At 38.7% G+C, this 139,625-nt stretch overlaps 15 protein-coding genes and 1 long non-coding RNA gene across 28 annotated transcripts in view; 8 read left to right on the forward strand and 8 right to left on the reverse strand.

Moving 5' to 3' along the window:
- The first annotated feature begins 1,994 nt into the window (after positions 1-1,994).
- LOC116254100 (uncharacterized) lies at positions 1,995-5,457 on the forward strand. Its single transcript, XM_031629191.2, has 4 exons — positions 1,995-2,152; positions 3,387-3,569; positions 4,069-4,226; positions 4,847-5,457. Exons 2-4 carry the CDS (start codon positions 3,401-3,403, stop codon positions 4,952-4,954), a joined length of 435 nt encoding a protein of 144 aa, XP_031485051.1. The 5' UTR covers positions 1,995-2,152; positions 3,387-3,400; the 3' UTR covers positions 4,955-5,457.
- Positions 5,458-11,431: 5,974 nt separating this feature from the next.
- Positions 11,432-12,682, reverse strand: LOC116254666 (60S ribosomal protein L35a-1-like). 2 transcript variants are annotated; one of them, XM_031630200.2, is made up of 5 exons: positions 12,532-12,682; positions 12,367-12,402; positions 12,012-12,240; positions 11,826-11,868; positions 11,432-11,636 (listed from the first exon to the last, which is right to left on the reverse strand). In XM_031630200.2, exons 1-4 carry the CDS (start codon positions 12,561-12,563, stop codon positions 11,827-11,829), a joined length of 339 nt encoding a protein of 112 aa, XP_031486060.1. In that variant the 5' UTR covers positions 12,564-12,682; the 3' UTR covers positions 11,432-11,636; position 11,826. The 2 variants fall into 2 exon arrangements, with proteins under 2 accessions (XP_031486060.1, XP_031486059.1); XM_031630199.2 differs by having other exon boundaries at positions 11,789-11,868; positions 12,532-12,681.
- Positions 12,683-14,237: 1,555 nt separating this feature from the next.
- On the reverse strand, positions 14,238-23,718 carry LOC116253811 (mitochondrial uncoupling protein 1). Its single transcript, XM_031628757.2, has 9 exons — positions 23,500-23,718; positions 22,266-22,484; positions 18,456-18,534; positions 17,337-17,470; positions 17,166-17,264; positions 16,960-17,064; positions 15,242-15,316; positions 14,919-15,005; positions 14,238-14,802 (listed from the first exon to the last, which is right to left on the reverse strand). Exons 1-9 carry the CDS (start codon positions 23,578-23,580, stop codon positions 14,767-14,769), a joined length of 915 nt encoding a protein of 304 aa, XP_031484617.1. The 5' UTR covers positions 23,581-23,718; the 3' UTR covers positions 14,238-14,766.
- Positions 23,719-27,122: 3,404 nt separating this feature from the next.
- Positions 27,123-28,638, forward strand: LOC116254714 (proliferating cell nuclear antigen). The gene is made up of 4 exons (XM_031630258.2): positions 27,123-27,606; positions 27,710-27,862; positions 27,956-28,053; positions 28,280-28,638. Exons 1-4 carry the CDS (start codon positions 27,288-27,290, stop codon positions 28,496-28,498), a joined length of 789 nt encoding a protein of 262 aa, XP_031486118.1. The 5' UTR covers positions 27,123-27,287; the 3' UTR covers positions 28,499-28,638.
- A 140-nt stretch (positions 28,639-28,778) lies between these two features.
- Positions 28,779-32,581, reverse strand: LOC116254711 (pentatricopeptide repeat-containing protein At2g39620). Its single transcript, XM_031630256.2, has 2 exons — positions 32,286-32,581; positions 28,779-32,181 (listed from the first exon to the last, which is right to left on the reverse strand). The coding sequence occupies exon 2, from the start codon at positions 32,086-32,088 to the stop codon at positions 29,059-29,061; it is 3,030 nt and encodes a 1,009-aa protein (XP_031486116.1). The 5' UTR covers positions 32,089-32,181; positions 32,286-32,581; the 3' UTR covers positions 28,779-29,058.
- An 81-nt stretch (positions 32,582-32,662) lies between these two features.
- On the forward strand, positions 32,663-33,927 carry LOC116254713 (glucan endo-1,3-beta-glucosidase 13). The gene has a single exon (XM_031630257.2). It carries the CDS (start codon positions 32,664-32,666, stop codon positions 33,819-33,821), a length of 1,158 nt encoding a protein of 385 aa, XP_031486117.1. The 5' UTR covers position 32,663; the 3' UTR covers positions 33,822-33,927.
- A 582-nt stretch (positions 33,928-34,509) lies between these two features.
- LOC116254576 (ataxin-3 homolog) lies at positions 34,510-38,331 on the reverse strand. Of its 2 annotated transcripts, XM_031630046.2 has the most exons (3): positions 38,213-38,331; positions 37,767-38,078; positions 34,510-35,925 (listed from the first exon to the last, which is right to left on the reverse strand). In XM_031630046.2, the coding sequence occupies exons 2-3, from the start codon at positions 38,019-38,021 to the stop codon at positions 34,873-34,875; spliced, it is 1,308 nt and encodes a 435-aa protein (XP_031485906.1). In that variant the 5' UTR covers positions 38,022-38,078; positions 38,213-38,331; the 3' UTR covers positions 34,510-34,872. The 2 variants fall into 2 exon arrangements, with proteins under 2 accessions (XP_031485906.1, XP_049933927.1); XM_050077970.1 differs by lacking the exon at positions 38,213-38,331 and having other exon boundaries at positions 37,767-38,206.
- A 985-nt stretch (positions 38,332-39,316) lies between these two features.
- Positions 39,317-43,785, reverse strand: LOC116254577 (OVARIAN TUMOR DOMAIN-containing deubiquitinating enzyme 3). The gene is made up of 8 exons (XM_031630047.2): positions 43,701-43,785; positions 43,473-43,620; positions 43,266-43,353; positions 42,990-43,053; positions 41,653-41,758; positions 41,484-41,538; positions 40,576-40,629; positions 39,317-39,637 (listed from the first exon to the last, which is right to left on the reverse strand). The coding sequence occupies exons 1-8, from the start codon at positions 43,732-43,734 to the stop codon at positions 39,494-39,496; spliced, it is 693 nt and encodes a 230-aa protein (XP_031485907.1). The 5' UTR covers positions 43,735-43,785; the 3' UTR covers positions 39,317-39,493.
- A 2,205-nt stretch (positions 43,786-45,990) lies between these two features.
- On the forward strand, positions 45,991-55,957 carry LOC116254581 (acetyl-coenzyme A carboxylase carboxyl transferase subunit alpha, chloroplastic-like). Its single transcript, XM_031630052.2, has 11 exons — positions 45,991-46,533; positions 47,427-47,501; positions 48,322-48,429; positions 48,558-48,718; positions 49,194-49,308; positions 49,425-49,579; positions 51,510-51,561; positions 51,645-51,713; positions 53,294-53,371; positions 53,453-54,651; positions 55,678-55,957. Exons 1-10 carry the CDS (start codon positions 46,195-46,197, stop codon positions 54,647-54,649), a joined length of 2,349 nt encoding a protein of 782 aa, XP_031485912.1. The 5' UTR covers positions 45,991-46,194; the 3' UTR covers positions 54,650-54,651; positions 55,678-55,957.
- Positions 55,958-60,793: 4,836 nt separating this feature from the next.
- Positions 60,794-62,867, forward strand: LOC116254024 (uncharacterized). The gene is made up of 4 exons (XM_031629045.2): positions 60,794-61,193; positions 61,377-61,469; positions 62,392-62,526; positions 62,611-62,867. The coding sequence occupies exons 1-4, from the start codon at positions 60,954-60,956 to the stop codon at positions 62,650-62,652; spliced, it is 510 nt and encodes a 169-aa protein (XP_031484905.1). The 5' UTR covers positions 60,794-60,953; the 3' UTR covers positions 62,653-62,867.
- A 1,779-nt stretch (positions 62,868-64,646) lies between these two features.
- LOC116254480 (serotonin N-acetyltransferase 2, chloroplastic) lies at positions 64,647-66,504 on the reverse strand. Its single transcript, XM_031629889.2, has one exon. The coding sequence runs from the start codon at positions 65,644-65,646 to the stop codon at positions 64,957-64,959; it is 690 nt and encodes a 229-aa protein (XP_031485749.1). The 5' UTR covers positions 65,647-66,504; the 3' UTR covers positions 64,647-64,956.
- Positions 66,505-67,340: 836 nt separating this feature from the next.
- Positions 67,341-70,475, reverse strand: LOC116254479 (6-phosphogluconate dehydrogenase, decarboxylating 1-like). 4 transcript variants are annotated; one of them, XM_031629883.2, is made up of 3 exons: positions 70,105-70,475; positions 69,911-69,948; positions 67,341-69,283 (listed from the first exon to the last, which is right to left on the reverse strand). In XM_031629883.2, the coding sequence occupies exon 3, from the start codon at positions 69,170-69,172 to the stop codon at positions 67,706-67,708; it is 1,467 nt and encodes a 488-aa protein (XP_031485743.1). In that variant the 5' UTR covers positions 69,173-69,283; positions 69,911-69,948; positions 70,105-70,475; the 3' UTR covers positions 67,341-67,705. The 4 variants fall into 4 exon arrangements, with proteins under 4 accessions (XP_031485743.1, XP_031485742.1, XP_031485748.1 ...); XM_031629882.2 differs by having other exon boundaries at positions 67,341-69,290; XM_031629888.2 differs by lacking the exon at positions 69,911-69,948.
- A 2,182-nt stretch (positions 70,476-72,657) lies between these two features.
- Positions 72,658-80,122, forward strand: LOC116255015 (DEAD-box ATP-dependent RNA helicase 8-like). 6 transcript variants are annotated; one of them, XM_031630714.2, is made up of 12 exons: positions 72,658-73,066; positions 75,235-75,295; positions 75,712-75,946; positions 76,831-77,069; positions 77,841-78,092; positions 78,186-78,366; positions 78,810-78,898; positions 78,964-79,037; positions 79,120-79,269; positions 79,343-79,390; positions 79,641-79,696; positions 79,771-80,122. In XM_031630714.2, exons 1-9 carry the CDS (start codon positions 72,840-72,842, stop codon positions 79,196-79,198), a joined length of 1,437 nt encoding a protein of 478 aa, XP_031486574.1. In that variant the 5' UTR covers positions 72,658-72,839; the 3' UTR covers positions 79,199-79,269; positions 79,343-79,390; positions 79,641-79,696; positions 79,771-80,122. The 6 variants fall into 6 exon arrangements, with proteins under 6 accessions (XP_031486574.1, XP_031486572.1, XP_031486576.1 ...); XM_031630712.2 differs by having other exon boundaries at positions 79,641-80,122; XM_031630716.2 differs by having other exon boundaries at positions 79,350-79,390; positions 79,641-80,122.
- Positions 80,123-80,406: 284 nt separating this feature from the next.
- LOC116255013 (DExH-box ATP-dependent RNA helicase DExH11) lies at positions 80,407-104,084 on the reverse strand. Of its 2 annotated transcripts, XM_031630706.2 has the most exons (24): positions 104,009-104,084; positions 103,569-103,931; positions 103,202-103,477; positions 102,059-102,319; positions 101,896-101,964; positions 101,400-101,478; positions 100,102-100,271; positions 98,939-99,046; positions 98,324-98,425; positions 95,126-95,326; positions 94,839-94,949; positions 93,010-93,077; positions 92,159-92,510; positions 91,412-91,567; positions 91,208-91,318; positions 90,111-90,164; positions 88,266-88,523; positions 87,259-87,368; positions 85,854-86,007; positions 84,662-85,127; positions 82,811-83,025; positions 81,148-81,386; positions 80,726-80,852; positions 80,407-80,652 (listed from the first exon to the last, which is right to left on the reverse strand). In XM_031630706.2, exons 2-24 carry the CDS (start codon positions 103,701-103,703, stop codon positions 80,440-80,442), a joined length of 4,035 nt encoding a protein of 1,344 aa, XP_031486566.1. In that variant the 5' UTR covers positions 103,704-103,931; positions 104,009-104,084; the 3' UTR covers positions 80,407-80,439. The 2 variants fall into 2 exon arrangements, with proteins under 2 accessions (XP_031486566.1, XP_031486567.1); XM_031630707.2 differs by lacking the exon at positions 104,009-104,084 and having other exon boundaries at positions 100,102-100,259; positions 103,569-103,919.
- Positions 104,085-126,007: 21,923 nt separating this feature from the next.
- On the forward strand, positions 126,008-129,454 carry LOC116254901 (uncharacterized). Of its 2 annotated transcripts, XR_004172775.2 has the most exons (4): positions 126,008-126,365; positions 126,456-126,785; positions 126,911-128,617; positions 129,047-129,454. It is a non-coding gene; the product is annotated as an uncharacterized LOC116254901 (long non-coding RNA). The 2 variants fall into 2 exon arrangements; XR_004172774.2 differs by having other exon boundaries at positions 126,009-126,785.
- Positions 129,455-133,712: 4,258 nt separating this feature from the next.
- LOC116254380 (protein DEFECTIVE IN EXINE FORMATION 1) overlaps positions 133,713-139,625 on the forward strand; it is a 10,886-nt gene continuing 4,973 nt past the window's right edge. The window contains exons 1-6 of the mRNA XM_031629759.2: positions 133,713-134,070; positions 134,722-134,832; positions 136,659-136,741; positions 138,152-138,269; positions 138,367-138,521; positions 139,375-139,625. The exon at positions 139,375-139,625 is cut by the window's right edge and continues 261 nt beyond it. Coding sequence (XP_031485619.1) covers positions 133,925-134,070; positions 134,722-134,832; positions 136,659-136,741; positions 138,152-138,269; positions 138,367-138,521; positions 139,375-139,625 — 864 coding nt within the window. The 5' untranslated portion in view covers positions 133,713-133,924. The remainder of the gene's footprint in view (positions 134,071-134,721; positions 134,833-136,658; positions 136,742-138,151; positions 138,270-138,366; positions 138,522-139,374) is intronic.

The following is a 139,625-nucleotide window of genomic DNA, read 5'->3' on the forward strand; positions in this document are numbered from 1 at the left end:
ACACACAAAATAAAGAAGTCGACAAATGTTAATTTTTTACGAGGCGGGGAGTTGAGTTATTCACTTCTTGTTGAAAATGCTGTTTTGCTAGAGCTGAACTTCACTCAAGAACACCTTAGAAGACGCCATTTTATGGCCCCATCCAAAACCCACCCATGAACCTTCTTCCTAGTCCAAGCAGTAGCGGAGCTACTTGTTGGTTGGGGTGGGCTACTGCCCACACCAGCTCGTCAAAAAATTCATTATAATGTGTTAATTTTACATTGTTATGGATCTAAATCTATATGCAGTGTCCACACCAAAATTGCGTCACCTACATAAGTGCCCCACCGATGAAAAATCTTGGCTCCGCCACTGAGTCCAAGCATATAGGCATTTTAAGGTACAACCAGAGCATGGATTGCAAAACTTTGCTCATCCATACTTTATAAACGAGCTGAACAGATAATGCGAGCGCTCAGATGATAGCCGGTTTGATGTTTTTGAGTCTTAGAAGTCAACTTACAGCACGTATGTAGTGCTCACATTTCAGCTGCTTTTGAGATGTTGATATAGTCCTATGCATGTCGTGGAAAGCAATTTCGGCGCTTAATCTAGTGGTTTCATGCCTGGTCCGCTCTCCTACAACCATGTTCTAGATGCATTATTTAAGTTTGATAATTCTTTTATGGCTGAGAAGAAGCAAGTCTGACTGTTGATCAACGTGAGTTAGTTCAACATATCAAAGGATTCAGCTATTTGAGTATCCTATCAGGAAAAAAATATATATATGGTGCATGTAGTGGTCACGCCAAAAGTACCCACGTACCCGTTATTATTTTTTAATCACTCTATGTATTTTTTAGATTTAAATTCAGTTTGGTCCTACCCGGATCCAGAGATTGGACTGTCCTGGCTCCGCCACTTTCTACAACCATGTTCTAGATGCATTATTTAAGTTTGATAATTCTTTTATGGCTGAGAAGAAGCAAGTCTGACTGTTGATCAACGTGAGTTAGTTCAACATATCAAAGGATTCAGCTATTTGAGTATCCTATCAGGAAAAAAATATATATATGGTGCATGTAGTGGTCACCATGGTACGCCAAAAGTACCCACGTACCCGTTATTATTTTTTAATCACTCTATGTATTTTTTAGATTTAAATTCAGTTTGGTCCTACCCGGATCCAGAAATTGAAGGCTCCGCCACTTTCTACAACCATGTTCTAGATGCATTATTTAAGTTTGATAATTCTTTTATGGCTGAGAAGAAGCAAGTCTGACTGTTGATCAACGTGAGTTAGTTCAACATATCAAAGGATTCAGCTATTTGAGTATCCTATCAGGAAAAAAAATATATATATGGTGCATGTAGTGGTCACCATGGTACGCCAAAAGTACCCACGTACCCGTTATTATTTTTTAATCACTCTATGTATTTTTTAGATTTAAATTCAGTTTGGTCCTACCCGGATCCAGAGATTGGACTGTCCTGGCTCCGCCACTTTCTACAATCATGTTCTAGATGCATTATTTAAGTTTGATAATTCTTTTATGGCTGATAAGAAGCAAGTCTGACTGTTGATCAACGTGAGTTAGTTCAACATATCAAAGGATTCAGTTATTTGAGTATCCTATCAAAAAAATATATATATATGGTGCATGTAGTGGTCATCATGGTACGCCAAAAGTACCCACGTACCCGTTATTATTTTTTAATCACTCTATGTATTTTTTAGATTTAAATTCAGTTTGGTCCTACTCGGATCCAGAGATTGGACTGTCCTGGCTCCGCCACTTTCTACAACCATGTTCTAGATGCATTATGTTTGATAATTCTTTTATGGCTGAGAAGAAACAAGTCTGACAATATATATATATGGTGCATATAGTGGTCACCATGGTGGCCAAAAGTACCCACGTACCGGAACGCCGGTACGGCAAAACGGGTACGTGTGTACGTCGTGGTTAGATTGGATCTGGTTCTGGGTCAGAACCAAACCCAAACCATTAAAAAAAAAAAAAAAGAAAAAAAAGACCCGCGACGCTCGTTTTCCCCCTCTCGGTTTTCTGTGTGCTTCCGCCTTCCGCCTAGTGCTTCAGGAGCTGGAGACGGGCGACCGGCGACCCTACGGACGGCAACCTTTCTCCATTTGACGGACGGGCGGCAGGTTTCTTTCTTTGTTGGTTGCTGTGTTTCGTTTTGATTTTTACGGTTCCGATCAACATGTTTGTTGCGGGATTTGTTCTACTTTCTAGTTTCCCAAAATTGATGGCTTGTTCATAACTGGTTGGCCATCTTAAATTGGAAGCACATTCCGGCGGTGGTGTGCTGTCTGCTGAAAATCAAGGATTTCCTGCTCCCTATTCATCTGCCTCACCGCATTGGCGTGTTTTGAGTTTTTTCCTTTTCCTTGATACATTCAGTTCTCAACTGAGATTATTTGTTCGGGAAAATGGTATATTCTTTTCTTGTGGCTTGAAGAAGATTCTGCTGACTGCTGGTTTCTCTCTTCTGTGAAAACTGTAACTTGCACATCGACTCGTTCCTGATGTCTGTTTTTGGGTGCTAGTGTACTTGGAGTTTGGCAATGCTTGAAATGGAGTAAATGAGATTGTCTTTTCACAGAACCTTGTTTACTGTTTACTCATTTTAATGGCTGCCGATTTGCACTCAGCTCTCATTCATGTGTGCCTTTTTCCATTTGCTTCATTCCCCTCTGCTTCAGACATGTTCCCTTGTCTGCTTCCATTTGCTTTCATGTGTGGCCTTTTGTTTGGCTCTCTTCCATTTGCTTCATATGCTTAACGCAAGTGGTTTTGCATATGCCCTTGTCTGGTGTTTGGGTGGTTTATGACATTTGGAATTCTGTGGTGCATGCCAAGTGTTTGAGGAAAAAACTAAGGAATTTCATGTCTTTCTTTAGTATGTCTTCAGGCCAACGTTAGATACTTTCCACATTATATGTTTGAAGTGCAAATGTATCTTCCTGTCAATCCCTACCTCTCTTCCTGAATGAGAGATCATATTGGGACCGAGAGGACAGCCGCGGGAGAAAGAACATGAGCTTTTACCGGCAAAGTAGAAGGCATTGAACCAAGGACATAACAAAGTCTATTTCTTCATGAGAAAGCTCTCTTCATTCACATCCTTTACAATTCAGGATGTTTTTGAATGCTGCCTCCTTATCTGAAAAGCTTTTACTTGGAAGAGGGACATTTTCTCAATCTGTAATTTGTTCTGGCTTTGTTAAGAAGCACGCTTAGCAGAAGTTGACGATATGCATTATTGGTGTTTCCAGTACTGCAATCACAAACAACACAATGCATCAGAAGATATGTTGTTCTCTGATATCCTCTTTTCATTTTACGTTGATGTTTAAAAGTCTGTTTTAATTATTGTAGGATTTGTTGGAACCATGTTCATTTCACGGGTACTTGGAAGGGGCTTTGGAAGGATCCTTTTTGCTGCAGCGAAGCCTGAAGCTTCAGCTGCTCGAGCTGCTTCATCTATGGTAGCACACAATCCACTTGAAGAATTTTTCGAGGCAGATAGAAGCAAAGAGGATGACAAACCTGTTGTTTATGGTAGAATCAATTTATTTGTTTTCTTTTCCTCTGATTGAAGCTTTCATATTGAGTCAATCTCTAACAGACCATGTTTTTTTTATTGCATTTATGTTGGTTGTGTTATTTTCTATGATGTATTTAATCAAGAACTTGTGCTTGATCATGCAGAAACTGTGCAAAAAATGTGTACTATGGCCTATGTGAAACTCTCTATTAAAAAGATTTTTTTTATGAGTAAAATGGTCTTCCAAATGTCTTTCATTTCATGAAGCATTTGTTTGTGAATGTCTTATGACGTACTTATATTCAAACGTGAGGCATATGTAATGTCTTATGACGTGCATTTTTTTTTAACATTTATTTCAAGCATGAGACATGTTTACTACAAAAAATATTTTGTTTTTCCTGCTTACCTTATTGAATTAAGACAGACGATTTTCCATTTCTCTTTTGCCTTGTGTTGTTTGTGAATAAGACAAGAACTTTAGTTGTAACAAAATATATTGTGGATTTTCAGGTCGAAGTTGGAAAGCTGCTGAATTGCGTCTTAAATCATGGGATGATCTTCAAAAACTATGGTATGTTCTGATGAAGGAGAAGAACATGCTTATGACTCAGCGTCAAATGCTCCATTCCCAAAACCTGCGATTTCCGAATCCAGAACGCATTCCCAAGGTATGGTCTCATCTCGTGTGTTTGTTTTACTTTAACAGTGCCCACCTGTCTCATTGTACAATGGTGCAAACTAAGACTCGATTGTTTGTCTTACTATTTTTGCCCCACTTCTAAAGTGAGAATGTGGGATATAGTGAGCGCTTTGGCTTAAACGGAGGATTTTGAACAATGTGTCGCTTGAAATGCCGTCTGAAGTTTTGTGAAGACGAAGTTGTTGGGACTCGATCAAAGCTGCCCATTCTTTCTTTTATTTTGGGAACTAGTCACAAATTTAACTTGATCGACATCTGTTAAATGAAACCTTGGAATGGCTTGAGCTGAAGATGTTCAATAAACCATAACAATCATAACATATTCTGTATATAAGAGTTCAATTCTCATGCCTGTCTAGCCCGGTTATCTTTCTGTATTTGCAGGAAATGTGGTAGAAGTATAATCCAGTAAATAATTCCCCCGCTTCAAATCCCATCTCTTTGGTCAAGAAGAGAACCCTCTCTCTCTCTCTTTCTCTCTCTCAAACACACACACGCACACGCACAAAACCATGATGTTCAGTATTGGAGTTCTCTTTGTAACAACCTATTGTCTGAAACAGTGCTTTTTCTTGAGTGAATTTGCAGGTGAGGAAGTCAATGTGTCGCATCAAACATGTACTGACGGAGAGAGCTATAGCGGAGCCTGATCCTAGAAGGTCCGCTGAGATGAAAAGGATGATAAATGCTCTATGAATCCTTTCGGGCACCATTTCACTGCTTGGATCGTGATTTGCATCTGTATCCTCATGGAATTGGAAACATTAATGTTAAATGTTGGCTTTCTCCAATTCTGTTCGTGGATATGGACGTTAGCTTTGTCCTATTCATGGATATGGACGTTACAATTTCAGGCACAACACACAGGCGGAAGCAGTGTTGCCTAAATTTGATCATGTCCAAGTACAATCTAAGGGAATAACGCGCAACGAGTTTCTGTTTGGATTCCAAACCATAAGATTAAGCTGGTAAAGTTATATCCATTTGATTGCAGGGCTGAATCGGAGGGCAACACCAATGCCCTGAAGGGTGCAGTGTAGCTGGTCAGGCTTTAAGATCAGGCTGTTAAGCCAGTCGTCTACTTGATTCTAGTGGTCGTTAGTCTAGAGAAAGGCCAGTTGTCTATTTGATTCTTGTAGTCGTTTCTCTACTAAACTGCAAACGGTTGATGCACATGTATCCCATTTCTCATTCCTTCCTGGGGGTGGTTTCAACCTTTCACCAAACCGCCAAAGGACGACACCAATAGGAAAACTTACCTGGTTATGAGGGCCCCTAAGGTATTCAAACCATCTTGGACATTGAGGGCATGTTTGAATGTTGTGAATAAGATCCTCACGTTGATTTTCATTCGGGGTAATTTAATTTTAGATCAGGTGAAGACAGTTGAACATCTTTCCTACGAATTTTCTTCAGTTGTAAATTAAAAAACGAAGAATGATTTAGATTTCTTTACCGAGTATTTTGTTGTCTGTTGTGTGATTAAAGTGACCCATCACGTGAAAGAAAAGGTTGTCAGAGTAACATCACTAGAATGTGCATCAGTTAGACTAATCTGGTAGACGTACATTTCCCATGGCAATAGAACAACTAGTGAAGATTTTGTTTACTAAGAGAGGTTTCTCAAGGACAGCTGCGGCGGATGATTCGTCCCTGTATCTTTATCTTATACTGGTGCTTTCGTTCATTATCTACCCGAAGGAGAAAGGGCTTCTTGTATACTGCTCCAGACAGCTTTTGAAGTGCCGCTTACCTGGGAGCAGTATGGACGTTTGGCGACTGCAAATTTCCATTCTCGAGAAAGACACTTCATCCCATCTCTTGGAGACTGGGACAGTAACTGTTGGTTCGCATGCTAACAACCCCTCTTTCCACATTTTCACCCCGCAAACAGAAGCAAGATCATGGTTACAATATACTCACAAAAAAAAAACCTAAAAGAGAGAGAGAGAGAGAAAGGCAGATGAACCTATGCACTTCCACTTCAAATACAGAAAAGGGGTATGAAGCATCATTGGCGCATGACATGGCCATTGCTTCATCAGCACCCGCAAGGCAAAAAGAGAATGCGACGAACTAAAGCTCACGAAGAGGCACCAAGTATATGAATTAGAGGTTAAGAAGAGGAACCAAGTATTTAATGATGATCTTTAAGCATGAAACCACTGAACTCCTAGAGTTAGAGAAGGTATCCTTTACAGCAAAATTGCGAAAACCTTTCCCTCATATTAGCAGAAGTATCAAGGCCTCCATTAAACATAGGGGAAGGAAGTTCCTATCTCATTCAGAAATCTGCAATAAGCAAGTAAACGCTTACATAGCTACAAACTGAAGGTATATGTTCTCACAGCGGATGGAAGTACCTGATAGATGGAAGTACCTGATATGAACCCCAAAACATACAAACAAACCACGCAATGACAATTCAAATGATACCACTAGCACAGAAATCTGAGAAGTGATATACCATTTCCAAGAACTAACAAGGCATTAGAGTTCATTTTTTAAGCCCCTACATGTCTGAAAACTTCCAGAAATGCAAATTTGCAAACAGTGAGCACCGTATGGCATAAGACTGCAGATCAGGTTTGTAGCTTTGTAGTGAAACGTCATCAGGTCCGCATGTTTCTATGTTGCTGTAGGCTTGTAGCCTGTACACCATCATCAGTACACTGACAAGCCAAAGCTATATATGCGACCCATAATGCGTATTCAGCAAAGGACTCCACGGCCTAATCTCAGTCGATAAACTATATTCCATCCAATAGCAATTCAACAAAAAGAAAACCAGACTCAAGAAATTAGCAAAAACTAACCAATATAAAACAGGCCTGAACCATGGTAAGGATATTGTTTGCCACCTTATCAACACAGAGTTCCCATGGGTATAAACAGGCAAATATCCTTCCGAACCCTAAATAGTTTGCAGCATTGAACCCTCTTTGAGATTATGAAAAAGAAATGCAGTGACGTTGAAGGGAAGATAATCCTTGCTCATGACCCTTAACATGCTAGACTGTCTTCATATCATTACACCAACTATTAAGTTTGTGATTTTCGGAAGAATCTGATCTGCCTAAAGTTCTTGATCACCTAAAAATTTCAAAGTTCATCATTCGAAGTTGGCATTGGAAGAAACAAAAGCCCTAACCGAGATGGAGAGCTACCCATCGGTTCCAGACAAACAAACGTGTGACAAATGCGACAAAGAGCTAACATTCGCGAATCGCTCCCATAAAGCACCCTAGAAAAGGAAAAAACCGACGCCCTACAATTTAGAACTGCGGTAACTGAAGGAAAATGCATAAGCTCAAGAGCAAAGGCCTCCCACCACCAACTGCATTTTTAGCCAGCGCGATCAAAATACCAAACGCATCACGAAGCTGAATCTCTTCAGCATATTGAGTCATTGACCCTTCTGGGTTCACCGACAGTCATGTAATAGACTCAAGATATGAACCATGATCTTCAGTAAAGAACATAGAACTGTTAAAATGCAAATCACAGAACGATGATCTGCCTCGACCATGTACTTCCATTCAAACTTGACATGCTCCACCTGCCCTTTTAAAAAATGAGAATTTTCCATAGGAGCATGTTTTGTTCCCCTTGGATCCGTGTTTGCATAAAATCCATTGTTTAGATAGTGGATTTCAGCAGTGTGGGTCTTAGATATACCGTGCTAAGGACGTGTTTGAATGGTGGAGAAAAGATCCAATACAGACATTTCTGCCTCGATCTTGCACTTCCATTCAAACATGATATGCTCCAACTGCCCTTTTAAAAAATGAGGATTTTCCATAACAGCATGTTTTTTACCCTTGGATCCGTGTTTGCATAAAATTCATTGTTTAGATAGTGGATTTCAGCAGTGTGGATCTCAGATACACCGTGCTAAGGGCGTGTTCGAATGGTAGAGAAAAGATCCAGTACAGAGATTTCTGCCTCCGATCTTGCACTTCCATTCAAACATGACATGCCCCACCTGCCCTTTTAAAAAATGAGGATTTTCCATAAGAGCATGTTTTTTTTTTTTCCTTTGGGTCCGTGTTTGCATGAATTCCATTGTTTAAATAGTGGATTTCAGCAGTATGGATCTCAGATATACTGTCCTAAGGGCGTGTTTAAATGGTGGAGAAAAGATCCAGTACGGACATTTCTACCTCGATGTTGCACTTCCATTCAAACATGACATGCTCCACCTCAGCTTTTAAAAATTGAGGATTGCCATAAGAACATATTTTTTCCCCTTGGATCCGTGTTTGCATAAAATCCATTGTTTAGAAAGTGTATTTCAGCAGTGTGAATCTGAGATACAACGCTCTAAGAGCGTGTTTGGGAGGTGGAGAAAAAAATCCAGTAAAGACATTTCTGCCTCGGTCTTGCACTTCCATTCAAACATGACATGCTCTACCTGCCCTTTTAAAAAATGAGGATTTTCCATAAGTGCATTTTTTTTCCCTTGGATCCGTGTTTGCATAAAATCCATTGTTTAGATGGTGGATTTCAGCAGTGTGGATCCCAGATATACCGTGTAGGAGATCAAACCCAGATCTAACAAATGATCCCATGGATTAATGGGACAACCACAGAGTTCGACATAGAAAAGGGAAAACTATGATGTCCTCCTCAATAATTGAAGACATCATAGGCTGTTTTTTTGCTCAGATCTTAGATTGAAGGTTTGCTGATCCCAACAGATGCACACTTTTAACAAATAATGAGAATGAGATCCATGGCTCTGAAAATTTGTCTTGGATGCAAAATTCATGGGTCTGAGATCCAACCCTACTGCATTAGGAAAAGATCAAAATCCCTCTCACCCCTGAGGTCCAAAAATGTTTTCGAACCTTCAACTGGAGAGTAATGCTTATCAGTATTTGCAGTCAGGAGACAACTTGAGAGTAATGCTTATCAGTATTTGCAGTCCGGAGAGTAGCAAACCGCAACGTAAGAGCAACCATGGAGATTTGAAACTCGGACCATTTTTTAGTGAGGCGCCTTGTCACCCCCAGCTTTGAAGTGGCCCTCAGGACCAGGGCAGGGGTGAAGGACTTGGTGGGCATCCAACTTAGCACAAGCAAGGGCTTCTCAAACGGGGATTTTGAATAGCCTTGGATTTGTAAACCTCGTAGCTTAGCCTGAAATAATCTCATCTCAGTAAGAAGGCGATGGCGCAAACTTGGCTTGTTTGGTTTAATAATTCCTTCGTCAACTTTTGCTGTAAGGTTAGCCAAAGTTGAAATCGCCAAGCTTTCCTCATTTCACATTTTGCATGTTCAAGTCTGACAAATCATCACGAGTTTGCAAGCAAAGCTCCATAAGAAACAAGAAAATAGATAAAAATATTCAGCTTCACCAGCACAATCTTATTGAGTAATATATATAATCGACAATCTTTTAAGCTTCACGAGGCATAGTCAGTTTGAACATAGACGAAATGTTGCCTGTTCAAAAGCAATTAGGGTGTAAGTATATCATGAACACTTGCATATCCCAATGGAAACGAACCCATCATTCCCAAATTCGGATGATTGGGGAAATAGGAGAATATGCATTGGATTTAAATACAGATACCTCTTTTCAACCTTTGACTCTAAAACGACCTGGAATAACATAACATACGGCCGGATCATATGATTGAAAACAATAGAACTGAAATCCACGACTATATCTCAAAAGAACTTGGGTAGCGTTTGAACAACACACACAATAAAGAAGTCGACAAATGTTAATTTTTTATGAGGCAGGAGTTGTTCACTTCTCGTTGAAAATGCTGTTTTGCTAGAACTGAATGTCATTCAAAAACACCTAAGAAGACGCCATTTTATGGCGTTCCAAAACCCACCCATAAGCCTTCTTCCCAGTCCAAGCATATAGAGAGGCGCGCCGCATTTTAAGCTACAATTTGTCATGACAAGGCACTCAAAAAAAATTATCTGCTACTCTTCCTGCAAAGAATAATCACAACACATCATAGCATTCACCAAATGGGTTTTATTCGTGACACCCGAAGTCCCATGACATCGATCTACTGCACTCCTTTAGCAACACTAACCATGTTTTTCTAGAATTTCTTTATTAACATAATGTAGTAATTTTCTGGCCAACTCCACCGTTGACTATCACAAACGGAATACAACATTCAACCGCGTCAAAAACATCAGGAGATGGGAGAATTCACAGAAACAGGCGTCCATGTTTGAACTATAACGCCATTATTAGATAGAAATCGCATGAACTTGAATAAAACTTGGGCATTAGACAACCGGAACATACAAGGGCATATAGGGAGAACGCTAAAATGTATATAAAAGGAATAAGAAGGCCGCAGAAAAACTTCAAAGGAATCAGTGGACAGACAGCTAGCAAAAAGAAGACATTGCAAAATTATTTGCATTGAATCAATATTTTGGGGGAAAACAAAAAATAATTTTTCATGATCTCGTATCAGAAGAGCAACCATGCAAAAATATGATATAAAAGTTGCCACAGAAATTTTTGTTGCAACAGAGAAGGAAGATTTAACAGGAAATGAATGTCACACACAGGTAATTGTGCCAGTGTGTGTGTGCATGAGTTATCATTTGGCAATTAGATACGAGTTCAAGAAACCAAAAAGACTCGTCAGGAGTAATCAGTTCAGCCGGCCTTAGTTGCTTAGTCTGCTGATGTAACTAGACTAACCAGCTAATCGCTTTGGAACAGAGATCGTCCAATAATCAACTGAACAGAAGAGGAGGGATACTGACAATAGAGGAATGTGTGTGGAGAACAACTACTGCAATGTGTACACCAAAGAATAACCTTGATTGTCATAAGCCAATGAAGGTTTCACTCCTATCACCATTTCATAAGCACATGCACATACAAGATTTACGATACGACGAGGAAAAAGTTCATTGCTGACACTGTCAAATAGCCTAAAAACCATCCAGTGAGCTCCCCACACTCATGATTCATCCAATGGTACGAGATATATGGAAAATGATCCTTTGGGGAATCCATTGCTGATCAATCCTATTACGTAAGAAGGTAACGGAAGAAGATAACAGCTAAACACCAGCGGACATTACAAAAAGCAATCATAAAACACAGACAGATCAATTTAACGTCACATGAAGATTTGGAAGAAAGAGATGATTAATCAACAAACAACACACATAGCATCCATAAGCACAAGGCAAAGGTGGAAAATTGATTGAAACGTGCACATTCATGTCCAGTGTCTACTTTAAGTAACGGAACTGCAATCTGCTCAATATGCAGATAGGTCCATAACTTAATAGGAACATTTCAAACTAATAACAGTAACCAAAAATCCATTAATTCAGACTCATACAGATTCTCCTAAGGCAATATCTTCGTATCAGCGCCGCTGCAAGAAAAACCAACAAACAGAATAAGCATACGCCAACAATCCAGAAATGGAAAAAGGAAAAAAAACATTGAAAAGGACAAATAGGTAAACTACAGCAGCTGAGACTGAAGCCTCTTCAGGATGAAAAAATTGATCGGAAGAAGTAATACCTATGGTAAAACGAGGAAACAACGAACGCCATCATACCTCAAATGTTACTTGGGTACATGAACACCCTAACCTTGTTACCCTGAAAACATGAAGAACAAAGTCAAATCCCAATAACATGAGCATCCAAAGCAAAAACAAATCGAAAGCCTAATCACCAAAGTCTCCCACAAAGGATAAGGAAAGTTACAATAATTTTTAAAAGGACGAGAAAAGACTACGGACCATAGCTCGAGGCGGCAAGTTCTTCTTGAACTTGGCGCGAACGATGCCGCTGTTCCCATGAGGCCGCGTAACCTTCCCCCAGATGCAGCGGTAGTGGGAGTCGTTCTTCTTCACCTTCGCCTTGTAGATGTAGGCCAGCCTCTTCCCACAGTACCAGGCGACATCCTCCTTCGTGCTAACACCCTCAATCTGAATCAACGACGTGTTCTCATACTGGTTCGACTTCGATCTATTCAATCAAACAGCAAAAATCACGGAAACAGAAAAAAAAGAATGCAAGAAAATGACTTCCACAATCGAGCAAGCAACTGCGAGACAATCTGCACAGGATTCCCCTAACTCTCAAAGGCCTCACCTCTTGTATCCGAGGACGGTGCCTCTTACGTACAATCTGCACAACAAACAGAGAGAACGGAGTCAAGAAAAACCTCATCCGAGAGAAATGCCCTACGTGAAGAATAAAAAACCCTCGCGAGATTAAGACGAGAAGGATCGTGGCAAATGGGAGGGAAACCGGAACCTGACGCGCTCTCCTTGCCGACCCTTCACCATCTTCGAGCGGCCGATCCACAACCAGAAGTACGCCGCAGAGAAAATGAACAATGAGCCAAACCCCCGAACCCTAATGCTACTACTACTACATATGAGACGGCTGGGCAGACGACCTCATTTCATGTGGCTGATTGCTTATCTGCCCCTGTCTTTGAATGCATTTTCGGTGATGCCACTCAATGTAAGCGTAACGGATCCTCCTCCAACTTTGGATATCGAGATCTAAATCCATGTATCCGTTCGAATGTGAATTGGTGAAGTGAGCCAGAGATACAAATGGATCGGTTGCTACTCCAAGCACAGATCTGGATCTCCCTGTTTTCTGGTGTCCAATTGTAACTAATTTTGTTAGACAATTTCTAATAAGTGGAATTTAGATAATCATATACGTGAGGTTCATATCCACTTTTCAAGATCAATACCCTGAACAAATTATAACATTTTAGATCAGCTTTACATACGAACTTGTTTGGTGTCCCGCCCTCTGCCGGCTCCCATATATCAAATGCAGAACTCGGCAAGTTAGATCCCATAACAAGTCTGCCCAAATGACAGAAGCCTGCTGAGGGTACATCACTGAAAGGCTAATATATACTTCATCATATTGTACTTCTGGTGCCTTCTTGTCACCTAGGTTTTTTCTAATGTTATTCCGATCTTGTCTGCAAAAACTAAACCCAACATTTGTTTATCAGTTCTATTCTTGTGGGTGCTACAGTTTTAATTTGGTCAGCCTAAGGGGTATGTCCTCAATTTTATTTTTCTGGGTGTTATATTGTGGGTGCTACTCTTATAGATTACAAACGATGACACGCAGGACACTTAAGTTAAAAGTTAAAAGGTGCATCGTAGAACTTAATTGGGCAGGCAGTGGGATATCGAATGTTCACCCAAAATTATGTTTGGAATCGTGTAAAAGAATATTTGTCTCCACTCAACACCGCATCAAACACCTACTTCTGTCGCCAGAGAAGTTGGATCATGTGCCTGATCTACTAGAGAAGGCAGTATGCTTATGAGACTACACTGCCAACTCAAACGAAGGCTAACTGTGGAAGAGCGATATAAGGTAAGATGGAATGCAACTTCATCTCCGTCCTTTGGTCTCAGTATCTGAATAATCTGAGTTTATCAAAATCTCGGTCTTAAAAAATAGTTGATATGGAATCGGCAACTAACACTCAGGAGTTTAAGTTAGTTTATCCGATGCACTATCTGAGGAGTTTTAAGTTAGTTTATCTGATGCACTATCTCTGTCCTTGACGATGATGCATTAACCCAGTGTCGTTTTACAGTAGAAAGTAAAAACGCTGGCCTTAATAGTTTCATGCAGAGGTGGTTTGTGCAGAGCGTTTCCAATTTATTGCTTGTTAAAACCATGCACCCTCAAAAAAGTAGAATCGACAAAAGGTGATCCGAATCAAAGCTTAGCAGAAGAGAACTTTCCAACTTATTTACCACAGGGTCATACAGCGAGGTGAAAAACCACTAAAGCCTGTTTGTGAAGAATGAATTTCAGCATTAGTTGTCGACTATCCATGGCAGAAGACAGATGGCAAGCTTTAGATGAAATACTCACATCGGGTATGTGAAGAAAGAAGGCGCTGTTACAAGACCAATAAAGTAATGAACGAATACACGCACATGACCAGTTTATATCAGTTGAAGGCAAAATGGCCAACTAAATCAAGCATCTATCAGATGGTAAAATGTCAATTACAACAGCCAACTTTTTAGTGCTCGAAGCAAGCTCCTTTAAGGCACTGGTCTCTTACACCAGCACCTTAATAGAAAAAAATTGCAGAAAAGTTGCTGAGAAGATAAAGAAACTCAAATACAAACTACTTTCACATCTAAATGCTCTTATTCTGTGCACGCATTATTTTGAAGTTCGCAGTAGATTGACCAACAACTGCAAAATTTAGAGCCTACACTTGTCCTCCATAGAAGCATAATGGCAACTTGGGAGCAAGAATCGCATCTAGCTGCCCAAGAGCACGGTAACCTTGTGCAACTAAATGGACACCCAGGAAAGAACATGAACTTGCAGAACTGGGGAAGTGTATGAAGTTTAAAATCAAAATTTAGAACAACGTCTGCATCAATAAGAAGAATCGGTAATGGAGAGTAACCGATATAAGCACAGTCAAAATTGGTTCTCTCCAGCCATACGCCAGACGCTGAGTACGGCCAACCAAAAAGGTTAACTGGGCACTTCCCTTCTGAAAAACTTTTTAGCCTGTTAAGCATTTGTTGGGTCCATGTTAGAAAGATTCTAATCGCAATATAATACTCCACAAAAGAACAAAGGGATACACATCAGAAAATTTCCATCTGCGAGGGTGAAGCCTTTACCTGCTCCAATGTCAAAAACATAATCACATTCCAGGAGCCAAGACGGCCAAAGTTGGGGATGAAACCCTTGTAAAATGCTAACGGGCCCTGAAATAAGAAGCAATAACAGGAATGGAATCAGAGAGAGAGAGGGAGAGAGAGAGCCTGGAACTAATAACTTCAAATTCAAAAATTAGAGCATGCTAAACTAGAGAAGGATGAGAATCGACATGATTAAAGAAGAGAAAAATATCTCCTGAGAAAAACATGGAATCCTTTTTCCTCTATTTCTATGAATGACATCTCAGCATGATGCTAAGAAAAGAAACTCCATGAATTCATACATCATTTTTCAAGGTCTTAACAAAACAATCGAATGTGCTTTTGTAGGTCGAGTCCCCCATCATTCTTGATTTCACCTGCACATTTATACTGACATTAGTTAGGTTACCTATTAATACAACATGAAACTTTTAAAAGCATGAAAGACCTTCAGACAGTATTAGCTTCAGGAGATTTCAAAAGATAATTCTGCTAATTGCCTGCCCTACAGAAACATGAATTAAATAACTCAACTGGTAAAAGATTCAAAATGAAAAGCTAATTTGCTTCAGTTAATACATTAAAAACAAAATTTTATGATACTACTGCACAACATAAAACTTTTTTCTGTAACCTGCTGTATTATCACATCAAAAGCAACTTCTTGGAAATGAGAATGACAGCTAGTCTTCTATGATTGATCAGTATAAACATCATCAACTTTGAATTGGATTAGTTTCTCCTAGACAAATACAAGCTTGGGCCAACAAAATCCTACTGAATGGAGAGATAGTTGGAGAGGAGAACCCTATACTTTTCATTACAAAACCAATAAACTGGAAATTGTAAGACTACCATCAAAGCTGTATTATCACATCAGAAGCAACTTCTTGGAAATGAGAATGACAGCTAGTCTTCTATGATTGATCAGTATAAACATCATCAACTTTGAATTGGATTAGTTTCTCCTAAACAAATACAAGCTTGGGCCAACAAAATCCTACTGAATGGAGAGATAGTTGGAGAGGAGAACCCTATACTTTTCATTACAAAACCAATAAATTGGAAATTGTAAGACTACCATCAAAGCAGCCCAAGCGAAACTTACCATATCCATGTGAAACTTGTGAGATTTCCAATCACATTGATTGGATAGCCCATGAATTATCCTCATAGTTCTCATATACATTATACACACACACACACATACATGCGTGTGTATGTGTACTTGTGTAGAAAATAAACAAGAACAAAAGTTTGAGACTTACACAACTAAACTGGACCCATATCTGACCACCATTCTATAAGTAGATATTACTGTAAAATGGTTACAATTGTAACCCATACCCAGTCTGTTCCAATCTTCTTCTAGAACTATACTGCCCATAGTCAAGATTTGTCTTACTCTGATCTCACCTGCATGTTTCCAACTATGTAATAAGCTAATTTGCTTTTCATTACTGTTATTTGTTAAATGGCCTGAGCACCTGAGATTTGGCGTCAAAAATAACTAACAGAATGTGCCCTTACTTGAAATTGTCAAAAGATTTTGCAAGACAGTTTCAAAATTAAAAGTATGTGCCATGGGCCATCTGGAGAGATTCACCCGTCATGCAAACTAGCTTGCCCCTGGTCTCTGCCACTATATTCTGGAGTTTTCCCTTAAAACTTTTTCAGTCATGTCTCCTAACTTATGGAAGTACCTTTCATGGGAACCAGCATATCATTCAATTGTAGGTATTTACTTGGACACGACCTACCCTCTAATCTAGAAACAAGCCATCAAAAGAAAACCTTCTTCACTCTAAATCTTTTCAATTCATAAGGTTTGAGGTCCAATTTTCAGTATATGGTTAACAATACAAAATAAACTATTTGGAACACTAAAGAATGAAACTTAATTGGATGACTAAATGAGAGGATACACTAACCATATTATATTATATTTTATACAATTTTACAAGCTATCATCTTCAAAAGACAGACATGAAACCAAGAGGACAGGATCATTAGCTCTTACCACATCAACTGGAGAACCGATGCAAACTGCAAAAAAACCAGCACCTAAGCCAGATAACAGATGAGTGAAAACATTGTCTGAAAAACCTGGGATCTTCAAAATCGACTGCATACATGCATTTAACAAGAAATAACCAATGTCAGAGAATCTTCAAATGAATAATGAATTAAGATCCTTAACAAAATCTACACATTGGATTACTTAACCTGTTTCACTTGATCATAACTTGCTAGCTCAGCAGCATTAATAATAGCATTTCTTGCAATATTTGGCCCAAGACCAGTCCACAATGCCCCTAAACCTTCCTGCAATTTAAAAAAATTACTAGAAGTACAAAAGATCACAATAGCATTATGATTCAGGAGCAACAGGAGAACCTGTCTGACAATTGTTGCATATGCATTCATAGCTCCAGAATACCGTCGTGGAACCCCTGGGGGTAGCTTTCCCTCAGCTTGAAGCCGAACTTTTACAAGATCTGTTGGATTAGCCACTGTGATTGCTAAGGCACCTGTTTCACAAGTTGCAATGGATCAAAAATTGAACATTCAGGGTGTTCTCCACTTTGAACACAAGTCAAGACATATGTCAAAGAATAGAAACATAACAAGCCGATCGAATGAGAGAACTCAGCCTCTCTTGCAAATTTAACAGAGAACCATTGGTTAAGGTAGAAACACATTCTAAGGTTTTTTGCTCAACTGCAAACTAATAATTAAGACTGCCATCTTTGAAGCCCATAGAGCCCATAGAGTTGCAATTTTTCTGCCTTTTGAACATGAGAAAGGCTGCACTACTCAAAAATACTTCTTGTGCCTTCAGATGTCTCAATAGTGCCCTCGGATTAGTGGCATAGATACCTAGAATAGAAGGATAACCTGAACATTGCAGGATAGACATCCTAGAGACGTTGTCAACCTATCACAAGAATCAGCAGATGCAACAACCTGTGATGTTGGTTTTGCTTGTAAATTGAAGACTTTTTTTGGAGCTCGGACACAAGGATACAGACTACAGAGTATCATTTTGGCTTCTATTCAAACTTCTAAAGTGAACAAAGTTATCAGGTCATTTACAGTCTATGAAGCAGATAGAACACATAAGAATTGACATGTAAAAGTCCAAGGCATACTTTCTGAGTGCTAATCCATCACTTCTCAGATTATTTAGTACATTGTTGTCATCCATGTAAAACTAATATACTTTTGAAACAAAAGATGCCACCTCATTTATCACTCAGAAGTAACTGCTCTATTTGATTATTCAACAGTAGAAAAACTAAAATGAAATCTCAAAACTCCACATGCACTTCATATGACCCCGCACAATTGGAATGCTTAAACAAAAATTTCATCACTCAAGGAATCCACAAAATTACACAGCCACATGACATTAGTTGAACACCTCAGGCCAAACAAAAGATGCACAAAGCCAACCACCATCTTCTACAAAACATTGAGAATTTAAAACAACAATTTCACATGTTTGCTTCTCACCAGTTGTAAGTGCAGCAAGTATTTTCTTAGACAGTGGGGCATCGCCAACAAAATCCTTTCCAACATAGAAGCTTTTGACCTGCATAATGTGTCAAGATGGAAGATCACCATTTTGCTCCTCAAATCCTCAAAACAGAAGAAGTAAATTCATGGTGAATACTGGAAAAACCAATCTCTCCAACAACAGTAGATTAAAAAAATTTGCATCCAGCACAAAAATAACAATGCACAGATGGTCTTAACTGAAAAGTGGACATACAGAATTAACAGCAAACTATTGTCTATTTTTAACATGGATGTGACACCAATGGTTTTGACAAGGAAATTTCAGATGCAGAAAAATAAATAAATGTATGAATTGAGATCAAAATGGATGATTGCCTATAAGAGACTACATAACTGCTCTTGTAATGGAGCTTGTAAACATCACAAAGCTGAAGGAATATCCTAAGTTCAGATCTCAGCATTGCAAGTCTTGCCAAAAAAATTGAAATTGGGTGTACTTCCTAGTGGCAATAGCTGAGAGGACTTCAAGGATTTTGCTTATTGGAGGACAGCCAATGTTTGGCATGAGATCCTCGAGATTATCCTTTAACTTTGCCCCAGACTCCTACCCCATAAAGTAACAAAAATAAAGATGATCAAATACTTCATTGAATTTTAAGTACATGACTGCTTTTCAAGGAGAATGGAATTTAAAGTTAAACAGCTTAGCTTTTTTCAACAGCAAAGAGAACACTGACAAATAAAGAGACAGGGAGAAAAGATGCATAAAGTAATCATTACATGCACAAAAGAGAAAGAGAAAAGACAAACTACTTTCCAAATTAGGAAAAAGTGAAACTGTTGAAGAAGTGACAAATCAAACCAAGCATGGCAAGCCAAATTCAAGTGATCAACGACTGCATCTTTTAACATTTATTTTCTCCATTTCGTTGGATTGTGTCATGAAAAGACAAATCAAGGCAGAAGTTTCCGTCAAGAATGAAGTTTGAATAAAAGGCTCCATTAGACTCTGGTTGTAATTCACATTGCATTTTCCTCCGCAAACCATATAAATATGAGAACTATATAGACTAATTATGAGTAATCTGATCAACTTGATTAATAGTTCACGGCAATGTTAGAAAGTACATAACGTTACCTATCTTGATCGTGCCAATAGTCAGATTTATAACTTAAAAAAATGTGAATTTCTTTTTCAATTTTAAAAATGGAAAATTCCAGAAAAATAAATAAATGTATATATAATTATATATACGTATATATTATAAAAAAGATGTCACACAAAAATATAGCAATGAACATTCATCAATTTAACACACAAATCACGTAAAATCATAACTTATCATAAATAAGCTTAGAGGCTTATCCATCACAAAATATTATTCAATACAAAAAATAACAGATGAAACTATGATCATTCATCATCTTCATCTCCATTTTTCATCTTCATTTTCATCGCCTGCTTCAAATTCAAGATCTGGCCTGACCTATATAGGCTCCTGATCATCAACTTCCGTTCCTCCTTTGATGTTGAACCTTTCAAGGTCTTCTTCTTAGAACATGGTGGCAGGTCCTTCTTCAACCCATGAATTTAATACATCAAAGTGCTCCAAGGTGATAAGATCAACATGCTCTGCATGTTTTCTTATTAAAGTTTCTTATGATTGCCTAAAGTAAATAAGTGAAAGTTGTTATATATATCATAAAGCAAGAGTATATTAATAGGTCAACCAATAAAACAAGTCTATGTTAGCATGTTACCTGGCTTCGTTCCAATCACATACCATACAAACAAGGTCATTCAACCTTTTATGTTCTAGTTTATTTCTCTTCTTTTTGTACATTCATTCCAAAACATTCTAGTAAAGGTAAAAGCACTGAACCTGCCAATGGGTGCTCCACCATAAGGACTACCATATGTTCCACCCCTTTCACTTTCACTAGCACTACTTCCTTCATGCTCACCCCCTGTCCTTCTATCTTTGAAGTGTCACTTTTAATCTTATACTCGTGTCAGCCAGATTGCAAGTAGAAATTCAATATCATTCTCATCCTCCACTTCCTAAGATTCACCATAGCCCATTTCAGTATCTACCATCGTTTTTTAAATCTTTGTTGGCTTTTAAAGCATCAATCATTTGCAAATGTTGCCCTTGTACCATTGTGAAAAATACCATTTATGGGTTTTAAACGACACAATTTTTATTGGGCATAATACGTCAAAGTTGATAATCTTTGGAAAATCTCAGCAAGTTTTTTTTTTTTTAAAATAAATCTTATAAATAAATGATAAAATGTAAAATGTAAAAATGCAAAAAATGCAAAAAATTTGCATTTTTTTTTTATTTAGGCATTTTTTCAAGAAGACAAGTTTTTTTGGCTGACCTATTTTTGATGTATAAAACGGGTTTTTTTATGATAATGCCTTGAACAGTGCTTGGCAAGTCTCTAGCAGTGCAAGGGACCACCTTCTCATCTATCCTAGCTAAATGGTGTTTTAGCAGAGAGAATCCCACAGCAATATCTTTCTTACAAAACTTACAAACTAATTTCAGTTGACTACCATTGTTCACTCAATAGTCGATAGCATCATAACAGTGCAGGGTCATTTGAATTTATATCTTCAAAAAATAATAACAATCTATAGTAAACGTGGAAGGCTTCATACTTCCTGCAATATGAATAGTTTGTAATACACAATGAAATGGAAAAAATAAATCAATAAATAAATAAATAATATACTCTTTCTTCAACCACAAAATTGATCTCACACATGCAAATCTAGCCTTATCAATGTTTTTTTCTGCAAAATAATAAAAGTTCCCTCACACACAGCTCCTAAGAGTTGTAGGAGTATAGTGTGAAGGAGGTTATATAACCCAAAATGATAACCACATTTCAGTCCCTTTTTTCTGCCACTCCCACATAGTACAATGCAGGATATCACATTATATCATATGATTCAACCCCATATCAATGATATGGGTCAACATGGAGCTTTTCTCTCCACTTTACAGAGTAACGGTTTTGCCAACTGCTACATCACATATCATAAAGTATGGTAAGATACAACAGAGTATGCAATATCAATTCACCAGTATCTCACATATAAAATTCCTTTTTTCAAAATCAAGGTATTAGTTGTGATGCGCGGCTTTTATAAGTAATTTTACATGTAACACTGTGTGAACCATCAATCAATTTGATCAGATGCATCATACTAGTCCTTATATTTAATGGTTAGCATATTCCATGAGCCAAGCTTTTGAAGATGTTTGATATTGTTTATTTTGTTTATTTACAGTCGATGGTTTACCCTAAATTCTACTTATAACGTATAAGACTTTCATTCTCACAAGTCCAATTGACCAAGTGTAGCCCTGTCTCCTAGTAGGCCAATGTGGATGATGCAATTATAGGATGGTAGTCCAACTTTTTTACTCGACATAGGTTTCACTTTTCTATCAACTGTAAACGTGACTCTATTGAATGGTTAAATAAGTATGTTGGACTTGTGCATAACCCGCACATTTAGTTTATTACAGTCTTACATATGCTCATCACAAGTTATTTTCAATGTATTTTGCTTGCATTTCAGGATGGAAAAAATAAAAAAGTTTACTGAAGGCGCATGAATGTGTATAGCTTGCTTTGTGTTTGTATTCTCTGGATTGACCTTTAAATATCAATAATAATTTTCAATTATGCACTTTCCTCATAAAGTAACTCATTTTTCTTGCTCGTTTTTCTTCCTTGACAGACATATGTGAAACAATTAATATGTGAAACAATTAATGTGCTTACTGGTTCGTAAAGCCCAATTCGCAGGCCTCCAAACAAGCATTGACGGTGCAATCCTGGCACGATGCCTTTCCAGAGGGCAACTAAACCTTCCTCTCTTGCAATCGTAGTCACAGTACCCAACATACCCCTGTACTTGGGTGCAGACAACACATTACCTGCAGTCACATTCTTTTGAAGCTGAAGCCTGACTTTAGCAGTATCCAAGGGGATAGTGCAAACCTGCACCCAAAAACACATAAAAAAGAACTATTTATATCTGCAACGTCAGCCCATTGGCTTCCTATAACTTACTTTTGCAAGTAAATATGCACGTGCTATTGGAACTGAATCTCTTTGGATGTTTGAGTTACTCTTCCGGGTAGGAAAAAAAAAGTATCAAGATTTTAACATATAGTAAATCAACTATATCTAATTTGACAGAGGATATAAGGAAAGTAGAAAATGACCATTAAACGGATTAATTATCCAAAGAAAGCTGCGAATACCTCACTTATGAGACACCTTTTCAATGAAAACATGTGAATTCAAACGCAAACAGTTCACATAAACGCATCGTATGTAGACCGGACCATGGTAAATTAAATTTATACCAGTCCAACCAACAAAAATGTAGGTCAGAAAGATCGTCTCCTCGTTGATAACTATCTCCCTGGTAGCATGCAAAAGACACAAAAGAAAAAACAACGGAGTATCAATATTGGAAAGAGAGAATCGCATGTTCAACCGACGGAAAGGGTACTACTTAAACATGTAAACCAAATTCTATAGAAAAAACATCAAAAGCTTGCTCAATTTTGCATCTCATAATAGTTTCTGTTCCCTCGACCTAAAACAAAACCGCAACCAGACCAGAACGATCGCCAGTGCGTCCGTCCAAAATAATGAAAACAAAAACAGATGAATCACGATGATCGCGAGTCACAGCGCAGAAATGATTCGCCGCTACAAACTACATTCTGGACAAGGCAAGAACCCAACAGTAAACTCCAAAAGCCAAAATTCAATAGAAGGATATCGACAAAACCTAACCAAAAATGCCGAAAAATAAGATCAAGAACCGGGTAGCCGCCAAAACCTATTGAAACTAACTAAAAATTGCGAAGCACATAGCCGATCCAACAATGGCCGAATTAAGACCAGAAGCAAACTATCAAAAATCTTGACGGAGACCCCAACGAAGCAGCATTACGATCAAAGCGTGCACCGCAATGAGAGTCGTAAAGAACATGACTACCTCCGCGAAGCACGCGGCGAAAGCGCTGCTGGCAAACGTCCCCGCCAACGAGATCTCCGTCTTGGTGCCCCCGTGCGCCATGGAATCAGGCGAAGGCCGAGGAGAGGGGCGAGAGGAACTCGACGCAAGAGAAGGCTCCGAGAAGGAACTGACGCTGACGCTTCTTCCTACGGAGACAGCGCGCCGTGTGCTTTTCGTCGCACTGAAAATTTGAGGGATCTGGAAAAAAAGGCAGCTTGATGCCCCTTTCTGGAAAACTGGGCGTGGTCCCCGCATGCGCTCACTCCATCTCCCCTTCATGCGAGACGGCGGGCTCAACTTTTCATTGTCCGAGAGTACCCCTGAATCTTTTCTTTATTCCGGTTGTAGGTTTTGGTTGGTGGACCGGACTCCTCAAACCCGCTCAAGCTGGATCAGGACCGACTGAGTTATCGATTTTATTATTTATAAAAAAATAAAACAGTTCAAAGTTCATAAATAATGGATTGTCCTTGTGTTATTTACGTGGATAATAAAATATCTATTTAATTTTTTTTCATTTCCTCTAATTTTATTTATAAAATTTGGCCTTCGCTTGCTACAATAAAATTGAAAAATTTTAAACAGTTTTTGCTAAATTTTAGCAATAACTATATTAAACCGATTAAATAAGTTAGTAAATACCCAAAAGAGGATCAAAATCCAGCTCTGCTCGGAACAGTTGGTTCGAATGTTTATTGAGTGGAAGTGGTAATAATGGCAACAACGGTGGCAAGGACGTCCAAAGGGGCAGTGGATTCTTAGCTGATTAGCAACTCACTCCTTGCTTTTGGCCCATGCTCACTGAGTGCGACTCACGTTTAGGCCCACAAAAATGTGCATGCTACGTTTGATGGCATATAATACCGTTAGAACTTAGAATATATGCCTGCAAATGGTATCAGTGTGACCACACATCATTTCAATAAGTTTGTCGATCACAATGTGTGTGCGCACCTGCTTGCACGCATTTACCAACATTTTTGTTTAATATTAAGAAACCATTTGTTAAAATATAATAATATTTTGGAACTAATATAAAAGATTGGGTGCGAGGCAGCTGATAACTTGTTTTTAATACTATTATATATATATTTGTTTGTTATATTTATATATTACATGACATTAAAAATATATATTTGTTATTAGAATCGTGTGGGACCTCGTGCCCAGGTTTTGGGCAGCTGGGCCAGACCCTAATTGGAACACACACTTTTAAGAATATTGTGTTATTATTTCAATAAACAAAATATAAACATGTCTAATGTTTGATGTTCCGTGTACAATCACATCTTATTTTTTGAAACAACACGAAGCGTGTCTTAATAACATAAATTATACTTTAAATGAGGTTGGTCCAACCGAATTGAATAGGCGATCAGTCTCCATTTAGATTTTCAATTGTCGATTCTCTGTACTGCAAATAAGAAGTATCGACACACAAGTTGAAGAGTGATGGAGGCAACATATCGACTACCCAAACTCGGTACCTTTAGAAAAGAGGGGTTGGCAAACTCGCAATGTTTTAATTACTGGTGAGTATATTTGGTGTAAAAGCTCGGGAGATCATGGTTGGCAAACTCGCCGAGTTAACTCGGGAATCGCCTGAGTTGACTGGGGATCGGCCTCAAGCTGGGTCACGACCCAGGCTTCAGCCGATCTAAGATCCGATATTTGAAAAAAATCGCCCCTGACCGGTTCAGCTGGGTGTATCGTTCAATCGGATTGCATCGCCCCAGTTATGGCTAATCCGTTTTGCTGTCATTTTTCACCCTCGATCGTGTCTAGTCTTTGTACACAAAGTATGCTTAATTTAGTTTGAACTTTATGAATAATATAATGTAGTTTAGTTGATTTTCTGCTTAATTAAACCACACCATGAAAATTCTGAACTTGACTCGGCCGAGTCACCGAGTCAAACCGCTGACTTGGTGACCCAGTCCTCTACCGATCCGAGACCGATTCATTGGTTTGCCAACTATGCATTATATTAATTTAAGAGCTATTGTTGTAACATCGTAGCATGGCATATTTAAACGTACTTTTCCATTTACATATGGAGGGCGCGCCTTAGAAGTAAACTGCACAATGCAAGAGTCAAAGCTTGAATTATGTTGCAACCATATTGATTTATTGTTGTAACATCATATTACTCAAATTTTATCATAGATTGTTTTAAAAATCTTGCTTGCGGCTAGGTTAACTAATTGCCGTAAATAATGTTTTTTTGTAGGCAAAATTAATGAGTTTTTTTCTGCTTATATATCGTCATAGTAAATATTAGCTTGTTGGGGTGATAGATGAGGTTGGAATTGTGGAATTATATAACTGAAATTTAATAAAATAGCTTTGTCAAAAAAAAAAAGGAATTATAGGCTCTTTATTGATTCAAAATTCCAAAATTGTAATTGAAATATGATTCCAATGTTTTGCAGGTTTTTTCCAACTATTAAGGGCACTGTCATGGTGCTTTTAATTCATTTTTATCGAACCGATCATTGTTAATTACATAATCAAAATCTTCATACTATTAAATACGAAGGAAAACTAGAACTGCAAGTTTCATTCTCATTCCAATTTAAGGTGAAACATTGTTTTCCAATTTGGTGCGAGACACCTCCATTTTCTAGATGTTTTCGTATTGTGCTTATGACGAGGTTAATTATTTTCCATTTTCTTCCACTTAGAGGATTCTGGTGCATATCTTTGTGCATTGGGGATCTCGATGAATGGTTTGGAACAACAGAATTGGGTTATGAACCAACTATTTATGGGGACGTCCACAATCTAATTGCATATAAATTTCTGAATATTACCTTCGAGTAACTTCAATCGTGGCTAAATATAGTTCCTTTTCTCACTTAATCAGGATGTCAATTCCTCTTGTTATGTACACATATCCATGGCACGGGTAGAAAAATTAGGACATGGTTTTGTAAAACTAAGTTTTATGAAAATCTGGTTAAAAATCAAGTTTTGTAATATTGGTTGAGTGTTTGGATGACAAGTTGGAAACTTGATTTAGATGCATAAACAAGGTTTTACTAAAATCATCATCCAAACATTCAATTCTAAGGTGCATACGATTGCCCTTGATTTCGTATTCTTTATCCTGTAGTATAAAATCATTCATTTTCTCAATGCAAAAACAATGATCTTAAATATTGATATTATGTTCGATATAAAGTAAAATAATGATCTTAAATCAGGTTAGTGTCCTTGAGAGATTACACATATCAACTCCAATCTCAAAAACTATTGCTATTACAATAATGTATTTAGCAACAGTAACACATGTTAGTGTTCAATGAACATGTTTTAAAAAGAAGTAAGATAGATTCATAAAACCCATTTTTTAGAATACATTTATAAAACAATATCAATGTTATTATTGCCAAACGGCCTCTTCAAATATTATTTTGGCATTTTCGTTCTCAATCCCAGAATTTATCGGATCCCGGGTCTGAGAAAGGACCCGTTTGTATGCATCAGTCCGAATAATTGATCTAAGGCGTCAACCTTGAACCTACACAGACCCGGGAAGGGTCCTCACTTGGCGGGAAACTCCAATATTTCCCGCCTCCTCTTTCCTGTCTTCTCCAAATTTCGAAACCCTAGACATACAAATAAGTATCCCCAACCGCCTCAAAAATTCGTCGATCATTTCTTTCCTCTCACTCTCTCTGTCTCTTTGCGTGGCTCGCGCTCCCTGTCACTGCGTCTTCGTCTTCCATTTCTACGAAGGGGGAGAGGAAAAAGAGGAAGGAAGGATGTTGGAGCTACGGCTGGTGCAGGGGAGCCTTCTGAAGAAGGTGTTGGAGGCCATCAAGGATCTCGTCACCGACGCCAACTTCGACTGCTCGGCCACTGGTTTCTCCCTGCAGGCCATGGACTCCAGCCATGTTGCCCTCGTCGCCCTCCTCCTCCGCTCTGAGGGCTTCGAGCATTACCGCTGCGACCGCAACCTCTCCATGGGCATGAACCTCAACAATATGTCCAAGATGCTCAGGTGCGCCGGCAACGACGACATCATCACCATCAAGGCCGACGATGGCAGTGACACCGTCACCTTCATGTTCGAGAGCCCCAGTATGTTCCCTTCTTCCTGCTTTGTCTCCTGTTTCCTACTTTCTCTTTCCCCCTTTTTATTGTCTAGGGTTTCTTGCTTACGGGTGAAAATGGCTGCTATCAGACCAGGACAAGATCTCGGACTTTGAGATGAAGCTCATGGACATCGATAGCGAGCATCTGGGTATCCCGGAAGCCGAGTATCACGCCATAGTGAGGATGCCGTCGTCGGAGTTTTCGAGGATTTGTAAGGATCTCAGCACAATTGGTGACACTGGTGAGGAGATTGGGCGGGGGTCCTTCTTTGCTTGCTTCTCTCTATATATTTTTTTGTTTTTTTTGTCCTTATCTGCTTCTTCTGCGGATGCAGTGGTGATCTCCGTGACGAAGGAAGGTGTGAAGTTCTCGACTAGTGGCGATATCGGCACTGCCAACATTGTCTGCCGCCAGAATACCTCTGTCGACAAGGTACGGGGCGACTCTGTTAGTTGTGATCCCTGTTTTTTTTTTCAATAAATTTAGTTGTCCATTTACGTTCCGATGCCTCTGGATTTTTGGTCCCAAATTATGTTATTGTTCCATGTTATCTTAATACATTCAACAATAAACGCACCTGAGGTCGAAGTTCAAAAGTGACGACCGGATGACTTCTGCTACTTGAATAATGGTTGGTTCTTGTTTTGGTCATTTACAGCCCGAGGAAGCCACGATCATAGAGATGAACGAGCCGGTGTCCCTAACGTTTGCGCTGAGGTATATGAACTCTTTCACGAAGGCGACGCCGTTGTCGAACACCGTCACTTTAAGCCTTTCGTCGGAGCTGCCTGTAGTGGTGGAATACAAGATTGCCGACATGGGTTACATCAGGTTTTACTTGGCTCCGAAGATTGAAGATGAAGAGGTTAATTCATAGAGATAATCTTGATTATCTGTTTACGATGTTATCACCATGTGTTGGATGCACTTCGTTTTCATTTCACTTTTCCCAGCTGTTGGATGTATGAACAGTATATGATTCCGTTACCAAGCGATGTTTCACTTATAAATGCTCAATCTGTAGCGAAAGGAATGGCTTTTTATTTGAGAAAAGCAGCATCAGTTAACCATGGCAAATCTATAAAAATTGAAAATTGGTTTGTGAGATAATTTTCCCCCATACTCCATGCTATGACGTTAATTTGGAGAATTTAAATACCAGTTGCGCGGGTTCTTGTCAGATTTCAACTTCAACAATCTAAATCTGAAATCAAACGGGTGTGAAATGCTATTTTTGCCACAGGTACCGCTTTCCTGTCGCTAAAGACAAATTCCTTTCAAAAATTTACCTCCCAATCTCTTACTCGCGCGCTTGCACTCGATTCCCTCTGAACCGCTTTCTCTTTCAACACTTATATGCGCCCTTTGCTAATCTAGTTACAGTAACATTCAGAACATTACCCACTTTGCTTATCGACAAATGAGGAAAAAATAGGATCACCAGTAATCCTTGCATGAGCACAGTCCCTTGTCGAAGTGGTGAAAGCGGCTCATGTCACGGACGATTATCGTACGGTTTGTGATTTTTGAGACGAACTTAGTCGCCGTGTGACAGTCATTGCAAACCCGCAAGTTCTTTACAATTTGGATCGTAATTCCTGGCTCTGTATTCAAAAGTCCAAAGGCAATTGCTAGTCTCTCACTGTGACTGCACAAAAACATTTCCTTCTCCTCTTCTTCTACATCTCGAAGAACAGCACCGGTGTCTGGCACATAACCTGCCTTTAGCATTTTCTGGTGCAAGTTTTCCCACATTGCACATATGCGTGCAAAATCTGGATGAGACCTGTCACCTACCCTAAAGACATGAAGTCCACCCTTTACCTGAATCCAAGTGCATCCTGGCGTCTTCTTCACAGAGTTGCTGCTCATCAGCCTTCTCATCCTCTCTGCGTCACCCCACCTGCCCACTTTGGCATAAATATTAGAAAGAACCACATAGTGTGCTGAATTGTCTGGTTCCAATTCCACAAGCTTGTTAAGTGCTTTCTCTGCCATGTCTACATTGGAGTGCATTCTGCAAGCACCCAAGAGTGCACCCCACACACCAGCATCAGGTTCCCTTGGCATGCCTTGGAGTAGGCTCCAAGCTTCCTCAAGTTGACCAGCACGACCCAAGAGATCGACCATGCATGCATAGTGCTCCAAATATGGTTGAAAATCATTTCTTTCCCTCATCAAATCGAAGATCTTCTTTCCTTCATCAACTAACCCTCCATGTCTACAGGCAGACAACACTGATAGAAAGGATACTTCGTCTACCTTCAGTTGCTGCTGTTGCATTTGTGAGAAGATACAAATAGCGTCTTTTCCATGCCCATGTATTGCGTATCCTGCAAGCATTGCATTCCATGACACTATATCCCTATTGTTCATTCTATTGAAAAACTCATTTGAGAGATCCAAGCGGCCGCATTTTGCATACATATCTATTAGACTGTTTCCTACGAGCACTTCCGTTTCAATGCCAATTTTAATGATGTAAGAATGAAGTGCCATTCCTTCTTTCAGGGTTGCCAAGTATGCTGCTGCAGGAACAATGCTGATTATCGTCACTAGATTCGGTTCTATGTTTTCTGCCCTCATTCGACAGAAAATGGATAATGCTTCCCTTGCGTACCCATTCTGTGTGTATCCTGCAATCATGGTATTCCATGAGATTTCATCCTTAGCTGAATTTGGATCAAATATAACTTCTGCGGATCTTAGGCAGCCACACTTAGCATACATATCAATAAGTGCATTTTTTACATGAAGATCTGCGTCAAATCCAACTTTGCAAATGTATCCATGAAAACACTCCCCTTGTTCATGGTCTCCCAGTTGTACACAGGCTGGTAGAACACCAACCATGGTTCCTGGATCTGGTTGAACCCCAGCAGACTGCAACTCGTAGAACATTCTTAGTGCGTTGCACCCATTGCCAAACTGGGCATAACCATTGATAATAGCATTCCATGTCACAGTATCCTTTTCTGGCAACCTGTCAAATAGAGCATGAGCAAGACCAAAACATCCGCACTTTGCGTACATTGATACTAGTGCTGTGCCTACCGAATTATCTAACTCAATCTTAGACCTCAAAATAACACAGTGGAAGCTTTTCCCTAATTTCAGATCTGACAAATCTCCACATGCAGGAAGAACACTTATAATGGTCACCCTGTTTGGCTTAACGTTCTCGAGTGGAATGCTTCTGAATAGAGCTAACGCTTCTCTAGGACGCCCAGTCTGAACTAAAAGTGCCACCATGGCAGACCAGGCAACTATGTCCTTGTTGTGAATGTCATCAAATAATTCTTGCGATTTATCCATGCATTCACATTTTGCATACATAGTCATTAGAGCTGTTGCAACAGTAATATCAGAAAATATGCCTCTCTTAATCACATGGCCATGAATAACACAGCCTCTCCGTAGATCTGCCACATCGGCTGCGGCTATCAAAGCACCTATAATTGGCACCTGATTTACTTCTAAAACATTTACCATCAATTTATCAAACATCTGCAGTGCCTCCATGGAGTACCCATTCTGTGCATAACCGGCAATCATTGAACCCCAGGAAACACCATCCTTGATGGGCATTTGATCAAAGACTTTACGAGCAACCTCCACGCTTCCGCACTTTGAATACATATCGATCAAACCATTAAAAACAGGCAATGGAAATACTCTCTTGGCTACAAAAGCGTGCAAAGACCTGCACAATCGCAGAGATGAAATAACGGAAATGGCAGGAAACAAATTTAACAAGCTCACAGAATTGGGTTCCACATTTGCAAACTGCATCTTTCTGAACAGAATCAGAGATTCTCCAGGATTGCCACCCTGAGCAAAACCGCCAATCATCGCATTCCAGGCAACGATGTCTCTTTCAGGCATCTTATCAAACACTTGACGTGCAACGCTGATCATGCCAAATCTGCAATACATGTCCACCATAGCGGTCGCTATGAACACGTCAGAATCCAACCCTCTTCTCAGAACCTCTTGATGAAGCAAGCAGCCCATGTTTCTGTCGCCAACTGCAGCACACGCCTTCAAAATGAACGTAAAGGTATACTTATCAGGCTCAACAGCGCCACTCAATGCCATTTGTTGATACAACTCCAATGCTTCCATATTATGGTTCCCTCTCGTGTACGCTCTAACCATCGAATTGTACAGAAAAACACTCGGATTCGGCGAAGAATCAAACGCATGGCGTGCCGAAACCAAATCCCGGCACGAGGAATACACATTGACCAACTTTCTGAGAAGGGCATCGTCAGGTTGTATCCCCATGACCAAAAGATGCCCTTGGGTTTGCAGTAACGAGCGGGCGTCCATCGTTGATGGAAGAAAACGATCATCGTGGTGGATATCTCTACGGAGAGTAACAGCTGCCCTGAATAAAGAAGGCGTGGGACTTCTCGATGATGCAGCGATCGAAGAAAAAGAACGGGACAGCGCATGCTTGATCATCAGCTAGAACTCCATGAAAGAAGTAAAATATAACCCATATAACCAAAACCAGTACAGAGAACAGCCGTTGCTTTGCTCCGGAAGATAAAATTTCTGTAGTAGACAGGAGGAGCGAGGAGGGAGGGATCAGCGCCACTGTCAGATCACAACACCACCAAATCGTAATATAAGAAAGGTAGGAGACTTATTTTGATTACCTCCAAAATAGAGTCGCATTTCTTTGATTTTCTCCAATTTAGAAGTAAGAAGTTTCAATCTCGATTCTCTACTAAATGAAATCCTTCTGGAATTTAATATTTCTTTCCCGCGAAGAAAGGTTCTTATTTTTCCAGAAAACATGCTCCCGCGCTATTAGCGACTTTTAAAAAGCTTTAGAACGTGACTTTCTGTCCGAAATGTATCGAGCTTTCTTTCATAATCACCAAAATACCCTTTCTTGGACAGTTGGCAGCATATCAAGCTGGTGCTTGACGCTTAGATTTCATCTCTTGTAAGCACGACCTGTCGTCTTCAAGAACCAAGAAAACCCAGAGGACTCGCCGGACTTCCGACCGGCGAGGGCTCCGTTCAACACTATGAACAAGAAGAACGCTCACTTCTTCCTTCCGCTTGTCCTCGTCCTCCTCACAGCAACAATTTCAGGGCAAAAGTCTGTTTTTGCAAGGATTCCGATAGGCGTCAACTACGCCAAGCACGCCCACGGCGGCAACCCTTCACCGGCTGCGGTCATCTCCGCCCTAAGATCCATGCGGATCGATCGTGTCCGTCTGCTCGTCCCGGATCTCGATCTGATTCAGGCCTTCTCCTACACCGGCATCTCCCTTCTATTGTGCCTGCACAATAGCTACGTTCCACGTTTCGCCTCCAACGAATCGGAAGCGTACACGTGGGTGAGAGACCACGTGGCGTCCCGCTACCCCAGGATACGTGTCGTAATGCTGTCCCTCGGATCCAACGTCCTCACCCTCTCGCCGGACCTCGCCGAGTTCGTCCTACCGGCGGTCCAGAACGTCCACCGAGCGCTCAGGAAGCTCGGCCTCCGCCACGTCTCCGTCTCGACCACCGCCTCTTTCGAGGCCCTAACCTCCGCCTTCCCACCCTCCGGGGCCCAGTTCCACCAGTTTGCCGCCCAGTCGTTCTTCGCTCCGCTGCTCGACTTCCTCTCCGCGACCAACTCTTCCTTCCTCGTCGATATCTGCCCTTACGATCTCTTCCGGACCGATCCGGAGATTCCGATCGGGTTCGCGCTCTTCCAGGAGGAACCGTTCTCATTCCGAGACGATCCAGTCACGGGAATCCGGTACCGCAACCTGTTCGACGTGATGGTCGACGCCGTCATCAACGGCATGGCCGCCCTCGGCCACGATGACATCCCCGTGGTGGTAACTGAAACAGGGTGGCCAAGCTCCGGCGGGCCGGGCGAACCGGAAGCGAGCCTCGTTTACGCCGAGATGTACAACCGGGGTCTCGTCCGCCACCTCGCGGAAAGCGTGTCCCGAACCGCGTCCCCGACGAGACGCGACGCGGTACCGGAGACGTACATCTACCTGCAGGATGAGGACGCGAAGCAGGGAAGGGGCGCCGAGGCGAGGTGGGGGATTCTTTATCCTAATCTGACGAAGAAGTACGAGTTCGATTTGTCCAGGGGAGCTCGGGCAGCAGATTCCTGTGCCGTGGCGGCGGTGACGGCGGCGGCCCTCTTGCTATTCCGGCGCTCATTCTTCTTTTTCTGATTCTTTTTCTATTTCCGAAGAAAGGAAAAAATAGTGGGCAGCAAAACGTTAGAGCTGTTCACCTGAGACAGTTGGGAATTCGAATACTTTTCCAAGCACGCGCCGGCGCCATCGTGTTCGTTATCAGACCCGATCCAAATTCATTAATTGATTCGGGATCGTTAGACCCGATTGCATTAATCTAGCCTTTTGTTATGTTACATGCATGATCTGGTTTAGATCTCACAACCGAAGGTTACAAGCCTCAAACCTTTAAGCCAACTACTTGTTTGTATCGTTCACTAAAAGTTACTACATATCAGCCTAGAATATCTGATGCATTTCAGCTACTGAATTTTGGATTGCCAAAAGAAGAACTTATTACATGTAGGAATCCAATGGTTCAAAAGCAAATCTCCTTAAACTAATGATCCAAAAACCATTCTCCACTAAACCAACTTCATAAAATGTAACTGTACATATTGCGATAGCCTTGAAGAAAAATAGAAGGGTAAGAAGCATTTTTCCAGCTCCTAAATGGATGCCTATGCATCAGCAAAGTCTAGCCAAAGGTTACAAGGCATGCGTTTAGCTCATTCAACTCAGTACCACATGGTGTAAGCACAGGCCGTGACAGAATAGCGGTTGCTCACCAGTATTAGTTTCAACGACCGAGAGAACCGCTAAAAGCACAACAAAGAACTTTGCATCAACAGAAGAATAATTCCCTGTTATTGGCTCTGAGCAACAATCCAGTACAGAAAAGTTTCACAACGACATAGCACAGAGAAAAGTTTCAGCATGAGAATCTCTGACATGGCCTCTATAAACATGGACATGGGAAACTGTACTGACCAACATTGCTTATTCTTCCTTCTCAGGGAAACAAATTCTATAATCGAAAATTGGATTTTGAAATCAATCTCCAGGGACACCCTCAAACTCCACTAAACATTCATTTCTCTCTGCATCTTTCCACCAGGCACACAAAAAAGTGAGACATATAACAACGGAAATTATCTCAAGTGTTGAACCTCGTAAAGAAGGAAACTCATTCATAAAGTGTCAGTACTCATTGGAACTCGTCCCCAAGATTGCTCCTACCTTGGGTTAATGAAGTGGCGGTGCTGTCTCTCAAGCTCAATGCAATCGCAGCATCTAGATCTTCATCTTCCTTGTCTAATAATGAGCTCATGATTTCCATTTGTGAAGGATTTGAAGGTTCCGGAAAGTGTGAACCATGCAGAGAAACCTGAGAGTGCTCAGCAGATTTTGTGTTTCTCTCAGCATCTTGTGGTGCAAGCGGTTGTCCAATTTCACTGAGCAACTCAGATGATGAGACAGGTTGACACTCACACTGGGGGTTGTCAGTTTTTTTGCTCACAGAGTTTGCACTGTTTTCCCTCAGGCTTGCTGCAATAGCAGCATTCAGATCCCGTTCCTCCTTGTTTGATGATGAGCTCAAAACTGTCATTTGAGAGGGATCTGACTCCATAGATGTTGCGATTCCCAGAGCATCCCCAGATGTGTAACATTTCCCAAACTTGTTCAGCGGTTCAGATGATAAGGCTGGCAGACACTCGCCTTGGCTGTTCTTCGTTTGGCTTCCTGAAGAGATATTTTCGTCCCTCAAGCTTGCAGCAATAGCAGCGTTCAGGTCCTGTTCTTCCTTGTCTGACAATGACCTCATAGCTGCCATTTGAGAGGAATCTGGGAATTGCAAAGGTTCTGCAGTATTAGGAGAAACGTGAGAGAGATCAACAGCTTTTGTGATTCTCTGGGCATCCTCTGGTGTGAACCATTGCCCAAACCCATTGAGTGATTCAGATGATGAGACAGGGCACTCTTTGGGAAAATTGCCACGTACTAAGAAAATGCTCCAGCCATAGCCCTTGAGAGTATCAAGATAGGCAGACAGAAAGAACTTGGAGAGATACTGCGGTGCAGCATAGAGGCTATCAAAATTGTACCATTCTCCATTCACCTTTCTGATGCAGAACCAATGATCATGCAAGTGACAGATGAACGCGCTTTCCAGTTGAGGGTCAACTCTTGCTGACTCAGCTAAAGGAGAGTCCAGGGGAATGACTTTCAAATCCCAGACCTCCAGTGCCTTCTCCAGAACCTAAAAAGAACGCACACCTCAAGAATTAAGCCACAAGAACACAAGTAACCATAGGAGGGGAGAGAGAGAGAGAGACAGAGAGAGAGAGAAGAGAGAGTATGTGTTATCTGAGGTGGGACACTAAAACACACTGGAGATTAAACATGTTTGATGGTTAGTCTAGGAAATGAGTCTTACCATCCAAACTATCATCAAGAACAGCTTAAGGTAATGTTTAGTGCATGTGTAAGAAAAATTAGTTGTTTGTCTAATCTCAAGAGTAAGCACAAGAAATCAACTAAAGAACATGATGTGAACGACTGTTGCGGCATCTGTTAAGATGTATACATTAGTAACATTACAGAATAACGGTACAATCTTGATTGCAAATTTCTTAACATATAATGCAGGAAAGATATTAGAATAGGCCCGTAACCCCATAGAATGATGTGGAGAGAATGGACAAAGGATTAATAAAAAAAAAATGCAATCACAAAAAGCTTACAGATTAGTTCAGAGTGGTGCTAAGTGAATAGTATGAAATGCATGATAACCGTAAAGAAAAGCTACAAAAGCCTGTTCGCTTAACTGCATAACTAACCACAATCCTCAGAAGTAAGACAAGTATTAGAAACACAAATAACGCTCTTATACATTGTCAAAGAAAGAATCCAAATTATATTAAGAAGACATGGAGTACAAAGATAGGGCAATACTTGTATAATTTAATACTTATATAATTTAGAACAGTTCAAGAAAGGGAGGAATTTTAGTTTTTTCACAGATCAACCGACACAAACAAGAGCATCACTGCTTCAATAGACAAATTATGCACTGTTGTGCAACTGCAGCCAGTGGAAAGACAACTCTGTATTTACTCACTTGCTCTTTTTGAACGTATCATAAGGGACATTGTCAAGCAATGTTTTTTAAGAGCAGGGAAGCAAAATATTGAAATTAGAACTCCTAGGGAAAACTATTCTTGGACATGTTAAGGGCATTAGCCTTGAATTACAAGGTTGACTAGAGGAAAAGGAACTACCAACTATTAGGCTAACATGATTTTAGTGTTGAGTAAGAGCTGCTTCCTAACAAGGTCACTTCCCTTACCTTGGAAGAGAAAGACATTTATAAACACACAAATTTTCCAACTGACCTTTCCACTAGGTTTGCAAACTTTAATTCCAATGCAGTTGGTCACAAATGCATCAGATATATCATACGCTAACGGTCTTTTTAGACTCAATCAAACAACCTAAGTTAAATCACGGTAATATGATCATCGTATAGTTCTGAATTTCGTTTTACTCCAACATCCTGCATTATCAATTTACAAAATATGATCAACTCTATCCAAATTCAAAGAATGTGACGATGGATCATACCAGACAATTCTTAACGGAGACAGCACACAAATATCTTTTTTCCTTTCATAATTATCGGCATTATCTAACCCACAAGCCTCTGAATTTCGTTATAGTACAAAATCCTAACTCAGCTTCATCGATATGACCCATTTTTGTCTCGTTCGGATGAACGATAATGTATCATGTACTCGTTGCCGATCACGAGACAATAGCGTATAGCTTTGTGTAGTGACTATTTAATCTCCTAGTCTCCGAATTTCACAATCCTCCAAAAAACTATTAATTTACCGCAATATAACCAGCTTCTACAACGTACGCGCCTCCGGTCCAATTTCACAACAATGAACACAACTGCATTCATGGCAGAGAAAAAGAGCAGGGAAACGCACACAAAAGATTCGACATCAAAACGGCCAATTATTTCCTTCAACGGGTAAATCATTTTTCCCATACAGGGAACGGCCAAGAAAGGAGAGGGTAGAATACCGCATTTACCTGAATACTGAAATCGCCATCCATGGAGACATTGTGGGAGCCCTCGGCCTCAAAAGAGAGAAGCTCCTCCGACCCAGCCCCGGCTTCGAGCACGATCTGGCGCTCCCGTCGATCGAGATCGGAGGCGACGGCGGCGAGGTCGAGCTCGGAGAAGAAGGGCCCCTGCAATACCGTATTGACGCAGTGAACCGCGCATAGCTTCGACTCCTGGACCTCGTGGTACAGCATCCCGCCGTTGCTCGGCCCTTCCTCCATCTCCCCCTTGCCCACCACTCGGAGAGAGAGACAGAGAGAGAGTTGAATTCCGGAACCCTAGAAACCAAAAACCCAAGAAAATCTTACCATCAGAAACCCACAAGATTCCTTCCTTTCCCTCTCAAAAAGAGTCATTCGCAGAACGGGATTCTTGGCCTTTTCTCTGTGGAAGATAATTATGCGCCATTTACCGGCAGGATAAATCCGCGCTGTTCTTCACTCCCAGACGTTCCTAAGAAAATAGCGGTGGTTTGCGCTGATACCTTTACATTGATTAATCGCTGCTCAATTTTTAAAAATAACAAATGAACGCCTCGCTTTCGACAGCAATTTTTTTTAAAAAAAATGTAAAATAACACCAATATCTCTGATAAAAAAAAATGCAGTTTGGTTGTTTTATATCAAAAAATTAATATTTTTAATAATGAGTTGCTTGAACATTTTTCTCCAAAGTTGCGCATCTATTTATTAATTTTAAAATATACTTTTTTTTTCTTATAATTTAAAAAAGTAACCATTTTACACATTTAACAAAAGCGTTTAAGTGAAAATCTCGAGTGTGGCGGCTGCGGGGTATTTTGTCTTTTTTTTTTTAATATATCTTTCCGGTTTCACCTTGAAATTCCTGACTAAAGAGTACTTTTGGGGCACGGTCCTTGCGTACAAGTTCAAATCTCTCTAGAAAGGACAAGCAGTAGGTGGGAAGGCACCACCACTTCCACTTTTTAAATGAAGGCCTAAAAAGGAATCCGGACTAAAAGGATATCCATTCTCCAACAAGGCATATAAAATGACCTGTCAAGTGAGAACCAGTTCATGTTTCAACACATATTTTGTCTTTACTTTTTGCATCGAAGCGTCATTAAATCCAGCCCCATACTTGGCCTGCTTTAATTAGATTGAAGAATAAAAAAATTACACTTCATTCTGTCTACCTCTTAGCAGGCTGCTGCCACTAGCAACCTGGTATATTTGGAGTAGAACTGCCAAAGTTAGTTCTGCCAACCTAACCTTATCTGGTTTTGTGATGAATGACATACTTCAGATTGCTTGGAGGGTGGTCCAGGTCTTTAAAACTATTATAAGAAATTCTTTATCTATGAGTCCAACTCTACTCAAGGTGATTTTATCTGTTGGTTGTTCCATAAAATTTTAAAAACTAGGCATTAGAAGTCTCAAATTCAACCTCTTGGGATAGGAAAGGCTTCCAATGCATGAATATGGTCTACTCGGACTAGTTTTGTTACTACCCAGTAAGAGAGATGTAGTTAGCTATTCACAAACAAGAACAGGAATGGAGGCCGCAGCAGGTAAGACACTGACATTGTCTCGTGAAGAATAAAGAATACAGATAGTGCAGCTCCATCTTTGACAACCATCAGCTTACACACACATAGAGTTCAATGGACTGCTTGCTGGAAGCATTACGCAAAAGCTTAACAAAAATCGTGTGTAGATCACAATGATTCATATCATGTGAGAAGATCATAGTGATTCCTGCCACTGTATAACAGCCTCACGGGCTTTCTTGCTTTCCCCTTCTTAGATGATTTTGCGAACTCAGTTCCATACTCCGCTATAGGAATAAATCCAGAACTCCAGATGCCCCTTGTATGCTGTCAATGATTTTATCGAGTCAGAAACTAAAATCAAATTAATCTAACAAAAGTGAAACTAAACAATGAATTTGATGGCATGCTAGGTATGCAGAGCTGATGCCATGTTGCAGTCAATTCTTCTTGCAAACTTGGCTAGAGTGATTTTGAAAACATTCATAACAAACATGGCTGTAATAAGTCCGGATTCTGAGGAATGCAAACATCCTTCACGATAATGGTTATAAAATATGGGCACAGTGAGAAACCAAAAAGATTAAAAACAAGAACTGAAGCTTTATAACCATAAAAAAAAATTCATGAAATGCTGTATACATTATGAAGTTTACACTGTTCATAAATGTTCCTTCGATCAGTATCCCAGTAACATCTGCACTTTTAAGAGCCATCTCATATGCAGTCCTTGCTGAGTCACCATTTGCCAAATATGCAAGTAATTTCCAAAAAGATGTTCATCCTGAAGATTATAAATATTATGTCCTTGTAGGTTTGTACAGTTAATTGAGGCATCCCCACATAGATCATTAATCGCTATACTCTTTAACTGGTTACCAAAAAAAAGGACTCCATAGGAGAGCAAACTAGATGGAGGAGAGTATGCATAGTTACAACTAGGAGAGAGCTTGAAGTTTGTGACACATGAACTTGCAGACTTACACTTCAATTTTGAACCAATGCAGCTGTGCACAGTACAACAGTTGAAAAATGACACTTGAAGAAGTGATAGCATAAGCACAGCAGGATACTCAAGGAGCCAAATGAGTAACACCAGCAGCAAAGACAAAGCATGTAGATGCACCGACGGCAACAAAGTTCACGCCAAAATTTGATACATAAATTCAACCCATTGCCTCAAACAAAATATGCTTTGGTTTGCATAATGAAACAAACACTTACAAGAAACTAAGATAATTTAGATATGAGTCCTGGTAACTTACCTCATGTTCTGGTATGTAAACTATTACTGGCTGGCAACACAACTTTGACAAGACCTGGAGGTATAACAAACAGTCAGTGAACACCATGTGAGAAGCATTCAATGTAGTGGCGAACATATATGCAATTCTCAGTAAAATATGTACTTATAAAACCTTTAGAGACAAACCAAAAGAACATAGTTAATTTTGCATTGAGATGAAGTGTAAACAACAAAGATGTCTAGGATTTGAACAGAATGGGTTATGCCTCCATGAGATAAAAGAGTGATAATCACCTGAAGGAAGGTAATGCAGATGACAGCAGGATAGAGTTTACCAGATCATACAGTTATCCTCGAAACAGAAAGTAACCTCATTATTAAGTTAGAAATTGCAGTACACAGGAATATGCAATGGATGAAATTTCTAATATACAAAGAAAAGTATGAATTCTAATGTGATCTTTGACTACAGCACATGAATCCAATATGAGTCAGAGAAACTTAATTAGCTAGGCATATCTACTAAAAAATAAACAAGAAAATTATAAGGCAAAACAAACACCGCTTATTGCAGTTAGAGCCTCTTATAGCCTTTGAATAACAAGTTCACCCAGTCAAAGAAGTAATTATAGAATACTTTATGCGAAATACTTGGGACAATAAACACCAAGAAAGTTACCATTTGAATGCTTCCAAAGGATGCATGCCATTTTAAATTAAGATGTTATTTTTGCAAAAGAATGTTTAACATCCTGACACAAATCCCATTCCTCATTTTACATCCCCTTGCTCAACAGCAGGAATTTTATAAATAATAGAAAAGCCTCCTACAGCAGATCTACAACATAGCTGAAAGTTGAAACATGGCTGAACCTTGTTGAGTAGAAAAATGTATCAAAATTCAAATATTGACATTAAATCACTTACCAACAACTCTGATTCACCGCCCCAGAAGTTGGAATGCTCAATTCTTTGGCAGTATCTGCAGTGATAAGTTGGCATTTATTCTCAAATATTAATGCCATAAGCACATAAAAAAGTACAAAAAATTCCAGCAGTATAACATATGAATCACAATATGGCAAACTATGCTTGCCTCTTCAGAGATTCTTCAACAGTTATAGCAATTAAGGCTTCTTCATACAGGTGGCGCTCATTATCGGCATCACAGAGGACCTCTTTCACAGCCATCCGTAGATCATCTGCCATCAAAAAGTTCTTGAACACTTAGATGTTTGCTGAAATAATCTTGAAAAGGCCAAGCAACAAACAGAAATTATGAGATTTTGGATGTATTAGAGCTGTATCAAAGCATAGCAGCTTTAACTCATTAGAGCAAATTATTGTTTCTCCTTGACATAATTAAATACCTGTATCTTGTGAAAAGCCAATAATCGAGCCAAGGGTTCCAACTTCCAACTACTCATGTAAAATGGTTTGTTCTATCAACCAGATTAATAGTCTGGTTCCCAAATTCTTAAACATGTATTTGAAACAATGCTCTGAACCATGGCACATAACTAGAGAGTTCTGATAAGTAATTACTAACTGGCATTTCCAATAACACAGAAAAACCAAATAGCAGGAAACTAAATTTATGATAATTGAAGGCAGATGACTAAATATGAGATCTCAACAAGAGGTACCACATTGTCTACTTAATGCCTGATAATAGAGCTGCTTGTTACATCTCATGCACAATAAATAATTGGGAACGTCCATACCTAAAAGTTTGGAAGAAAAATGGTGGCTGTATATTCTTAGGTTCAACTATTTTCCTGCATCCTTGTTCTTATAAATTGTAAGTACCGAATCAAGACATCCCGAAATTGTTGGTCAGAGAAGGTGGCTCAATCCTAAACTTCCAAATCTCATGGTAGTCATACCCTCGCTTGATTACCAAAGCCAAATTCTTGAGTGTAATGCATACTACTGACACCTTGCCTTGTTTTTTTCCTTACTTTTTTCATTTCTGTCAATAAGTGATCATATCGAAAGAGTTTTTGGCCTATGGAAACCTTCAGATACGATGTTCTAGAAAATCATCACCTAATCTTTAAAGATGTACCGCCAACAACTTGGATGTGGGTTGAAGAAGAAGAAGCGGAGGAACTACCTCTACAATTTCGCAACCCGCAGTCATTTGTCTAAATATTACTAGACCAGTAATAATCAATCACAGTTAAGGGTCGTAACTTACACGAGATGCACCAGAGTAATCATGTTACACTCTTTCGTTTGTTTAGCTTGTGATTTATTTTGTTACATGAACGATGATGAAGAACCACATGGACAAGTGAAGGTTTAATACATAAATGCTGGAGAAAACCTTAATAAATTGTTGCCATGCACAACAAAGTGCATATACCAAAAGCATAGAGTAGCTGACGATCCATACCAACAGTAACACCATAGTTCGTCTGAGAAGTTTACCTGCATCTTCCCTTTCTTCCCTTGGGCTAAGGACGATTCCCTTGTTCATGGCCATTCCTTTCACCTAGCAAAACGCACCCAAGGTCCACGGTCTAAATTACAAGTTCTGCTCACAGTCATCAGTTCTTTCACACGCACACACGTATACAAACGTGACAACATTGGCAAAAGAAACAGCAGAAATTCAACTAACGTTTCGCATTTCTGGAAACGGTGTCACGCACCAAACAAAGAATAACTGGAAGAAAAAAGACACCGAGCTTGAATGATTCTCACCAGAGCGCGGAACATACAGCGACCATCTCCAGTGATTTTCTCCACGAAGTAACTCTCCACCTTCCTCATCGCCGGCGATGCTCCGCGTCTAAGAAATCCCAACAAGGGCGTAATCAAATATCTGGGGCGTGCTAAATGGATGGTTCGATAGTTCGAGAAGGGGATGCTCGATAATTTTGTCTGTTTCAAGGAGGGAGAGAAGCTCACTCGGGTGCTTGCTTTTTGGCAGCGTTGCCCCCAAAGACAGGAGGGGAAATCTTTGCGAAAGGACGGCTGAAGACCGGTAATGGCGAGGAAGGGTGAGAGACGAGCTCGAATTTGGCCGTTCCTTCTCGGAGTTGCTCCAAGATTGTCTCTGCAGGAGACAATAAAAAAACCAAATAAAAGCGGTCAATCACAGAGAAAGAGATATACAGGGAGAGAGAGATGGAGTACTCTTCGAAGACAAAGGGTTGTCAGGCAGAGCCATGGCGGCAACTCTCGAGCTTGTTGGAAGGCGGGAGAGGATGACGACCAGGTGAGGAAGTATTTCATCTCTTCCTCAAAATATCGGCCTGGGAAAATAGCGTTAAGAAAAATTTAAGTTTCTCCATAAATATCCGAAAATACAACCGTCTATACTAGCAATTCGAAACGAAATACTTTTCTGGCAAACAGGAAGAAATTAATAACTAACAATGTAACTTAGAGATTAATATCTTAAATTCATAGTTTTTAACATGTAATATGGATTTGAAATCCATGACAATTAAAGATGTTTGATTGCCCTTATCTTCTCGTGATTTGAGAATTTAACACCAGACCCTTTCCTTGAATCAAGTTTGTCTTTTATACCAAAACGAAAAATTATTTTAGATGTAAATTTTAGGTCTGATATAACATCTTTAATTCAATAAAATTATGGATTTTTTTGTGTATCAACAAAACCATGTCACATCAGATCCATGAAGTTTAAATAAAAAATAAATAAGTGCTCCTTAATTGAAAAATTCAAACAAGAGAAAAAGAGACAACTAAACTTCTTAAGCGGGAGACGTTTGGATGTTGATTTTTTTTTTTAAGTGAGACAAACAAAACGCTCACACATTATTAAACAGGGATGCCAGTAGGGCTGGGCATAGGGCCCGCTCGGTTCGGCCCAATAAATTAAAATATATATATATATATATATATATTTAATTTATTTTAAATAATGTTTTTTATTTTTAATAAATACATTTTATATTAAAAATATTATTTTATAATTGAAAAATACTTTTTTAATTTAAATGGGCCGGGCCCCAAACGAAACCCACCCTTAGATGCCAGGATGCTTTAGGAAACGTTAAGCTTACAAATGTTTCCAAAAGTCCAGCCAAAACAAGATAGTAAAGCTGATATGCTTATCAAACACGGAAAAAAATATCTTCCAAAAACTTTATTGGCTCATGAGTAGATTTGTCATACATTTTTCACTAAACTAAAGGCCAAAATTATTATTGATAGTTTTAACACTTGGGAAGCCTTGACAATATAAATTTTAATACAATGATTCATGAGTTTGTTATAAAAATTAAATTAAAGCATTGAATTATATAAGTTGAAGTATAGCGGAAGCGCCATTAATTTGTCAAACAAAACAATTTGTAATTGTTTCATAAATGTGCCTCAAAAAGTAAGATAAATTTATACAACATTTTTTGAAATATTTAGTGAGTCATTTTTATTCTTTAGGTCATATTCATGAAACAATTACATACACAACTTTATTTATCAAATAAGTTTTTAAAATGATTAATGAAAGAATGAAGGTTTTGGCATTCTTGTCAAGCGGTATAATGAGATACTCCCCTCATTTAACCTTCAACAAACAATAGTATTTATGTTGCCACCACCTCTAAGACTATGACAACCTTTGTCCATATAATGTCTTGTTATCGTGTACATAGACAAAGCCAAGGTAGGGCTTGCATGAGTCTTGCCTTCACTTCAATAATTTTATTTAAAAAATTACATCTAAATTTTAAAAAATTTTATTTCTTTTATATAAAAATTTAAAAAAATGATATTTCGGCCCTAATCAAAATTTAAAAACTTTGATTCAACCCCTCTCATAATTTTTTTTTTAGAGACCATTGCAGGGCCCGCATGCACATTAAATAGAAGTTGAGCTTCAAATACAAAAATCTCTAGCATGATGATGGTGTTGGCGAAATGGTCCTGTTGTAGGACAGTTGGGTGAACCATCATCTACCCACTCAAAATTAATGTTCTTAATTTAAAAGTTTTTAGTTGGATCACCAATAAAAAAATCAAAAGAAAGTGCTCTTAAAATCTACGATTAAGAAAAGAGACCAAATGCTCATTTTTCAAAATTTACATTTAAATTCTTAATTTTTTATTTTATGTAAAAATAAAAATTTTGAAACTATAATCCGGCATCTTTGACAGATAACTTAGTTTTATATAAATATATATAATTGAATTATTTTAATAATTAAATATAAAAGTAATTTTTATTTCAATGGTCCTGAGCTTGTGACAAACGGGGTGCAGCCGAAGCCGAACCCGACTTGCCCAACCCTCTGTTCGAGTGTTCGCCCTCGAGGCTGCACGAGAAATGGTACTGGGTCGGGTCCTACCGCGCACGTGCTTTGAGACAGACCGGTCACGTGCGCCACACTTCCCTTCCAGCAGTCTGGGACTAAAAATAAAATGGACTGGAGAAAAAAATGGGATTTGGGGAGAGAGATAGAAAGAGAGGTGACAGTGCCAACGACCAAACCGGAAAAGACCGCAGCTCGCAGGAACGCCTCAGCTCGCAGGAACGCCTAAGAAGTATCGAATGAGAGAGAGAGAAAACCTAAACTACGTTCTCCCTCCGTCCCTCTTCTAGAGCTCGCCGCCACCACCGCATCGCTCGAGAGAGAGAGAGCTAGGGAGGAGAAGGATGTCTCTGTTGCCACATTATCCGGCGACGTCCACCAGCCGCCCGGCGACGGACCTCATGCGCAGTTCGCTCTCCCTTGGCGCGCATTCTGGAGCCCTAGGCCAATTGCCTGTCGGGACGCGGCCGCGGCTGCCGCAGCCCGGCGTGGTCTGCATGAAGAAGACGCGGAAGGTGAAGAAGCACGACTACCCCTGGCCGGACCCGAAGGACGTTGATCCGGATGTTAAGAGAGGAGCGTCAAGCTACCTGTCGGAGTTCAAGCCTCTGGCGGAGAGGTCGAAACCGGTGCCGCTCCCTTTCGAGATGCCGCTGATGGAACTCGAGAAGAAGATAATCGACGTGAGCTCCTCGGTTTCTTTTATTTTCTCTTGTTGGTTTTAGGCGGCCTTTGCATGTCCGTGGTTCAGCTCCGTTTTGATCTCTCCTTTATGTTTCAGAATTTATTGAGTTACTTCATTCTCCTTTCTTTTGGACATCATGATTAGGATCGTCTGATGCAAGCGGGATTACTGTTTTTCTTATGATTCTGTTTCTGCTACTTATGCTACAAAAATAACCTGATTAAATATATCCGGTGCATACCAGAGAGGAACATGGAGGATTTCGTGCATGCAAACATGACCCTATTATTTTGCAACTACGCGGTGAATTTATTGCAATGAATTGCATTAATTGTGCTTACTTGCTTTAAGGTGTAATGGATTTTATATGAACTCATGTTGCTGTCTGTTTCTGAAATGGCTGCTCGAATTTTGCGCCACTGCATGAGTTGATCTGGTTTGGGCACGGTTTTGGCAAGGAAACCATGTATTGATTCGTCCAGATGCGGTAACTTAATCATATCCGTGTAAGAGTTCATATCTGTACAGTAATCATCCACTAGATTGCGGAATTGCATGAATTTGCATTTGGAGTGTCCGATAAGAAGCATGCACGAGTAAAGTAGCTACGTAACACAGATGCTATTTCTACAAGGCTCCCATGTTTGCATCAGCATTGGCTGCCTTGAGTCATAGATCATTAGTCTGTAGACTTGACCACATAAACTGTGTTACGGTTGTGACTCCTCAAGTTCTTTCCCAGTAAGTCTATAGTCAGAATAATTATGAATTTTCTGTATTACCTCTTGTATTTCAATGTTATGTTTTGGTCCATCAATTTCGAGGTTTGTTGTATTCATTATTGTTAACCAGTTGCTTTGTTAGATCCTAATTATTCTGTTTATTTTGCAGATAAAGAAGATGGCTGAAGAAACTGGTTTAGACTTCAGTGACAAGATAAATTTGCTGGAGAACAAATACCAACAGGTAAAGTGTATGCATGATTGTTACTTGGTTAAATCATAGTTACTTGATGTATTTGCATGTTCTGTACATTGTTTGTGTTCTATCTTTGCTTTTCTCGACATTGCCACATCTTTCTTAGTTTCAAAACTCTTAACCGTGTTGCTGCATCATCTAATATTCAGCTTGATGTTGCACAAATTTCTAGATGAATTTACTTGTTCAAGTAATTGTCTTGCTTGTTTATCTGTTGAATATTTTAAATATGTTAAGAGAACAAGTGAAAACTACCTACTGCAATGAAGAATGAAATATAAATTCATGGATATGGCCTTTGGTGTCATGTAACATATCTGTTGATGGACATTAGTAGCTAAGTCATTAGGAAAAAGGGGGCGTGACAAAGAGGAAACTGACTGGAAGATAAACAGAATATGTTAGACCAATGTTGCTGTTTGACATGAAAGTTAAGATTTTTTAAAAAGGTATGTTTGAATGAGATGTTTATTCTTGATGTGCTACCTCGACTCTGATCCTTTTCCTCCCATGGCATATGAATTTTCAGCACTCATGTAGGTTGAAATGTTGTTTCAATGCAGCATGTTGCTGAAGTTGGTATGTTTGAATTAAAAAGGTATGTTTTGAATGAGATGTTCATTCTTGATGTGCTACCTAGCCTCTGATCCTCTTCCTCCCATGGCATATGAATTTTCTCATGTAGGTCAACTAGTCATTTCAATGCAGCATCTTGCTGAAATTGCTCCAGTATGTGTTTTGCACCAGTGATATTGGCAGTTCACTTCTCTTGTCCTTTACAAAGCTCTGTTATTGTCTTTGGATGCAGGCTCTAAAAGATCTATATACTCATCTAACTCCTATTCAACGATTGAGTATTGCTAGGCATCCCAATAGACCGACTTTTCTTGACCATGTGCTGAACATCACTGACAGGGTATGTGATTTGCATGTGTTCATCTGCAATTCTGATCCCTGTTTGTCACTAAGTATGAGTTAGGAAAACTATTCTGACTGGATGGTTAGTCATAACATACTCAAAGTGATCTGTTTGATTTTCATTAGTGGGTGGAGCTCCATGGTGATCGTGCTGGTTATGATGATCCAGCCATTGTTACAGGACTTGGAAGCATAGGACACAAAACCTACATGTTCATAGGTCATCAGAAGGGAAGAAACACAAAGGAAAACATTCATCGTAATTTTGCCATGCCAACTCCACATGGGTATGTTTTTTAGAGATTTGTGAATGATTTGATAATGATGCAATGATAGCACATATTTTCTCCAGGCTTAACCATTTGTATGATCCAATAAAGTGTTGAGAGTGGATCTGGGCATCTAGGCAGGGTTTGGCTAAGGTTTTTACCTTCCAAGCATCCTGACCAGGTTTGACTCACTGAGGGTGTATTCCCAGCCTGTCATCTTCTGGCTGGCCAGTTTCGATCTTACTACTGAATATCTTCCCTAATCCAATAAATAGTCTGGTCAGATCCAATTCCTACTTCATGATGTGGACGTGTCAACATCATCTTTGTAAAGACCTGAGGGAATTTTTTTTGACAACATGAATTCCTTGAGATAGGCATGAGTAATATACTATACTCTCATCTGAATCAGTGAAATATCATCTGTAGCTTAATTTATAGGAAAACATTATCTCTTGAGATATGAATTTGATACTGTTGTTTATTAATAAAGCTACCGTAAGGCCTTACGCATGATGTACTATGCTGATCACCATGGCTTTCCCATCATTACATTCATTGATACGCCGGGAGCCTTTGCAGATCTTAAATCAGAGGAGATTGGACAAGTACGTAACTTGGTTCTGATTTCATCGATCGTTAATAACTTAATGGAAAACGTGAGATGAACAGTAATGCACTAACAAAGTGTCAAAATGTTTTTTCTCTGTTCATGTGCATGCAGGGGGAGGCCATAGCACATAACTTGAGAACCATGTTTGGCTTGAAGGTGCCTATTGTTACTGTTGTTATTGGGGAAGGTGGTTCTGGTGGTGCCCTTGCCATAGGCTGTGCGAACAAATTGCTAATGTTGGAAAATTCCGTTTTCTATGTTGCCAGGTTAGTTGGATATTGCCTAAAAATAATCTAGTCTCACTTAATGTTACAGAACTTTGTAGATTCTTTATTTTAGAACTACTTTTCTATTGGATGAAAAGATGCGTAGAATCTCTTTAAGTCCAAGAAAATGGAACTTTTTTTACTAGACAATTCTTGAAGTAGAAGTATAGAAGTCGTGGAGATTTATTCGAGACATCTCAGACTAGTACGGTGGGTCTTGAAATTTGAAAAAAGAAGAAAAAGTAAAAACTTGGCACATGCTTCTTGTCTACATGATATTTCTTTTTGATACTAAGAGTGTGCAAGCAATTATTTCAATGCCTGAAGTTGAATAGCTATTCCAATGCATCTGCCACCTTTTTTTTCTTTTCTTCTTTTTGAGATCTGCTACAATTTTTGCTAAAAACCTCTTGAAGGTGGATTTAATGCTCGTATAACAGCACCATTGCAGCTTCAATGGACTGTATTGGCCAGATTATGTTAAGAGAACTAGTCTACTTACACCTTATTCACATAACTTTCTGAGGTGTGCATATGTGATTAGTTCCTGGTGCAGGTGGCATGAGAATCATATTTCTTTTGGTTTCCTGAATATCCTTTAGCTATTGATATTTCAAAGGACATATTCTTGAAGATGTCTGACAACCCATGAGTGCTTTTGACGTTAACAAAATTGTGCAGGAGATCGGCACAAATTTTCTGCCAAAGTGATATAATGTGGTTAAAATCATGTGGACCTAAATGTGGGCACTGGCACAGTTACCAATTGTGTGTTTAGGTACTTGACTTGATTTGGGCTGGGGTCAGGTATAAAATCAGGATTAAGCTTGATAAACTCTGGCACTGCTCGAGTTTTGTAATATGTATATATTCATAATTTTGTTTATACTTATAAAATATAAATTCATTGTATCTGATGGAAGTTGACCTTGGCCCCATTACTATCAGGTTGGGTATCTCCCCTTCTCCATCCCTCCACTAATGTTGACCGCTGACTTTCTACATGAGTTTGTGGACATTGACGGTGAATATCATGTCTGGCAATATAGAGCAATAATAGAGTTGATGCTTTATTTTAATAAGTTGGCATGGAAATACGACAGCTATGTGTGATAGACCAGGGAGAGTCTCTACTATACATTTCAGAAAATATTACTAGCATGTTCTTGTATTCTGTTTCTTGATTTTTTTGGGGAACATCTTAGGTATTCTCTACTTTATTTTTTTCATTAGTTCCACTTTCTATGCTTGGTTTTGACTTTGCTCTTTTTTCGATTTAATTTAAGGATTTATATTGGCAACTTGCCACTTCATAGTTCCACTTGGCCTGATTGCAATTGATCGTGAATTTCCAGATGAGATGTTTATATATGAACATACACAAACATATAATTACATCTTGATTTTTACTAATTCTAACAACCTGATTTCCAAATCTAGCTCTCTTCTTATAGTGCTCATTATTGAGTTGTCTATCAATTAGTTGTCAGGATCTAGTTTTCACACACACACACACACACACATATATATATAAATGCACACACATACCTCCCTTAGACTCAGGAGGGCTGGCCTAGATGAATGTTCTCTTGACAATGATAATTCCTAAATTTCCTAAAAGTGATGTTATGCAAGCAAAAGTCAGTCCTTAGGTTACAGCTGGGATAACAAGTTGCATGTTATCGCAAATCAATTGCTTTAGACACTTTTGATGTACCTTTTCCTTCAAATTATCCTATGATCTGCTCCTTGCCCTATGGATCTCAGTTCTCTTTCTTTCCTTGTCAACGTTGTCTCTATCAAATTACTCACTGTTTCTCATCTCAGTACAAAACTTGCATTGTATCTAGTTTTTCTTGTTTTAAATTTAATTGATCTTGAACTGGAGTTTTGTATCTGATTCATCTCCTTTTCCTATCAATGCATATAGCCCAGAAGCATGTGCCGCAATTTTGTGGAAGAGTGCCCAAGCTGCTCCGAAGGTAGTTAAACGTCCTTTCAGTTCTGCAAAATAGATCCTTTGTCCTTATATATCTTGCATGTTACCATTATAATATTTCTTCAGGCAGCTGAGAAGTTGAGGATAACTGGTACAGAATTATGCAAGCTGAAAATTGCAGATGGCATTATTCCGGTAATTTATTTATCTTGCTCTTTGCTTCAATATCATCAAATCAATTGAGAAATGCAAACAACTGGAGGGGGTGCTTAATAGAAAAAGGCAGGCTTGTTTATTTTCTTTAGAGAGATAGCCAAGTTGTAAGGAGCTTCTAGATGAAATCCAAATTAAAGAAATTATTGGTTTAAGATAAATGTGTTCATTGGTATAGATACTAGCTGGACACAAGAAAGATCAAAAAACAGGAATTTTTTTCCTAAAATATAGAGTTCATTTTGTCAACATTTTTGGCAGATAGTCTTGTAGGTAGTCTATGGTTGCATCCAAATGTGAATTTTCCTGCAAGCATCTTATTAATCACAGCCCTCAGCGTTTTCTGGTTAGAGTTGGGCCACCTTGAACTTGGGTTTAGATCACATTAGAGGCAACCCCAGCTCGGTTATCCTTGTAGGAAATAGGTGAAATTTATCACCAAGGATGGATTAGGTCTTTTATAATGTCATTTCTCTATTGGGTGATTGATCAAAATTCAAATGGTTATGGCAGCAACAATATGGTTGGTCAGAGTCGTGTAGCTAAATTTTTTTTCCAGCATGACATGGTCTATATGGACTGGACAGTGCCATTTAACTTGGGCTGTTGATTGCATGTATTCAGCTTTCTGATTGCACCAACTGCTTCATGCAAGTAGGATACATGTTATTTTTTTGCTATGTAAATATTGGCAGGAAGGCAGTTCCTGTTGATGGGATTTCCCTGTCATTCTCATAGAGCATATAGCAAAAGTGCTATTTTGGTATTTATATGCTTACTCCCTGCACTGAACTAACTCTCTTCTCTCTCTCTCTCTCTCTTCATGTATGTGTGTGCCCAAAAAGTTCATAATCAACAAACTACTGAATCCACCATGCTTAGATAAATATGCTGTAGGCTTGCGGTTGGATCAGAACTTAGGGAACACCAGAGTCTTTCCCTCTTTTGGTCTCTTTATAAACAAAACCACACACATCGTGTGTTTGTATCATTGTCACAGATATAGTGAGATTCTTGAAAATCTGGCGATATTTACGAGGAAAACAAGTACAACGATACTAGGAAAATCCTGAAAAAATGAATCCTTCACAAATTTTCATGATTTTCCTGAAAAAATACTCAAAAAGAACCTTGATGATATTTTCCCAAGAACGATATCTGCGACAGTGGTTTGTATATGCGTGTGTGGTTGGGTATGCTGCATTGTAATCATTTTTGTGCTAGGACCTTGTAATTCTCACATGTATAAATTTTCAAAGGATTCTATAGAACACATTATAAGAGCAGGTATGGCATTTGTAGAAATTTTTTTTCTTTGACTTCATTTTTCGTTGGTTTTTATTCATTGCCCGCCAAGAGGGAGGGACAACCACGTTTTTTTCACCAAAGGTATAGGGCATGGTAAACATGGGTCTTCTGGGTTGGCATGTCTCCTCACAAAGCACTTAAGTTTCCTAATCATCAAAAAAAGATCATTCTGAACAGGGAACTTCTGCTGTTTTTTCTGTAATTTGTTTTTTTTTTCTATCTTTTAACCTTCTAACAAGTTTTCTTTCTGATAGGAACCCCTAGGTGGTGCACATACCGATCCAGCTTGGACTTCAGAGCAGATAAAGACTGCAGTAATTAATGCAATGAATGTCAGTGTTGCTGAGTTCATTGTTTCAGACAGTATGTTGATCCATCATGGCATCTGATATTTATACTTTTTTTTTTTGCAGGAGCTATCTGAAATGGACACAGAAACATTGCTAAACCATCGAATGCTTAAATTCCGTGCAATTGGTGGTTTTGAAGAAGCAATATCCTTAGATCCCAGAAAGACGAGCAACATGAAGAAGAAAGATGAGCCTATCAACCAGGGTGCAAAGTTTGTCATAGATGCAGATATTGAGCATGAGCTTGAAAAATTGAAAGAGCAAATTCTGAAATCAAAGGTGTCATCAGTCAACCATCCAGATGTTTCCTTCAATGAGATGATTGAGAAATTGAAAAAGGATATTGAACAGGAATATTTACAGGCTCTAAGTGCAACAGGCCTGCAAGAAAAGCTTGATATGCTTCGTGAGGAAGTTGCAAAAGCAAAGATTTCTCCTACACAACCTCTGGATCCAGTTCTTGAAGAAAAAATTAGTATGGTTAAGCATGACTTTAGGCAAAGACTGGTGGAGGTCCCCAATTTGGCTAGCTTGACTTCCAAGCTTCAGATGCTAAAAGAATTGACAGATGCTAAAAGGCTGTCAGAGAAGACTAATAAGCTATCCGTACTGAAACAGGAAGTAAACCAGGGACTGAGAGGTGCTCTAGACCAGTCTAATTTAAAGGGCAAACTTGAATTACTGAGAGAGGAGATGTTGCATGCCGGTGTGACAAAGGTGGAAGATTTGGATGAGGGGATGAAAGAAAAAATTGTTAACGTGAAGCAGGCGGTCATGTCAAGTTTGAGTGAGGCATTGAAGTCCATGCAGCTAAATCTTGAACAAGTGGTATCAAGAGAAGAAGCTGCCCAGGTTGGGAATTATGACAAAAAGAAGAATTATGCAGATTTAAAGAATCAAATAGCAGAACTCAATGATGACATAAATAAAGAAATTGTAGGGGTGGTTAATTCGTCCAATTTGAAGAGCAAACTTGAAATCCTCAGGTTGGAACTCGCCATGGCTGGGAAATCATCAAACCCAGAGTCGAAGAGTAAGATTGAAGAATTGACAAAGGAAATCAAGCAGAGGCTTGAGGAGGCAATGATGGACTCAAAATTGGCAAAGAAACAGGACATGCTAATGCAAGAGATGAGGATTGCTACAAAGAAACATTCAGCAAATGATGCAGAAGATTCAGAAAGTGGTATCCTAGACGAGCATGTTTCTGATATTGATATCACTAATGTGGATGCAGAGCTCAACGGCAGCTTTGTTTAAATGTAAGTCTTCTCTTCAAAAGCAAACATTACACTTATCCTCCGTGCTACATGTGTTTCTTCTGGTGTAGAGAATCGTTTTTACTTGAAGCAAAAAACCATGAGATTCTTTTTGGAAGCAATAAAGGAATGTGTCTCTCCTTTTGGTATGATGAACATTGGTATTGCTATTTAAAGATGAGGATGACACACCTCTACTTTCATTTGCTTTTGACAGGAAATGGTCTAGTTGTATCTGCTCTGACATAAAGTACGATTGTAGTCATATCTTGTTTCAAGGAATGCACAGTTTTCTTAAATAACTGTGAATCCTTTTGAGTCTTCGTAGTCAGGAAAGTCTCTGTTGATTGTCATTGTGAAGATATCTGCTAAGATCAGAACCCTCTGAATTGTCTTAAAGGACACTTCTGGTCTTCTTATTTAGGAGACAATTTGAAATCATGGTTTTTTCAGGGCCTAGTATGAGCAGATTTCCTACAATCTACTGGTCTAGATACAGGAGCTCTCTGTCTTCTGTGATTTTCCATAGAATAGGAAATTGATGGAAATATAGTCTAGGACCGGTCAAGATATTCATTTGATGACCACATTCAATGTTAGTGGCGTATGTCTTTTTGTTTCTCGGATTTTCCGTCTAGGTATTTACTTGTTTTGCTTGATGTAGGTTTCATAGTTTCACCATCTACTGCCAAGCAATTGTCCATCTTTTACGTTTCTAGGAATTTCTTCACATTTTTGTGAGAAGAAACATTAACTTGACTTCATGGTGAATTATGCTGGTATGTGTGACACTCATGTATCTTGTGCCTCCATGACTTAATCCAGGCCTTCAAGAAACTTCTAGATTTTCTTGTCTCTATATTTACTTATACATCCACTTGGTCAACTTGCCTATCAATGTTGTATGTGGTCGCTGATCCTGCAAGGAATTGACTAATCTTAGTCCAACAGAGTCCTAAGCTGTTTTGCAGTTTTAAGCTCAATTGCGTGCATGAGTTTCCTATTTATTTTTTATCTACTGTGATACAGGAACAATGGCAATCTAAGGAGAAAACTATCTGAAATTTATGCCGAGTCTCTGTGACAATCTGGCCCATTTGCACCAGGGGAACGCAAGGTCACAGGCTACCACTTTTGAGTGACTCTAAGATTGTTTAATCCCCCACTTTTGTCCTTCAATGCATTCGAGGGAAATTTACTTTATTCTTTTCCCTGGAAATTAGCTTATCTGTAATTTCAATTGTACAGTTTACCCATGTGTTCGTGGACTCCACTCTGGAAGCATCAGTGAATAAGGCTATTTTCACTACTCTTTTACGTGTTTCAAAGCTGAAGAGACCAAAGTCGTACGTGTCTGCAAAGATTTGACGTTTGTACTATTTTTGTGGTTTGGATTTGTTAGGATCCCTTGTAAAGGGATGGCTATTTTCGTTGAGTTCTTCAAAAAGGATTGCCTCGTGGCTCGTGTTGACGTCTCCCTGGAGCGCCTTGCCTCTTGTTAACAACTTGTCTTGAACTGAAAGCGTGCTCGTGGAAGCCTGTTTGCAGAGAAATTTGCATTTCCTCATTCTGGTAGGGAGTTCTGCCTTTTTTGGACGTTTCTTGTGAAACCGGAGTCTAAGGATTTTTTAAGTATGAGTTTGATGGTGATTAGTTTTTCATAATTTCCCAATTATCTAATTAAGGTCTTTCGATCCAATATAGAAGGTTAAAGAAAAAAATAAAGAGAAAAAAGTGATAGGTATTTTTTTAATTTAATATTAGTTCATATTTTTTTATTATTTTTTAACCATCATCCATTGCTTCAGATGGATGAACTTGGTTGGATGATTATGATTATTGATAACTAAAATCATTAATTATATGTATAAATAAATAAAAATATATATATATATATATAGAGAGAGAGTGTGTGTGAATGATGGTGGCCCTAACTATGCAGAGTCTGGGTGATTCATGAGGATGTTTGATTCATAGTGATAGATGGTTGAGTGATTTATGAGGATGTTTGATTCATAGTGATAGATGGTTGAAAAAAAAAAGAAAGAAAAAAATGTGTGAATTAATATTAAATGAAGTAAATGTTTTACATTTTTTTTTCTTGTTTATTTTTTTCATTATTTTTTTCTCAATTATTCATTACAAGGGATTAGACGGCTCTTTTGAGTGTACCATTACCATTCATTTTATATATATATATATATATATATATATATATATATATATATATATATATATATATATATATATATATATATATATATATATATATATAGCGATTGTGGTGATTCCATGTTTAGATGGTTATGGTTTGTTGTCCTTTTATTTTTTACTGAGAATATGACCTACCTAAACAATTCATTTCTATGAAGTCTGACCCTTAAAATGAATTTTCCCACTATTAAGCAAGAACCTCCTTCGCATGGGAGGATCGGTTAGACTGTTATAAGGAAACGGGGATACGCCTAGCCTAATGAAGTATGGCGCTAAACTGAGTCTCCGTAATTGATGGGGACACAATAAAAGCTTGAACTTCAGCATGGCCGAGGTTGGTTAGACCTGTTCAAGTTTTTTTTTCCCAATCCGAGATCTGGTCCCTGGCTTTTGTCAGGATTTTCTATTATTTTATCATGTCTCCGATTTAATATAGTCTACCGGTAGTGAGAGATTCAAAATAAGTGATGCTTATAATTTTAATTTTAAAATAAACAAACTTTACTGTTTTTCAAGCAAGTTTTATTCATTGAATTTATTATTCAAGCCACGGTTTAAAATGAAGTTTGATTGGACATAATGAGCTTTTTTCTTAATGTATGTTTGAATGGATGATCTTGTTTAAAGATATTTTCATATTATTTTTTTAATTATATATATTTTTTTGTTAGGTGGTATTTTTGTCTCTCCCACTAGTTATTTGAAGATCTCTCTTTGGTATACTTTATTAAGTTTGTTTTCATGATCACAAGTTTAAATATCATTCTTAGCCTCTGCTTTTGTTTTTTTTTTCCTAAGGAGAAACATATCAAGATCATTTCATGTTCTTATGCTTCAGTTTCATCGCCTCTTTGGACTTCATAATTCTTGTTTTTTGCTTGGTTGTTATCTGTAATGTTAATGACATTATTAGCAGCATTGATTAAACTCTTGTCCTCTCGGCATCAGCTTTAAGGGTGGGCATCGGGCCGGACCGGTGAGCCTGGCCCGGGCCCGGCCCGATAGCCCGGGCCCAACCCGGCTCGGTCCATTTGAAATTAACAATTAATTTTTTAATTATAAAATAATTTTTTAAAATATAAAATGTATTTAATAATATTAAATATATATTTTTAAAACAAAAAAAATAAAAAAATAAAATTTTAATGTAAATGGGCCGGGCCGGGAAATTCCCGACCCGTTGCCCAGCCCTAGTCAGCTTCTTTTCCTAACTAAGCCTTGAGGCCCAGTGGCTTCCTTTTTTGGAGCCGAGTATGGCAAGCACCTTATAGATGATCAGCTGGTTAAATATCTTAGTTAGACTTCAACGTAAGCTTGTGCCAAAGACAGCACAATTCCTCAAACCAACTTTGCCTCTACTTGAACTTGCTCGTAAAAACTCAACTCGATCTCAACGGGTTTAAATTTATGCTCGTAATGTTAAATGATTGACGTTTGAGTTATAAGAACTTGACTCATTTAAACTCGGCACGGCTCGATGACATAAATAATGAATGAGAACTTTTCTAGTGCTAAGTTTTTCTTTAAGGGATATTTGGATGTAGAATATGACAATTTCTTCTTTTGGATTTTCTATTAGATGATCGTTCGTAGTTGAATTAATAAAAAAAAACCCATTAAACAAGTTAAAAGAAGCGAGACAAGTTAAGTTAATAGAAACGAGTTAAACGAATCGAGCTCAAGCCCAATGCTGTATCGTTGAGTTGAGCTCGAGCATGTTTTATGGAACTTGAATCGAGTTCGAGCGGGCCGAGCTCAAGCTCAACTTGGCTCGTGTGCAGAAGCCATCCTTGCGGCCGTGTCTCTACGAATTGGGGATTTAGGTGAAGCAGTTAATGGGCAATGACGAACGTTATGCAGTTGGCCTTAAATTTAGGTGGCAACGGGGTTCAGTGGTTGATTGCATTTACTCAGTGGTCCTTGGTTGTTTCATTACTGTGACAGTTGCTTATGGGATGTCAGTACATCAATTTTCAATTTATTAACCTGAAAAGGCCAAATACAGTTTTCCAAAGAACCATGGTAAATATCCCGGTTTTTTGAAATCCTATACTTTCCTAGCATGTGTTTAGATATTGGCACATGAATTCTTATTTGTTATCCTAAAAAGGCCAATATAGTCCCGTAAAAGACCATGGTAAATATCCAGTTTTTTCGAAATCCCATACTTTCCTAGCATGCCAACCACCGGGTACAGAATCAAAGCTTCCATCCAACCCCTTGTTTCTTTAGGTGCCGTAGCAATGACATTTTGTGGGTGTCCTATGAATTTGCCTTAAAAATTAAACAGGTTCATAAAACAATAATTTTAGTGTTCTCTAAATCGGCCTCCAGTATATTTATGAGATGCTCACAAAGTATCCCTACTACCAAATGGCCATTTGAGGTACATAATTTGCAAGTAAAAACTTGGTCCCAGTGACATAATGCCACTTGATTTTGACTTGACCCAACCATGCCAAGCTGGATGTGCCTCAAAGGGGCTGATTGACACTCATTCCACATCGTAACTGTCTAGTGGTTCTATCTCAAAATTTGAGGTACATTCATGGAGTAATGTGTTACAGGGTAAGAGCGAAGCCATAAATTTTTCACAAATAGGGCCGAATTAAAGTTTCTAAATTTTGACACAAATATCATTTTTCAAATTTTTTATATAAGACAAGTATTTTTTTAAAATTTACATGGTGGGGCCAGGGCCCATGTGGGTGCCCCCCTTGCTCCACTCCTAGTTACAGGGTTCCATGAATCTGCCTCAATCTACCGACTCAACCTGCTTCGAGCTGCTTCCAAATGAAAGGTCCCCAACTTTTTCTTTGGATTGAAGCAAGTTAAGATGACTACCACAACGTGGATGGCTTTTCTAACAGTCCAGAATGCAGGCACCTTTGCGGAGGTATCATCTATCTTGTGGTTCATGGATCACGTGGTCGTGGGTGCTATCTGGTCCACAACTATCATCATTGTGGTAGTTGAAACACCTTAGTTGGTGCAAGATATTTTCATACGCACCAAAAATATCAAGGCATGTCGACGACAAATTGCAAAAGATCTACCTGAAAGTCGGGGCCGTTTGACGCACTGAAAATATGGAATTGAAAAGAAGTTTTCATAAACTTATTTGAAGAATTAGTGATGTTGACTAATATATTAAGGTAGCGTTTGGACGATACCTTAAAAAACTTGGCTTGTAAAAACAAAATTAAGAACTTAGATTTGTAAACTTAATTTGAATGTTTGGATGACATGTGAAAATTTTGGTTTAGAAGTAAAAATTAGTCTTACCTAAAAAAAACCTGGAGAAAAGGAGTGTTTTTTTTATCCTTGATGAAGGCAGAAAATTTTTTGGAAGGAGCACTGATTCACAGAGTTTTATACTAACAAAATAAATATTAAATCACTTTAATTTAAAAAATTGAGAAGTTAGTGCTGGCCACACCAACATATATGCATAATGCAACTTCGCCACTAAAAGCCAAGGTTTGATAAAATCTTTTTTAATATCTCGAAACATTTTCAAAACGGTGGTTTGAGGTAAAATCAGGTTTTGTTTTCCGAAACTTGGTCCCTAATCCAGTTGAAAGAAATTCTAGCAGCATGCCTCTTTTCCTTGTAAAGGTTGAAAGAGAAAAGGAAATTCATCTTAGAAAAACAATGTCAAGAAAGGTAAGTTAAGCAGGTTTCAACGTGACATTATTTTTTCTCAAGGCGGCCATTTAAGTATTTAACAGTCATTTCAGCAAAATCGAGCCGTAACAAGAAATAAAGTCTCAGGCTCTGTTTCATGCAAAATGTAGAGGTCGCAATTCGAAAACTTCATTGAAAGATCGGCCTTTGAACTCGAGGGTGGGCATTTGCGTAATTTCGTCGTCGGATAACGTCCCCGTCTCCGTGTCGCTCCGTCTCTCGGGTTTGAGTCCTTCTAAAGTAAACTGATGTGGTGACCGGCGAGATTGAACAATCCCCACAAACCAAAAGATCTTCTTCCTGTTGGACACGGTTCCGCCATTTCCATCCTTCTCTTCTTCTCTCTGAGTGGTGGCCGTGTTCTCAGCGAGAAGGAGAGGGAAGGAAGTAAGCGGGGAGGAGAGATGGAGACGGAACTGAGGAGGCCCAACAGGAGCGACGCGCATCTGCCGAAGGAGGAGGAGATGAAGATAGAGGAGGAGACAAGGGCGTACTTCGATGGCCAAGCCCCCGTGCGCCACTCCAAGCCACAACGCAGCGACTACTCCTCCCAATACAAGGACGCCTTCGACTATTCCCACTCCGCCGGCGACGTCCCCCCCGAATTCGAGAAGTTCCACAACCTCGAGCACCGGGACACCCAGGTATAGAAGAGATCCTCTCTTTCTCTCTCTAGATCCCCTCTTTCTCTCTCTACTACAAGTTACGAATGTGGTAGTTGCGAATGGGTGATAGGATACGCATTTTCCCTCCGAATTGCTTATTTATCTTCTTATTCTTCTTCTTGGAAAAACTAAATTTTTCTTTTCCTGATTCCCCTTTTGTAGAAACTGACTTACAGCGGGAATGAGGCGCCAGAGGAGTATGTAGAGACGGAATACTACAAAGATCTCAACTGCATCGACAAGCAACACCACACGGTAATGCGACGAACCTCTTTTTCTTTTCCTTTTCCAGTCTATGTTTGAGATATTGTGCTGCCAGTTTTATATAGATTGTTGAAGTCATTAAATTCCATAAACTCCATGAAAATCTTGGGCGTGTGACGTCCAAATTAGTTCATTATGCAGACATTCATACTTGCTTTCGGGGTATTATATATGTGCGGATCTTGACTAGAGTGTATTCATCCAGATCGATATTCAGTTTTATTCTGTAGACTTTTTTTTTTTCTTAATTAAGATGTGAAAAACATGGGATGGCATTGATTTTGCCTGGAACCATGTTTTATGTCTGCCAGGAATAAGATCTCTTACTAGTGAAGAAGCTTCAGATCTATAATCTAACTGGTCCTTCCAAAAGGAATGGTTTATGCAATATCAGTGTCTGCTTCTAAACCATTTTCATCTCTTCAGCTCCTTAAATGCATCTCTGAGGTGATCTCACAAAGCGGTAAGGAAGACACATATTTCAGCATAATACTCTTTGGAAGAGTTTGTTGTGCTCACATCCACGATGTGAATCGAACCTGTACATGTGGCATCCTCACCTTCATTAATCGTGAGCCATGGCTTCTGCACCATTTTAAGAATTGAATCTTTTAGTACATCGAAGTTTCTTGGCATGTTACTATTCTCAACAACTCATATTAAACCCATGTGTATACCTGGATCTAACATCTGATGGCTAAATCTCATATTCCAAGACTGGCATCATAGTTTTGGACTTTACGTGTTTGTTCGTGTTTGTGCTCGTGCCTGCACGCTTTCTTGGTAAAAGTAAAACTACAAACTACTTAGTTAGAAAACGATTTCTTTCAGGTAATCTATTCTTGAAAGAACTCGAGCCCTCTAAACTTAGATGGGTGTTTCTGATTCATGTAATGTTTCAATTGTCAAACAGACAGGAACAGGGTTCATCAAGGTCGACAAGAATGGTGGGACCTTCAACTTAAAGCCAGACGTTTATGAATCGGATCATCATGATTCCTGCAAAGGGAATCCAGCAACCAATGAATGGATTCCATCCATGGAGCCGGTAATGCCTTCTAGATCATCGTTTTTGTATTAAATGATGGGACTTTTTGAAAAGTATTCTCATAAGTTCCTTTGGTGTCTTCAGGTTTTCCCAGTATCTCACAAGCCCAAGAGAAGCGAGAACTGAATAATCCTCAACGGTTCTGCTCTAAGCATGCTCTGTTTATTATGGTATCTCATCACTTAGTCTACAAGTGTTTCTTTAGTGCACTGTTTCGTATCTAAGTGGTACCAGAATATGTAATAAGAGACCGTGCTTGATGAACTTGACCATGGAAGGTCTTACTTGAACAACTGCGATTACGTTATAGATTCTTGTACGCACTGAACCTCTTTTCTGGATTTCTTTTGGTCGAGTATGGACTGTCCAGCCATGCTGTCTGCACATCTATAAGCCTTTTGTTAGTCGAAATTCTGACGCTTCACCTGCAAGTGGTAGCTTCACCAGATCCCTTGGCTCAGGTGGGATTCTCTTCTGCACTGCATCACTATTACATCCAACTTCTAGAATTCTTATAATGGAGTTCTAACTATCGTTGTTTTAAGTGACAAAAACTATTGCTGCTTCTAACCAATAAGGCAGCGCTCTATATCTTCAGCATTTATAGGGAGTAAGAGTCTGCAACTTGTCCCCTTGGAACTCCACCATAAGATGGGAGTAAGAGTCTGCAACTTGTCCCCTTGGAACTCCACCATAAGATCTTTTAGGAAAGTAGGATTAACTGGCTAAGATAAGAGGTGCAAACAGTTGAGACATAAAGTCCCTAGTCGTCATTCATTAGCTGATCAGATCTCAAGCCAAGTTTCATCATTCAAGGCTGCAAACTGGCCTCTCTCTCTCTCTTTTGAAAGGGAAAGTACACTTAATCCTCCTGAGATTTGCAGTAGTGAAGCCTTCTGGAGGAATTGACATCAGGTCGCCATATGTTGGCGTCTCCCTGAACTAATTTCCATTGTTAGGGTACCTCAAGAATAGCTCTATGATCAGGCGACCTTTTAAAATGAAGTGGGTCGCCACCTGATCCTCGCTTCCCTGTGAGGGCACCTGATGGTCAAGGTTTGTTTATGTATGATGGTCCAAGAAATCAAACAATGGTACCAACTATCCCAAATCACAAACCCTTTAGGGCCTCAGGCAGTCTATAGTACTTAGATATAAAAATGGTTCAAGGCACTTTTGAGGCTGTTTATCATGAAAATAGAAGGAACACACCTTGATGGGCCTTGCAAAAGCTTGGGACAACCTTTACTTCTTAAACAGCTTCAACGCTTGAAAAAATCATAGAAAAAAGAGTAATGGGTAGTTTTTCCTGCTTGACGCGTGTGCATACATGCAATTGCGAGAGATAGGCTTGAACTTTGCAAATTCATATTTTGTATTTATTTTGTCTATTTAGGTATTTTTTGTTTTCTAGTTTCTCATGAATATAAATAACGAATACATGTGTTTGTTTGCTTAAAATTTTATTCTTACTCCATAAATATACTCGCATAGACATGCATAGACATGCCCTCACTTTCAAGTTTTTTTTTTTTTCAAAAAATGCCTTGAGCTGGAGCCTACGGTCCAGCCCTGGCCCCAGCCCCAGCCCCAGCCCCAAACTCATGTGACATAGCATCTCAAGCTCATTGAGCTTGGTCCCCATGTCCAGCACAGTGTTGGGGCCATGATGAGATCCAATAAGACCATTGCCTGTAACTTGGCTCAGCTCGCTGGACCCAACCGGATCCATTTCTAGATCAGGGTGGCTACACAAGCCTCAACTCTAGCCAGCGTTCAACCATCTTAATTTTTGCTTCAAGATAAACTCTGCCATTGTTCCTCGCACTTGGATAAGGAGTTGACACTTGAAACCTTCAAGCTTCAGAGCTAGGTAGATTTCCTTAATAAATTACAGCAGTAAAGATGTCAAATAGTATGAAATCCCAGAAAAGTTATATACAAGGAAATTGATGATGGCTTGGAAAATTTGAAAGTGCCACATTTTCCGTGTTTTTTGAATCTTTCATAAAGAAAATCAATAGATTTTTCACAATCTTGGCAGTCTTTGCAGCTGTTCTTTGCAGTTAACCAGGAAGAAATAATATGCCATCCAAGCACGCCCCAAGACCGAAACCAACTCAACATCCGAACATGGACGTTTCCTTTAGATCCAGGATACACCCACCCAAACCAAAGAAGAGAAATTCCGGGAACATGATATTTCCAAGGAAAACCTGAAATTCGTGTATATTACTTCTTCCAAGGATCAAATGTGCAAAGATGAAACATGCCCCAAAATCGCAATATCCAGGACCAAGTAGGTCCATACCCGGAAGAGGAAGAAAGCCGCAGGCGAGGCGATGACACCACCGTCATTCCCAGAAGGATGCCGCGAATCAAGATCTTCTGCAAATGCAGTTGCTGCTCTCGGTCAGTAGCTTCGATCGATTACTGCTTGTTCTTGTTCTTGGCGGAGTAGACCATCCCTCTGATGCCGTCTGGGTCGGCGCAGAACCCCAGCGGGCGGTAGAACCCGAGCACCTGGGGCTCTGCGTAGAGCGCGATGTTGACGATGCCCATTTCCAGGAGGTCTCCCACCACCCGCTCCATGATCGCCTTCCCGAGCCCGAGGCCCTGGAAGCTTGGATCGACAACGACGTCCCAGATGATGGCGTTGAACACGCCGTCCCCCGTCGCCCTTGCGAACGCGACCGGCTTGCTGGACCGCGTGTCTTCAATCCAGAGCACCGTGGGCGTGTGCTCCAGCGCCTTCGCGATCTTGTCCGGCCGCCGGCGGGGGAACCCGACCCGCGCGAAGACGGAATTGAGCTCGTCCAGGTCGAGCCCCGCCGGGGAGCGGTGGACGACGAAGCCACGGGACGCGAGGTCCGGGTCGGAGATCGTGAGATTCTGGACGAGAGGCGCAGGTCGAGCGGCCGATAGCGGCGGCTCCGCTTGGCACCGGACAGTGAGGCGGTGGCCGAGGCGGAATTTTGGGCGGATGAGCGCGGCAGCGGGGATCGCCGCGCCGTGGGCGAGCATGGTCGCGTGGAGCGTTCTTTCCCGTCGACGGAGAAATCCTGGTATTTTTTCGTGATCTGTTGCCCTCTGCAGTTTGGCAGTTCGTATCGTCGCCATTATCCAAAACTACGAACTCCAGTGGTCGAGCAGTCCGATTCTGGGGCCCACTGACTCAATGAGCCGAGGACGACCTTGGCGACTCGGTTTTCACATGAAACCCGGTTCGCTAACCCTGCCTGGCTGATAAAAGGTAGAAAATCCACTCCAATTCATACTTGGATCTGAACTCGAGATCAAGTCTCCCATCTGAACCTTTAAAGAATCTATACATGGGTGAGATGCCAAAGCCCCTTCCACCCTTTACCCTGCCTCGAAATCTAAAACTATTTTGGAACCTATGCAAAGAGCAAGACATCTGCTAATTTGAATGTCATGCATTCAGAACACTTGCAATTTAAATGTTATGCATCCACTATTTGCAGTACAGAAAAATAGATCTTACGAGAATGAATTGATGACGGAACTTTCATAGGACTAAAAAAACCAAACATGGAAAAAAAAAATCTATACATGGAAATGCCAGGTCTTAAGTTTGGTCAACTTCAAGGGGATTACTGAAGTTAAAGCTGATCTCTATGTGGTTTTGAATATGATCGAATTATGTTAGATTTAGGTCCAAGTAGATCAAACTTCACTGTACTTTCTAAGTTGGATCCGTTTACAATATACCACAATTCAATGGATCAACACAAAGGGTGGAGGATAGACAATGAGTCGATTACCTTCAACAAAGTGTTTGAGTCCATTGAATAGCAGGTTGGACCAGTGACTGGCAAATGTTACAAAGAAAAGTTAAGAATTGATTATTCTTCCAGCAGCGGCGGTGGACATGGTGGAGATGTCACCTTCCAAAATTAGGAGCCTATAATATCCAGGAACTATCATAATCCAGATCCACCATGTGAGTCGCAAGAGAATTATACATAAAACCTGCTAATATTAGGTGCGTTCTGCATATCCTTGTTTTCTGGGTAGCCTGAATTAACGAGAATCTGTTACTTGAATACTACATGTGCAGCAATGGCATATGCAAGGAGCATTCAAATAAAAATATGCTCCTATATTGAGTCTATCATGATATCCGAAGCATTGCCAACTTGAATGTTGGAACTAAGAACAAAATACAAGTATTAAATGCACTAAATGTCTATAAAAGCACATAATGAATCAGCTAGGAGAAGTGGACGACATAGTGGGACCGAAGATCATGATCATGTGGAAATAATTTGGAATCCAAGTAACTCAAGATGGTACTAAGCTGCATCTAGGAATTCTACAAGAGATATCGTGTGATTAAGAATTAGTACAGAGAGAACGAGAACAGGTGCACCTTCTCATTGAAATATCAAACCATGTTGCTGAAAGATTAAGCAAATTCAGAGCTATTTACTTGTTTCCAGTGCTAACAAAGACAGAACAAATACTATCCATAGATACCAAAGGAAAAAAGAACAATATCCAAGCAGTACGTGGGTAACAAGAAATCACAGTGAGAGGTAATTTCTTCGAGGACAGGTTGATTACGAAAAGAAAAGACTTAAAGACATGTGATAGGATTGTGTAGAAGAAAAGACTTGAGTAGAAAATATACCAGTCTTTTGCACCACTCTCTTTTGCTTGGTAGTCTATCTCGCCCTCTCTCTCTAGCACGTTTGTGTGAACAATCCTCTATGAGGAGGTGTGTGCACGGAAAGCATGACATGAAAAACACACACGTGGCCACGCAAATGTCTAAATCTTAAAGTGGCAATACATAAAAGCTTAATATGATTTTGAAACGTTCGGAATTTTGGACACACAAATATGGCCACTAACGTTCTAAACTGACAGTACACTATTCCACTCCAACTGATGTGTCAGTTTCTATTGAAAATCGCCACATAACTTTATTGCTTGCAGTAAAGTTATTATTCTGAGTACGAAGAATACGATCTCCACCATTACACAGAAGTTGATGGAGACAGCTTGGCTTGAAAAGCAAAAGCAACCAAGCAGATACAACAACGTTCATCCTACCTAGAATTGACATTTGACACCAACCAAAGGCATTTTCATGACAGTACCAGGCATACCATTATTCCTGTCATCAGCACAAGATTCAATAAGGAGAGGATCGTCACATCTTTGATTTCTTCGCCAGTTTGAACCATTCGGTATGGAAAGCACCGGAAGCATCAATCCTCTCATATGTATGAGCTCCAAAATAGTCACGTTGCGACTGAACCAGATTTGCTGGAAGCCTTCCCCTTCTGTAGGTATCAAAATAGGCCAAACTTGCACACATACCAGGAGTGGTGATGCCAGAATTTATGGCAAGAGATACGACCCTACGCCACGCAGCCTGTCTGTCTAGTATCTCTTTTGAAAATTCAGGATCAATAAGAAGGTTAGCTAGATAAGGGTTTCTGTCATATGCCTTCTTGATCCTGTCCAAGAAGACAGCACGAATTATGCAGCCCCCTTTCCAAATTCTTGCTAGCTCACCTAACTTTAGATCCCATCCTTTCTCAATGCTCTTTGCACGGATCAAATTCATTCCCTGGGCATAACTACATATTTTGGAAGCATAGAGAGCCTGCCTCACATCATCAATCAGTTTCCTTTTGTCAACAAATTGATTGCTCAGAATACCACTAAGACCACCATGCTTGAATACGTTTGCTGCATTCACCCTTTCTTCTTTCAATCCACTCAGGAACCTGGAATCTAAAGAAGCTGCTATAGTTGGTGCTGCTACAGATAGTTCAGCTGCCTGCTGAACTGTCCATTTCCCAGTTCCTTTCATCCCAGTCTTATCCAAAACCTTGTCTACCAAATATCCATCTCCCTTGTCATCCTTAATGCTGAAAATGTCAGCAGTGATTTCAATCAAGAAGCTCAAAAGCTCTCCCTGGTTCCACTCAGCAAATACATCATGTAATTCAGAATTTGAAAGTTTGCCAATAGATTTCAACACATCATATGCCTCAGCAATCAACTGCATATCACCATATTCGATACCATTGTGAACCATCTTAACAAAGTTACCTGAACCACCCTTGCCAATGTAAGTGACGCACGGTCCACTATCCGGAACCTGGGCAGCAACCTTAAGGAGGATATCCTCAATGTTCTTGTAAGCTTCAAAGGATCCTCCAGGCATAAGCGAAGGACCATGCCTAGCACCCTCTTCACCACCTGAAACACCCATGCCAAGATAGAGAAGACTCAATTCGGACATGGCTTTCTCCCTTCTTTCTGTGTTCTCATACCATTCGTTACCGCCATCAATAACGCAATCACCCTTCTCCATGTGAACAGAGAGGGTTTGGATTGTTTGGTCCACAGGGGCACCTGCTTTGACAAGCACGATGATGACTCTTGGTTTTTGGATGGAGAGGACAAACGATCTGGGATCATGGAAGCCTCTCACAGGGAGGTTTCCTTCTTGTCTGGCTCTCTCCACCGTCTCGTCAACCTTGGAAGTGGTTCTGTTGTATACAGAAATGGGGAATCCTTTCTCGGCTATGTTTAGTGCTAGATTTTGGCCCATGACTGCAAGACCAGCGAGCCCAATCCTGGAAAGAGTATCGGCAGAACCCATTTTCAGGTGAAGCTTCAGTTTTCGCTCAGCTATTAGTGAAAGCCTTGTGGCTCACGGAAGCTATAAACCCAGAGAAGAAGAAGACTTGTTCGCCTAATAAGAGGAAAACACCTGTGGACTAAAAAGGAAAAAATGGTTAGCTGTATTGCTTCGTATAAAAATTCCTGCATTATGACTTCAGAAGAAAGTAAATTAAACAATTGATTTCCATGGGGGAAATGAAGCTAGCTTAGACTAATATCTAATGAACCTTTTGCACCATAAACGCAATTAATCATGACAAAGATAAAAAGGGCGGAGAAGGAACAGAGCAGAAACGATGAGACCTTGAGAGAGATAGACATGTGGCATTGAACTAAAATTTCTCATCATTTTGAAGTTCCTGAAGAATAATAGTAGACAATAAGTTTTTTCGTGGACAAACCCTGAGAAAATCGTTTGAACAAACTTGTGTCTCTGCAATGAAAAGATAAAATAGAACCAGAGGAACATCCAAATCTGTCCCCCACGCAGATAAACAATTTTACAAATGAATGATTAGGCTCTCTTTCTCCTTCTCTCACTCTCTCTGTACACATACAGCACACATGCAGATCTTTACATAGGATGCGAAAATGAAACTACCCACCACGCAGAAGATCAGAAACAATGTAAATCTCAAAAGGCAATGACCAAATAAAAAAAAGGTAAAAAAAAAATCGACCAGATTGAATCAAAAGAAGCAGGGAAATTCCAAACCTGACAATCTGAAGAATCGCAAATCTCGTCGACCTAATCTGATCAAGCACATAACCAACAAATGACATGAGAAGGTAACAGGGGAACCCCACCAACGGCCGAAAAAATTAAAAAGGCCGTCATATCTACAAATATAATCAATCAGCGAGGCGCTGATACGCACGCAATCTGCGAGTTGTGAGGCAACTGCTCACCTGACAGGTGAATGGTAGCTCGGATTTTCACCGGAAGAGACAGCGCCACCGGAGAGAGCCCACCAAACTCACATATATAGAATGCAGAGAGAGAGAGATTGTGTGTGTGTATGTTCCCACGTGCCAATGGCGTGAGCAAGCAGCAGAGCCGCAGATAGTACACAGACACAGTCACACAAATGTCAGGTTCGTCGCTTCACCTGCCCACCTTCCTCTTTATATTGACGTCCCGTCGGCGGGTCAGGCGGCACAGCTTATTAGCAGGAATTCTGTGGGAATTCGGTGGGTGATGGAAATCACGAAAGGGGTGACGCTGTTCGAATCCCGTAAAAGGCTTTATATATATATATTTAGACGGAGATTTTTTCTAGTCGACAAGGCTTGGAAGAAAAATTCTTTCAGCTGAATTTGGACTTAGAAATCTTATAGGTTTTGATGCGGGTGGTGGGTTTGAATTAAACTTTATTTTTTCTTTCATGCAATTTATTGAGCGGCTCTGATTGGATGAAGATCAGTTCACCTCCTCTCTTAACATCTTTAGGTTGCGTTTGTCTACCACACTTCACAAACCTACATTGATCTGAGATCAAGGATTTCAAAAATCTACCTTCCTTTTCATTTAGCTTTAAATCTATAGTTTTTTTTACATATAGCATGGATTTGGGATCCATGATATTAAGATCTTCTGTTTGTATAAAATAAGATCTTCCGAAGCACAACTTTTAAAGCAGCCTTCCTCACTCTTGGCAAGGTCCCTTCTTTCTTTTATGGAGTGGGAGCAATAGTCTCCTCCCATTCCAGCGGCCTGCCACTGCCAGAGAGGTGGCAGACCATTAGAATGAGAGGAGGGTCTATATATATATATATATGAGTTAAAATAAGGTGGCTCCTGTATGTTGCCAGATGAGGTTTTTTTTATCATTAAAAATAATTACAAAAGAATATTTCGACACTACAATGAACGGCCAATAACTGGCGGTCACAAACATGTTTTTTTCGATTGTTTTTAACAATACAAATTAGAAAATAACTATTAATAGCTGACTGATTTTAATTTCTTCATTTTCATCAGACGGACGGACTACAATTACTTTAATAAAGCTTACACACGCAGAGAGCCTGGTCAAAATAATTGTTTTGCTTTCAAATAAGGCGGTACAGGTCTCTCTGTTGGCTGACAGTCTTACTTTACTATGCAGTGCAAAACAGTGTCATAAATATCGGAAAGTCGGTCACTCAGCTGTTTCACCGAAGCCAGTTTGACTATGCCAAAACTTGTATGATTCTGTCCAAATTACTTTGAATTATGGCAATATACTTTGTATTTTATAATTAAAAGTTAGGTGATTGGTTGCTGCATCATTGCCTTTTTTATGTAAATACTTAAACCTTTTAAAATATTAATATTTTAAATTGTTGTTTATTTCTTATATTTGTGGATTGGAAATGGATAGTTAAAGCGGATTGTTATCTATTTATTTCAATTTTAAGAGCTTTGAGCTCTTTACTTTTTAGATTTTTAATTAATTTCTGATAATTTATACACACGAGAGTTTGTTAGCTATTGGGTAGCTGCCAATGTTTAAGATATTGACTTCAATATTTGTTTCTTGTCTAGTTGTTTTATATTAATATATTGATACATTGAAGAAGTATGCAATTATAGAGTAGTAACATAGTCCGGTTAGGTTTTTTTATCAACCATATATATGGGCAAATGCAACATAGTTATTACATGATGTTTGGTTTACTTGCGGTTTATATAAGTAATTTATATAAGTAATCCAGGCATTTTGCAAACTCTTTATGTTTAAATGATGATTTATATATTGTTTTATTTTAGAAGCAATAGTTAACAGAGCCCAACTCGGGTTATCATGTTGACCCTCTGGGCCACATGTCTAAAATAAACAAGTCGAGTATCGAGTTACTGGGGTATTACTAAAGTTAGTACAAAATAAGCTTGTTCAAGGTAAGTTGTGTTGGTTCCATGCATGAGTTATTGCACGCCAAGCATCTTATGACAAACAAACAGAATCTATGAATGTATAACGAGCAAGCAAAGCTTGACTTAACTTATATATATCTCATCTCGAGCTCGACTCGCTTAAGCATGTGTCCCTTAATATATATATTATGTTTAAAACTTTCAAGTTTTTATTTAAGCCATTTTAAGTTTTTGAAAGTACAAAAATATATTAGTGTTAAAGAAGTTTAATCGAGTCAATTTCATTCAACTTGAACTCAACTCCACTTGTTTACAAACTATATTTATCAGTTAAACTCGAACTCAGTCGTTTAACTTGTTTGCAATTGGGTACTAACTTGCTTATAATTGAAGCAAAAAGAGCAGTATTCAATTGCAAAATTTGGCGAAAAAGGTACCAAAGAATGTGATACAGAATGTGGGGATATTTTGCAAAATCTTCTTATATTTTTGAATACGTTTGATTGAAGTTATTGTTAATTTATTCTCTCTTTCACCCCCTACTCTACTTATTTATTATAGAACTCTTGTCTAAAATTTTATTATATATTTCCATTTTATCGGCCCCCTCTCTCTCCCCAGGCATAGCCAGGCATAGAACCAGGGAAAAATCATTTCCTTCTGGCTCGCTATCGGCGTTTTGTTTCTTATCTGTTTTGTGGTTGCTCGGATGATCAATTCAGGAACGCGCACAGCGGAAGATCTGGGACTCTCATTCGCGGACGCCGATTGAGGTGGGATCCGCTCAATGAACTCTAGGGGTAGATACGCGGCCGGCGCAGCCAACGGCCGAGGCGGATATGTCGGAACATACCACCAGCTGCAAAATTACGTGCAGAGGGGCTCCCAGTTTCATCAGCAACAGCAGTGGCTCCGAAGGAGCCCCGCGGTGCCCGAAACCGACGTCGGTGCGGCTGAGGGAAATATGCAGAACGAGGAGGAGAAGAGAGTTCAGTCCGAAGCAGTGGAGTCGAGGTATTTCTTTTTCTCTTGCAGGTTTTAGCGTGCATCTGGTTCATTAAACTAGTTTGCTGTTTTCTTTCCTCATCTATTCGAATTATTGGAAACTTGGGCATCGAATTGCATAAACTATGTGCTGGTTGCGATTCAGGCGCGGTTACGATGAAATTTTGTGTATTATGCGTCCATTGAAATATGTAGGAAATGAGGGAGCATTTTGTTTCTTTTACTTGTAAGAGAGATTTTGAACTGTGGAATTCTCAAATACGACGACCTTAACCGTCTGCACAATGACCTGGGTCTATCCTTATACCTTCTTAGTTATTACACATGCTTCTTCCTCCAAGGGCTTGATTTAGACTAGAAGGTAGTATAATGCAATATTGTGGTCTTCATATATGTTGAGTAGCTGCAAGCTTTAGATGTTGTTAGATTACTGACTACCGGTACAGACACTAGTTACACTACCCGATTTTACTTGCATGTGTAAATACGGCATGGAGGAAAAATGGATGAGAGAAAACGGGAAAGAAATACTCAAACTGACAACAGGAATGGAGGAAGACGCGATCTGTACTAGCGAAAATGGAGGAACAAACGGGATGTATGACAAATGCATGTAACATCGCATGTATAATAATTTGGGAAGACTCACCAGACTTAAGGGCGTCTACATTTATCTTTGCCTAGTTACGATCTCACGTCTTGGTTTGATGTTCCCTCCGATGCTGAACTGAAGAAGATTATGACTTGGTGTCTGAAATATGTTAAATCAGGTGAACATGTTGAGAGGTATACTGCAATTTTATAAGCTAAAATAACTCGAGAATGTCATCATATCTACCACATATTTGGTGGAAAGTTCTCATATATACTTGGGACAATAACTCTTTTCTGCTTTGTAGCTCTATTACTTCGTCATATCGAAGCAGATTATGTGATAGGTGCACGAATCAACTTTTGGCTGAGTTGTACACTGCAGCTATAATGTCTGAAATTTTTCAAATTGAAATTGAAATTGGTGATAGTAATGCAGAAAACAGGAAAAATTGGAGACGTTTTTGCTTTTCCCTTGTAAGTAAGAAACTATATAAATATAGATTTTGAAGCATAAGGTTCATGTTAAGATTACGGGTAATTTTTTTATTCTATCATGATTTTTTTGTGGTTGACATTTTAGGTGGTTTTTTTATAATGATTTCTTTATCTTTTCTGACGAGGTTTTGCTTGATGGAGGACTTTAGCATTGGATAAATATCTTACAGAAAGGTTGAAGGCCATGGAATGCTTGTCTTGCATGTGATTAGATGTTCAATGTTGGAGTTGGTTGGATTTTTCTGTTCATCAGTGTTAGTGAATGGAACACAATACTGACATGCATACACCTGTTAGATGTGTCCAAAAAGCACTATTTAGTGTCTGGTCTGTATGCTCTGACAGTCTGAAGAAAGGAGTTTTTTTTTTCAGAAAATGTTGCTAAATTGTCCATTTTTTGTTACTCTGATTTGATGGGAGGTGTTAAATCCTTGTCAGATAATGGCAGTGAATGATGGTTGATCAAGTATTTCTGCTCTTCTTACTCAGAAGTTCTTTGTAATGCTCATGACATAAGCAGAAATCGTGTTGGTTCTCTCTGAAGTATGTATCTTCTAGTTTGCTTTAACGAACAAGCTGAAGATTGTTAAGAAAGGAATCCATTTTAACTTATTGCTTGTAGAAAGCGAAGTTTTTCCCTTGAAGTCAAAGGGGTTACATGGATGGCACATGCAACACGAGTGATTTCTGAGACTTGACTGTTGCATGGTGGATTTTATAATTTTATTGCTTACAGAGTCCATATTTAGATGGACATTCTTTGTTTAGCTTGTGCAGTCTGTTGTTCCAGGTTGGATAGATACCGTGAAAATTAACTGTATTATGCAAAAGTTAACACAAATATAACATATCTTGATGCTGTAAATGCTTGCATTTTTATTTTCATTAGGTTCCTTTTAGACAGAAAGGCACTTGTTCTGTAGCATTCTTGACAAGTAGCTGTTAACTGTTTATTGTCGAGAAAGTGGGAATGGGATTTAAGTTTGCTGTTGTTCTGGTGCTTTGGTGCATGTTTGGTTAGTCGTTTAGCATATTATGGTTTCAATGTGTCTCAACTTATTATTTCTCTCTTTGCTTTGTTATTCTAGTTCACAGGATTGGAAGGCCCAGCTGAAACTTCCGCCTATTGATACCCGCTACAGGACAGAGGTGATATTTCCTTTCTTTAGCTAGTATATGTAACTGATATTGTTAGCTAAAAAAAGAATCAGCTAAATGTAATTTGTTATGTATGATTTTCTTCGTGAAGATACAATTCATTTGATGCATGATGTGTGATGTCCTTGATCAACAGAAAGTTGTGTAACTCTTTTGTATATGGTATTTGTACTGGCAGTTTATTGGGCAGAAACAGTTAAAGTTTTGTAGAAACAGTTAAATTTTTACCATCTCTCCCGCGTTTTGTTTTTTCATCTAAGCTTATTTCAAATAAGCAAAATATTATGGTGTTTCTTGCATAGATTGCACATTCACAGAATATGTATGTTTATGTTTGGTATGAAAAAATTGCAATAGCATGCATGTTATATTGCAGTTTAAAATAATTTCTTTTACTAAAATTTCAGGATGTGACAGCTACTAAAGGAAATGAGTTTGAAGACTATTTTCTCAAACGTGAGCTGCTCATGGGAATATATGAGAAAGGATTTGAAAGACCTTCACCAATTCAGGAAGAAAGTATTCCAATAGCTTTGACTGGGAGCGATATACTTGCAAGAGCTAAAAATGGAACAGGGAAGACTGCAGCTTTTTGTATTCCTGCACTAGAGAAGATTGACCCAAACAAAAATGCCATCCAAGGTCTGTCTTCACACTCTTTAGGATATACTGGCATGAAATTGTAAAAAAACTTCCCAACCTTTGGTTTGTGGCATACAATCGTGATTTCTTGGTAGAGTTTCAAGTTGATGGGAGGGGGAATCCATATGAGTTCAGAAGCTAAAGCTGCCCCAAGTCCTTGTTTTAACTTGTATAAATATCAACATGGCATACTATGATATTCTGAAACACTTGCGATTTGGGAAGAGCTAGTAGAGTTCTTCAAATTCAAAAGCAATTTTTTGTTTATTAGGTAATAAGTTTGTAGAGGTGACATTTCTAATTTGTCCTTTTTAAAAACTAACATGGTTTGGTGGCGTAACTGGTTCTGAGTTTTGACCGGTTTGCTTTTCCTATTACTTGAATTTGGATGTGTTCACATTTAATCATCTTTTTTTCCCCTGCATGACAGAAATTCGCGAATCATCTGTCCAGGACCTGAATAACTCATCTTCCCTTCACCGCGTCTGAGTGCATGGTTCTATTGTTTTGTTATTGCTGTCAAAGGTTAATTAGAAAACTTCTCAAAAAGGAACGATCAAAAAAGAGGTTAGGAGATGCAAGTGCACTTCAATCATTTAGTGGGCGAGGGGATCATCTTTGTTCAATCAATTTGAGGAAGCATAACATATCCCATAACTTGTGCATGCTGCTTCCTTACGTTCTTTGATTTTGAGGTTATTTCACTATCATCTTATCTTAGAAAAATAGATAGGCTTCCTAGTTTCTATAATCGAGTGAGGAACTGTGCCATTTTTCTTTTGTATGTTGTTTTTTCATTAGTAGTAAATGCTGCAAATTGATATTTCTTGTCCTGTTTCCCATTTTTATTTATATGATTCTGGATGTTTGACTCTTTACACTAGTTATTATATTGGTTCCTACGCGAGAATTGGCACTTCAAACATCACAAGTCTGCAAGGAACTTGGGAAACATTTGAAGGTTCAAATCATGGTGACGACTGGAGGAACTAGCTTAAAGGATGACATCATGCGCTTGTACCAACCAGTTCATTTACTTGTTGGAACACCTGGAAGAATACTTGACCTTGTCAAGAAAGGTGTCTGCATCTTGAAAGACTGTAGCATGCTTGTCATGGATGAGGTAAAGCTCCTATTATTGTTAAATTGAGGAAGAGAGGCTCCTGTGTGTTACAATGTTTTTTCTTTATTTTCTTTTGAAGTTACATATTTCAGATACTGTTGTTTGAACTTTGAACTATTTGTTTTCCTGTGTTAGCACAAAATATCAAAACGAGAATTCTTGTTGGTTGAACTTGTTATGTTTTTCTGTTCCATGTATAGCATTTGATCATGTCGTGTAGAACTGAAATTGTGAAAAACCTTTTAACAGTAAGTGCATTTTGTGCAATGTAGAAGTAAGGTAGTTGCGTCGGTAATATATTTACAAACTAGATACTAACAAAGTAGTATATTTAATCATTGTTAATGCAAAAAAGTGAACCAACTTTTTAAGTTAAGTTACCTGAAGATTATTCAAATTTTCTTGGGAGAAAAATGCTTTTCTTTTTTTCTTAAGTTCCTGAAAGCTTGAGTATATAATGGATAATGATTTTGTCCTTAAGCTCTATTAAGCTCCAACTATAGGTTCTATTTTTTGTAAAAACGGTTGTTCCTTGTTCTCAATATGTACTTTTTTGCATTTATCAGAAGAATACGATTTTCTTTAGAAATTAAGATTCCCATGTTCTTGGAAGTTTGTGTCATGCAGTCAGTGAGGCAGTGGCATCAGGATGTATTCACAATGGAGGCTTTATAATTAAAAATTAAAATTGTCTCTTGCTTAATTTCATATTTAATCTGTTGGTTCTTGTTCAACTATTTCTTACTGGTTGGGTTTCTTTTGTCTTTTCAGGCTGACAAGCTTCTATCTCAAGAATTTCAACCTCTTGTAGAGCAATTAATTTCATTTCTGCCTACAAACCGTCAGATCTTGCTATTTTCGGCAACATTTCCAGTAACTGTTAAGGCATTCAAAGATAAGCTTTTGCTAAAGCCTTACGTAATTAACCTTATGGATGAATTGACGCTGAAAGGAATAACTCAGTATTATGCATTCGTGGAGGAGAGACAGAAAGTTCATTGTCTGAATACTCTCTTCTCCAAGGTGATTATTTTAAAACTTTTGAACATTTTACTTGGTGTACCATATTATTGTAATTGTTCAGAAAGCTGATGATATTTTGTCTTATTAATGTAGCTTCAAATCAATCAGTCAATCATCTTTTGCAACTCAGTAAACCGTGTTGAGTTATTGGCCAAAAAAATTACAGAACTGGGATATTCTTGCTTCTATATTCATGCTAAGATGCTGCAGTCACACCGTAATCGTGTTTTTCATGATTTTCGCAATGGTGCATGTAGAAATCTTGTGTGTTCAGGTATGTCTCTAGAGCCTTTAAATAATCAGACAAGCATGTAATTTTTTCAGATTCAAACCAACAAAATTTGTCGCATAGGGATGATTTAGGGTTGCGTGCAAGACTTCTTCCATGTATGTCTGGATGAAGGCTTGTTCAGCCATGTACTTTTGTTCATTGATTACAAGTATCCATTATTAACCATAATGACAGGATTCCAAACTTGGACAGATCTAAATGGGTTTGCTAATGTGAATTAAACGGTTGCAAAACTTTTTTCTATTTTTTCTACCTAATCATGGACAGATCTGTAGGTGACTAATTAAGGTAGTCCTGCTATGGCTAGAAGCTTCATATTTATGTGAGAGATACATGAATAACAGATTAGAGTGATTTTTCATCTGCCTCATGCCGAACTCACTTGAGTTGAAATTATACCTAACTGTGAACCATACATGTGGCAGATCTATTTACAAGAGGTATCGACATTCAGGCTGTTAACGTTGTTATCAATTTTGATTTCCCAAAGAATTCGGAAACCTACCTCCACAGGGTATGCTGCTGACATTTGCTTGAACTCTTGGGCATATGTTCCTTTCTAATGTGCTGCCTCCGCAGGTTGGTCGCTCTGGAAGATTTGGTCATCTGGGCTTGGCTGTAAATTTGATAACATATGAGGACAGATTTAATCTGTTAAGTATTCTTCTTTGGACATGCTTCATTTTCATGTTATGGATTTTCAAATTAACAATGTTCATGTTTGAGTCTTGGCAGTTACAGAATCGAACAAGAGCTCGGCACTGAAATCAAGGCAATCCCTGCCCAAATAGACCAAGCTATTTACTGCAGATGAGGCTTGGGGGTCACATTCTGCGGGAGTTTGATTATGGACGTTTTATTTCAGAAGAATAACTTTCAATACAAGTAAGACCTCTTTGGTAATGGCTTTTGTTCTTTTTGTTATTCTAACTAACTAATCAGGGCTCTATCTGTATAGCTTGCAGCAAAGAAGCATGCAATCTGCAAAAATTCATCGGAAGTTAAGGTGGGGCATGCAACAGAAATTTAGGCTGCCAAAAATTATATAGTACCTTCGATTCATGTGATTTGCCTTTTGTTTTTTAGTGGTGGTTGGAAACCTCAGGTCCTCAACCAGTAACTGTTAGAACTTTGAAAGGATATGTGATGCATCTTGTTTATCAGGATTGTCTTGCTCTATCACGAGCTCTTACCTCACTGGTGCTGAACTTGAATTCTGAAGGTACCTATTTGAACTTGTTTATTTTATAAACCAGGAGGCGTTGATGTGGCACAGAGTGGTCTTCATTCCGAAGGTCTATTTCATTTCTAGGTTGGTGTTTCAGAAAGAAAACAAGGTTGGTACCATCTTGTTCTTGCGAATGAACCCTTTTATATCATTAACAGGTTTGTAGCCCACGAATTTTGTGGCCTAAAGATTGAAGCATGCAAGGCTTATGAAGGATTTTCTTCTTGCTGGGTATGATGATGTCAGAGTGGGTTGGAAGCTTTAATTTGCCTCAGCATGTCATGGCAGTTTGATTTGTGATGAGACGTCGACTATGTGATTGTAACAGTCTGAAGGGTTTAATTTGTCCCCTGTGAGCGAATGATGGTATGGGTGGAACACGCCATAGCGGTATCAGTTTTTTTACGAACGAAAACAGCACGAGTCAGGAACTTGTACGCCTTCTTTTATTTCTTTCATTTTCTCTTGGATTAGTCTTTATATTTTTTTCTGATACACCAGTTTGGAGAAGTCGTTGCATCCAATCTTTGTGGCTCTTCTATTTTCGTGTGGCTTGATCTCTGGACGAGGATGCCTGCTTTGGTCATGGATAGCTGCCACTTGGAAGTCTTATTCAGGGAAAAAGCCTACGGATTAACTCACAGTAAATTCCATATTATTGTGATATGGCCGGTTCCGTAAGAATGTGGCTCATATATCTATCTAATAAGCGCATTAGTTGTTTAACTGCTGAACGGTGCTTCAGTTGCTGTGTCAAATTATCCAACGAACACCACGCCACTGCATAATTTCGGTTAGGCAAATTAAAAAAATGTTTAATTGAAGGATTAGATTCCTGTGACGTACAAACTGGCGGCAAATACGATATCACGCTTGATAGCTTCTGATGCGGCTTCCATTTTCTTGTAAAGTCCAGAATTGCCCATTATTGCAGCAGCGTTCTTAAATTCCCTGCAGGTTTCGTCTAGCCGGACAATAGTTCTGACGATCAAGCCTTCCGGCACGTCGGTTAGTTGACATATGTCGACGAATGGCGAGCCCTGCACCGTATAAAACCACCGTATTATTATGCAGTCGATTGGCTAATCATGTTTGTGTCTTTGTATCACATACCTTTGCCCATTCGTAAACCACTTCCATAAGGCCGAACTTTAAATTGTCTCTTGCATAATCTTCAGGATTTACTGCGAGTTTGAAGAACGCTTGGAGCTCCCCAAGCTTAATTGCAGTTTCGAACAATCTAATCAAGCCAGAAAAAATAATAAATGAATTACCACTCGAAGCTGATATTTAACTTCAACAACAATTGCTAAAAAACACAAATTCTGACTCTAAGAACCAGCTCCAAAAATTAACTGGACCAAAAAAAATAAAAAAACCAATCGTTCAAGGTTCTCAAAGGAAATAATGATTGCTAAAACAAATGATACTAAAATAAGGGATTTAAATGTCTTCTCAAAAGAAAGAACCTTTCATGTAAAAGGACATAAAGATGATAATATCAATAGGTCAATAACTGAATTAAGAAGTCTAACCTTTGCCTGGCTCTTGCAAGCTTTGGTGTTAGAGACGGTTCAGATGTGTTTGTTTGCTGAAATACAAGAGCAGACATCAGGGCCACAGCTTCAGCCGGTTCCAGATCATCTAGTTGGTTCTCAAATAAGCACTCAGTTGATATCAACTCCTCCCCAGAGTTCATTTCACATGCCACCCTGCCCTTGATTTGGACGACAAGGTCATCATCAATGCATCCAATTTCTTTCAGTACATCAATCTGCCAAACAAAGGTTTGCATTCACATTGATATAGTAAGCAGCAGTCTTGGGTAAACATGAAGGTGGATGCAGAAATTTCTTCTGTAATACAAATATTTGCACAAGCACACGTTTACTAATCCTTTGATGATTGGAAAATTGCACTCAGACTGTGGAACACCAAAGGAAAGATGAAAAGTTGAAAACCAAGAACGGTTTGAAAATTATGGAATAATAAACAGATGAAAAGCACCACAACAAGAATACTTCCAGCTTTAAAAGATAAAAAGATGTTTACGTTCTGAATTTTCATGTATCCATCTTCCCTACTATAGGATTTGTTACTTCACATATTTTTCTTGCTTGGACATTATCCAAAGCCACATAAATTAGTAAGCCAATGAGCCAAAACCCTGCCATTCATCTGTGGGACCAGCATCGTAAAACTAGAAATATCTAGCATCTTTCATTCAATATTTGCTACCTAATGATGTATGAAGAAATTATGATTATGCAAAAAAAAGGAACTGCACCTAGTCAGTAACAAAGTATGGTAATAAGCATCGATTGCAAATTGGTCAAACTTCCTATAAAACTGAGGAAATCAAAACTAGAAATCAAGAAATTAAAACTAGAAACATGTAGCACCTTTTCATTCATAGTTCTACCTAGTGATGTATCAAGAATTATGATTATCCAAGGAAAAGGAACTGCACCTAGTTAGCATCAAAGTATCTTTTGGTTATAAGCATCGATTGGAAATTGGTCAAACTTCAAAACATTTGACTATGAAGAGAAGCTTCAAGCTCTTAAACCTGTTAATGCACGAATGCTAACTAGGCTACTTGATTCTGAGCTTAACATCTAAAGAATCCAGAAATCCAACTGGTGTTGATACAGATGCTCATGAGTATACATCTTCATCTCCAACATGGCTTAGTATGCATAACAGTATGAAATGCAGGCTACAGGTGGCTCGAGATTATGGCTCCAGTATAACAGAAACCAGATCAAATAAATCCGAGAAGATTAACCACCAAACAAAATGAACTCACAGATGGCTTAACCACTAATGCTTCACACGTAGAAGCGACTTGGAATTTTAAGTTCCAATGATCCTACAACCTGCAACTTAAGAAGCAATCCACTTTCTCATTACTGTTTAAAGTGAAACAGTATCTTTGAAGTCAAGCTTGCTAGTCAGATATTAATGCCACAGAGAAGTGTCTCTTCAATATTCTCTGATAACTTTTCTCCTTCAAAGCACCTCGAGGATAGGTGATCTAGCTAAGTTAGAATGAAAACGGCTCCCTTCAAGTTTCATGTCAGATATAATGAATAGACTTAACATTTGCCACTTAAGTTATAGCAAAACAAGGATCAAATAACAAGAGGAAGGGAAAAAGGCACTGTGTAACAATAAAATGTAACATAGTCAACGTACTCTGCCTTGGAAGTCTGGCATCTGCTGCAGTGCTTCATCAGACATTTGATATCTTAATGCATTTACTTCTTCTCTATGCTTGTGTTGCTCTTTTAGAAGTAAGATGTGCTCACGCAGCTTTGTGCAACCACTGCACCTGCTTTGGCTGATCTTAGCTAGTAACATGTTCAATGATTGGTAATCCTCGGCCACATGTACATCCTTTATCTTGAGATCTGAAACATAAAAATACTAACATCAGAGACCATTATAAGGAGTAAGGTATAGAAAATCAACATATTCAATCACATAGTAGGCATGCAATTACAAAAAACTGGCTCAAAAGTTGCCATCCTTTGAACAACAGATTAAATTGAATTTTTGTTTACAAAAAGATAGAACAGCCAAAAATTTTTCGATATAGGTTGCTGACTCTTATCTCATTCTATCTATTTTTCTGATCCCTATAGATCAGGTTACTGTAAGAGTTTTAGCCAAAAGCATGTTCAAGGTGACCGACCATACACATAACTTTCCTTATTTCTGAGGTCTGAAACATGGGGAGATTATCAATGGAAACCATACTTTTCTAGATTAAAAACAGAAACTGGTGTATCTAATTGCATAATGGGCTCATAATCGTGGATTGGTCACTTGGAGTCACCATTCTTTGGTCATAAGCAGACTAAATTGAATTTTCTTAGAAAAGGATTTGAATATATCCAAAGTTTTTTTCTTATGGGATACCAGCTCCTTTCTGCATCTTTTCCTACCTATTTTTTTAGTCTTATAAAGGCAGTTCATGTAATGGCTTGCATAACAACTGAGATCAATATTTTCAATGGGTGGGTGCTGAAGTTTCTCTTATTTTGGATTTTTTCAGTTTAGGAAACTTTGTAGGGTGCAGATTGCTTAGTAGGGCAGCCTCCATGTGCAGAAAATGGTAAATAACAAACCAAAGTAATTAGCTGCATGGTTTTTGCATATTGTCAGACTTGACATAAACCACAAAGACATCTTTGATTCAACCAAAATCTTATCCACTGAATGATTCAATCAAACTTGTTTTAAACAAATATAGCTATTTGGATTCAGTTACAATCATAAATAAATTAAAATTTCAGGAAATTCTAATTTAGCAGATCCGCAGCCAATCTATGTTCAGAAAGCTAAGAAAAGTTCTGGCTCACAAACTGCTTATGTGAACATCAGGATATAAAAATTCACCAGATATAATTTGTTGAAAATATGAAGCACCTTATTATCTTAGGAGTGTCATGGTAGTGTTTGTAGCACGACATGCATAAACCACACACTTCTCTTGTAACATATTTAATACCAGATAGTGGTCAGATGGTATGATACGCCCACTTACCTCAAGAATAGATAATGCTATTCCATCATGCAGCACAACTTTCTTACTAGAAAAAACTGAAGTACATAAAGGCCCATAACCAATAAAAGGGGAACATGTACCATGTAGACAAGCATGCTTCTGTTTCATGATGTCTGTTTCCTATCGCTATCTTTTCAAATATTATAAAAAAGACGCTCTTAAATTCTTAATATCTTATTCAGCTCTAGTGTTAACTATCAAGGAATGGAGGACATTGTCATTATTTCGTAGTAGTGGATGGTAACATCACTGGGAATACATTATGCTGAACGAAGTAATGATCCATTTGATATATCATTTTAGACCTTATCTTTGTCAACTTCTAGGCCTGGAAAAACAATTGAAGTGCCCAAAACATTGCACTATTGTGTCACATCACCATACCAAGACAGAGGATAGCTACAAGAAAAACAAATGACAAAATTGATCCAATTACCAGGCCAATCTAAGATGTTTGATCAGGCAAAAACATGTACCTTTGTAAGGATCAACAGAAGGTAGATTCCTTCCATCAGTCTTGAGAAGTAACAGTTGTTGGACAGCCTTTGAATATGCAGCAGGACTGACATCCTCAAGAAGACGCACCTGATCAATCTTCAACTTTTCTTTGTATATGATTAGCATGTCATTACTTTCAACCCCAACAACTTCATAATTCACTCCAGCTGCTTTTCCACTATAAGGCAAGTTAATATTTACTGCACCTGTTCCTTTACGTGAAACAACTGAAGAAAAATATTCTTCATCCCCACCACGCTTTCCTTTTGGAGCAATATAATAGCCTTGTGGCACATTCCCACTCTCTTTTGCTTGCGACACCACATCTGAATTTGAATCCGTTTGTGAAGTAGATGGCGATTCAGCTTTCAATACTAAAACAATATAACATTTATTGCTAGCAGAGGGAGATTTCAGAACAACCCCAAGAAGATGTTCTTCACCCTGCCAATAAAATTAATGGATCATAAGAAAGAGATATCATACAAATGACGCCCGTACAAAAGGAAAAAAAAAGAGGATAAACGGAAAGCATCTGCAAAAAGTGGGGGACATATTATATGATAGAACATGCTTCTGCCCTCTATAAAATGACTGGAAACAAAATGGAGACATAAGCTGCTACAATCTTCTGCTTCAACAACTATATTTGTAGATCGACAATATACTAATCTTTAAACAACAGTTTCTTCAGATAGTGTAAAGTTCTTTGGTATCAGACTATTGTGTTTATAAAGGGAGAACCAACCACGTGCAAGCATTTACTTGATTAAAATATAAGTTTGACTGCTAAAGAGAAATTGAAAAAGGGAAAAAAGTTCCAAAGGTAGAGATCTGGAGAAAGAGAAGCAGTAATGCATTAAGCAGTAATGCATTTAACTAAAGGAGGCTGCAGGAAGAAAGGTTAGGACTGCTTAGGAGGAACAACAATCTCAAATGGAGATGGAGCATGTCATGGGTTGGTCCCAAGCAAGTTAACTACTGTTCCACAATGAGACCAATAAACAGCATCCTCTAACATGAAAAAAAATGAACTTCCAATCCATGTCACTAAAAATCAGCAAAAATTCAACTAAATGTCTGAGGAACTCGCAACTTATTAATGGCAGCTTACTGTTGCACAACGATCAACATATGACATGGGAAACTAATATTAAAGTGTACACCCACCAGATGTGATCTCACAGCTACTACTCTTCCAGGAGAAAGGAACTGTTGAGCAGTATGACACTGCATTATTGCCTCTGACACACGATTTCCTAACTTCTCCACTTCCGCACACATGGTGTAGTATTCTTCAATTGTTCCCTCACAATTGATACAACTGAAATGCAAGAAGCAGATCAGAAAGTTGGATGCCTATTCAACTTTAAAATCACAGTACTTGTTGGTTGGAGATTAGGAAACAATCAAACAAATTATATAAACATCCCCAGATTAAACATTTTGTTTCCAATATATAATTTTCCACTATTCCTAGATTACTCAAAGGTTCCTGATTCTAAGAACATCATAATCTCATGAAATAAATTGGCTAAGAAAGTTAACCAATCTGGAACAGTTCACATTCAACTTCAAGGTTCCTCAAAATTTTGGTGAAGTACGACAGTTCCCATACCAATGTTCTCTAATCAGAGTAGGACAAGCCTTTATTTAAGTGACACCATAAATGAATATTGCAAGTCGACTAGTGGTTCTTATGAGAGGCGGAAGAGGAAGAGTTGGTCATGCCCTTAGAGCCCTATCCCATTAGCCAAAAATAAGTCCAAGCTCATCATCAGAAGATTCAGAACACTGTAATTGACCATGAACACCTAAGAACTCACAACGATGGTACAGGATCATTTCCATGGGATTGGAATTGTCACAGGAATAACAAGTGATTGCTCCTACTGTTACTATAAACTTTTCCCTAGGTCCAGTTAAGGAGGTCATCTTGTTGCGATATTCATAGTCAACATAGTTTTAGTAGAGAAAAAACCTTGTCTCCTTTCCAAGTCTCAACCTGCAACATTCCCACCATTCATCTGCTTGATACCTCCTTTGCTAACAGCCTGTCGCTTCTGGTACCACAGCAGGTCTAAATTGAGGTGGTGGTGTATAGGACATTAGTTGTATTCTTTCAATTACTGTTAGAGATTAACTGCCTCCACTAGTCATAAGAGTTTTATGAGAGCACAATCGTATGATAACTCCTTCATTTAGGATCATATTGTTGAGGAATATCGGTTATCAAAGTGTAACTTCAGTAACTTTTCTTTTTTGGCTTAATGTCTAAGATGGCACATCTACCTTTTCTTGTAAGCATCTGAGTGAAAAAAATTGCAGTTCTAATCACCAGACTCTTTTTATTTTCAATAGTTTTATCATACTTCAGAATTATTTGCAATTATAACTTGATGACCCACTGACACTTTGATCTAAAAATTCAATCAAATAACATCTTCATATTGGAGTCATTCTAAAATTACTGGCCTTATAGTTTCTTCAATCTGGAAGAGCTATCTACCGAGCATAATTATATTGATAATCACATATACACTAATGGAGTATCTAAAGAGTGATCACGTCGTACTCAATAGGTTTATGGGCTTGGGATAACTTCAGTAGAAGTAACTGCTGTTTCTCTGGCAATTTTTTTTGAGCATGGAATTCTGCAAAACTTCTCTTTAACATGTCTTCAACCTGCCAAAAAAAAAAGACTCTGTTCAATGGACATATTTAGTCCAGGACATCAGTAAGCATAATCTCATGTTCACAGGTACATACATGTAGATGACAGATATCTATATTCATTAGCAAGAAACATTTATCAAGGAGCCACTCTGGAGAAGATAAGGTATCCATCCTCATGAAATTTTTAATTTTCCAGAGAAAGAAAACAGAGAAATGGAGCTTGCATAACATTTTTTGGAATTGAAAATACATCAAGTCACCAATGTGATTGCATCAACGAGAAATTGAAAATATCTAGGTGACTGTGTGACTGTATGCAATGGCATCTATAAAAGTAAATAGTGGTGCCAATGGGTCAGATGCTGCTAAAATTGCATGATTCATAGCCAGATTCGTGTCCTTGCTGATTTCTAATACCAGCTCCAGATTCAATAGGATTTTCACAAAAACAAGCAACCATGTCCAGATTCAATTCAAGAAAATATGAACGCAACACGGACCAAACCCAGAAACAACAATAAAATTTGCAGGTCATAACAGGACTTTGGATCTGGGTATCAGTTAACAGCTTGCCATTTGCTAAACCAAACCTATGAGGTCCAAGCCAATGCTTAGTTGAACCTCTTCTTCTTGTACTAGGAACTCAACCCATCAGATCTGCTAGGTCAGATCAGACATTATCAGACCAGTCAACACCTATAAATGGAGATACAATATAAAAGTAGGGAAGGAATATCCATGCAACATAGAGACCGGGGACGACGAGAAGCTTCAACATGTCATCCCACCATCCTAATGCATACAGAAGAATGATTTTCTAACAAAAAATAACAGCAAACAGAAGTCTTAACATAACACCATTTAAAAAGAACAAGGGCAAAAAGGAGGCTTCGACAGCAAGAACACCTTCAATTCCTCCACACGAAGCAGATGAAGAATCATGATATAGGTCAAGCGAAATTGGGATTCGAGTCTTGTTGGGCTCCCAACCATGACACGCTTCAGATTTGTTTCATCTGGAACATCATCTCTGCAGATAACGATAACAGTTCCAATATTATCAAGCCCCCTGCGGCCAGCACGGCCAGCCATTTGAGTGTATTCACCAGGTAGCAATTGCCGGAATTCTTTTCCATCAAATTTCCTCAATGAATCAAATACAACCTGGACCAAGTATTCAAATGGGAAACATAAACAGATAGCTGAAAACCAAAATTCTTGCAAAATGTATGCAATATCACACAGAAATTTAGCTGCATCAGCTACAAAACCTACTGTACTCCAAAATGACAAAATAAAAGTAAATGACCATCTTGGTGCATGCACCAGTTAGCTAATCAATGGCAACTTCATGCCTGTTTCTTAGAGCATCAATAGTCATCTCCTAAGGACACAGAGACGTGTGCAATAAAGGAGATAGATAGGATATGTTTTGACATGACATCACAAACATGAAACTCTTAGAAGAAGAGATGGGGCACAACAAGTAATTAGAAAGCTATTGGACAGCAGCTTCATAGAAAGACAGTAGATGCAGACATATAACATGAAATTTAGTTAACAGGAACATAAAGAAAATTATAGAAAATAAAATCTCTCCCAGTTTATCATGTAAGATGCAAAAGACAAGTACGTTCTTCAAGCCACATGTCTAGTCCAAGTAGGCAAAATGAGGTAGGCCTACCACGAAACAAGAACTATGATGTAATCATGAATGTAAAATATGATTGTGACTGACCTTGAAGGGTTGGAGTCAACAAATGGAGGACTGAAAGGAAACAGACAGAGGAAAAAAGCTCCACAAGAGAAGTATAATTGCTTATTTGATGTTATTGAAGGGGGTCTGCCTCTAGCAACTTGGCAATGCGATAAAAAAAAAATTCACAGCTCCCTCCTAATTCTCTCTAATCTTTCCGATGTTGATGTAATGTGGTGCATCATGATTCTCTTTTCATCTATTTAAGTACATTTCAGCTGCTGTAATGGCACTCCTTTAGATGTTCAGATTCTGTTATCCAGGATGAAAGTACCAGGGACACTGTGTACAACTTAAAGGCTATCTGTGGCAAATCACAAATAACAACCTTATGTAAAGTTGTATACTTCTTTTGGAAAAGGAATAAAGTTTTCTAAGCCCTAATCTTGTGCATCCGACATGCATCCGTTCCCCTGATATAATGATCTAATATACCTTCAGTGTGGTATCAAAGTTCAATCAAAGATATCAAGGGAGCAACAAAACCTTAGTTCACATCTTAAGGCTCATGTCAGCAAGATCTGTATCGTCCATGAGACCTCGATTTTGGTAGAGATTTCTTGCATGTGATGTTATCTGTTGGTACTGCTGTTACCCAGTGTCTATTATGAATTAAACACAAGGGTGTGCATCAGACGAAGTGAGGGTGGCCCCATTGGTGGTTTACAAAAGACCAGTAAGGCCGATCAGTTTTTAAAACAACACAAAGGCTCCAACCAGCCATTGATAGGTCAACAGGCTCAATTATTTGTGCTTGAATTTCAGCAGAGTGCCTGTGGCCCAATTGAAAACCTAACAACTAACACACATTTAAAAAAAGAAAAAACTGACAAAGTTAAATGTGCGCTGGTGCTGTTAACTACAGTAAGATATGAAAGGGAGATCAATATGAAAGGCCAGACCTAGGCATTGTCCAACATAGATTCTTCATAGTTAATCATCTTCAATTCACTAGGCCTCCATTCACTATATAAGAGAGCTGGTAAAAGACTTACTGTTCTAGCAGGGGCATTGACCCCCATAGCAAATGTCTCCGTTGAGAATAATACCTAATAAAGTTTAATCATTACAAGAAACATGAGCAATTGATTAAAAAGAAAAAGCAACAAAAAGCAGTAGCAAAATAATATACAATAAAAAAGGTTATTTTTAAGTTCCTAAAACCAATGGTGAAACAGTCAAGAATAAACAATGCCCTAATACACAAGTACAGTCATCTCCATACGTAATATTAGTGCAAGTAGGATTTCATATATAACATCCAACAAGCTTCTTAGACTTAAACAGAACCTGCGAAAGCACATACATTCATAATGAGAACCTACAGGGCTTTTAAGAATAAATAAGATTTAAACTTAGAAATATGGAACAAAATGATTTCCATATGCATAGATATTCAAAGAAAATGATCCCAAGTAAAAAAAAAAGGGATGATAGTCTTTGAATCTGTCCTGTTGTTCTTAAAGAAAAAAACTGATCTTAAGAAACACTAAGGCTTCATGTCATCTTCATGCACATATTCACATACACATAAAACAAAGACATTTTTTATGCACATACTTGTGTCTACAAATTATAAATAAACCTGGCAAGTCATATGATTTTTACAGTCTTTGCTTTTATTAGCATGATATCAAGGAACCTTATCATTATTACACAACCAAGCATGAAAGATATGTATATACATATATCAAATTGGATATGCAATTGGTAGAAGAATGAACAATTCCCAGAGGCGAGGCTTGTGTACTATTATAGCTACAGTTAATGTTTGATGTGTATGTAATGAACTCAATTTCCTCTCACCCCACTTAAGAGTTGCTTATCGATCGCTAAAAACCTGCATGCCTTTTCCATATCATCAATCTAACAAGAAAAGGTGTTACAGTATCCTTTTCTGCCTAGTTAATCCAACAAAGGAAGGTGCTAATTGGGATTTGAAGATGTCCGATAAGAATCTGCTAAGTCATGGTCACTAGGTAGAAATAAAACCTTTTGATCGAGTTGCTTTCACCAACCAAATATGATGAATGAACAAGTCCACATGTAGTTTTAAAATGAATTAGAGCGAGAGAGAGAGAGAGGGAAAGACCTTAATGAAGCCACGACAAAAGAGCATCTCAATGACTTCCTTGACAATAGGAAGAAGCCCAGCATGGTGCACACCAATTCCTCTACGTAACAGATTTTGAACCCTGACAATCTAAAAGAAGAACTTAAACTAGAAATTATAATGACCACAAAAGATTAACCACACTGTTTTAAGATAGTAACCAAATTGAAGATAAGAAAAAACCTGGGGAAGGTTCCTGTCAGATCCCTTCAGTCGTGAAAAAGCCTTGTCACAGAAAACACGAATTTCACTTTTCTCAGAGCTGGTTGTGTAGTCGGCACTAGCAAGACAATCTGCTGATTTATCACATCGGTTCTTTGAAAAACAAAATATGACTGCCTGGGACAACAAGCAAAAGCAGAAACAGATAAAGAGGTGTTAAAAGTGTAAAATACGAGGCATTACAAGAATATACAATGTGGCCCAGAAAGTAATGCATGGAACAGAAAGATGCATTTACGCATGCAAGCACAAATATATGCCCCATATATTTAAAATATGTATGTTTAAGTCAGACACAGCTCCATACATGCTTGAAACAATATCATATATGTTATTAGCTGCAGAACCACTCCCTCATCTTCCAGACAACTCTTGATATCTCCACTTTTCCATGCTATTCTACAAAGGCAATGAATAGCTAGCATTTTAAAATATACTCAAGCAAATCCTTTTAGGAACACTTTGAACCTGATCTGGCTCCATATACCTGAGGTTTAAAGTGCATGTGTTCCGAATTTGATACATGCTCTGATATAAGTTACCACAATGAGACAATACAGGTTTGGTTCTGGGTAGAACATTGTTTGACTTCCTGTGCCCTATCTCAGCTACTTACTACCCAACATAATGGAAAGCAATGGTATAAACTAGAAAGGAACTAAATCTATCTTTAAAAAAAAAAATCAAGAAGAAGATTTTGCGACATACAGGTAAAAGAGACTTCTTCAAAAGCTTTGTTATAAGCGTAAGCCAGGGAGAGGACTCCGTTCTTCTTAGTCCCAAACTATTTTGCTGGAAGTTAACTATCCGGGATACATTTCCTGTTGATGGGGGCCCTTTTAGTTTCTGAGTTTTTCCATGGTTTGGATTTTCTTGGTGCCTTCTTACAGCCGAAGATCCCCCTGATGATCCTGCTCCAGGCTTAACAGCATTTTTTTTCTTGTATGCATCTTTAGCAGCCTTGAATCCTTGTGGCAGAAATTGTTCATTCTCACAAACTTTATACAATTCTCCTGAGTAAAATAAGCAATGCTCCAGCGGAACAGGCCTTCGAGAGGTTCTGAAAATTTTAAAGATGGAGTGAAGCAATAGTCAACCTAAATAAGAGCAAGCCCAAATTGAACGACTCAGAACAACATCTTGAGAGAATGAATGATTATTATCTTAAATTCTCATGCAATAAACTGCTTTTGACACCTTAAGATTTTGAAGATCATGCAGCCTAATTGGAGAATGACAAAAATAATGATTATTAACTTAAATTTCCATGCAATAAAAACAGGTTCTGGCACAACATGCAGCCTGAATGGAGCATAAAGATATCTGTTCATAAACATCATAGACCATTATATATTACATCACCTATAACACATATATGAAAGGGAGAAGGAAACAATTTTTTTTCTAAAAGAATAGGATTCTATGCTAGACAAGCAAATGAACATATGAAAGCCCCTTTTTTTAATCAAATCCAGCAACATAGGATACTTGTGTTCACGATTAGCTCTCTCATATGTCAGCTCATCCACATGAACAAATGCATCAGCAAACTTGCTTACCCAGTAAGTCGAATTTTCTTTTGTTTTGTCCGCCCAATCCAATCTGCAAACTCTAGCGTATTTGGCACCTAAAATAGATCATCAATTCACATAATGCAGAACAAGAAAACGGAACAACAGTCAAATGAAATCAAGAAAATTAATGCATGAAAGAAGTAAAACCTGTTCAGCAAAAAGAAACAAGCAAATCAAGAGACAAAATTCACTCAGAATATTTACGCAATCAACTGACTAGGCAGAAACTGCTCACAAGCAGGAGGTACAACAACTCTACTGAAGCACCACCCCACCCTCTATAAAAAAGGAAAACTGCAGTCAATGTTCTATAGTACACTGTTAATCTGTGCCGCAGTAGTGCAGAGTACTGTTTTTTCATTTCCAAAAAAAAAAAAGACTATGGAAGGTGTAGCAAGGGTGTGTGTATACATATAAGAACTTAACTGCAAAAACAAAGAAAGATGTGCATTTGAATTCGAGCATAAAATATAACCATCAATATTAACAGCCATACCCACAGCACACCTAGTGAGCACCCACACGTGGTATGCACCCGATTTGGGTGTCGCAGCCTTAGCCTATTGGCTGAACCCTGTTCAGTTTGTGGAATTGCAATTGAATGTAAAGCAGAATTTTGTTCTAATTCATTGTGAGATGTGCCTTTTTATGGGATACATTAGCACTATTTTTTCAAAAGTCATATTCACTTTGACTTCAATAGAAATGGAACTTTTCAAACAGAGAAACTCAGAAGAGTCAGTACGGCATGTGAAACATTATCAATGTGTTTGATTTATCAACCTGCAATTACAGGACGGAGAACTCGTTTTTGTTAATTCTGCAAATACAAATATGTCTTCTGACATAGAGTATGTTAAACCAGGAGTTTTGTTTCTATTTTGTGAATCAAACAACCTCCAATATTGCACCTTGTATAGTATATCAGACTGCATAAAATTGTTTGGTCACTGCTAGTTTTATGCATTAATAGTTGGTTTCCATCTTATTCATTGCCATTTTATTTAGTTTTTGTACCCAACAACCAGTTATTTCTTAAAAGTCATAAACCAATCCATTTTGGAGTTTTTTATCGTATTTTTCTGCTTCCAATTTAAGCTAGACATTTATGATCTGATTACTTGCTATTCCTTTTTTATGTCCTTACCTTCTTGCCTTTTTAAATTGATTCCAATTTCTGATTTATTTGGTTTTTACATGAAGTCGTTAGGGGAAAGGACTACCACCATTAGAAAGTCAGCTTCATTAAAACATAGAAAAAGAAAATTCCACTGTCCCTGGCAACAAAGTTCAACCATATCCCAATCTAAAATTGCAAAATCCCAAGATGTGGCGATTATTGGCTTAAGCGTATATCTACACTGATCATCTTCAGAAAAGGTGAAAGGTTTATAAACTTGTGTGTCCTACTACCAATTGTGCTAGTTTGTAATCTTTTTGGATGTGAATAGAAGCTGACGAAACAGCAGGTTGCTCTGTCAAACCAGGCAGTTGAGTCAGATATGAGCTCCATTGTTAAAAGGCATCCTCTTTGGAGCGTTTTATTGCCCTTAAGAGGACCTACCTAGGAGTTCTCATAGGCTGAGTTCAAGCTGAGTTGAGTCAGCTCAACCTCAGCTTAACTCAGGATGGGTTAGCTCAAGCTGCACATTAAAAAAATTCTCATTTTAAAGAAGTGCCAACAGAGGATTTAAAGTCAATAGCACAACAAAGTTAGTGTCAAGCAACACCTTCACACGCAAGGCAACTTATATAAACAGAGACAAAGAAGCATAAAAAAACTTGATAAGCTGCAAACACTAGCAAAACCTTACAGTTGCAGAAAGAAGGATAATATTGACATGCCTAGGGAGCATAATGATGACTTCTTCCCATACAACACCTCGCTCTACATCATTTACATAGTGCACCTCATCAAATATGACCTGTTCAACCATGAACCATCAAACAGTTATCAGCAGCACTATTAAAATGTCAATACAGAAGGTTGTGACTGCAGTACAAGTTAAGGTAAAAGCATGCTTCCTAGTTTGGAAACATAAAAACCAAGTTCCATTACTGTTCCTTTAATGGAATCCAAGAGACAAAACTACTTGCTTACCCATTCAATATCTCGTATTATGTCAGCACCTCTATACAGCATTGACCTTAGAATTTCAGTGGTCATGATAAGGCAAGAAGCCTCAGGCCTCAAGCTTATATCTCCAGTAAGAAGGCCAACATCAAATTTCCCGCAAAAATCCCTGTACTTCTGATTGCTGATGGTTTTGATAGGTGCAGTATAAACTGCTCTTGTGCAATGCTGCATATATTTTACATGCTTCAGATTGCAAAGAAGGCATTACCGCTATGACAAACCAGTCTACATATAAGAGACCTACCTCAAATTAGGAAAGAGAAAGAAAAACACAAACGAGAACAATGTATCAGGAAAGCTTCTTAAGAAATTATCATCTGCAACCATGAATTTTTACAGAAAAAAGAACTTTTCATCCCCAGGATAAAAAAAGGTGGTTCCAGTTTCATGCATTTGATTTCCATTTTAGTTTTTTTTTTCTTTCTTTTTTACCTTATCTCTGTTTTTGTTTTCTTTTTCTTCGGAGGGAAACAGCCTGGGAAAACAACCCCAAGGGAAGCTTCTCGCTAGTGCTTTGCACAAAGCACACACTCACAAATCAAGAAAGCACTCGCAAAGTGAACCGTTCACGTCACGAGCAAATTTCAAAGTCAAGGTTAGCGTAGATGTCATTCAAAGCTGCGAGTGCTTTGCTCAATCTTATTTGCTTTGCTCGTGACATTGGAAAACCAAGGTGAAGTGAGTGTACTTATGAAAAGTGATGAGCTCACATTTTTAATTTCCTTTATGTAATTAATTTTTTATTTTAGCTGCAGGTTTCTAGCCATTAGGAGCTTCCAACACCTATATGACTAACCATTGGATGCTCTCAAGAAATTACAGAAGTTTGCCTTCTCTATGTATAGAGACTGTTCGTTTCTTTCCCCTTTACAGCTTCTTGCAAAGCATTTTAATGACTACAACATGTACTGTTAGCTGTGCCCTGATACTCATCAGGACTCAGAATAGCTGTTCTGATAATGTGTGATTCATCTATATTGGTTTCTTTGAGAGAGTTGGTCACTTTTGTGATACATTTTCATACACACCAACACAGTTAAATATAAGACATATACACAAATGTTGACATTATTTCAAAAATATAACATTTTTATCTCCACAAGAGAAATACAATCTTTTTAACAGGAAAATATCACAAATATTTTAAAAACATCTCTTAAGAAATAATTGTCAGAAAGGTCACTGTATTTTCCCCATTTTGAAAGAACCTGCTTTCATATTACACTTACAAAATACTGTTCTTGGGTTTCTACAAATGAGGTTTCTCGAATATTAATTGAGAAGCTTGTTTTTCTTTGGAAAGATCTATATAATTCAAAAAAATAGAAATATACAAAAAAGTAATAGAAAAAATTATATGAACCTTCTATAAAAAAAATCTTACCAAACATTGACAAAAGTATATTAAAATAATTATTAAAATGATAAAATAAACAGAAAATGGTTTGAAATATACCCAAAAATTGTTCTAAAAATCCCAGGAAAATATCCACAAAAAGTCTTGTGTTATTTTAGAAAGAAATTGAAACTGAAAATATTATCAGAATGTCACAACAAATTCCTACTTCCATTTTTTGTTTCACATAGGATTTCAAGAACTATTAGAATGCTTATGCAACAAAACTAGTTGAAAACTCATAATTTCACAATCTTCTCTAATCTTTTTTATATATTTAGAAAAAAATTGGATTTCCGATTTCTTCGCAAGAAAAATCAAAATTAATAAAAAGCTCTGGGAGAAACCTTCCCAAGAATGATATTTGCAATTATGATATGAAATAAGACAAGAAAGAAAGGAGGTGATTGTCTACTCTTCCTCCTTCCACTTATTATCTAATGCTAATGAAAATGGAGCAAGGAAACTTCAACATTACATTTTATTTTTTCTAAGTTGATAGAAAAGGGACATTGTCCTGGAAAAAAAAGAGACAAAACCACTAATAAGTGAAAATGTCAGTGTTAGTGTTGCCTAGAAGTGTGCGTATAACTAAGTCACATGAGTGTGGGTACTGGTGCAGACACAGTGTACAGGTTTGGTCACGAGGATTTTGAACATGTAGGTACAGGGGAACAGCAAGTTATACACATAAAATCTGTAATAAGAATATCATTATTATCTGAAATTTTGGAATGAACTGGGGGTAACCCAGAACCAATCCAGAGCATACCTAGTTGGTATGGCTTACCCATGTCTAAACCGTCACAACAACATGGGAAAGCCAGTCATACTCACAACCATGCTATAAGTGGTTCCTGAAGTTCTTCACTTATCTCTTTCTCCATCAACTTGAATCGGGACTTTCAGCTATATATCCTAGATCATAGTTCCTTAAGTCACTATCACTTTTTCCCTTTTCACTTTTTTAGTGCAACCATATCCTTGTTTCATATGTTAAGATGCACACTATTATCCTTATCGACTAATTTTGGATAACATGAAAAAAGATTGAAAACTAATATTGTGGTGTCTAATGTCCTCTACCATGTGATGGGAGAGGGAAAGCATAAAAAACGAAACTATTGACATAAAATAGCTTCCTACAATCATACATGCTTATGTTCTCCTGTGATTTCTAAGTCTGCCAGATCCTGGTCACAGGCTCTGAAATAACAACTGTAATAAAAGAAAAAAGAGGTAGCTTGCAATTCTTAAATACTTTCTTTTCTGATCAGACCAAACAAGACAGTGGTAGTTGGTAATAGGCCTGACAGTCACAGGCCTAGGAGTCGATTCTGATTCTTTAACCTGTGACTAAAATAAGTAATCCCCAAATAGAAATGACAGTTCTACCATTTCATGATATAAAAAAAGTCATAGGAATTATCTCCCTGTTCCGGGAGGAATGATGCTTAAAATCAAGGTTTCAAATGTCAACCCATGGTTAAGAACTAAAAATGTGAATCTATAGTGAAAAGCAACAGATTTTCAACATTTTGGCCATTGCCCTTTTTCCTTAAAATAATGAGTTTGTTAGAAAGAAAAAAACAAGGTCACAAAAATAATATGGATATGTACACGTACATTTGAATATACAGATAAGCAACTCACAAGCACGTGCAGAGATTAAGGGAAGCTCCAGACAGAAAAGGGCAAGACCAAAGTGTAACAACTGTGACAAAATTATTTACGGAACAGTAAACAAGTCAGACGAAAAGATGCACCTTTGACGCCAATGCAAATGCATATTCTGCAACAACAGTCTTTCCTGCAGATGTATGTGCAGCAACAAAAACAGATTCACCCTTTTCGAGATAATATATGGCCTGTTTTATTCCATCAAGGGGAAAAAAACGGTTAATACAAACAGGGAGGTGGACATGCTTTTATATTACTTTTTTGATAGGTAGTTGGCTGTTCCAACAAAAAAAAAAAAAGGCCAGAATCTCCCCTTTTCACACAATTATGTAATATGCCAAAAGCACTGTACAAGATTGCTGAGCATTTAATAGTGATTTGCAACTGTTCATATAGTTGCATCAGCATTTATGCTGCACTGAGCCTTTAATAGTGACTACCTGACTGCCTGTATATTGCTCCACATACAATTCTCACCCATACAACAAAAAAAATACTGATACACATACCAACTAATGGCAAAAGCGATGGATGCATTATCCAAAACTCTTTACTCAAATAGCAAATGTTGTTTCGTGAGGCTTAAGGACAGTATGTATGAAAAATAAGTAACCAATGAAAGTAAGAGAAGAAAACCAAAAAAAAAACTTTTCACAACATAATTAACACTTCAAAATACAGGAAGGGAAGCATTTGCACACCTCTTTCTGGAATGTATCAAGCTCAAAGGGAAACTCTAGGGCCATGTCAGGAACAAGTTCGTAAAAACGATTTGAAATCTCCCGACTTCCTCCAGTGACTGCCCAAACCTTCAGATAGAAATATGAACCAGTTATAAAAGCACAAAATTCTAAGAACTTCTCACAGGCAAAACTGTATCATCATATGAATTATCAAAAGATCATAAAATTATGCACACCACACAAATGTAGCACCGTCGAAAGCAGAATTTATGTACCACCGAGCCTAATATGCAAATTCTAAAGACACAGACAAGCCAATCTATTAAGTAGAAGATACACTAGAAACTAATGCATAACCTCAAAAGCTAGTCAAACATTTGCACAACACTATCTAATAACATTGACTTGAAAAAAAAAAAAATTCTACGAGAATAACTTAAAAAGTAAAGTACCATAGTTTGAGTTTTGTGTTTAATAATATTATCATAATGACATCATGATACACCACTTTGTGTACTATATTTACCTCTTTTCATATCTTTTCTACATTTTAGACCACATGCCCTTGGCTTTTTTATCTTCTTTACTTACTTCTCTTATTACACTTATGGTTGTGCCCTTTGTTTTGCTTTTGATGTACATCTGGATGTTTATAAGTCAAAATTTCCTGAGGTTTAAACAAAAAACCTGCAATATCACAAAATCTTCCTTGCAAATGCATTACCCAGAGTAATATTTGTGATTTTCACTAAAAGGATATGTTCAAGAAAATGCATGAATTGGAACAGACTATTATGTTTGGCCACCACATAATAAAGTGATAATTGAACCTTTCGCGCTAACACTCTTGACTTCTAAAGGAATAACAAAAAGACACTTGTTTCATGCTAAATTAGACAGAAAAAGGAAACTGAAAGAAAAATCTTCAAAATGTAGCACTTTTTTGCAGCTTAATTGTGAAAAACTCACAGAAACTATAATAATTATGAACATGCCATGAAAGTATACAGTGGAAAAAGCATAAAGAACTTGCACACATCAATTCATAATTAACCAGGAAAATCATGACTACGAAGAGAGGATATTTAACAGCATAAGCCAATCAAATGCATCAAACCATGAGGTAACATCCTTCCTCCAAACTGACCATAAATAATGGGCCAATCATGTTTGCCTTTTACCTCTTTTCCCTGCCCATCAAGAGTGTCACCTTCCACTTTCTGGTCTGTAACTTCATGTTCTTTAAACAGTATGTCATCCAAAACTACTGACTCAGCAGCTGAACTTGCATCATTTCTTCCAATTCCAACCTCTGCTTCAGATATAACGGACTTTACTTCTAAGGATTTTCCTGCACAAAAGAACTAGCATTGGTAATGTTGCCCAATATAGAGGGTTGCTCTAGAAAACATTGAAACTAACAAGAGCATTCAATGATGAACAAATACGTTTTAAAATTGGAACTGGCAAAAGAGTCAATCCACAAGCAAAAAGAAGTTGGACATAACAAATAAGCAGATCATTAGTAGCATGGCTACAGGAACAATTTCCTCCTTTGACAGCAAAAGTACATGCCAAAATGGATATTAGTTGATTCTCAGGTGATCCTTTTCCAGGAAGGTTATGATGTTGCCCAGGACTTACTTACGAAGGTGTGGCCATGATTTAAGGTTAGAGCCTTAGAGGCTTGAGGAAGGAATGTAAGGGACAAATGCAGAATTTCTCCATTGCACAGTGCTGCTGGCTCACATGAATACTCCACTTTTGTCTTATGTTCCATACAAAGAAGAGGCACTCAGGACCAAACTAAATTGGTCATATCCCCAAACCCCCAGCAGTATTCATGAAGGACATGATTGAAATGCTCCTTCTCTTTGCAGAAGGCATGAAGAGTGATCTCGTGAAAAGGAAAAAAAAAAAAGATCAATTATCATGAAAAGTAACTCTTAGCTTTTGGAAAGCATGGGGAGAAAAGAACATTGCCGATGCAAGACCATGATTATCAAGCTCATGAACCTCTCTTCAGGTAAAATGGGAACAGTCTTCATGTTATCACATAACAAGATATCAATTGCTTATCGTAAGGAATGCCACGTGGCTGGTGAAGTCATCCTATATACTGTTCTTTCAAAAGGGAAAAGATCAACCAACTGTATGTTGAATGTCTGATGTCAGTGACTTATTAATTTGTAAAATTACTATTAAAATGAAACGTTTGATCCTGCATTAGTAGCTTTAGTAGCTCATTTTCCATTGGTTGTTTTCAATACATAGGCGTAAAAATGATGTATCTATCTTCCTTTCCACAGTTGATAATAGCCAATACTAGTAAATAAAGAGTAGGAACATCCCACCACTTTTTAGAATCTCAAAGTTGCACCATGGATATTAACAATGAGACAGAGATCACAAAAACTAGATGTAGAAACCTTGAAGGAAGTTCCAGAAAAACAAAGATTCTAATCATACAACAGCTTACCATCATTATTTTCTTGCTCAGCCACGTCTTGTTCCAGTACCCTTTTTAATACACTCTCAAATTGCAAAGACAAATTCGTCTGTAAGAAATGAAAATGGCAAAAATAAACAATAAGCAAAAAGTGTAATGGTTCACATTTCGCTTGTGATTGTCAAAATAGCATAGCTATTGTGGAATGAGAACAAATAGTAGGAATTCGAAATATTATAACATAGATATGAGATATAGATGTACACCAAGATAACAAAATAGATACAATCAGGAGATGTACAAGACTTCTCACAAGTAACTAAAAGCCCTAAATGCAGATCTATGTTGCCTCCATTAAAGGTAATTATATGCTAAACGGGCACATCAATGCAATTAAAAATCAAATGCAAAACTAAGCAGGATCTATGTACAAACAGAAGCACTTGCTCTATCTAACCTGACCAGAAAAAAAGGACCACACTTACAGCACTTTACTGGAATGATATGAGTGCAACGAGTGACTAACCGTTTTACCGTCTAAGGGCTTCTTGAGCGCATTTGATGTATTAACAATTTTCCATGAGTAATCATAAGCCTTTCAAAGCAAGGGAGGGAGGATGAATTATCAGTAGAAAGAAAAGCCACAAAATTCAAAAGTAAGTGATGTGAAATCCTATAAACTTAGATACCTTCAGAGGACCAAGATCCAGGCCTTGTTTGAAGCCAGGAGGAATGGTCTGAGGGGGCCCACCATCAAGTACCTCACGTACCCACTCACCATTCAAAGCTCCTTCAGGGATAACTCTCTCTGATGATTGAGATTGCTCCAAACCTCCAGGACGGAAAGGGCGATTGCCACTGGTACCTCGAACAAAGTCTTTTGCAGGACCAGGCAAACGAGGAACAGATGCAAAATCACCTTCCCCATTTAACAGATCTGTCATCTCAATCTAAGCAACAGATAAACATATAAAATTGTATTCAATGTAAATAAAATAAAAAAATGCGGTTATACAAGAAATTTGCAGAAAGTATTTGATAATAAAACTGCATTTATGATTTATGTGATTATTCCATTTTACTTGCAAAAAAATGACAATGACGGACGTTGTTTTTCAGTATGGCAAAGAGAAATAAAAGAACTGATAGGTTTCCACTGCACAAGCAATGTAAAACTCAGACAGGATATCAAAATCTTAGCTGTGACCAGAAGTCAGATATCGCAGACTAGAGAAAACTATAATCACTTAAAAACTGACTAAGAAAAAATGAGAAGTAAGAAGAACCAAATAAGCCAAATGATAAGATCCATGACTCCACATCCAAATTCTCGAGCTCCAATCTGTGTACAGCTAAATGCCTTAATCGCTAGAACTAGACACTTCCCGTTGCTTTCACCTCGACCTATAAGGTTACCTATACAGTTAGCATAGCTTTTCCATGTTTATTCTCGATAAGACAACGTGTCCTCTCTTGAATTTCACCTAACGAGCATGATCTCGGTTTCTTATCATCCCGGCACTCCGTCCGCTGCCAGCTACTTCCCCAAACACTTTTTTAACTTACTTCCTATTTAATGCTAAACTTTCTTCCATTTCTGCGGTTTCACTTCCTTTAACCTCTTACTGTTGACGAATAGCCTTCTAGAGAGTTCATTCACCATTTACCACGACAACCAATCTGGGACGTCATTGCTGGATATTGAAGCATCTAAGACGTAGCATGACTTCCGTTCAGCCTAAGCATTTTCACCTATAACAGACCGAAGCACGACCTACTTAACTAAACATCAAAGATCCACGAGCAACCCTAAAGAATGTAATCGCGCATACCTCCACCGAGTCGGGAATCCACAACTCCGCCGAATGGGCATCTTCCTCCGCATTCTTGATGTTGTTTCGCCTGAAAGGCGGTTCCCAGGAAGGAACCACGACCGTCCGCGGCATCGTCGGGTCAAGCTCAATCCTGTACCTATCAAACCAATCGAAATCCCACTGGCGACCACATGCCGCCGGAGAGAACAGGTCGTCATCAAGCCTTGGAGTCAAATACTTCTCCTCAATGTCCTTCCTGATGGTCTCCTCCGAAATTGGCTCGAATGCCGGGGGCTGCACAGACAACGCAGCGGTCTCAACCTGTGGAAACAGTAGAAGCGGCAAATAGAGGCCGTGCAAGACGTAAGAAAGGGTAAACACATACGAGAACGAGATCAGGAAGAGAGCTTAAAGGATTGGGGCGGTCCACGGGGGGGAGAGGCTCGATTCTCAGGTGGCCGCTGTGCCCGGTGTAGCCGATTCTGAAGGGGAGGCCCTTCACCGCCTCAATGCGATCCATGGCCGACGGAAACCCTAAACGCTTCCGTCACATCGACTTCAGCCGCCGGACTTCTATGATCATTTGCCGGAAAATACAGCCCGCAGTCTCCAAGCTCTCTACAGCAGGTGGAACAGAACCGCGCGCGCGAAACCGACAGCAGTACGATTGGGTCTTTCTTGTTCGATTTGTCTTCGGTCGTTCATAGTTCCATGTAATTGATGCGATAAACCTTAGCCCGGCCACGGTCTACAGTAAAAAATATAAATTGAAGAAAAAGTAATTAAAAGCTTTCTAAAAAACATTTCACGCATCGACTCGTTCACCTGCTTTGCTACAAAAAGCTTCGAACGCAAGATCAAGTTCAAGTTTGCGATTGCATTTTGGAGGAAAAGACGTTGGACATGCTTTAAACGCTGCAAGACCCTAAATATGAGAGGATGTGAGCAAAATAATGTTCAATATCGAGGTTCAAGAACATTGCGTTGTTGCCACGTCAAATTCACGTTAAATTCATGGATTTCAAATATGAAGTAATCACATGCCTTCAGAATTTATATTCTCTTTTCATCTTAATGATTTCCGTTTCACAACATAGGGATGTATGAGTGAATCAGATTGGTGGCAGATTTATGCGAAAATTTTGGTTTTGATGGATTTAGTGCAGCTGAAAATTACAAATATAAAAGTCTTCATTGTTACGTAGATCAAGCATTTAAACGTCCCACTTTTTTGACCTTGTGACTTGGAAATTGGAATCGAAGGTCTTATAGTTCGGGGATATCCGTTTTCGTGTTTCTTAAACTTTTGCAACTTTTTTTTATATGAAAGGAAGACTTAATTATTTTAAATCTGTAAAATAAAGGCTCGAAGTAAAATTTTGTTGTCACTAAATTATAATTTTACCTTTTTTGCTAAAAAAGTTCCCATTTTCAAGCTAACGGAGATCATTAAAAAGCTTGCAAGACATGTTTTCCAACTTCTTCGGGCTTTTCAAGATATAATTAAAGTTGGAGGCGAAACAAGAGACATTCCCTTTCTAGAGCGACCGGACAAGCCGTCTTTGACAAGTGGGGCAAAAGCAGATACCGCGTGTTCACTCCGTGTTGGTTAACACATGACACTTTCAAAAGGGCATTTAAGTGAATCGGACCGTCGTCTATCTTTTTGGAACAAAAGCATGTTAAATTGGAGACTCATTGTGTATATCCTTTGAAAACATAATTTGGCTTCAATTTTTTTTTCTTTCCTGGAATCAAACTATAATGATGGGACTCCTTCTTTCATTTGCCCCAACGCTGCTGCAACATATCAATAAAAATTGATTGGTCTCAAACCGTTTCCTAGTTGTCCAGCGGTCACTTTTTGGTGGAGAAATCTTGTAAGTAGTGTCTTTGAATCTCCAATTTGACACAAAAGTTTGTAAACATTCCAAAATAAATCAAAGAATTTGCAGTAGCAGACATTTCCACTCGAGAGCCGAAGGAAACAGAAACACTAACATGGCTGGACCCGCAAACATTTTAAAACATTTCACGCATCGACTCGTTCACTTGCTTTGCTATGGAAGCGTTTATTGTTACAAGATCAAGTTTAGTTTGTGGTTGCACTTGGAAGGAAAAGACGCTTAAACGCTGCCAAACCCTAAACATTGGTTGATGTTGTTAAAAATATATAACTGAAGTATTGTGCCCTCAGCCAGAAATTTCTTGTTCACCGCTTTATGTATCCAACGTTCAAATGCTCGGCATATTAATTGTAACAAATCCACCGGTAAATTGATCACACAAATTACATTCAAAACCCATTTCCTTTACAAATCCACTCACAACTTTCTCGAGAACAGTCCCTTTTATCATAAAATACTATTCTGTTCCTATTTAACTTTGCATGTAATATTCCTATATACTTTTTCGCCTGAGTTCCAGTTTGATCAAATCGAGTCCGCCTTGTTATTTTTCCACTTTCACGATAAAAAATATGTCTTTCATTTTTTTGTAAAACTAACATCGAAAACAATATACATATATATATATATATATGTTCAATGCTATTGTGTGACGGGTGTTATCGAATGGCTAAAATTTAAAACTTTGTCGTTGAAAAATAGTTACTAGATTGCCATTAGTCTTCGTTTATATATGGGGACTTCATTCTATCTCTTCAACTTGATATTCTTCATACAAATAAAACTTGGATCTGCTCTTCCTTGCTTTTAAATCAAATTCATTTGCAATTGAAAAATAGATTTTTTCCTTGTGAATCTTATAATTGATGAGTCATATTTTATCAGCAAAACCATGTCGCATTATATCTACGAAATCAATAATCATATTTCTCAAACCATGCCTTGCCTGGCCCTTCTTTTCCTTTTTTTTTTCTTTTTTTTTTGTCACACCTCTCACCAACTTGTTGCTTTCGTCACCAACTGGTTGCTTCCATATTCTCGTCTCCCATCTGCATGCTTCTTACGTCTCTTCTCCTCATCTCCTTGCTTCTCCCCTATAAGCAGGGAGGAGAAGTCACCTGATTCTACCTAAAAAAAAATTACATTGAAAAAAATAAAATATTTATAATAATGTCATGTATTTTGTCTGGATCTAAAGGTTGGACTGTGGATATCCCAGTTGATAGGACTGTTGCACGTAAAGGTACCTAATTGGACTGTGGATATCCCAGTCCAGACGACTGTCGATATCCCGGACCTAAGGACTGTCGATGTTTTGATCTAATGTCGGACTACCCTCATGACCCGCCCTTGAAAAAAATCGGTTTTGCCTATAAAAAAAGCTTTTTATATAGCTAGTCCCGAGGGAAGAATTCTCTCACCTTCTCTCTCGGTGCGTTGCTTTCCCTCTCCGTCCTCTCTCTCTCAATTTTGTTCGACCTCTCTTCCTCATCGTTTGGATAGCAAAAAAATTGTACTGCTGAGAGGCGGCCATGACTTGGATTTGGGGAGCTGCAGAAGCCATCCTTTTTCTTGTTCATCTCCTTTCATCAATCTTTCAACAGGCCATCAACATGCTTCCTCCGTATCCAGATCCCAGTCGCACTGAAACAAGTCTTCCGGTTCACACAGGAGGTGGAGTTTCCCTCCCAACCGAATGCAACCGAGACGAGAAGCTCACCTCATGGGCCAAGGTCAACTTGATGCTTTCCTTCCCGGCCGGCCTCGCTCTGCTCAGCGTAGATTCTTCTTTCATCAATGAGCAATTCACAAGCTTTGCCACTTTCGCCATTGGAGTATACGTGGCTTTCTTACTCTCTATGGCCGTTTACTGCATGCCCTCTTGCTTATACAAATACAAGACTATAATTATTACCAATTCTGTCCATTTCCTCTGGAATCATCTCCGCTGCTTACGCTTTGGTAATGAAGGTGGTTCTCTGTAAGGGTGCAACTTCGGTTACTCATGCATCCTAGGCTTCAATCCCCTCCTTGATGTAACAGAGTACATGTCGTCTGTGCCTTTAAGTTTTGTTTCTTAAAAAAGAGAGAAAAAGAAAAATTACAGCTTTGTAGAAAGTACGTTTTCTGGTTATGCTTGCCACTGGTGCTGATGTATGCCACTTTGTATTTTACTGGAGTTGATCAGATTTGGAGCTGGCTTCTACTTGACGGTCTTCGATCTGGATTTTGTGAATTCTTTGATGAGATTGAATTAGGAAAAACTTTTGATACAACTTAGTAAAATCGGCTAACCGGTCGAGTTTGCATGTTGAGATTCGGATCTGTAGCCACGATTAATCGTTCCGGATATTGGAAAAAGTGTCCTGATTTATCCGGCTTTCCTGGGCAACGTAATACGTCAACTTATCCCGGTCGTTTTGGGCCAGCGCTGTGGGGAGCGAATCTATAGCCACGCCCGCTTTCTTCTTCCTCTTCTTCTCCACGTCCGTGCCAGCTGAACCAAAAGAACCAGTCTCTATCAAAGCTGATGTTTGGCTTACATTTGTTTTATTACTTCAGGTTGTTTGAGAAGCAAATTGGCTAGAACAACTACTTGTTTAGCAGCCAGCAATTTACCTCTTTCCGAACTGCTTTTATTTATCTTTTTTGGAGGTTAGTTGGAAACTTGGAAGATCAATGCACCAAGGAGATCTTTTTGCACTTAGAAATGACATCCAGCACAAAATTGTTTCTTTTTTTTTATTTCATATTACTTCTCTTGTTAAACATTATATATAACAGAAAAAAGACCACCTTTACGACAAGATCATATTTGACATCAAAAGAGACTTGCTTTCCCACAAAGTTCTTGACATTCTTCGAGTTTCCTGGACTTGATTTCTGTTGATATTCCTTTTTTTCGATTTTATCTTTTCGTTGGCCATCTGCAAGGTTGTCATTTATGCCTTCTCCGTTCTCATATATTTATTTGGCCACTTGTATTTTGTTTATGCCATGGGCTCTATTTTGATTCGTTTATGTCTTCTCCATGTCGTTTTTTATTGCCCTTTTTGTTTCCCTAGAATAATCGTTGCAACGGTCGTTGTCCATGAGAAGCGGAGAGAAAGTTATCAATGACAGCTTCGTTCGCTCACCTTTCAGAACAGATCCAGGAAAGGCTTCATGGCAACTAGGTTCCTACTCGTCATCGGATTCATTTTGAAGAGATAATCATGGTAATGTGATATAACCATTGAATTGTTGAATTTTGGCAATATAACTTTTCAAACTAGTCTTCCATAGATGCTTGCCACCTATCATTTTTCTTTCTTTTGACATTACCTGCTAGAGATGCTACATGGGCCTGATGAAATATTAGGGAAAAGGTTGGCCCTCCTTTTTTTTACAAGGAAATATTTGTTTCACCATCAGCATGGAAGTGTAATGAAAAGGCTGGACTTGTTTCTGCATTTGACCGATACTCTTTTCTGCCTTTTGCCTTGTTGATTTATGAATTTTATTGGTTACACTAATCTGATTCAGTGAGGCAGGTCTTTATTGGTTACACTAATCTTGTGGCTTTGATCATCTACTCTTCATTTGATTGACATCTTTGACATCCTTTCTTTTTGGCAGGTCTTAGTCCACCTGCGTCTGAGCCCTATGTTGTGATCTTCTTTTCCTTTATACTATTCTACTTGTGGCGGTTGTAGTGCTGCTTGATTTGATGGTTCCCCAATTCATTGCATGAGAAGCTTGGAGGTATTCCTAAGTCAAACTTATGTTTCTTTGAAAACATAAGTTTAGGGTAAGCATGAGCCACCCCCAAGCGATCGACGAAGCCCCTTTTTTTACCTTTATTATATTATAAGGTATAGAGTTGCGTCGGCATCATGTGGGGAGATTTGTTGGTGCTTTGATTTGTATTTAGAGACTCACCTCTCTTTTTGGTACATAATTTGGCATCAGTTTGTTTTTCTTTCCTGCAATCAAACTATAATGATGTGACTCTTTCTTTCAATGTCTCCAACGCTGCAACAGATCAATTTTTCTCCAACGCTGCAACAGATCAATAAAAATTGATTGCTCTAAAACCGTTTCCTAGTTGTCAATTTGACACAAAAGTTTGTAATGTATTTCAAAAGAAAGCAAAGAATTTGCAGTAGCTGATAAATGTAACACTCGAGCGCCGAAGGAAACACTGCCCCGTAAAGAGGAGCTTGCCGGATTGGGCTGAGGGAGGGGCCAGCCGGAGACCACCAGTCCCGCGGCCGGTCGCGCTTTCTTTCTGAACCACATAATAAAATTAATGACAAAAAGCAGAGGCACGGCGCCATTGGCCTTTAGCCTGTTCGAACAGTCACAGTCCGTAAGACGCGTAAACGACGGACTACCAGAAAAAAAATATATATATTTAAGAAAAAGCGATCAAGCATTTTATTGCAACAAGATCAAGTTATAGTTTGTGGTTGCATTTGGGAGGAAAAGACGCTGGACATTCTTTGAACGCTGCAAAACCCTAAATGTAGGATGATGTGAGCAAAGCAAAAGCTCAATATCAAGCTTCAAGAACATTTGTGAGAACATTATGTTGTTGGAACACAGGTTTATTGGCATTATCCAAAAATTGAGAAGACATGATTTGATCATGGCGGTTGTGACCTGTGGGCAATTGCCCATACAAGCCCCAAAAAATAGGTCTTTCTATATTGATATCTTATGGCTATTCTTTTTATTTGTACGTTGGCGCTGTTAAAATATATATGTAAATTGAAGTATGATGCCCTTCATCCAGAAATTTCTAGCTCACCCATTTATACATCCAATGTTCAAATGATTGGTATATTAATTATAACAAGTCCACCCATAAATTTCTCACACAAATTACATACAAAAACCGTCTATTTTACAAGTTATTAACAGTCCGGTGGGTCGGACATGGGTCCCGCTCTGGTCTCAACTTTTGACCGTTCACCAGGCGATGTGGACGAAGGCGTCCCCCTGTTTTTGATCGCGCATTAGCATTAGTATGTTCGGGCCTCGGGGGATCAAAGGGTGGGACCAGGGGCGGAGGGAGGGAAGCCGTTCGGGCCAGGGTGGGCGCGGAAAAAAAATTTTATGTTAAAAAAATAAATTTTTTTTAGTTTAGCCTGACCCGTCGCTCTTCGTTGCTCCTTTTGTTCTGACTCACGAATCGTCTTGGTCCGACTGTAAAAAAAATCCTGGCTCTGCCCTTGGGTGGGACCCATGCAAAAAACCAGTGGCCCGACCACGTGAGAGTGACTTGACCGGACGACACATCTGGCGCCTCAAGCCCTGTGACGTGGTTGCTTCCTTGAAGTCCTGAAGCGGGGCCCACTAGGCACTGGCTTCCTGCCCACCTCCTCACGAACACCGCTACTTGATCTTAATCTCAGGGTGCGTGTCGGGCTCGGCCCGCGGCGGTCCGGCCCGGTTGGACCTGGGCTTGGACCAGGATTTTTCTGGCCCGGCTGGGCCCGGGCCCAATAGGACGGTTCGGTTCGGCCCGTTTAAGTTTAAAAATATATTTTTTAATTTTTTTTGTTTTAATAATATATATATTTAAAAAAATTATTTTATAATTAAAATTTTATTTTTTATTTTTAACCTAATCCACTCCGAACGTGACCTAATACCTGTGACATTTAAAAAAAGTTCAATCGGCTTTCTAAAATTAAAAAAAAAATGTTTATAATATGTTAATCACTAATTGGAAAAAACAACGTATTAGATATTATAATATTTTATATCTACTCCATTCACCACTTGTCGTGTGGTTCCACCGTGATTTATGGCGTCGCACCATTTAGGGAGAGCAGCTCTCACATAAATTTCTCACGCAACTCTCTCTCTTTTTATATATATATATATATAAAAGAAGTTAGACAAATTATTACTGAGAATACTTTTGAAAGAACAATTTTTTTGTTGCTCAAACACAAAAATTAACTATAAAATAAGTTTGTTTATATACAATTGACAGTATGAAATGATAAAGCCTATGAATTTGAGGTAAAAAATTTCATTCATGAGACAAATTTTGAACTGTGTTATGATCATGTTATGATCAGTCAATACACACGCTATTTTGACGATAGTCAAAAAAGTTGTTTACCACGCTCAGTTATTTTGGGAAGCGGGAAGCATTATAAACGCTTTTGAAATTTTACATATTGAACAATTATTTAGAAACCCAAACACATTCAAATGTGCCACTTATGTATTTTGAAGGCATTGCGCAACATAATGTGGCATTGTGATTATGTAAAACGCCATTATCATCCATAGCAACAACACGGTCTCCAAATGTCATTTTAATTATGTTTCAACGTTTAACCACAACAGCTTTAACTATCTTCATACAAATAAAACTTGGATTTTCTCTTCGTTGCTTTTAAATCAAACTCATTTGAATTGAAAATATAACTTATTTTTATCACTAGTGAATCTTATAATTGATGAGTCAGTCATATTTTGTCAGCAAAACCATGTCACATTATAACTACGAAATCAAGAATCATATTTCTCAAACCCCCGCACATTGTCACATGCCAAGACATCTTTATAATGATCAAATAAACGATCCGAACTAACTATAACACTTATATAATGTTTAGTCATATATTAAAGATTGCCATAAATTTTCAGGAGGATACAAGAGGGTTGGCTCGGTGAGTAGTTGTTATAGTTTCTGATCCTTTTGTGTTAGAATCAAAGCTGCTGAAGGGTGAGTTATGGTATGTCAAACTAGAAGCAGGGACAGAGGGAAGTGAGGACAATAGAGGCTTTGTCCGCGTCTCAAATTTTAAAAACTTTAAAAGTTTATGTGTAAATCTTAAAAAATTTAGTTTAATATATATATAAATTTTGAAACTTTTTATTTCGGCTTATGTTAAAGTTTTGAAACTATAGTTTAGCTCCCGTGACAAAAAATTCTTAGCTCTGCCCTTGACTAGGAGCATAATTTTGGTATGGAAGTGAGACAGGTTGTTGTAATTGGTATCAAAACACAGTTCATTATTCGGATGTGAGGGTCTCATATGCGTAGACACGGATACCTTAAGGGAGAGAGGTGGATTGTAATATATTATTATGTACAGTTTTGTCATGTATTTAAGATTATGGTAAATCTTTATGAGCTTATAAGGAGGTTGACTTAACTACCACTTATCATAATTCCTAACCTTTTCCACTGGAACCGAAGCTGGTAAGAGTAGGTTAATACATGCTAAACTAAGACATTTACTATTATTGTAAAAATGTTAAGAAAATCATCCCTATAAGTTGTTCGATTGGTTGCAAAATCTCTTTATTATGCTTTTTTTTGCTTTTACAAGTATTGGGAACTCAAGTTTTTTGCATGCACAAAATAATATATGGATGCATTAAGAAAAAAAAACTTTTGTTTTCAATCAAACAACTTTTGAGAAAAATATAGGAAAATCACTTGGATAAATGTGAACGGACCTAAGGCGCTGTATTTTTCTTGTCTATGAATCCTGAGCTGCATTAACATTAGCCATAGTAGTGGACACTAGAATGGTTTCTTAATGCACATATCAACTGTTCACTTAATTCCCACACTTTTTTTGCGAGGCATTGTTAGAATTTAGCAATCACTGTTCACTACAGTAACAGCCTAACAGGACGTCGCAGCCTTCTCCTTCTTTTAGATCATGATATTTGTTAGAATACTGGAAAAACCAATATTATCCTGAAAGGCGTGGTGCATTGTTGAAGGAACACGATTGGTTACTATAATATTTATAATTTTTATTATGATTAATTTTTATATATATTTATAATATTTTATTATAATGAATTCTGTTTATATATTATTTTGGATAAACAAAATTATTTTTAAATTTAATTGAGTCTGGCTGGAGCTGGAGTTTTGGAGTCCTGACATCTTGCCATGTGGGAAAATAAAATTTTTATTTATTTTTTGGGAGTTTCATCTCTTTCGCATCGATGGTAAAGGCGTGAAGAATACAGCCCCAAAAATGGACGCTGCTTGGACTTAGTCTTTTTTCAATTAAGTCTTTTCATTGTTTTTACTGAATCAAACAGCAGATCATTTGTTTTCGTGTAGAAAGTTTGTTTTTGTTAACACAAAAAATTTAAACGAGTCGAAAGGTTTTTTTTCAGTTCTTACCTTCTTCCTGTGCCTATAATCAGTCACCCTCCTCTTATCAGCGGTCCCGTGCGCTCCTCATAGCAGGCGTCCGGGTCATTATAGGCACCGCAAAGGATAACAATGGCACCCAAAAAAATCAACGTCGTGGAAGCAGGTTCACCTATCTAATATATTTTTTTTTATTCAAGTTTAGTTTGATCTCATTTGTTGAAGGCCATGGCTTCATCCCAGCTAAATAAAAAAAAAATTGAAAAAATTAAAATATTTTAATTATGCAATGTATTTTTTATTTTAAGTTCAAGTTGAGTTTAACCTCCTCATATTCGAGATTGGAAACGTGGCTCCACCGCTGGTCCACCCGTTCCTGCGTCAGCTTTCCATGCAAAGCAGACCGTCTGCTTTCCATGAAGAAGAGAGACCAACAGGTGACTTTCCACGAAGAGCAGGGAATCAATATGTGTTATTTTAATCAATACATATAAACAACTGAAAAAAGAATTGAAAGTTTGGCTTGAGAGTCGAGCCTTGGTACTCGACGGTTTGAAAGAGTTTGACTTCTACTCGACAGTTATGCAGTTTCATCGCACTCGGATATGGGGTAAAAAATAGCATGCTTAATTTTTACTATTATTTTTATTTAGTAATAATATATCATTTATATTATATATCCAACGCACGAAAACGATCCAGGAACTATTTTCAATTAGTTGGTCCAAAGCAGTTATGCCTCTTGCCCCTGTTCTTATAACGAATTCTTTTCTTTCTTTTAGTTTTAGTTTTTAAAATTTTATCATATATATATATATATATATATATACTTTTTATACTTTAAAAAAATCTCACCCAGGAGCAGAGCCAGGATTTTTTCCAAGGTCGGGCTAAGAGAAACGACGAGGAGTGACGAGTCCGGCCAAACAAAAAAAATTTGATTTTTTCAATACAAAAAAAAAAATTTTTTGCGCTCACCCGGGCCATGGCCTGGGCGGCCCCCCCTCCCTCCGCCCCTGTTTGGATCATTCATAATCTCCTGCATTTTCATTCATAAGAATGAATAACACTAATAGTCATGAGGTAAACAAAGGAGGCAAGGAAAATGTCTTACGAGAGTAATGGGGCATAGAAAGTAGTGATGAGGTTTCCTAGATACCTCTGCATACCTCTGCAGCATTTCCTGCAGCATTATTTCTGCAGCCTGGTCATCCATCTCCAACCTGTTTCCTACCGCCTATCCCTCTCCAACCTGAGATGAACTGTTTGTATTTGTTGAATGCTGCTCAGAGGACTTAGCTAGTTATATAAAGCAGCATGGGGTGGGCATCGGGCCGGGCCGAGTCGACCCATCGGGCTCGAAACCTGGGTCCCGTCTTGGGCCCAGCCCGACCCACACATAGACCCGGGCCCGACCCGATGCCACTGGAGCGCCCTGATTCTAGGCGGACTATGGGAGAGGTGGAGGGTGGAGGGGGGAGGGGGAAGAAGGAGAGGCGGAGGACGTGGAGGCGGACGGGGTCAGGGGGAGGGGGGAGGAAGGAGAGGCGGAGGAGGTGGAGGCGGTCCGGGGAAAGGGGGGAAGAAAGAGAGGCGAAAGATGTGGAGGTGGAGGGGGAAGAAAGAGAGGCTATAAATTTGAGTGTGAGTTCTCAATTCATGGTGCTCTGCCCATCAAAATTCCAAACATTAAAGGGGATAATAAATTACACGTATGTGTGCGTGCAGTTGCTTGTGCAGTCCCAGTTGGCAATTGAATGCAAAACGGAAAAGGAAATTCAAAGAAGAAACTCACGAGAAAACAAAAAATAATATCCAAAACATTTGATGAATGACAGAGTGGAAATTCCAATAAAAGTGCAGATGGAAAACGGCACCTGGGCAGTGAATAATCGTGACTTGAAAATTAATTCAAATAAAAAAAAGACTCTAACTCGGGGCTAGAAATCCGCTCTGTTTAAAACCAGACAAAGTGAATGCCAAATACAATAACCTCATTCATTTTCTAACTCAAGCATCCTAAATTCGTAAGCAATCCAGAATTCAGTTTACCATCACTTCAAGATTCACTGGAATTACTAATGCCTAAAACCCCACCAACCCGTTGATATTGATTATTAAGTAATCAACAAAAAAAAAATTTGACTCGATACAAAATAAATTGAGAGCAAGAAAATTAGATGAGAGTAACGTTCACCATCAGCTCTACAAAAAGGGTAAACACAACTCAAACTCAACATTTTCCGTCCTACCTTTTTCCCCTCCCCCTCTTCTTCTTCTCCCTTCTCCCCCTCCCCAGCCTCTCCTTCTTCCCCCTTCCCCCTCCCCGCCGGGCCAAGATGATTCGCGGGTCGACCCCAGGCAGGGACCCGGGTTTCGGGCCCGACGAGCCGACCCGGCCCGGACTGATGCCCACCCCACGCTGCTCTATATAACTAGTTAAGTCCTCTGAGCAGCTTCGACAAATACACACAGTTTATCTCAGGTTGGAGAGGGAGGAAATGCTGCATAGGCATCTAGGGAACCTCCTCCCTACTTTTTATGCCCCATTACTCTGGTAAGACTTTTTTCTGCGCCTCCTTTGTTTACCTCATGACTATCAGTGTTATTTATTCATTCTTATGAATGAAAATGCAGGAGATTGTGAATGATCCACAGAGGGAGAGGGGGCCGCCCGAGTGAACGCAAAAAAAAAAAAAATTGTATTGAAAAAATCAAATTTTTTTATTTTGACCCGACCCATTGGTTAAGTTAAGTTCTGGTTCTACCTCCCACCAAAGCCACTCAAAAAGAGCATGACAAATTTTTTATGATTACCCGGTCATTATTTTGCGTTTCTGACCCCTATAAAAGTAGGGCCGTTGTGTGGAGAAGAAGTCTATAGCTCTCTCTGGGTGCGTCACGAGTGACTCCCCTCTCCCTCCTCTTCCCAATTTGTTGAACTTACTATTAGTTCATCGTTTGGGGTAGCAAAAAAATGTATTGCTCAGAGGGCGCCAGTCATGGGACTAGGAGAGTTGCAGGCTTGCAGCAGCCGTCTTTTTTCTTGTTCATCGTCTCTCATCACTATTTCACGAGGCCATCAACCTGCTTTCCCGATATCCAGATCCCAATGGCACTGAAGCACGTCTTCCGGTCCATCCACACAGAAGGTGGAGGTTCCCCCCAACCGAATGCAATCGAGACGAGAAGCTCACCTCGTGGGCCAACGTCAACATGGGGCTTTCCTTCCCGGCCGGCCTCGCTTTACTGAGCGTATCTTCTTCTTTGATCAATGAGCAATTCACTAGCTTCGCCACTTACGCCATGGGAGTACACGTGGCTTTTTTACTCTCCATGACTGTTTACTGCATGCCGTCTTGCTTATACAAGACTATAAAGGTTACCATTCTGTCCATTTCCTCTGCAATCATCAAGACTATAAAGGTTATCATTCTGTCCATTTCCTCTGCAATCATGTCTGTTGCCTATGCTTTGGTGTTAAAGGTGGTTCTCTGTAAGGGCGCAACTTCGGTTACTCCTGCATTGCAGGCTTCAAGCCCCTCCTTGATTTAACAGAGAATATATCGTCTGTGCGTTGAAGCTTTGTTTCTTAGTATTGTCGTATAAAAAAGAGAGAGAGAGAAAGTACAGCTATGTTGGAAGTACGTTTTCTGGTTACGTATGCTCAGGGGCGGAGGGAGGAGGGGGGCTGCCCGGCCATGGCCTGGTTGAGCGCAAGAAAAAAAAAATTTATATTGAAAAAATTAAATTTTTTTAGCTTGGTTCGATCGATTGCTCTTAGTCGCTTTTTTTAGCCTGACCTGACCATTGAATCGTCTTGGCCGGACTCTAAAAAAAATTTTGGCTTCGCCCTGTGTATGCCACCGGTGATGATGTATGTTTTTGAGAGAAAGAGAAAGTATAATGTTGAAAGTACGTTTTCTTGTTTGAAATAAAGAGCTTTACAGGACTACTAAGGTAAGGTGCTTAATACTTTGTATTCTAGTTGAATTGATTTGATTTGGAGCTGGCTTCTACTTTATGGTTTTCGATCTGGATTTTGTGAGTTCTGGGATGAGATTGAAGTAGGAATACCGTCCAATCGTTTGGGTGTGAGAGTTTGCATGTTGAGATTCTGATCCGTAGCCACGATGCCGTTTATGAGGATGATCCGCCGATTGATCGGATCATTATAGGTCGGGATATTGGAAAAAGTGTCCTAATTTTATCCGGCTTTCCTGGGTAACGTAAGACGTCAACTGATCCTGGTTGTTCTGGGTCGTGGGGAGCGAATCTATAGCCACGCCCGCTTTCTTCGTCCTCTTCTTCTCCACTGGGTTCCGTGCCAGCTGAACCAAAAGAACCAGTCTCTATCTCGCTTTCTGTATTCGGCTTTCCATCAAAGATAAACGACGGCCTATTCCGGTTCAAGTGAGTAGACGTGCCATGGTTTCGTTTCTTCACCAGAGAGTTTTGGGTTCCTGTGTTTCTTCATCTTCCCTCCTCCCCTTGTAATAATCATCATCGCTCATGCCATCTTCACCGACTTCGAAGGGTGTCGGCAGCTTTGGCAGTGTCATACCAGACCAGGGTATTAGCTAGGTCGTCCTTTTGTCCGTATGATTTCTGTGTGCTCTCTATTTCGCTAGTTTTCGTTTGGCTAATTTCTGATATGGTCTCTATGATTTTGGCCAATCTGAGTATTGTTGAGGCTTTGCCGAAGAGGGTAAGATCGGGAGCAAAGGCTTTTATGTGCTGAAGAAGGTTCCGGGTGATCCTTTTTTAGCTCCGAAGATGTTGGCTATCTGATTTGCATGTTTTGTGCCGCTTGAACTTCGTGTACCCTTGGCGACGTTGGATTCACCATCTCCTTACGGAGTTTATGTTGTGGATAGATGGTGGCTTGGGTTTAATTTTCTATCGGTGTTGTTTAGATGCGCAGCAACTTTTAATTGCTCGAATTCTTTCACTGGCGTCATATGTACAGACTATTTGCCTAGATCTTTCTTGTGGCTTGACGGTCCGGCAGGAGCTAAAGTTGCTGATATAAGGTATTGGTGATGGTATGAACAACAAGGAAGAAAAGAAAAACATGGCAGTGAAAAAAAAAGCCCAAATTTGGTTTCACGCTTTTTTATCTTGTCCTGTCTGAGAATAATATTCAAACGTTGAACAGTTAATGTCTGATCAGAGCTACTATAATCTACCAGCGTCCGAGTAATCTTATATTCGTGCACAATTAGCACATTGTGCATTCGACCTGCGCTTGCCAATTCATGACTGATGTGCGTTTCATGTTTCAGAATGATTAAGGCTGGATTAAGATGTCTGCCGTTGATTTTTTTTTCTTCATTAACTGCATATTGCAACAAGAGAGACATGGCATCTTCTACAATTTGCAGGCAGTCGTCTGTCTCGGCTGGAATAGTAAAGGCCGCAAAGCCGCTTTTTCTCTTTGTCCTTGCTTTTAGGGTTCAAACCTGTTCGGTATCAGGCGATGAGACCGGTCCCATTAATATACCGAATGAGGATAGGCTGAAAACTAAAAGAACAGCGCAGATGGCAGGACGCATCGTAAAGTTGCCCAAGTGGCAACCTGATCCAGCACAAACACAAAGGCAACACAAGGCGCTCGGTCGACAACGGAAGATTGGAACTCTCTTATTCTTGTTCTTCTTCCTCCTCATTTAAAACGGGCAATTTGAAAGATGAAGTGAACGTATGAGAGAAAAAAAATTTGCCGTTTGTTAATGGAGCCGAGTGGATCCAAAACATGGTGAATGGGGTGGTCTAGGGTCCTCTGTTTGTGTGTGGAACTTTTCTGGATCAGCCCTTACTGGAGGCAATGAAACTTGACTACTAAAATTTAAACTCGAGCAAGACTGTCGCAATCATTCCTTGGGGTTCGTTTGATGGCTTGAAAATTTGGAATTGGAAATATATTTCTGAAAATATATTTTCTAGAATAAAAGAATGAGAAAAAACTTTCTCATTCCCATTAACTGAAAAATATATTTTTAGAAATATATTTCTTTTGTTTGATGATAAAAAAAATATTTTTAGATTTCTAAAAAATTATTTCTTAATTTGATAAAAATTATTTCTAGATTCTTTTAAAAATTATTTTGCAAAAATCTGGCATCCAAACCTTAAAAAGAAAAAGCGCAATCCGTGAACCGATTCGTTTTGATTCGGCTTGTATCAGGCTTTAAAAGCTGTTCAATCGCTCCTCGGAACTTGGATCACAGGGCGACATGTGAACCATTAAATCTTTTGCTTACTATTAATTTTTGCCACCTTCATTTCTTACAGATGAATTTGTCTTTGCAATTTGAGAGTGTATTAAAAAGGGTACTGCAACAAGACGTGGCTGAGCAAGAAAGTAATGATTGTAAGCTGTCGTATAATTACAATCTTTGTATTTCTGGAATTTCATTCAAGATTTCTACATCTAGTGTTTCTGGTCTCCGTTTCATTGATAATATCCATGGTGCAACTTTGAGATTCTAGAAAGTGGTGGGATGTTGCTACTCCTTATTTGCTAGTATTGGCTACATTATCTTTACGCCCATTTTTTGAACAAACCAATGGAAAATGAGCTACTAAAGCGACTACTTTTTAGCATCAAAATTTTATAGGTTTTAACTATCAGGTAACAGTTACCTGGCACACAACACCATAAACCGTCACTGCACCATATATAAACCCTGACTAATTGTAATCTACCATATATAAACCCTGACTAATTGTAATCTAGTACCTATTTTTCAACGACAAAGTTTTAAATTTTAGCCATCCGCTAACTCTATATACATATAACATTCGATCATAGACAAAAGAAGTTAGACAAAGTATCACTGGGATACTTTTGAAACAACATTTTTTTTTGTTGCTCAAGCACACAAAATAAGTTCTTTTATATATAGTTAACAGTGTTTATTGCTAAAGCTTATGAATTGAAGATAAATCCAACTGATATGCCTCTATGCCAGTGAAGCGACACATTTTGGTCAGGAAGTGTCAAATATATAAATTTCTAACTGAAAAGGAGTTGTAACATATAAATGTATGTATTTGCGTACAGTTTTCCAGGAAACGCTGAAGAAGGCGAGTGCCTCTCACTAGAATGTGGCTCCACCACTTTCTTCAGCAACACATAGCTGATGCATTATCCGTATGAGCAGGAGCTTAGATAGGTGGGGACTCCTTGGGCCATATACCCTATGGAACCCATTTTTTGAAAGTTTAGATTAGTGGTTAAACTTGAGCGGATCCGGGTCCAGTTATATAGGATAGCTTCACGAGACCTCCATGACTAATTGAAAATTTATTAAATATTTGCTTAGTGCTCCATTAAAAAAAGAAATTGTTGCATCACCCCTACGTTTGAGGCCAGGTGAAGTCTAAGCATGACTTTCAAATTCAAGTGACAAGAAGTCTCAGCATGACTTTCAAATTCAAGTGACAAGAAGGTTCATTCCTCTCACTTCTAAGCAATTTCGTTGTTCATGAAAACGTAAACGTTTGCAGAACATTTCTTATTGGCAGCTCATAGATCAAAACCTTACATTACAATATAATATCCACTAGTAATCGTGAGACCCCAACTCTTAATTGTAAGGGTCCCAAAGGAAGCATCCCTCCGGCTGTACAACACTTGAATAGATAGAGATGAAAGGCAGAATTTGTAACCCCAACTCTTAATTGTAAGGGGCCCCAAAGAGAAGCATCCCTCCGTCTATCAAGCACAAAAAATATGCCGTTTATGTATCGTGAAGGCAACATCATAACAAGGTTAAGACTTGATTTAGCAACGTAATGTGGCATCGCGAAACGCCATTGTAATACATAGCAACACCAGGGTCTCCACATGTCATTTTTAATTATGTTCCACCATTTTAAGCACAACAGTTTAAACTCTTTAACTCTCCAACTTGACATTCTTCATACAATCAAAACTTTGCTCTTCTATTCCTTGCGTCTAAATCAAACTCATTGTAATTGGAAAATAAAAATTATTGTTGTCACTAGTGGATTTTATAGTTGACATAAGTTCCTTAGTGATATTGTATCTACGAAATCAAGATTCATATCTCTCAAACTCTCTCACATGGTCACATGCTAAGACACCTTTCCAAATGTAAAATAAAGGTCTAAACCAACTGTAGCACCTCATTATGTGAAGTTTATACGATTATGAGAAACTTCCAAGAGCATAAAAGAGGGCTGGCTCAATAATCAAACCTACCTGATGTAGGTTGTGGTATGCCAAACCAGGAACATGGCTCCGGCGTGGGACTGGGCCGGGTTGTGATAATTTCTATCAAAACATTTCCAAGGCAAAAACATATTTTTGCAAACAAATTTGATCTCGTACGTCACACTGAAACTATGAACCAGCGGGTAGGAAAGGATTTGTCAATGGAAATTTGGTAGGGACCAATGTATCAATGCAATGGCAAAAAAAAAGGGCAAACCAAATAGTTTTGCAATTAAGAGAGTATAACCAACGAAACGGTCATTTGAGGCCAAAGAATTGTCGCATAACCTACATTAACATTTTATCTTCATGCAGCCTACATTTTTTTTTTTTTTTTAACAATGGTAATAAAAGATCTGCCTTCGTTAATGTGTCCCCATCATGGTTATGAACAGGCCAGATACGTGAAAGAATAAAGGAGACCTAGTGTTTCAGAAAACTACTTTATTAGTTTGCAGAAGTTTGGTCTGCAGGTTTAATGATTTAAGAAGCAAAACAAAAGTTTCAGGTGAGCAAGAGGGTAATTCCACTTTTTAGGAGAGTAGCATGTCTCCAGGGTCTAGAGCTGTAACAGTACCACCGAATTATGAGAAGTTGCCTATAAGACTTACACCCCTTAGGATACAAGAGTACAACCAAGTTTTAAACTGGAGAAACATGGCTTCAACGCATTCCAAGCCAGCCCTTTCGGGCTATGTCCCTTGGGTAAGCTGGTAAGTAAAATTCAACAAAAATTTAAAGTGAGGTATTTAGGAAAGATGGTCTGAACTACTAAACAGGTCCAACATATCAAACAAATTGACACAGACGGGGCTTTTTATAGGGTTAAAGAAATTTCTCGACATTTCAATTGAGTCATGCATTTCCGGGAGGCTGCCTAGCTAGCTATATTGGCGTTCTCAAACTATCGTTGCCGGATGTTTCATAATTCAAATGATGGGTCTTTTCTGATATGAAGAAAAAAATCAAGTTTCATTAAAAAATTATGAAATTAGGTTTAATTATTGAAAGTGTAGAAATGCACGTTTAACTTTAAATTTGTTTTATTCCACAGCATAGCTCGTATAGGCAAAATTAGGCGAGGCTTGTTTTTCAAATTTGACGGTTGATAACCAACCTTAAAATGAAAATTGAAAGTTAAAAATTTATTTTTTGGTGTGGGCCTTGTCTACAGGCAAAGGGTTTGAAAAAATTCAAATGGATGCATTTATTTATTTATTTGTTATGTTAATCTATTAACATATGATCCGTTTATATTGTCTCAAGGGGCATAACATAACTTGTTGGGCTAGAGACCTCATAGGAAACAGGTCTTAGTTTAATTTTTGTATGCAGTGTGCTTCTCGGTCTCAAGGTGGTGCGGTGTAACATCCAAGTTAAAAAGTGCATCATTGTTATAACTGATGTTAACGCAGATCAAGTTTTGTAGACATGAAAAATAGAGGCCCTAGAGATGGAGCTAGATAGCGACCATCGGTGGTTGGGCTAGTGACGTGTGAGTAAGTAGATCTTAGTTTAATTTTTGTATGCAATATGCTTTTTGGTTTTAAGCTCGTGGGGTGCAACATTCAAGTTGATTAATGTAGCAGAAATTTATACTCCAGCACCGAAGGAAATACTAATTTGACTGGGCAGAGCTTGCCAGATTGGGTTGAGGGAGGGGTCAGCTCGAGATCACTCATCCCTAAGAAAGAAAGTTATGTGTGTTGAGTGTACCATGCGTGCTTAATTTATTAAAAATGTCCTCTATAATTTTTTTGTTTTTAATTTTGCCTTTAAAATTTTTTCTTTTTCAATACGAAAAAGGAGTATTTTAGTTAAGGGCTTACTTTAATTTTTGTATGAAATATGTTTTGTCTTTAAGGTGTTGAGGTGCAACATCCAAGTTAGAAGTACACCACCGCCAGAGCTGACGTAATCGCCGCTCAAGAATCATAGACTGGAAAATTAAAGGGCCTTAGGCCGGTTTACATTATTAAAAAAGTTCTCCTATTTAGTCCTATCCAAGTGATTTCCCTGTATTTTTCTCAAAAGCTGTTTGATTGAAAATAAAAATTTTATTCTTTCTTAATGCATCCACGTATTATTCTGTACATGCAAAAATTTGAGTTTCCAATATTTGTAAAAAAAGAAAAGCCTAATAAAGAGCTTTCGCAACTAATCAAATCAAACAACTTAGTGGGATGATTTTCTTAACATTTTTACAATAATTTAGGGATGAATATGCCTATAGCTTTTGTTTTCATATCCGGTTCTCGTCTCTACGAAAACGGTTCTATGTGTAGGGTATTTTGGACATTATATATCATAAGGTTGGGGACAAGGACTCTCCCTTTAGCAGTATTTTAGTCATTACATGGTGAGAATTTAGGGGTGTTTGGATGACACTTTCAAAAACTTGGGATTGTAGATCCTGGTTTTTAATAAGTTTAAACAGCATAGCTTACTTGTTTGGATGGCAAGGCAAAGCAAAAACCAGCTACAAAAAAAAAAAAGGCATGTTTACTTGAATATTAAATGGTAATTATGTTACAGCTCAGACACACACATATATATATATATGTGTGTGTGTGTGCAATTTTTCGGGTTCAGGCTCGAATCGAGGTGGGTATTGGGTACTCGCTGGCGGCCCGACCTAGTGTCCAACCTTATATATATATAAAATAAAGTGTTCTCAAATATAAATTTATAAGCAGAAATAGATAAAAACAATATCAAAAGCCACACCAGCCTTAACATTTAAATCTTTGAAAGGGAACTTGTCACAAGAAAAAAGAATAATTTTATAGAAACTGTAACATCACCAATATAATTTTTTCATCTAACCGGTTAGAGCTAGACAAATGACGGTTAAATTAAAACTTAGAGGAACAGTGACTGTAAATTTTGGTGGAGTCATGAACGAGTTCCCAAGGTCACTTGCAACCAAATTATGTTGCACGCAGCAGGGATGGAGCCAGAATTTTTTTTAGGGGCGGGCCGACGGTCCAACCTCTGGATTCAGGTAGGGCCAAATTGAATTCAAATCCAAAAAATACATATAGCGCAATTAAAAAACTTTATTTTTTTCATTGGCCAGATTAGGGGCATGGCTTAGGCGCGCCCTCCTCTCCCTCCGCCCTTGGAACGCAGTATTTAAGTAATATCACAAATATAATTTTTTCATCTAACGGGTCAAAGCAAGATAAAAGAAGCTTAAATTAAAGCTTCGAGGAACAGTGACTGTAAATTATGTTGGAATCATGGATGCGTTCGTCACTTACAACCAAATGATGTTGCATCATTCAGCAGCAGTTTTAATTGAGAAGCAGCCTGCTAGACAACCATCATTCAGCAGTTCTATCACAAATTTATCTATTACTGTAGTTTCAATTGTGTGCCATCAAAACAGAGTTTTGTGTGAAAGAACTAAGGGGCAGCTATTTTTTTCATTGCAATATTGAAAGAGTTGTTTCCAATTTTTACAAAATAGCTTTTAAATGTCATCAAACAACTCCGAAACCCCTCTCAGTGGCAAATCCAAAACCAGACCGCCAAAACTAAGTTTTAGAGATGCCAACCAAACAGCTCCTTTTTTTTTTTTTTTCCCTCCTTGGCAGGCAGAGAGTTTGGCTTTCTTTTTTGTTCCGTTTTTTTATCCAAGCCAGTTCTAGGAACGCCTCTCAGAACCTGTTCTGAGAAGAGTTTCTTTTTTTTTTTTTTTTTGTGTCATTCAAAAACCTTGCCATCGTCGCAAGATAAGGGTAAGAAAGGCAAAGAGGAACTTTCAGTAAGGCAGAGTTGGAAGGGGCACTCATGAAAAGAGTCGGGAAGAGTAGCGTGCATGGCGGAGCCAGTATTTTTTCAGAAACATGGTAAACATTTCGATCTTTTCAGGTGAGGTCAACTGAACCGACGTCTAAACAATACATGTGCAACTAATTCAATGTAATTTTTTTGTTTTCAATTTGTTGGATCCATGGCCCCAGCCGGCAGCACCTCCTCCCTCCAACCCTGGCTGAAAAGTCAATAGGAAAAGGAGTATAATAACTAGTGCCCTGGTAGAGTCAGGACTCAGAACCATCATGGAAGGAGCTGGGAGGAGTTGATTTTCTAGGGACAGTTTCTTTTTGCGATTCTTACCCTTTCTCAACACCTCATCATCCGCCCCGACTCCCATCTTGCTGGTTTTTGAAGACATTTTTTTGGCCATTCTCATCCTTTCCCAACATCTCCTCCCCTAGGCAGTGACTTTCGACCGACTACCCAATACCCATCCCTCTCCCTCCTCTCTCTGTCAATTTGTCGAACCTCTTTGGGATAGCAAAAAAAATGTGCTGCACAGCGGCCGCCATGATGTGGATTAGGAGAGTTGCAGAAGCCTTCCTTTTTCTTGTTTGGAATCCCCTCTCAGCACTCTTTCAACAGGCCATCAGCCTGCTTCCTCGATATCCACATCCCAATCGCACTGAAGCATGTCTTCCGATTCACACAAGAGGTGGAGTTCCCCTCCCAACTGAATGCAACCCAGACGAAAAGGTCACCTCGTGGGCCAAGGTTAACCTGACACTTTCCTTTGCCGCGGGCCTCGCTCTCTTGAGCGTAGGTTCTTCTTTCATCAATGAGCAATTCACAAGCTTCGCCGCTTACACCATTGGAATATATGGGGCTTTTTTGCTTTCTATGGTTCTTTACTGCATGCCCTCTTCCTTATACAAATACAAGACTATAAATGTTACCATTCTGTCCATTTCCTCTGCAATCATCTCCGTTGCTTACGCCTTGGTATTGAAGGTGGTTCTCTATAAGGGTGCAACTTCAGTTACTCATGCATTGTAGGCTTAAGCCCCTCTTTGATTTAACGGAGAATATATCGTCTGTGATGATGTACGTGGTTGAAATAAAAAGCTTTACAGGACTACTAAGGTGCATTTAATACTTTGTATGCTACTTAAATTGATCTGATTTGGAGCTGGCTTCTACTTGACGCTCTCTATCTGGATTTTGTGAAATTAGGAAAAAGTTTAGATACAACTAACCGGTCCAATCGTTTGGGTGCGAAAGTTTGCACGTTGAGATTCCGAACCTGTAGCCACGATTCTGTTTATGGGGATGATGTCCAATCGTTCGGGATATTGGAAAAAGTGTCCTAATTTTATCCGGCTTTGCAACATAAGGCGCAACTTGTCCCGGTTGCTCTGGGTCAGCGCTGTGGGGAGCGCCCGCTTTCTTCTTCCTCCTCTTCTCCACTCGGTTCCGTGCCAACTGAACCAAAAAACCAGTCTCTCTCTCGCTTTCTGTATTCGGTTTCCCATCAAAGATGAACGACGGCCTGTTCGGGTTCGAGTGAGTAGACATGCCATGGTTTCGTTTCTTTACCAGAGCGTTTTTGGTTCCTCTGTTTCTTCATCTCCCCTCCTCCTCTTGTTTTGCATTTCGCGTTGTTTATCTCGGTTTGATTGATTATGCAGACAATGCCCCGATCACGAGAATGACCATCATTGCTTATGCCGTCTTCACCGTCCTCAAGGGTGCGCATGGCCGTTCGGCGGCTTTGGTCGTGTCTTGCCACCGTATTAGCTTGGTCGTCCTTTTGTCCATATGATTTTTGTGTGCCCTCTATTTCGCTGGTTTTCTTTTACTAATTTGTGATCTGGTCTCTGTGCCTTTTGCCCAATTTGAGTATTTTTGAGGTTTTGCCGATGAAGCAAGATCGGGAACAAAGGCTTTTTATGTGATGAAGAAGGTTCCTGGTGATCCTTTTTAAGCTGCGGAAATGTTGGTCTATCTGATTTGTATGTTTTGTGCCGCTTGAACTTCGCGTACCCGTGACGACGTTGGATTCATCATCTCTTTACGGAGTTTATGTTGTGGATAGATGGTGGTTTGTGTTTCATTTTCTATCGGTGCGGTTTAGTTGCGCGAATTCTTTCGCTGGCGGAAATGTTGGTCTATCAGAGCTTTAATCTACCAGTGCCCGAGTTATCTTATATTCGTGCACAATTAGCACATTGTGAATTTGCTAATATGCTTGTCAATCCTTGACTGATTTGCGTTTTCATGTTTTAGAATGATTAAGGTTGGATTAAGATGTCTGCAGTTGATTTTTTTTCAGCATTAACTGCATATTGTATTTGAAACTTGATTTAGCTGTACTCTTGTGATATCTATGTGTTAAAAACTTCCAGGCATTTCTCTAATATCCCTCAATTTGTACTGTTGTAAAAAAAAAAGTCAGGAAGTTACCTAAAGTCGTATGCTGAAACATTGAGTCAACTCTTTGCATAGCAATATCATGTGCTCTGTTCTCCTAACTAGCATGAGTTTTTGTGTGCACTTGCTAAGAAATGAGCTCTTTATATGTTGTTCAGACTGTGGAAAAACAGAAAGGGAATTTACTAGATTTTTTGTTGGGATACTTGCAAGAAGCGACTGTTTCATTAAGGAGGCTAATGTCTTCTTTGTTTTCTTTTTCATCTACTTTAAAGCTGATGTATGGCTTATATTTGCTTTATTACTTCAGTTTGTTTGAGAAGCAAATTGTCTCAAACAACTATTTATTTAGCAGCCATCAGTTTACCTCTTTCCTAACTGCTTTTATTTATCTTTTTTGGAGGTTAGTTGGAAACTGGGAAGATCAATGCACCAAGGAGATCTTTTTGCACTTAGAAATGACATCCAGCACAAAATTGTTTCTTTTTTTTTTAATTTCATATTACTTCTCTTGCTAAACATTATATATAACAGAAAAAATACCTTCTTTACGACAAGATTATATTTGACATTAAAAGAGACTTGCTTTCCCACAAAGTTCTTGTAATTCTTCGAGTTTCCTGGACTTAATTTCTGTTGACATTCCTTTTCTCAATTTTATCTTTCCGTTTGCCGTCTGCAAGGCTGTCATTTATGCCATCTCTGTTTTCATATATTTATTTGACCACTTGTATTTTGTTTATGCCATGGGCTCTATTTTGATTCGTTTATGTCTTGTCCATGTCATTTTGATTGCCCTTTTGTTTGCCTAGAATAATCATTGCAATGGCCATTATCCATGAGGAGCAGAGAGAAAGTTATCCATGACAGCTTTGTTCCTTCATCTTTCAGAACATATCCAGGAAGGGCTTCATGGCAACTTGATTCCTACTCATCTTCAGGATTCATTTGAAGAGATAATCATGGTAATGTGATGTAACCATTGAATTGTTGAATTTTGGCAATATAACTTTTCAAACTAGTCTTCCATAGATGCTTGCCAGTTACCTACCTAACATTTTTCTTTCTTTTAGTGCATATTTGACATTACCTTCTAGAGATGCTACATGGGTCTGATGAAATATTAGGGAAAAAGTCAGCCCACCTTTTTTTTACAAGGAAATATTTGTTTCAACATCAGCATGGAAGTGTAATTAAAATGCTGGATTTGTTCCTGCGTTTGACCGATGCTCTTTTCTGCTTCTTGCCTTGTTGATTTTTGAATTTTATTGGTTACACTAATCTGATTCAGTTGGGCAGGTTTTATTGACGTCCTTTTTCTCTTGTACTTTGTTCATCTACTCTTTATTGTTGCTCAGTTGATTGACATCTTTGACCTCCTTTCTTTTTGGCAGGTCTTACTACACCTGGTCTACTTGTGGCGGTTGTAGTGCTGCTTGATTTGATGGTTCCCCAATTCATCGGATGAGAAGATTGGAGATATTCCCAAGTCAAATTTGGTAGCAATGAGAGACCAAATATTCTTCTCTCGTTGTTAATGACTAGGTCCACCTTGGATGGTCATATTTCAAAAGCAACACCTTTTAGTGAGGGACTGAGGGTTACTTTGTTCAATCAGTATTGTCTTTCCCTTTACCTCGATTCTATCCCCATGATCCATAGTTTTGCACCAAAAGACCTTGATTGTTCCACTTTTTTTACAGTGTCTTGCTACTTTTCTCTTTTCTTTGTTCAAGTAACTTTGTGTAATAGCACTCTTTATAGTTGATATTCATTTTTGAGACAACCTATTTTGAAAATCATCAGCATCTCCAAGAATGTCCTTTGTGCAATGCTTTTCTTCTTGATATATTCTGCCTGCCTTTCTTGTTGGTCTTCAGACCTCTGCCCCTGCAGTTCCTGCATTCACATGTCTGCCAGGAATCAGATGAAACCTTTACTGATGCTGTTCTGCCAAGCATTTTTGCATTTGTGTTGTCAGTCATGGAGAAACGGCGTCTCTTTGCCTTTCCTGTGAGACTATTTCCGAAGATGTTGTCAGAAAAAAAAAAGTAAAAAGTTCTCTGCAAGGACCAAAGACATTGAGGATACCATGAAGGAGCCATTGGTACTTGATCTGCCTGAATTGGACCCCAAAACCATTCCTGGGATGTTAGCTCCTGCCGGACTGTGTAACACAGCTGAAGCTTGTAGTTTTATGAGGGACAGATGCAGGGGCCACCATTTGTGGAAGCGGCATATGAAGGAGCAGTGGGACAGGGCCATCAGAGAAGCTGCCTTCCGGTAATGGCCGTAGTATGTCATCAGGAAGAATTTGGGTGTTTGAGTAGCTCTGAGTTGTAGCCATTTTCTTCTCTGGCCTGATTATCCATGGATCAATGTTTTCACGAGATGAATAACTGTGTGTGCTAAAAGATGGGGTGACGAACTCTGATTCTCTTGGAAATCCTTTTGGGTGATCATTCATTTATCAAGTAATGGAGTTTTTTTCATTTAGCTAAATTAGGCATTATGTTTGTTTCACATGCAGCCCTACTTCCAGGAGGAAGACAGTGGCCACATGACATTCATGCAACAATTCAATTTGAACATCTACAAACAACACTCACAGGACATCTAATAAACAACTGCAAACTAATGTCCTTCCGGCCATCGAATGCCCGTGGATTTCCTTCCGACACGGTAACGCTAGCAGTGTTGGGATGCTTTGATCCGTATCGGTTGCAATGCAAACTTGATTGATTGGCCGGTAAAAAGGTTTCATGCCAGGTGGAAGCTATTTTTAAAAATTATTTTGCAAAGATCTGGCATCCAAAACCTTCAAAATAAATGCCCAATCCGTGATTCGATTTGTTTTGATTCGGCTTGTATCGGCTAATCGATAAGCAGAAATGTCGGTCGATAGACAATTTTTAGTCATTTCATTCCAAAATTACAGTTTCAAGTAACACAGTTCTTTAATATTTATTTTAACGAAAAATCAAGTGCCATTTTCTTATATTTAAAAGTTGAACCTATAAATAACCAACTTGTATTTTTCCCTATGCTAGGGCAACCGGATGTGCAAAGCCGTGCATTTTCTACTGCCATAACCGGTGTGTAATTTTCATATTTTCTTGTTCTACGTAATTTGAAACCAACTGCATATGATAACTAAAAGAAAAAAGAAAGCTATTTTAGAGCAACATCATGACAAAAATGCCATATTTCGTTTGAAAACATAAGTTTAGGGTAAGCATGAGCCACCTCCAAGCGATTGACGAAGCCTTTTGATGTATGTCACCTGAGTGCGGAGTGTGGGTGCTGGTGTGGGTGCCGGTGCGAGTGCTGGCATGGTATATCTCAAAAAATTTTGGTGCGGCGTGAGAGTATTTTATTATTATTATTATTAATTTATTATAATATTATGTATATAATATATATGACAAAAATTTGTCAATAAACCAACAAAATTATTAAATAACAAGATGAAAATTACAATTTGTTAATCATGATATGAGTATCAATAATCAATTCAATAAGAAATATACTTTAGTTTTGAGTTCACATAATCACAGTTCATACAGTCATCCTACCCTACAGGCTGCAAGCGACGAGTTCGTCGGCTCCACCCAATGCAACGTATAGAAGAGGGAAGAAGAAGAAGAAGGGACTAAGAGGGATGAAGGTCGAAGAAGAGGGAAGAAGAAGGATCGAAAAAGAGGGACGAAGAAGGGGCAACCATCGGCTTTGTTAAAAACTTAAAAAAAAAAACCCTAAAAATTGGACCAAAGTAGACTTTCTCGCCTTTGACCGCACCCGACTCGGGTTAAACGCGAGTCGGAAAAAGACGATTTTAGCCGGGTGCGACTGACCGCACCCGACTCTTGTTTGACCCATTTGGGTGCGCATCGGAGGTGCACCCGAATCCGCACCCGCACCGCGTCGACGCGGGTGCTAGACCAAAACTGCCGCACCCAGGTATCATAGCTTTTGATGTATCATTAACTTTGTGTGCTGCAAAAAATATATGGTATTGTGTGTAGTTTAGGGTAAGCATGAGAGTTAATGATAACAAATCCACTCACAACCTTCTGGAGAACAGTCTCTTTTAGCATAAAATACTGCTCCTTTCCTATTTAACTTTGGGTAAAATATTCCTATATAGTTTTCGCCTGACTTCCAATTTGATCAAATCGAGTTCGCCGTGTCATTTTTCCACGTTCACAATAAAAAATATGTCTTCCATTTTTTTGTAATACATATATAAAGTTCATTGCTATTGTGTGCAGGGGTGTTATTGGATGGCTAAAATTTAAAACTTTGTTGCTAAAAAATAGTTACTAGATTGTGGTGGGATGACGGTTTATGGTGTTGTGTGCCTGATGTTACCAAATAGTTAAAACCTAAAAATCTTAACACCATGCGTGTAAAAGTACCAGTACCTAGGTGGCTGGAGACTTCATTCGATCTCTTCAACTTGATATTCTTCATACAAATAAAACTTGGATCTTCGCTTAGTTGTTTTTAAATCAAACTCATTTGCAATTGAAAAAAATAAAATTTTTATCTCTAGTGAATCTTGTAATTGATGAGTCATATTTTATGAGCAAAACCATGTCACATTATATCTACAAAATCAAGATTCATATTTCTCAAACTCGCGCACATTGTCACATGCCAAGACACCGTTCTAATGATCAAATAAACAGTTTGAACTAATTGTAACACCTCATTATTATCAAATCAAGGTTCAGGAATATACATGAGTGTTGGCTCAGTGAGTAGTTGTTATAGTTTCTGATCCGTGCTAGAATCAAAGCTGCTAAAGGGTGAGTTATGGTATGGAAGTGAGACAGGTTATTTTATTTGATAACCAAACACAGTTCAACATTGCGGGTCTCATGTGCATGGACACGGATGCCTTAAAAGATTGTGATAAATCTTTAAAAGTTTATAAGGAGGTTGACTTAACTATCACTTGTCCTATTTCTTAACCTTTTGCACTCGAACCGAAGCTGGTAAGAGTAGGTCACTACATGCTAAATTAAGACATTCAGCCTAGTGTGAGAGTGGGCTGAGTCGTCACACCAACTATAACTATTTGACAAGATCCTTTATTGCATTGCGTTGGGAGTTGCTTCCAGACGTGCCCACATGCCACTACAAGTTTGTGAAAAAGGTTTAGGTTGAGTTTGATAGCTTCAGATTTGAGATCCGATGCTAAATTAAAAGACCTGTTTTGTATCCATGCTACATGTTAATGGATTTAAGATTAGATAAGGGAGGTCTGATATTAAATCCATGGATTTGAGATTCTAGGAATCTCAGATCCAAAAGTTTAGCAACAGGGATGTAATGTTTTATTAATGTGTCCCAAAAAATGAAAACTATTTATGAAACACTATGTTTTTTGGAACGTGGTCTTTGAAGGTCGATACTTGATAACTTGCCTCGAAATGAAGATCGGTAATTAAAATTATCCTTTGAAGCGGACGTTGTCCAACTAAGGCAAACAAATGGTCACAAAAAATTCAAATGCATTTATATATTTACTTATTATGTTAATCTATTAATCTTAAGATCGGTTTATATTATCGGAAAAGTGGTCGTATTTAGTCCTATCAAAGTAATTTCACCATATTTTTCTCAAAGGGTTTCACTGAAAACAAAAGTTTTATTCTTTCTTAATGCGTCTACATGTTATTTTCTACATGCAAAAATTTGAGTTTCCAAAATACTTGTAAAAGAAAGGCATAATAAAGAACTTTTGCAACGAATCAAATAAGTTATTGGGATGATCATATTAATATTTACAATAATAGGTACGAATATGGCAATAGCTACCGAAAGAAGGTCGGCCTTGGAAAAAAATAAGACCATTAAGACAAAACCACTGCGAGTGAGCTTGGTGCGACGGATCAGCACGTTGCCGTCTTAATATCAAGATAACACGTCACGGAGTTCACCTCAGCCGTTGATCGTGAAAATTGACGTCCTGGATTTTGCACGCACAGCCAACGGACCGCCATACAGTGAGGTCGGTCCACATGTCATCGTTGCTCTAGCGGGGAGGGAAGGGGTCAGGGGCATGTCTTCCGCCGTCTCCTCCGACCCGCGAGCACGGTCTGGTCGACCCTCCTCTCTCCCTTCTCGCGGCGTACGGATCCCGGCGCGGTTCCGATAACTTCCGCCGTTTGATCCCGAGTCTGTTCACTTCTTCCGCTTTTCCCGATCTCATCTATTAGCCGGCGGAATCGAAGGAGTGCGGCTTCGTAGGTGAAGGGACTCTAATGAGGTTTAGCGGAAGAATTTTTATCTCTTTGTTTCTCGTGATCGGCTCTTCGATCCTAATCTCCGGATCTTCGCCGGATGGTGCGACGAAGAACAAATTCCGGGAGCGGGAGGCTACGGATGATTCGCTCAGCTACCCTAACCTGTACTTTCTCTTTCTCATATTAGTCCTGTTCAAGTCATAGCGTTTTTCAGATTGAATTTTGGACAGAAACGTGGCTGCTGCTTGAATTATTAGCTGCATTATGCACAAAATGTGGTGGATTCAGCCATTCACGACGTCCAGTTAACTCTTAATCTCCTATTGAGGGAGGAGAAACTGGAGTCTCTCTTTCTCTCTCCCCTCCCCTCCCCGCCCCCCACCCCCAACCCCCCGCGCCCGCACTCTGATGAATGGACGCAGCAAACTATCCGTTACTTGGAGTAGTTAGTCTTGGAAATCTTCCCGTTGCACTTGTCAAATGCTGTAGCAACACGGAGTAAACCTATGCTCCAATTTTAGCCATGCCGGTTGGCCTCGAAGAATTCTTTGGTGCATTTGCTTCATCCCCCCAGTTTGGTAGTCCCATGGCTAATTGTTTCGAAGACCTTTATCGAGATTATTTATGTCTGCGCGCTATGAATCGGGAGTCCCATTCCCATTCTTACTCACTGTTTGGGTTTCATGTCAGTAAAATGTAGATCTATTCCTCTTTGTATTTGTAGCTTCTGACTGATGGCATTGATTCTTTAGAAGTAAGTCCGGTTGCTGCCTGTTCTGCGGGAAATTGATTGTGAATTTTTTTCTTTTTTACAGTGATGAGGATTCTTTGTTGAACTCTAAATGTCCTCACAATATCGAACTAAGATGGCAGACGGAGGTTAGCTCCAGCATCTACGCTACCCCTTTGATTGCCGATATCAATAAGTAATTTCTCTCTTTATCTCTCTCTCACTCTCACTGGCACTCACTCGCTCACTCACTCACACAGAGATATAGACACACAGACACAAACTGTACTTCGTGGAGTAAGGGATTTGTTGCTCCCCTGTTCACTGTTGAACACTTTATTGGCCTCAAGATAGACTATCAGTAATTGACTTCTGAAGCACTTTCCTTGAACATTATCTGCAGGCCTCCTGATGAACAAGTATATGATTCCCACTAGGACCTGTGCTTGTCTGTTATATGTGTATGGTGTGTGTGTGTTTTTCAATTGCATGCACAATTATACACGGAACCTCTTTATAGTTCTGCACACTGTGCCATTTTGTTAATATCCGTTTAGGAGAAGGTTCTTGGTACCTTCTCTTGTCTATTTTGACTGGTTCATTCTTGATTGAAAGATATGAATGAGAAACCATGCAATTGCTTAGCATTGAGCAGTTCCTCCACCAAGGAACCTCTTGTTACCATTTTCTGTGCTATGCATTTGGGATCCTGATCCTTCTTTTGATTTGAGGATAATTCTTCCGATTCTCAATAGTGTCTAGTTAAGCAATTCATTTGATCTCTCCAACCAAAATGCTCTTGCGGTCATGGTGCAACTTCTCCGGAAACTGATGAACCACTCTATTTAGTCAACTGACAAAAATTCAGAGATTGAGATCCTGAGACCCTCTCTGCTCATAAGATTGTTGTGTAGTTCCTTTCAAATCCTTAAATAACCACATCTTGTGTGCATGGTATGTCTATATTTTAGGAAAATTAACTAGGTCATTATAGTTCCATCTGTAAACTGGATTAGTTACACTTTGTGAATCTGTTTGATAACACCTAAATATCTGCATATATATTTAAATATAAGACAGGAGACTAAAAGAAGGAAATATTGTGGACTCTTCCTCCTTCCATTTTTTATATGGCCAGAAAGGATGAAAGAGGGGTAGTACCTCAGTGCTTATCTTTTTTTTTTGTCCCTCTGAAGAGAAAGGGAGAGCTTCCTTTTCTGTGAAGAAGAAAAAGAGGGACAACCATTAAGAACTGTCGGCATCGGCTGTCCAGTAGACAGGCTTCATGCTTATAAAAGTGTCCATGTAACATAAAGCTTAGCAATTTGTGAAGCCACCAGACTTTTTTTGGATGGAAGTTATTGACAACAAAGTTTCCAAGAGAAATAAATAAATAAACAGATAAAACAAGAGAATTGTATTAGCATCTCTTTCAATGGTTGTCAGTTTGATCTCTTGATTCTGGCAGATTATGCTTCCATTCTTGGTTATAACAAAAAAGGATATTGAACACATTTTTTGGACAGAGAACGTGGTGCTTGATGGGATAGAGCTTTCCAAGGTTGTTGATTTTTGCTCTTTGGAGTAATCTTTTATATGTTTGCACATTTTAGTCTCTCAATTTGGCATGAAGACATGATTTTTTTTTTAATCCACTTCTCTTTTTAAGCTAGTTCTAGTTTCCATGTTTGAGGAGAAATTGAGTCTGTATTGTGAGACTATAGGCATAAAATTTGGAAAATTTGTCCACCTTTAGAAAATTCCATATTTGATATTACTAAATAATTATAAATTTTGAAATGAATGTTACGTCATACAAGTTTCCTTGCTGATAGTGTGCAATCACTAATTGGCATATTTTGGTTGTGTTGTTCATTTATGGTTAGTCTTGCATATGGGACATTCTTACTGGTTTTTCATTTTGATTGTCTGTAATTGATCAGGTTTTAGGAACCAGATTAAGAAAGTAACTTCTGAATTTTCAAAGACTGATACATTTGCTTTCCATGTGATGCATTTCAGTGACGGAAGGCTAGAAGTTGTGGTGCCATCATTTGTTCATTACCTGGAGGTGTTGGAAGGGTCAGATGGAGATAAAATTCCAGGTTTGAGTTTAGCCGCATCATTGTGTCAATTCTTATAAAAGTGCATGCACATCAAATGATGGACATCTGTTCACAATGTTCATTTTTCAAGTGTATGCACTAATGCTATTGGAGAATATTCCGCAGAATTTAATTTTTTGGTCAATTTATCATGTCCCAAACTTTTTAAGGAGGCCCACTTGCAATCTCTATAAAGCTTTTGTCTTGCTAGAATTTTTTTTAAAACAAATACTCAAAAGCAAAAAGTTCTGCTGTATTGGTTACAAAAAAAAAAAAGAATTGCTCCTTTTGTCTTGGGTGGCAATGGAGGTTGGTGATGATGGTAATCATGGTGGTAAATGGTGCTGGGTAACACTCACATTGTTAGTTTTGGAGGCAATAGTGGGTAACGATAATTGGTATGGGCCCAATGGTGTCCATGAAGATAGTTTCCTGGCAGTAATGGTGTCAGTGGTGATATTGGATAGTGAAAATGGCAATAGTAATTGTTGATGGCAATGAAGGTGTTGGTGGGACTCTGTATGGTGGCTATAGTATTGAAGATGTGCTGGTAGTGTAGTGGCTGCAAATGGTATCCAAGTGTTAAATCCAACAAACCCAAACATATAAAACAAGAAGATTTAATGTTATTTCAATCTGCACGAGAGTACATCAGCAGCAGCAGCACTCTTCACGTCATTCTCTTGTGTAAAAGAGACAGTTACAGCAATAGGGAACAAAACCGTAACTAATACTCTACTAAAGACAGTAAAATACACGGCTACCCTTAGTCAATAAAAGACTGACCTCACTTTCAAGGGGTAAGACTGTAAAATAAGTTAAAACATATTACAAGAAGAAGGACATAAATGGACTTTGACTAACATGAGCAGAATTAGACCTATTAATTTTAACATCAAGGAGGTGGTGGTTGTCTGGTTGAGATCTCAGGCTACCCCACCAAAAAGACAAGACTGTAGAAAACTTTATGAAACTTAGGAAGAGTTGGTGAAATTTGTGGTGTGTTTTTTATATGAGGATGTGATACACACGCTTGTGATGTGCATCTTTTGTGTTTAAATTATTTAACGTCTCTGTTACTTAACCGCCCTATATAATTGTTTTGATAAATAATGCTGGAAATATATGAGGACATGAGTGGCAATAGTAAGTATGTCTTGATCTGGATAAAGCATGTTTTTTAATGGTTAATATGAGTTGGTTTTCTCTTGAAGCTACGATTGGGGTCTAATGTCATGCTGGTATGTTAGAGTAGCAATTATCTTTAATTGGAAGCTAGGACTCTAACCAAGTTTGACAATTTCTCTAGCTGCTTTGGGTCGGTACCTTGTTGAAGTATCTGTGTGAATATTTTACGCCTCCCAAAATCTAAATGGTCTCTCTCTCACTGACTTTCTCTGACTCTCTCAGGCTTCCCTGCATTCCATCAATCATATGTCCATTCTAGTCCTCTTCTGTTTGATATTGACAAGGATGGTGTAAGAGAGATAGCTTTACCTACATATAATGGTGAAGTGCTTTTCTTCAGGTAAATGTTCCCACTGAGGATCATATCTTTGGACAGCATTGATAATGTGGTCTGAGTTTATTATTTAATAAACTATGATGTTCATTTTGTTCCTCAGGGTTTCTGGTTACATGATGTCTGAGAAATTGGTTATACCTCGAAGAAAAGTGCGTAAAGATTGGTATGTGGGCTTAGACCCAGAGACTGTTGATCGTTCTCATCCAGATGTCCATGATGATTCTCTCATGAAACAGCACACTGATACAAATTCTTGTAAGCAGTTGATTTTTAGGTGATAGATGAGAATTTTTTTCTTATTGGATGATCACTTCCTTTTCATAATAGATATCGGTCTCCTGTCTTCTGATCAGAAGTAAGTGCAATACCTGAATTTTTCTTGTTAGTAAAGATGATTCTCAAATTTCCACTCTTGAGCAAATATTTTAGCATGTGAAATGGAGAAGTTGTGATTAAATTCCGTAAATCCTTGAAGAGTCTAAAAACGGTTTGTTGAAGGACTTACTACTCTCTTCTTTCCCAATGACATAATTTTTTTTTCATGCAATGTTACGATCGCAACATACTCAACATATTTATTGGCATTATATCTGAGCTGATCGCATACTGAAGTAGGATGCTCTGTTTGCATTTTTAGATGCAATTTAAAATGATACAACCTGACAACATGCAGCCGGAAATGATCTGAGATCCTGAACTAAAGATGCATTCTGAATCTCAAGTTATGAATGGATGAATAATCATGTGATCAACTTGAGTTTGAGAAAGGAGCAAATGATAATTGTTATCAGGTTCTGGTGATCATGTCTCGGGGGCACGGGCATGCCTGTTATATGTTTTCATGAAACCCTATCAGGCACTGCTCCGAAACTAGTATTGGATGCACATGCAATTTTGCGGTTAAATTGGTTTGACTATTTTCTTGGTAATTTCTAGAGTTAAGAACTGGTCTCATGTAGATATACTGTGCTTTTGTAGTTTATGTTGATCGTATTAATATGCTTTCAGCTTTGTTTTCCCATTTCTAAGTTATTTGGATGGTTATAGGCATCTAATTTGATCAGTCATAACTTTCTGGCATCTGATTTTCATTGAAACTTCATTTCAGCAAGTTCAAGTTCCACTGTATCAAATGGATCTGTTACTGCAACAGCAGAAGGCAACCATGTTGCCCTCAATAGTTCGACTGTAAATGAGGGCAAGAAGAATATTACTCAGCTGGGAGAAAATATTGAGTTGCCAAAAATGGACAATACAAGTCTTAGTGCTGGTTCTGAAAATAATAGCAAGGCAGATGGTGTAACACAATCTCTGAGGCGTCTACTTGAAGACACGGAATCAAAAGGATCTGGGGTTGAT

This window comes from Nymphaea colorata, chromosome 5 (genome assembly GCF_008831285.2).
Source record: "Nymphaea colorata isolate Beijing-Zhang1983 chromosome 5, ASM883128v2, whole genome shotgun sequence".
In the NCBI taxonomy this organism is placed as follows: Eukaryota; Viridiplantae; Streptophyta; class Magnoliopsida; order Nymphaeales; family Nymphaeaceae; genus Nymphaea; species Nymphaea colorata.

What these genes read in the sequence shown, in the direction of transcription:
- LOC116254480 (XM_031629889.2), bottom strand. Translation starts at nt 65,646, where the DNA reads ATGGCGACGATACGAACTGCCAAACTGCAGAGGGCAACAGATCACGAA.
- LOC116254711 (XM_031630256.2), bottom strand. Translation starts at nt 32,088, where the DNA reads ATGATCAAGCATGCGCTGTCCCGTTCTTTTTCTTCGATCGCTGCATCA.
- LOC116254576 (XM_031630046.2), bottom strand. Translation starts at nt 38,021, where the DNA reads ATGGAGGAAGGGCCGAGCAACGGCGGGATGCTGTACCACGAGGTCCAG. An exon ending in ATGGCGATTTCAGTATTCAG is followed by an intron (nt 35,926 to 37,766) that starts GTAAATGCGGTA and finishes CGTTCTTTTTAG; the next exon opens with GTTCTGGAGAAGGCACTGGA.
- LOC116255015 (XM_031630712.2), top strand. Translation starts at nt 72,840, where the DNA reads ATGAACTCTAGGGGTAGATACGCGGCCGGCGCAGCCAACGGCCGAGGC. An exon ending in ATACCCGCTACAGGACAGAG is followed by an intron (nt 75,296 to 75,711) that starts GTGATATTTCCT and finishes CTAAAATTTCAG; the next exon opens with GATGTGACAGCTACTAAAGG. An exon ending in TGAATACTCTCTTCTCCAAG is followed by an intron (nt 78,093 to 78,185) that starts GTGATTATTTTA and finishes TTATTAATGTAG; the next exon opens with CTTCAAATCAATCAGTCAAT.
- LOC116254024 (XM_031629045.2), top strand. Translation starts at nt 60,954, where the DNA reads ATGGAGACGGAACTGAGGAGGCCCAACAGGAGCGACGCGCATCTGCCG. An exon ending in TCGAGCACCGGGACACCCAG is followed by an intron (nt 61,194 to 61,376) that starts GTATAGAAGAGA and finishes CCCCTTTTGTAG; the next exon opens with AAACTGACTTACAGCGGGAA. An exon ending in TCGACAAGCAACACCACACG is followed by an intron (nt 61,470 to 62,391) that starts GTAATGCGACGA and finishes ATTGTCAAACAG; the next exon opens with ACAGGAACAGGGTTCATCAA.
- LOC116255013 (XM_031630706.2), bottom strand. Translation starts at nt 103,703, where the DNA reads ATGGATCGCATTGAGGCGGTGAAGGGCCTCCCCTTCAGAATCGGCTAC. An exon ending in TGGATCTTGGTCCTCTGAAG is followed by an intron (nt 101,965 to 102,058) that starts GTATCTAAGTTT and finishes TTGCTTTGAAAG; the next exon opens with GCTTATGATTACTCATGGAA. An exon ending in CAAGCCCATAAACCTATTGA is followed by an intron (nt 86,008 to 87,258) that starts GTACGACGTGAT and finishes CTTGCATTTCAG; the next exon opens with TTGTATCAATTGTGAGGGAA.
- LOC116254479 (XM_031629888.2), bottom strand. Translation starts at nt 69,172, where the DNA reads ATGGGTTCTGCCGATACTCTTTCCAGGATTGGGCTCGCTGGTCTTGCA.
- LOC116254713 (XM_031630257.2), top strand. Translation starts at nt 32,664, where the DNA reads ATGAACAAGAAGAACGCTCACTTCTTCCTTCCGCTTGTCCTCGTCCTC.
- LOC116254666 (XM_031630200.2), bottom strand. Translation starts at nt 12,563, where the DNA reads ATGGTGAAGGGTCGGCAAGGAGAGCGCGTCAG. An exon ending in ACCGTCCTCGGATACAAGAG is followed by an intron (nt 12,241 to 12,366) that starts GTGAGGCCTTTG and finishes TTGATTGAATAG; the next exon opens with ATCGAAGTCGAACCAGTATG. An exon ending in ACTTGCCGCCTCGAGCTATG is followed by an intron (nt 11,869 to 12,011) that starts GTCCGTAGTCTT and finishes TCATGTTTTCAG; the next exon opens with GGTAACAAGGTTAGGGTGTT.
- LOC116254100 (XM_031629191.2), top strand. Translation starts at nt 3,401, where the DNA reads ATGTTCATTTCACGGGTACTTGGAAGGGGCTTTGGAAGGATCCTTTTT. An exon ending in TGACAAACCTGTTGTTTATG is followed by an intron (nt 3,570 to 4,068) that starts GTAGAATCAATT and finishes GTGGATTTTCAG; the next exon opens with GTCGAAGTTGGAAAGCTGCT. An exon ending in ATCCAGAACGCATTCCCAAG is followed by an intron (nt 4,227 to 4,846) that starts GTATGGTCTCAT and finishes GTGAATTTGCAG; the next exon opens with GTGAGGAAGTCAATGTGTCG.
- LOC116254577 (XM_031630047.2), bottom strand. Translation starts at nt 43,734, where the DNA reads ATGGCTCTGCCTGACAACCCTTTGTCTTCGAAGA. An exon ending in CAACCCTTTGTCTTCGAAGA is followed by an intron (nt 43,621 to 43,700) that starts GTACTCCATCTC and finishes TGTCTCCTGCAG; the next exon opens with AGACAATCTTGGAGCAACTC. An exon ending in GCTGTATGTTCCGCGCTCTG is followed by an intron (nt 43,054 to 43,265) that starts GTGAGAATCATT and finishes GCGTTTTGCTAG; the next exon opens with GTGAAAGGAATGGCCATGAA.
- LOC116254714 (XM_031630258.2), top strand. Translation starts at nt 27,288, where the DNA reads ATGTTGGAGCTACGGCTGGTGCAGGGGAGCCTTCTGAAGAAGGTGTTG. An exon ending in CAGCACAATTGGTGACACTG is followed by an intron (nt 27,863 to 27,955) that starts GTGAGGAGATTG and finishes CTGCGGATGCAG; the next exon opens with TGGTGATCTCCGTGACGAAG. An exon ending in AGAATACCTCTGTCGACAAG is followed by an intron (nt 28,054 to 28,279) that starts GTACGGGGCGAC and finishes GGTCATTTACAG; the next exon opens with CCCGAGGAAGCCACGATCAT.
- LOC116253811 (XM_031628757.2), bottom strand. Translation starts at nt 23,580, where the DNA reads ATGGCGCACGGGGGCACCAAGACGGAGATCTCGTTGGCGGGGACGTTT. An exon ending in ACTTGCTGCACTTACAACTG is followed by an intron (nt 17,471 to 18,455) that starts GTGAGAAGCAAA and finishes CTTGTGAAACAG; the next exon opens with GTGCCTTAGCAATCACAGTG. An exon ending in GTTATGATCAAGTGAAACAG is followed by an intron (nt 17,065 to 17,165) that starts GTTAAGTAATCC and finishes GCATGTATGCAG; the next exon opens with TCGATTTTGAAGATCCCAGG.
- LOC116254581 (XM_031630052.2), top strand. Translation starts at nt 46,195, where the DNA reads ATGTCTCTGTTGCCACATTATCCGGCGACGTCCACCAGCCGCCCGGCG. An exon ending in GCCATGCCAACTCCACATGG is followed by an intron (nt 48,719 to 49,193) that starts GTATGTTTTTTA and finishes TTATTAATAAAG; the next exon opens with CTACCGTAAGGCCTTACGCA. An exon ending in CAGTAATTAATGCAATGAAT is followed by an intron (nt 53,372 to 53,452) that starts GTCAGTGTTGCT and finishes TTTTTTTTGCAG; the next exon opens with GAGCTATCTGAAATGGACAC.